Raw genomic sequence first — 142,822 nt, 5'->3', positions numbered from 1 at the left:
TGTATTATTGTGTAGCTGTTTGTACAATGTACTTTGTTTTTAACAGAGGCATCGTCTCTGTCTACTGCCCAGGGACTACAGATTAGCTATTAGCTAACTCTGGTAGAGCTTGATGGCTGTACACTGTCTCTGTCAAAATAAACAAATACAAACACCTGATCACCATCATCTCCCTTTTATTCTCCTCGATCCCTCTTTCCAACCTCAACTTGGTTGAAGCAGATGGCTGCCTAACATGGGTCTGGTTCTGCTAGAGGCTTCTGCCTGTTAAGAGGAAGTTTTTCCTTGCCCCCATTACTAGCTGAATACTGTGAGGTTCAATGCTCATGGTGGATTATGATGAGATAAGTGAGTCCTGTCAGTAAGAGGGGACTGGATCATATCCTGTATTGATGTTAGGTCTTTGTTGATAATATACCGAAGTATGGTCTAGACCTGCTATGTTTGTAAAGGCGTCTTGAGATAATGTTTGTTGTGATTTGATGCTATGTAGAAATATAGATTAAGTTTATGAGATAGGAAATGGGAAAGGAAAGAAGGGTGACAGAGACAGTTTCTTTTTTGTTTTGTTTTTTCAAATAGTTGTCTTTATTGTAATGAATGAAAAACACAAAAAACAAGTGGAGGAAAAAGAATCCCACCTGAACGAATTCTTCACTTCTTCCCACTTAATTCTTAATATCTGAAAGGGAACATTGTCAATTAAATCAATAAATATGATTTCTACAAAATATGTACAGTATTTACAGTGGTACATGTATTTTGTCACTCTAGTGTGACATGGCAATTGAATGTTTGCGTGCTTTGGAGGTTCTGCCTGATTTAACTGCAACCCAGTGGCCATATGGCTTCCTGCTTTCATAGCTGTCCATTCTCGGAGTCACCTTGGCACAGGAAGGAGGTATCACTGTTGGTTTCACCACAGAATTCTAAAAGGACAAGAGTTGGAGATAAAAAAAAAAGTATTATATCACAAAATATATGTTTGAGGTTTAACATTAACAGTTTTGAAGATCAGAAAAAGATTTCAATTTGTGTGACTTACATTGATACTGAAAGAAATTTTCCCTTTTAGAGAAAATTTTGGGCTAGGCACATAATCAGGCTCCTCCTCGTTGTTCTGATTAAAAAAAAAACAAGCAAGAAAAACAGATTTAGACAAGCCACTGAAACTAAAGGTGAGTTTCTACAGTTTCTGAAGTTCATAGATGAATAGCTTCCATTTCCTTTACAATAAAGACACTTTACGTAGATGACAAAGTAAACTTTAGCTTTAACAAACTTAACCTCTAATGCATATTTCCCCCGTTCTTACTGCTTTCAAAGGCTAAGCTCTGCCCATTAAATAAATGTTCCCAAAGACAGACCTTGAAACAGAATGAACACAAAATTGCAAGGAAAAAGGATGCCTTCTCTTTCTATAGCGACAGAATGATGGCGGCGTAGGTTTCCCAGCCCCTCAGCACATGGCCCGTGTACCAACTTATCTTTGACATTGGGAGGAGTTCTTCATCTGTTTTTAGCTCTCTTGACAGGAATAGTCACTATAACGCAGTCCACACCCCTGCGCACCATCGGCAATTGGAGGACTCTGCTAAATAACAATGACCCATTTCAACTGCAAGCATAAATACACTTGTAATTTCAAAATTGCACTGTTCTCTGTATGAACAATAGTTGTCACGATAAAAAAAATCTAGTGTGTAAGACTATATGTATTTGATTAACAAATATACAGACTATGTGTAGTATGTTGATGAATCCAAGTACATGTGTTTAACAGCAAACCTCTAGTTGATAATTTAACAAATTTAACATTTTAGAGTTCTTATTAACCTTGCACACAAACACATTTTGTTGTCACCCATCACATGACAGCCCTTTAATCCCAGGTGCCGATGAGTGAAGAAGACCACTGTCATGTTATCTATGAAGACAGGAATAAATACAGAGAGTATGTGTGTTCTCGCAGGGGTCCAGAGGTTAACACAACAAAGAAATGAAACAACATGCACCTCAAGCTTATCAACAGGCAACTGTAGAGAATAGACTGAGGTTCACAAACTATAAAGGATTAACCCAACTGATAAACTGCAATAGTCAATTGCACATATTGCAAATCAATTAGTGGTTGGTAGACTGTATAGCACAAATTGTATGACTTGATATAACGTTACAAAGTCTAGCTTACATTAACACTGAGGCACCTACCTGTGAAAAAGTCTTTGTATAATGATGCGTAACAGTTGTCTCTGGCGGCACTGACAGGATTGGTTTTACGCTATCAGGAAGGTCCAGCTTCTCCACCCCAAGAAACTTCATAGCATTGGCCTTAGCAGCATTAAGGAGTTCCTTTTTATCTGGGGAATACAGATTACTTAGAAGTTATTATCATTTCACCATCAGTATCCTTTTGTCTGAGGGACACAGAAAAGTTTGAAGAGAATATTTCATGACATTTATATAACGTTTTTTAAGTGATATCAATTTCCCTATTTCATTTCATTAACTTACCATGCAAACTCAAACTGACAGAGCTTTCTGAAGATCTTGACTGGCTCCTGTGGGTTCTCATAGACTTGCTTGCAGGCCTGCTGCAACGCCTGGGAGACCTGGAACCTGAACGGGACCTGTTGCGTCTGCGATGGGAATACCCGTCTGATAAAGTTGCCCGGCTGTGCGAGCGTGATTTTTCCTTGTAGCGGCGTGATGGGGATCGTGGTTTTCCACTGCCGTGTTTAAGATGAACGTCACAGTGGCAGCGAGAGGAACGTCTGTGGCAACGGGGGTGAGAGCGAGAGCGGGAACTGGGCCGATAGGAGGTACTGCTTTTGGATGAAGAAGAGGAAGATGAAGACCTATGTCGTCTTCTGGAGTGGCCAGAGTCAGGAGAGCGATCACTGTCACACGCGGTGCTTGATCCGGAGCGTGAACCAGATGAAGAAGGGCTATTTTTATCAAAGATCACATCGATACCATCAGACCGACGGGCATGTGCCATTTCAGAGTGGTATTCTTTTACCTTTGCCATGGAATCCATTTTTGTACAACAGTCTGAAATGAAACAAAAGAATCGGTTAAATTATTTTTCGAAATGTACTTTTACGTAACATTCTCACGTAAGCAATACCAGCCCCATTGAACTGTGTAAGCCTTTGAGGCGTGATTACGTAAGTTTTCACAGTGCTGCCTCTAGCGCACAGCAACGGTTGTGTATTCGAATGACTGGAGAGTTCTGTAAAATTCCACCATGACGCAAACTCAGGACACTATGTCCTCAGAGTGTGCCCTAAGCTTCTGTTTGTTGTGAAGACTTTAACACTTCCGCTTAGAAATAACGATACACAAACAGCAACTCACTGTATGACATTTATTTTATAAGTCGGCTAATGCAATTTACATAAACGTTAACTCGAAGGTTTCTTACCAGGTCGCTTGAAGCTCGAGTCCGTCGTGTTCACGTCAAAATATCAGAAGTTCTCACCAATACGTATCGCGAAACGATAGCTTTACTGAAGTCGAGTAATAAAGTGTGGTAGTAATAACAAAGACTCAGTGTTCAGTATCTTTGTTCTCCAATATAGCCTTCCGTCGTCGTCGCACAGTCTGACACGAGGCTAGCTGAGAACAGCGGATATAGTAGCCTTTGGAAAATTCCAGTCACGTGACGTTGTTCCTTCTTCTTCTTCTTTGAGTAAGGCAGGCTAGACGCAACAACGGCGTATTGCTGCCCTCCTCAGGTCGATGAATCAGGTCCTTAGATCAATTATCATATTCTTGTGTACACTCCGGTTCTGTGCAATAACTCCAACAGTCTCTTAACTTTCGCCCAGTTGTCCAAGTTTAATAACGTGCCCATGCTAAAGACTGCTTGTCCAGCTGTTTGCAGGTCTCTGAACAGCGTCCTCCTTTCCCGAGCATATCTTTCACACTGCAAGAGAACATGACGCACTGACTCCACGTCCCCAGTCACATTTTCATCAGGGTGCTTCCCTAATCAGGGTCAGCCCACTCTTGAGCCCACAATGCCCCTGCCTCAGCCTAGTTATAACTACTGAGTCTCTTCTTTTGCACTTAACAAAATATTTTTCCTCCCTCTGAATTTCAAAATATGACCTCCCCTTTCTTTCATTTTCCCATGCATTTTGCCATGCATCTTTAACCCACTTATTTATAATTTCTTTATACTCCGGAAGACTATAGGGCAAACACATTCCAACACTTTCCATCTTTGTGGCTCTCTTTGCCATAGTATCTGCTCCCTCATTTCCTTCTATTACCATGTGTGCTGGGAGGGCTGGGACCCAAACAAATCCTACTTTTGATGTCTTTCTTCTTCTTCTTCTTCTGTGTATTTAATGGCGGATCGCAAACAAGTTTTAGGTGCATACCGCCACCTACTGTACAAGAGTGTGTATCATCATGTCATGTTCTCATTAAATTATTCCTATCAGTCGGTCTTGTGTCTGATTGGGAAATATATCACGTGTTGTTCTCATGATTTGATTCTTTTAAAACGACTCTTTTTGACGCTACTGCTTCAAAAGAAAGGATGAATCGACTTGCTTAGGGTGATAGAAATGTTGTCTCGAACCCTTGCCCACGCATCACTCTGCTAAAATGACACTGTCGCAAAACGCCTTTGTTTTCTAATGATATATCAAGTCAATTCAGCGTCCGCTAGTTCGAACCTACAGTCTATGGTTCGAACTCATTGTGTTATTAAAAATAATCACTTGGCCAAGTGGCATGGAGAAATGTATGTGGATCAACTTCCAGACAGTTATCCATAAATAACAATTAAAATGAGAAACATACTGTTTACAGTTCAAATAGATGAGAAGAAATTAGGCAGAATTAACCTTGCCCAAAATATGTGTATTTCTGTTATGATCGTATGGTAACCTTTCACCCAGCAGCCAGGCGATCTCGCGATAACTTGTAACCAATCGTGTTTTGTTTGTTACTTCCTGGTGCCTGCTTTATTGCTGTCCTAAGGTCCGCAAGTGTCCCAAACGTGCCTTTTGCTCGCCGTCGTACTCTACTACACTGAAACGCATTCTGAAATACAGTATATCATGGACATTATGACTGTGTTGCCGTCCAACTTTGGATATGTCATCTTTACCTACCTCTACAGTTGGATTATGCTGTGCTATTTAGGGGTTAAGGTTGGGGGTGCAAGGAAGAAGTACGATGTTAAGGTAGTTGATTAATGTCGCTCTAAAGTTTTAAGGGGTCTTTTCTTACGTCAGTGTCTGGCTAACTTGCGTCTATTTTCCTTTGCAGTATCCAACAATGTACAGCGACAAGGAGCCGGTGTTCAATTGTATCCAGAGAGCACATCAGAATACACTAGAGGTGTATCCACAGTGGCTTGTTTTCCAGACCATTGCAGCTCTTGCTTACCCGGTATGTTTATGTATGTTTATGTATGTATGTATGTATGTGTGTGTGTGTGTGTGTGTGTGTGTGTGTGTGTGTGTGTGTGTGTGCGCGCGCGCGCGCGCGTGAGTGAGTGTGTGCGTGCGTGAGTGTGTGTGTATTATTTTACTTGTTGGGCTAAGTGACCTCTAAAAATGATAACCAAGATAACAGACGTGTGGGCAGGGCCAGCAAGTCCAAGGGCCTTGACATTACTCCTTTAGACAACAGTCAATTGAAAAAGCCAGTGTCACAATGATTAAGCACTTTTGGATTGCATGGTTTTATCTTTGTATTTTATTTGTCTTTACTGATTTCCTTCTGCTTTGTGCAAAATTCCAGTTATCAGCCTCAGTGCTTGGGGCAATCTGGGTGACCAGCAGGTTTTCGTATGCCTGGGGCTACTACACAGGAGGTACGACTGACATGTTATTGTAACATGGATGGATTTAATATAGTGCATTATACGTTGTACCTAAGATTAAAAAACTATTTTCATGACATAAAGGGTTTAATTAATATTCCCAAACCAACATACTGCGCTCAAAACTCATACTCATGTTATGTAATGCTTTTTTATTATATTTTACATGATTCTAAGTTACATGCAGTTGCACTCCAAATTATTCAACACCCTATACAAATTAGGTTTATTTGCAAATTTCACAAATGTTCAGTTGTTTTCAATACACAAATCAAACAAGAAAAATATAAACAGCTCAACACAACTAATGTTTGCAAGTGTTTTCTCAAATTTCAACAAAAAAATGCCACTTTTGTGACTGCAGTCTCAGAATTATTCAACCCCCTAATACAATTGCTACTAAATGGACCCATTTGCCAATCAGGTGTTGTCTCAAGCACACCTGATGCAATTTATCAAGGGCTTCATTAATTACATCAGGTGAGGTTGAGATAGAACACATAAAATAGGGCTTTGTTGATGGTGACGTTCGACTAGATGTTAGAAATATGAAAGAGTCAACAGAATTGTCTCAAAAGTACAAAGAAGAGATCATTGCCTTGCAAAAACAAGAAAATGGGTACAAAATGACATCACAGGCACTGAATGTTCCTAGAGCTACAGTTAAAATCACATTTTTCAAGTTAGAAGTTAAAAGAACAATGGCTACACTACCATCAACAAAGCCATATTTTATATGTTCTATCTCAACCACACTTGATGTAACTAATGAAGCCCTTGATAAATTGCACCAGACGTGCTTGAGACAACACCTGCTTTTCAAATGGGTCTCCTAATAAGTAATTGTATTAGGGCTTGAATAAATTTGAGATTGCAATAATCACAAAAGTGGCATTTTTTGCTGAGCTGTTTAAATTATTCTTGTATGATTTGTGTATTGAAAAAAGTTTGTACATTTTGCAAATAAACCTAATTTTGAATCTGGGTTGAATCATTTTGATTGCAACTTTAGGTATAGCAAACATAAAGAAAAAAATAAATCAAAGTTGTTTTTCTTGTCATTGGTCTGTTAATGATCATTGACCCACGATTAGAATTTATGAGGCAAGTCCACAACTGCACTGCTTGTCATTAGGTCAAGGGTGATACATTTGCTCATGCTCTGACTGCTTTATTTTTATCCTATTACTAACTTTCACCAACATAAATGTATTTCTAAATATAAGGAACATTAACTCAGATTATTGATACATGGAAAGGCTAAAGGGATTTAGCCCAGGTGTAAGGGATTGCCTGAGCTTTTCCCCTTCTTCATTTATTTGTGTTTGATTAAAATAAATGGGTTAAGAGTGACAAATGATTCAAATCAATGAGGATGTGTTTTGACAAATGTAGTAGTCCTTATATCGTTTTATATTGTATTCTCTTTTTAAATTCTACTTCAGTTGAAGTTTTAATTGTCTGGTTTTATTTGTATGTTTTTTATAGATCCAGCCAAGAGGATGAATGGTGTTTATGGCTACATTGGATACTTTGGAGTAATCATTCTCTCCATATCTGTTGCCTTGCAGTTGCTTGGATTCTTTTAAAGAACTGCTATTTTGTATTTCTACTCAGTCTGCAGAGTTTATTCATTTATGCTGGCTTGCAGGATATTTTGAAATGCAAAACTTTGGAGCAGTTTATAAGCACTTGTGATGCTAATTTTGAATTGCAATGCTAATCATAATTGTATGTACTACTACATATATTTCTTAACATTTCAATAAAGGTATGGAACTGGTACTTAAGACAATAATCAACTGGGAAATAGATGTTGCTGCCTCAGATATAGTATGTTCTCTGTAATACCAGGGTTTCACACAGTCATCAAAGCTCCATGTGACTCACACATGATGTTGTAGGTACATATCTTCCGTTGGAATGTGACGCAAATTAGACCAACAGATTGTCTAATGGACATCTTAAAGAATAAATATGACCAATGAAACCGTTCCACTGCTTTATTTTTTTTATTTAAGGAATCTGTGTGCACAATTATCTATATTAGTGTTAATAAAAACAGTTTAAAAATGTTTTTTAGCTGCACATGAAACCCTGTTTCACTGATGCAATCAAGCATTTAGGCTGTAGGAAAAACACAATGCCCCAATTTAACATTCATATCCGTTTGTTGGATTCTATAAAAGTTTATATGCATCTCTTTTTGCTTTGCTTAGTTTACTCAGGTAATATTTTCATAATCCAGATAAACATGTGCTGTAGTGAACAATAGGTTCATTAGTAAACGTGTTACTGTACAGTCCCATTCCGTGTAGCCTATGGCTTATAATTGTTAATAAATGGCACTGCCTTCATGACCTAATGTTTAGATCGCACTTGCATGCAAGAAATACACAGGGGAGTTATATCCCAAATCACATAGGGAGTGATTTCTTACACAGCCACAGTCTATGGCAGGCATGTCCAAAGTACGGTCCAATTGCAGCCCAATGTCCATTTGTTTATGGCCCCAAGCTTCCATCTTAAATTCTATTATTTATAGCAAAGAAATTAATCACATTCTGAATCATCTGTACATTTGCAGTTTCTTTCAAGCGCACAAACAAAACTAAAGTCATTCCAGAAACGTCTCCAAAGCTTCATATGGACTACTTGTATAAAAGTACTGGGAATTCTGCAAGATGGAAATAAAGAAGAAACACAAGAACACTTAAAGCTGACAGGTTTTTAAAATGTTTTATCATGATGTGAAAATGTTCTTGATGTACACTAAAAGTTCAGGAGACACAAAAGAGGACACAAGACAAGATCACAGAAAAGGCTAAATTTGGTGCATAAAAAATTTCCAGATCGTGATCCTGCCATAGGAAAATAATGATACAATATTTTTTCCCGCATTGCCTGACCCTAATGAAAAACATTTTCCTCCTACTGTTCTGTTGAGAAAAAAATAAATAATTGTTATTAAATAGATATTTCATATATAACTTTTAGGATTCCAAAGTCTCAGTAGGAACCACTGGCCCTGCGGTATTCTGAAAACATCATATGTGGCCCTCTTTGAAAAAAGTTTGGACACCCCTGGTCTATGGCAAGAACCCGGAAATAAAGTGTAGCAATATATGTTGTGTGTTGTTTTCATTGGGTTCCGGTAAGTTATATTTCATCAGACGCCGTGTGAACAAGCAACGTAAGGAAAACATCTACCTCACTGCGTAGTTATTTAAACGTCATCTATTTTTTTGAACAGTTTATTGAGTATAATTAAGTTTGAATCACTTGCGTTACTTTTTGACATCAAAAGCATTCCCATTTTGTCCTGAACACCTGAATGCAACACCATCAACAGAAGTCTCACCCTCACCAAATGGGTGTGGATTAACTGCGCATGTGCATGACTGAGCTTTTTCGTAGGCTAAGTCGGGCTTATCCTGGGGGTCTACATCAAAAAACGAAAACGAGAGGTAAACATTCATTTGAAAATGACATTATAGTGAATTTATGTTGCGAGAGAGTTTATTTTTGCTTCTTGTTATCGTTGTCTTCTGCGTTAAATGCGTGTTTTAAGCGTGTTCGTAGTCAGCAGAAGTCTTCAAGGAAATGTTTGCTAGTGCCAAAGCTACGAACAATAGACTCCGACTACACGACTGTGCTTTTCATCTACAATGCATATGTACGTAGTATGTTTTTAGCTTTAACGTCAAGATCACGGCAGTATTGTTGAAATCGAATAGATGTCACATAGGTTTATTGCAACAGAACAACATCGAGACAGAGTTGTTCATCTTTACTACAGTGACATTCCGACGATTGTACTACCATAGTTTGTCAGTTTGTGGACGAGTTTAATGTGGCTTTTTTTTATATAGAATTATGTTTTTTGTCGTGTCATGAATGTCTCTGAAGTTCAAGATGTTTTCACATCTGAGAGTTTTTAAACTTCACGCCCTTTCCTAGAATCATGTCAGGTTTTCTGGACGGAATCCGGTGCGGAGATTGCGAGTGCAATGTGGACTGGGGGGAGAGAAGAAACACCATCGCATCTGTAGCTGCTGGAGTTCTGGTATGTCACAGAGTTTCTAGGTTGAGGGTGGATGGATCGCAACTACAGAGAGTAATGAAAACTACCATGATTTATGTCTGTGTCTGGGTATACGAAGGGCTAGGTCTAATAGGATGCACATTTATTGACACGCAGGTTCATACTTGTTATTTTCATAACTCTGGATCATATTCTGCAGTTCTTCACTGGTTGGTGGATCATCATTGATGCAGCAGTGAAATATCCAACGGAGGGAGAGTTTCATCATGCATATCACACTTGTGGAGTCATTGCTACAGTGGCCTTTCTCATGTAAGATTGTGGATTGTTTCTGTTATATGAGATATTCTTTGATTGGACACAAAGGGTTATAAGATGCTACAGTTATTTGGTGAGGCCTTAGCCTAAAGCCATATCTACTTTGCCATGTATCCTTTGCTGTGATATTCCCAATCTGTCATGGAGACCGCACTGTTCTTGTTATGTGAATTCAATATGAAACCTGAAAGCTTAGTAAGAACCACAGACATTGACCACGTGATGACAACCTTTTTTTGTCAAAAGCTATTTACAGGCCAGATCCTGGTAGCATTTAAATCCTCCAGTCTGGCAAATGAGACTTCCATTATGCCTTATGTAGTCATTAAAACTATGCGTACTTCTTGTTTGTGATCATTACTGTGATGTCCATGACCATAAGCAATCAGGTAACATTTTCTTACACTGTAGCTTCTGACATGTTTGTGATTAGCAGTGTTTTTATATTTCATTCGACCAATCTAGGATAAATGCTGTTTCAAATGGCCAGGTGAGAGGAGACAGCTATAGTGAAGGCTGCATGGGACAGACAGGTGAGTAATGTTGGACATAATGAACTACTCAATATCCTGAATACACTTGCCCACAAGTAAACACATATCCAATATGATCGTTTTCCTACTAGTCAAACAAATAGTCACTTCTGATTTTTAGTGCACTAAAGCCCTTATTCCATTTTGTATTAGCTTTATTTGGTACATGCAGTGAGAGACAAACCCTTAAAGAAGCGCCCTGTGGGTCAACCAGTAACTAACTGTGTCTTATCTCTGCTTGCAGGCGCTCGAGTCTGGCTCTTCATTGGCTTCATGCTGGCATTTGGGTCCCTCATTGCCTCCATGTGGATTCTGTTTGGAGGATTTGTAGTGCCTAGTAAGTCCTGTTTGTCTGCATGGCATATGAGTTCATTTGCACTGACTGTGTGGAAGCACTTTTTGATATTGTGTGACATTGATTGTTTAAAATTACTGAGTAACAATCTTTTGAAAATTGTAGAGGTTACAGACATTAAGTTACTTCACTGACATCTGCTGCAAGAAGCAAGAAAAATATCAAACATTCCAGTCATGTACAGTTCCTCAGCTTTAGCCAAGGCAAGACTTTTTAAATTATAAATGGTGCCTCATTTTGTAAACCTTTTTTTTCTCAACAGAAAAAGAAGCTGTTTATCCTGGTATTGCAGTTTTCTTCCAAAATGCTTTCATTTTCTTTGGGTAAGTTCACTTCCCTGATGCTCATACTTAGGGTTAGGGTTAAATTTGTCCTCTAACTATTTCCCTGTCTTCTGAATAGGGGTCTGGTCTTCAAGTTTGGACGCACGGAGGATCTCTGGCAGTGAAAAATTCAGTGTGTCTTCACTAGCAGTTTATATACTCTGCTTTCTGCATTGTATGTGACATTATGCTTTAGTGGCTTTTCTCTTTGTATGAACTTTTCATAGCTTTCAACTTAACTTGTTTAAATTATATTGTTTGTGTTATCTAAGCACAGATTTTTATAGATTCTTTGAAAGTGAATTCCTCCCAAGTGCGGCACATATTGAATGTGGTCATTTGCACTCAGATTGTGTAACCATGATGCTATAACAGTTTACTACTTGTGTGAAAAGGCTATTTTTTGGGAGCTTTACTTCCCTGAACTGACCATATTTTCTTTTGGAATAATTAATTCGAAACTGTCTCTTATGGAGAAAATGAAAATAATAATGTAGTACAAAATGTAATGAGTGCAATATTTTGTATAACTGTACCTTCAACTTCATATTAACTGCGAGGTTTGTGTGTATTTTTCCTAAAATAACACAATTTCAACTCCAAAACTGTGCAGTCAATCAGATTTTGGCTCACACTGCTGACCTCAAGTCGATTTCACTAAAGTTTTATTAAACCATGCAAATACCAATTTCTTTGGTAAAGTTAAAACTGTATGATCATCTTCTGGCATCTTGTCTGCATTAAACCAAAATGAATGAGTTAAAGAGTCTTGCATTTATGCATCACAGGTTCATCTTTACTGTGTACGTATTTTTGCATACATTAAAAGATGACATTTTCACACAAAAAGATTAGTATCCATGCAAATTCACTGCTATAAATGCACACCAAAAGAGTTTGTACTCTTTGTCATCAGGCTCTGTTAACTTCTTTCTTCGCACTTCACTTGTGCACTGCAAGATGTGGAAACTGTAAAATTTAAATTATTTGTTCAGTACTGCATAATGACTTCACTTTTTTATGCTATTTCACACAGAAACAATTCAAAGTGCATGAACATGTATCAATGTGGATTAATACTTATACTTCAGTGCTAATACACCATCATTTTAAGCTAGTCTGTAAGAAGATGCAGGCTGTTTTCCAAACCGCCTGCAACACACTACCTACAAATGTTGTATGCAGAACGTACTGCATACTACATACTGCGTTTGAAAGTAATATGTTGTATGACTGTTCTGTTGGATCTGTTATCCAGTATGCTGAGCCAGGCGTCGCTGGATTTACCGGTTTCGGAAAGTGAACAATGGCCAAGCTTATAGCAAAACTACTTCTTTAGCATCACTTTAAAAAGTGGTGTATATGGAATTTAATAATTTCCACAGCACTTAAAAACAAACTGCCCTCTTCATATATGGTAAAAAAAATAAGAAGCGGAATGTTAGCGCTGTGCATTGTGGGAAACAGAACATGGGAGAGAATGGTCTGCTGCATACTGAGAAATGATCCATAATCAGTAAGACATACAGGTAGTTCTGGCATACTGCAGATTTTGTTCTTGTTCGCATACTACGTACTGAATTTTGACCAAATCAGCACACACTGGTAGTATAGTAGGCGGTTTTGAGAACAGCTAATGTCTTGAGTGCATACCTCCCAGAAAGCCTGATCATCAAAACACTTCTTGTCCTGGGGTGGTCTCCACAAGTTCAACCTTAGAAGGAGCCCTTTAAACAATGATATATATTATAGGCAAAGTTCCAAGTGGCAAACATACAGTTGTTAATTCCTAATGTACAGTTAGGTTAATTCTTGGGTTGTGGCCCTGTACATATCTGCCACAATATATATATATATTTTTCCTCTGTATTTGACTTAATACTGAAGACTCAAATTCATCTATTTATGTTGCATGGAATTACTTTGTTGATGGTGTTCTGTTACTACAAACATTTCGGGAAATATTTTCTATCCTCCTGTATGACTCTGACAGAGTTGATAATTAAAACCTGGCAGAATACCTACCTGTAATAATTCCCATGGACAGACTCATCATGATGGTGAAGAGAAGTGTGCAAATGTGAAAAACAGCAAACCGGATTGCCCTGCCCGACATAAAAACAATTACACAGGCTGCAACCTATTATGTGCGTGTATACACTGTCACATGGGAGATGCATTCTTACAGGGTTTGATCATTACAGTCTTTCAGTTGAAGGAGGAGATGTGCCAGCCATCCCAGTAGACTAGGGAGTCCGTATGTGCTCAAGACAGCACAGGTGTCATGGCTCTGAAATGCAAGAAGCGTGTGGATCTGAAAAAGAAGAGTTTACAAGGAATTTTGGAGTAGTTCAAATATTTTGATTATTTAATCACAGTATGTACAAATATATGTGATTATCAAAACCTTGAGATATTTGTATCCGGTAGTTGAGACGACTGCAGCAGTGAATCCAATTGCCATGGCTTCCCATGGGTGATGCACCACTGATATGGAAACTCCAACAGCAATGCCGCCAGCAAGGATGCATGACTGCATGTGGTTCTGACAGAGGAGTGCATATGCCTAATCACAAACCAGCTTTAACTGACATTTAGAGAAATAGTTTATTAGTAATTTAATTAATACTCAGGTATTAACAAGTTTACATCTTTTCAGTCAAGTCTGAAATTAGTGTTCATGAGAAAATGTGGGTGATGAAGAAACATCAAGTGTTAGATCATACCGGATTGAGTTTTCCTTTGTGACTTGAGAGGATAGACACAGCAGCTGCTGTAACAGCACTGACAGCAAGAGCCAGGTAGGTGCTGCAAACAACCTGTAACTTCCTCCCAGGAGTACCATCTTCTATAAGTGCTGAATTAAAACTCGGCCAGAACATCCAAAGGAAAATGGTCCCTATAGAACAAAGAATAAGGGATTCACATTAAGATCCTACTTTGACAATGAATGGTTTAAACAAATATCTCAGATTAAAGGACAACCATGGGACCCAATGCAAAAAGGACATACCAAACATAGAGAATAATCCTGTTTTGCGATCAGACTTCTCTTTTTCAAATTGTTGCTCAGATCCTTTCCGATACAACATCCAAGTTAATATAAGGCCAAAAAAAGCCCCAAAGGTGTGAAGCTGCATGATGCTGTTCAGAGGCTGAACCTGGAGTGAAAAAAACACAGCAAACCAATTTACAAAAACAAGAGGATAAAATAGGCACATAGAGTACATGATATGATTATATTATATGAAATTAATTATTCAGGACTTTGATTAATTACACCATACCTTCAACAGAGTCCGGAGGCACCATCCATTCAGGACAAATCCTGATACCTCGAGCATGGCAATGAGGATAAGATGCACAGGGTTTGTCTTCCCCAGCACTGCTCCGATAGAAATCAGGGCAGACACTGTGCACATCTCAGCAACAACTATGCTAAATTAGAACATCATTACATTTGAAGAAAAGATCACTTTTAAGTATTCATTTTAGGTAGGCTAATGTATTTCATATTTCATTATTTTATTGATATTGCTTAATGCATATCTTTCTTAGTCATTTTCTTATTCTGTGATGATCAACAAATCACTTGCTTAAACAGATGCTTCAACAGATTAAAGGTTAGCAAATTAATGGCAGAATAGCACTTGATGCCCTACCTTCCCAAATGTATCGTGATTTTTCCTCTGTAATACCAGGACTCAATTCCATTGAGTATGATAGCCAACTGGGTGGCCATGACAGCCACAAGAAAGTTCAACCCACAGCCACTGAAACCATAACGCACAAAAGAAGTGTAAAGGAATCCAAAACCTAGAAACACCATGGCATTCACATCCTGGAGGTCTGCAAATATGAAGACATGGTTTACTTTAAAATTTGTCCTATTACAGGCCTTGGTCAATTTGAATATGATCAGTTACAAAACAGTCACTGCCTTGTTTCGCCCACTTGAACCAGCAACTGAAAGCTTATCAACACTCAGCAGAACTACTACTAAGCAGTAATACCCAACCACCCACACACACGCACGCGCGCTTGCACACACACACACACAAACACACACACACACACACACACACACATATTGACAGTATATCATTTTACTAAGAGTGTAAATCCATATTTTATTTATTTATTTAAATGAAACAAAATGTCTACATTTCGTTACCAATTGTCTCACATCCACCCCTCCTTCCAAACTCAAACTTACTTGGGTAAGAGCTGCGGAAATCACTCCCTTGAACCTTTACATTGCTTTCGACCTCAGTGTAAAAGCCGTAGATGACAATGAACCCCGTCTGCAGCAAAAGCAACAAAGGTGCCAGACGGGAGCGAAGGCTGGGTGCGTATCGAGGAGCCATTGTAAAAGTAGCTTGCCCAGTGCACTTATCTCCAAACTGACTGACGCATGTCTGGTCCCCAAGACGCCCCACGGCGCAACCTCACTGCACTTCCTATCCCATTTGTATCAACTTGCCTACAAGTGATACATACATTTTGTTGGAGGCTATTTTTGTCATTCTGGTTTTAAAAAACGCTCTTCATTTTAACCAAACGGCAATAAATCCTCCCGGCCACCCAACCTTTCAGGTTAGAATGTAATATTCATAGGCTAAATTAAGGCCATATTTAAACACTAGTTGCTTGTTTAGATCAGGGCTTTTTATCCAGTATTTAAAATGATCTTTACTGAACAAAATTGATCTTTATGACCCATCATTTTACCAACATTTTGAGACTATAACAAAGCAACAGCCTATATTTTTTTATAACCTCATTCAACAGATTACAAAGAAACATTAGTATCTTGACTGTTTTGTGTTTTTCTAAATCTTTTTAATTTATATTCTTCAAATGCAATCCTATCACTTTGTCCTTAGGAAAATCTTACACACACACACACACACACACACACACACAAAAAAAACAATAGGTAAAGCAATAGTTTGACACGAGCGCGTTTACGAGCGCGTTGAATTTGGCATACATTAAATTGGAAACCAAAGCGGCACAAAAAGGCCTTCAGGTCTGTCATGGACCACTTACAATGTTCATGATACAAATGACTCCTGTTTGATGCAAGGGATGTTGTGTATCAGGCACAAAGAGAATTTTGCCCAACAGACTACATATTTTCTACTCACACTATAAACCACACACAAAATCAACGGAGAAACAAACACCCGCCTCCGCGGTCACTCCATTGGTCAATCAACGATGCCCGATTTGTCCAGAGAAATCCGATTGGTTAAACGGCTCGACGTTGCCCACAGAGCGTCCCTCACTTCCACTCACTCTCTTGTTGTCTTTGGTGGAAGAGAATTGAGCGACCGACCACAGTGCAACATAAATGGCCAGTCTCTCTAGCCGTCAATGAGAGAGCCCTCAGCGGGTAGCTTGATTGGATACACCAGCTGTCAAACAAGTGGACGTTTACATACAGCGGGGTTTAGGCTTATTGAGTCTGCGCTAACAGAAAGGAGGAGGTTCCCGAACAGACTCCTTTATTTATTTCTTTGTTTCCAGTAGGGAAAATAATAACAGCAAGCACATACCACTGCCACTTCATTCATTATCTTTGTCCGTTTACACAAGAAAACTGGATAAGATTACAGTCGTTACTCGAAGGCCAAAGCCAAGAGGAGGAGGATGAAGCGGCGCAATGCGGACTGCAGCAAACTCCGACGGCCGTTAAAACGGAACCGAATCACTGAGGGTATATACGGCAGGTAAGTTATATGGAGTCTGAAGAAGGGGTCGTTCTCACGATAATCATAGGGGGAACTGAATGGGGGTCCTTGTGGCTCGTCGCCGTGTAACTCGAAACTACCTTTTGTTATCATTAATGTCAATGAACTGCCACTGCAAGCTAGCTTTTTTTTTTAACCATAGCACGTTGCTAATGAAAGCTGAGTGTATGCTAGCGGTGTGTTTTCGTTGTAGCTATAGCACGTAGATATAGTAGACCTTAGATGTGAAGCTAACAGTAGCGCTAGGCCCCAATACAGCCTGCTAAGAACAATATCATACCTTCATTTTCACCGCAACGATACCGCTCGGAACATGTTATAGTTATTTATGAAGACTGAATTAACACCATGAATAACTACCTTCTCCCACGTCATTGTCATTTGCTGGTTGCGACAAAATTAGCCGCTTCCCTTTAAGCTAGCTAAGGTAACTTGTGTTCGCTGACATCAAGTTACAGCAGCTTTTCTACTAACTGTCGCCTTGTTTACACGCACTCCACTTAGTGTATGTTAATATAACCTTACACATGAACCAACAAGGCTATAGTCATTTAGCTTGCGTTTTTTGGAGAGCTTTTGTGGCACTGTTTAGTGTGGACAGCTCACAGTTGTGGCTAGGTCAGAGCTCAAAACCTTAGCCGAGTTGTCCTACCCAGGTTCATCTCACCTGCTAGGTCTTCCCCCGTGTACATTATATGTGTTTGGGTAACCAAACCTTGAATGGCATCAGAAAAACGCGTGGCACTTGGACCTAGATATGTAGGGCAGCTCCTGAATTATGGAAAGGTGCCCCCAACACAAAACAGCCAAGCTTTGAGATCAAGGGACTCCCCCACTCGTGTCACTTTCACGCTCTCAGTGCTCAACAACATTATGTCCCAAGTGAGCATACAGAAATGATTCTCCTTTAAAAAGTGTCATAAATCATTGCACTACGAACAAACGAGTAGCAAATTCCAACTTTATAAGTATGCATTTTATTAAAACCATTAAAAGATGAATAACTTGAATTTGGCATGTGATGTGAAAGCAAAACACAATGCAGTTTGTCTTGAATATCTATGAATTTATACTGTGTACTATATTCTCAAACAATTATGCAAAGCAACGTTTGTGTTCCAAACATCTAACATCTTGTGTCTTTTTTCTTCTATTTCTTCTCTAGTACCTTCCTGTACCTGAAGTTCTTGGTGGTGTGGGCACTGGTACTATTAGCAGACTTTGTACTAGAGTTCAGGTTTGAGTACCTCTGGCCATTCTGGCTTTTCATCCGGAGTGTGTACGACTCCTTTAGATACCAGGGGCTGGTAAGTAGCAGTGTCCTAATACTTGTTATGCTTTTACACAGTTGGTGATATAGTTACGGAATTAAACTATTAATTTATTTTTCTGGGTTCAGCAGTAAACTTTGATATGTCTCATTCAATAGAGAAATACAGATGCGTATCTTGATTATATTTTTCTATTTTTTTGTCTTTTAAAGTTAACATAATCTTGACAAGTAAAGATAGGTTTCTGTTGGTGATCACTTCACATTGCGGTGCAACTTAAAAGTCAAACTTAATCTGAAACCTTAGTAATAAGACACTAAAAATACAGGAAGCATTAATGGAACTGTTCATGGTGATTATTTTGAAATAAGGATAAATACATACAGCTTTACACAGCTTTATGTAAACATAATAAACAGGTCCTAAATGCTTATGTTTTCTTTTTGCTGAGTTTATTGATGCTGAATAAATTGTTATTTTTGAAATACATCAAGTTTTCTATTTACTGGGGTACCTAAGTCTCTGAGATATGCAGAAAGCTCACAGAGACATTTAATATTCCTTAAACCAATTACTTTTTTGTTTATCAATGATTTAGTTGAGTAACACAAGATCAGACAACTTTATTTAGAATAAATTACATTTTCTAGCTGACCCTTGTATGACCTGGGATCCAGTGTCCTAAGGTTGGTTTTTAGCCTGGAAACCTCCTTTTTGCTTTACAAGGAAACTCTCACACACTAAAAAGTTTTGAGTATGAAACATTAACGGGGGCAAACAGTGTACATTTGCCTTTACACTTGTTGATGGTTAATTTAACCACATATCCTCTTCCCAACAGGCCTTCTCAGTATTCTTCGTGTGTGTTGCGTTTACTTCGGACATCATTTGCCTCCTCTTCATCCCAGTGCAATGGCTGTTCTTCGCTGCAAGTACCTATGTGTGGGTGCAGTATGTTTGGCACACAGGTAATATATCTAGTGTATCAGTGTAATCATAATTGTTGATTTTTTTGCCAAATTGGACAGTTATACTTGACAAGTGTTTTGCAGTAAGGCTCATACGTAAATCAGCATTTTAAAAAAAGACATACCTGCTTAGTAAAAAAACACAACTATGCAAAGAAAGGAAGGAAAATCCTTTATATTTGAACATGAAATATTAAGATAAGTAAATTAAGTCTTGGACCACACTAATTCTTAGAAGTAGCACTGTTATGTGGAGTTCTTCTTAGCACTACAGGGAAAAACAGGTGTGGAAATGTCTTCCCATGCACATCATGTTATCTTATTTACAAATAGTTAGCTTGCTTCCTTAGAATTTGGCATGGTGTTTGTAATTGAGCTGCATTCAGCGGATTAGTTGTCAGTCTGATTTAGCTGTATCCCCCTGTGTTGACCATAGGCCAGGTGTCGGATTGAAATCCTAGTCTGAGTTGGGGGAGGGAGTAACACATAGTGGTTGCCTGTTGCTTTCTAAGCCATCCAACTTTTACTCTCCATCAAAATTGACATCCATGGGTGTCAAAGGAGACAATGTCTAATGTCTTTTATCTGGACCACATATAATGTGTTAAGTCTCCCTGCTCCCACCATCTTTTAGAAGGTCAGGGGGCAGGTTAGTCCAAAAGCAAGCCTAATTTACTGCCTTATTACAAGCCATATTAGAACTATGTGTGATCACAGCACAGAAAAATAAATGAGCATTTATGTAGCATACTAATAGTCATTGCCCATTGACAACATCTTTGCCCTCTTTCCCCCCCCAGAAAGAGGAGTCTGTCTGCCCACCGTGTCTCTATGGATACTTTTTGTGTACATAGAGGCAGCAATCAGATTCAAAGACCTGAAGAACTTCCATGTGGATCTGTGCCGTCCATTTGCAGCACACTGGTGAGCCAAAGACATCCCATTTTAATAGAAATGCATGTAATAGGCTCAGACCTTGCATTGTGTCTGATTTGAAAATATGTGATATGGGATGTGCAATTTATACTGTCACAGATTATATCTTAATTGTTGTTTCAAGCATTGGAGAAATGAAAGAATCCTGTATGTCACTAATTTTGCAAAAAACATTCAAAACATGCTTTGAGAGTCCACATTTACTGAATATGATCAAATCAAGGGTATACTATTGTGCATGTACATTGAAAGCACATGTGGGGTTCAAACATCACAACATGCTGAGCTAGTGTAGCTGCCTGCATGGCTACAGTTAAAAATGAGTGATATATGAACAGTGCCTGGAGGTTAAATACAAACACCACCACCAGCCTCAGAATCAACGTATGCAACATCTCTCTTTGTAAAGCACAAAAGCAAAAGGCCAAGTTTCTCCTTACTGTCTCCCTGAAACTCTTATATAATGTCTGTTTTTTTTTATGAGGGATCATCTACATTGTAAGGCTAAGCTCTTTTAATCAAAGAAACCTGATAACCTATGTGTTAAAATCCAGCTTGAAGATCCATCTTGATAGGCCTTCAAACTGGATTTAGTTGTGCCAATCTATGTAATGTTTTGAACACAGAAGCTAACATACTATAAAAAATGGGGAATCTGTTTTGATATATGAAAAAAAAAAAGTTGACATATGAGTTTACTGCTTTTGTTTATCTCTGTAGCATTGGCTATCCTGTGGTCACCCTCGGCTTTGGCTTCAAGAGCTACGTAAGCTATAAGATGCGCCTTCGGAAGCAGAAGGAGGTGCAAAAGGAGAATGAGTTTTACATGCAGCTCTTGCAACAAGCTCTGCCTCCAGAGCAACAAATGCTTCAGAGGCAAGAACGAGAAGCAGAAGAAGGTAAAATTTGTTCCTGTATGCATACATTTTCGTACTGTACGCACAAACAAGTGATTGATTATATCCCTAGTTTAGGAATTGTGACTACATTTTCTGGCTGAACATGACAAATCAGGTTTAAGTTACTGGATGTAAAAATCCAAAAAGTTGAGTGACTTGAAACTTCCTTAGAGCTGACTCTAAGTTTGTCAATTTTGGCATCCAATGTAGACAAACTGAAACGTCTTATCGCTTTGCTGATCTTTACCTCTTCAACTATTTCTGATGAAAATCTCATCCTGTTTTCTTTTAACAATCAAATGTATAACTTACTTTTAGGGGGGTAATAGATCACATAATCATACCAATACGTTTTGGTATGGCCCCTGCGGTTCTGTGTAGATGAGTACAGAAACGGTTCAGCCCAGATCTAAAGGTAATGCAAATCCAAGGTCCCCACACTAACCACTAACAGGAGTGCACCACACACAGTGTCAGCCTGTCATGTAGGCTACTGAAACACTGGTTTCTGTGCAGTGACTTTCTGACAACTCTTGCAGGGTTTTTACTTATTGAAACTTCTTGACCAAGTGTTAGCTTGGTCACCAACCAGTGTGCGTTCATTACAAAGACACAACCGGGGGACGTCTGTTGACTATTTGATGTTTTTGCCAGTATTACCGTAAAAAGTTTTGCGTCTAAAGCTTGAATTATTCCAGTTTGGTGATACATCACACACATTTAGTAAGTTTTGATCAACTCCTTGTCATCAAAGATGCAGATGCGTTTCAGAGTGGTGTGAACTGAATGCCTGCCCTGTATTTTGTGTTCATGGCATTTTTATTTGAATCAAGAGAATCAAAATACTATCATAGTGGTCATATCAAGAATGTTTTCTTTGGACTTTTCAGCAGGGACAGGCTTAAATGATTTCACTTCAAATCTAAGCCTTGTTTTTTTTACCTCAAAAACCTGTGTGGTAAATGAGGGCCTGATACATACAGATGAGTATGTGTTTTAATTTGAACCAACTTTACATAAACTGAACCCGAGGCTACACTGAACCAGCATTTGAAAATCCTACATCAGTGCTCATACAGACACACAAGTCATATTTAAGAAATGGAGAATTGCATGCTGGTGAAGGGCGGATTGAAAACCGTATTGAATTCTCTGTTGTCTCATTATATTTATCATATATATTGTATAACTATCCCCTTGTAACCACCGTCTTTCTCATGCAGCAGCAGCAGCAGCAGCTAAAGGAATATCTGAAGTGGACACACCTCCAGTATCACAGAATGGTGCTCCAGCCAATAAAAAGACATCGGCACCAATGCCGGAGCTAGAGTATAGAGAAAAAGGGAAAGAAGGAAGGGGTGGTGGGGATGCTAAAAAGCAGCACAACAGCATCCTTCCATCATCAGTGGACTCTAAACTCCAAGAGATGGAGTATATGGAGAACCATATGAACAACAAGAGACTGACCACAGAGCTGGGCAGCACAGAGAACCTGTTGCTAAAAGAGGACAACAATTCCTCCTGCTCATCCTCGTCATCCTCCTCCTCCAAAAACTACAAAAATGCTAGCAGCAATGCAGCAACACTCAACTCCTCCCCCCGCGGGCATAGTGCCACCAACGGCAGCGTACCCTCTTCTGCATCATCAGCTTCTTCTTCCACGGGGAAGAATGAGAAGAAACACAAGTTAGCAGTGGGAAAGGGGAATTCAGGTGGCTCCCACAGGGATCCCACGGACAACTGTATCCCCAATAATCAGCTGAGCAAGCCAGAAGCACTTGTTAGGTAAGAAAAAAATACCCTGACATACTCAAGACAAAGCTTATCACGAAGCCATACTATGATCAACTGTACTAAAAAAAAAACTACACTATCAATCAATCTTTATTTGTATAGTGCAAAATCACAACACACGTCATCTCAAGACGCTTTTACAAACATAGCAGGTCTCGACCACTCAATGTTAATTTATTAACAAAGACCAAATATGAAGACAGGATACAATCCAGTCCCCTCTTACTGACAGGACTTGGATCTTATCTCATCTTAATCCACCATGAGCATTGCACCATGCAGTATTTAGCTAGTTACAGCGGCAAGGAAAAACTTCCCTTTAACAGGCAGAAACCTCGAGCAGAACCAGACTCTTGTTAAACAGCCATCTGCTTTGACCAAGTCGACGATACTCTATAACCACGTGTTGTCAAATGTTATGAAGTTAGCTATTTATGAAGTGAATCAATTTTTATGTATTTATCACTACAAAAGTAAGCATGTGAAACTGAACATATATAGAAGGTGCACACAAAACTCTTTGTTATACAAATCAAAGAGACCCAACATGAATCTACCATGAGCAAGTCCTTCGAAACACTGGCAAGGACAAACAGACAGAGCTATAGTCATGAGGGACCGAAAAAAGGATCTTGATAAACATTTAAACCGAAATAAATGATAGAGACTTACGATAGGAATGCCAATAATAATAGTACAAAATGGCCAGTAACTTCTTTGGTTATGATAATATCACTATGACTAAGAATAATAGTTGTTGCAATGGATCAAGCAAGTCTCTGTCAAGACGTTACGTAAGCTGCGTGCCAAATGTTGTTTCAAACTCGAGCATGTCTTCCATTGTAGAGATGTGTTGAGGTTAGAAATATCCTTGTAAAATGTTTCTGGAGATGAGCACTGACCTATTTAACACATCCTCTTTATTACTTTTAATATTTGTTTTATCCTGTAGTACTACAATATTTCAATCAATCAATATTTTTGTATAGCGCCAAATCACAACAAACATCATCTCAAGACGCTTTTACAAACATAGCGGGTCTAGACCATACTCTATATTAAATTATTAACAAAGACCCAACATAAAGACAGGAGACAATCCAGTCCCCTCTTACTGACAGGATTCGATCTTACCTCATCTTAATCTACCATGAGCATTGCACCTTGCAGTATTTAACTAGTTACAGCGGCAAGGAAAAACTTCCTTTTAACAGGCAGAAACCTCGAGCAGAACCAGACTCATGTTATACAGACATCTGCTTAGATTTTTATATAAAACTTTTTTCCTTAAGATCCTTAAGATTTTTTTTCAGTTTGCTGCTTCATTTCAGTGCATCATTAACTAAAACGATGTGGCTGAATGCTATTCGTTTCATAGTCTATTTCTTTTGTCACTAGAAAAATGAGTTAGTCCCAGGGTTTTTATGGACTACATCACTTTCTAATTGACAGCTGGTACACCTGGAGCAAATAGAGGATAGATAAGTGATTGGGCTTTATACCAGCAAAAGCAGTTCTTCTAGAAAATACCAAAAGTATCCCCGCTTTTGATCAGCATGTGACACAATGAGGGGTGAAACCACATTTTGCAAACAGAAGGTCATTAAGAGGATCTCATGATGTTTTTTAGTGGACTAAGCATGTCAGTGTCATTTTATTATGGATATGTCCAGTTTAATCACTGCAGACAAATAATTTAATTCAATTGAAGAATTTGATTTGAGGATTTGAACTTAATGACATTTTCTGTAACATATTAAATTAGTTATCTGTGTTTCCCTTCTCCATTCACTTCCCCAACTGGAGCAGATTGGAGCAGGATGTTAAGAAGTTAAAGGCAGACCTTCAGGCCAGCCGGCAGGTTGAGCAGGACCTGCGCAGTCAGATCGGTTCTCTGGGCAGTGCAGAGCGCTCCATACGCACTGAGCTGGGCCAACTGCGCCAAGAGAATGAGCTGCTGCAGAATAAGTAAGTTGGAATATCTGTCAATGGATTAAGGCAGGGTTAAACTAAAGATATTTTTGTTAAGGATCATTTGTCTAAGGAACACTTGTTGCTTAACAGCTTGGCATTCGAAAATAATTTGAGTATTCTGGGGTGGACTACTCAAATAACATTTTAATGTTGTGAAATGTGTTTTACAATACATGTGCTTGTACTCTTGTAGGCTTCATAATGCTGTACAGGCAAAGCAAAAGGACAAACAGGCAGTGGGCCAACTGGAGAAGAAGCTCAAAGCAGAACAGGAGGCTCGAGCCACGGCCGAGAAACAGCTTGCAGAGGAAAAGAAGAGAAAGAAGTTAGAAGAGGCCACAGCAGCGAGAGCGGTTGCACTGGCAGCAGCATCCAGGTAGTTGCAAATTCATTAAAAAATTGAAGGAAGGAGGGTTTCCTGAACTCAAAAAAGGTTGAGTTGAAGGTGCTCTCCTGACAGGGATAAATGTAGTGTTAGAACACCAAAAACAATTCCAAGGCACAACAGTAAAATGCCTTTACTTTCATGGCATGGTCGAGTTGACCTTAAAAACACACTTCTACGCATTTCAGCATCAATCCTTCATCAGGAACTTAATCAGGAAGTCAGACTTTGACGAAGGCCTGATGCTGTAATGCGTAGAATTGGGTTTAAGGGTCAACTCGATCATGCCATGAAAATAAAGGCATCTGACCCTTCAAAAGATTGCCTCGGAAATTTTTCTTGCTTTTCTACTTGTATATTGATATTTAAAATGTAGCTTCTTAAACTTTAATACTTCTTGTGGTTCTTGCTTTTTCTAGTAATGATTTATTAATAGCACTGATATATATCAACCACTTTCTTTTCCTTCTATTTTTTTCAGAGGGGAATGCACAGACACGCTGCGACGGCGGATCACTGAATTAGAAACAGAGTGTAAAAAACTAACAATGGACATCAAGCTAAAGGAGGACCAGATAAGAGAGCTTGAATTGAAAGTTCAGGTAATTTTTGTAATAAGTTAAGATGAAAAAGAAAGAGATAATCCAATGTTATTGTGCCTTAATGCATTTATCCCTTGTTCATCATATCATGTGTAAGGATTTTTTACATGTGTAGAGGTTGTGATTTTAGTATCACAATTTATTACCAAGTGTTTTTGATTCTGCATAGCAATTGATGGAAATTAAAATTGTATAAAACAGAAACGTAATGCAGCTTTGGCCCATTCAGAGTGCTCCTGAACTGTTTAAGCCCCAATCTAATACTGATACCTGTCCAACCGGTCTACTGTTAAACATGACAACAGGCAAATGTCAGAGCTTAAGCTCCAGGCATTGCAGTAAAAGTCAAACATTGTATAAACTTGAACATGAAATGTTATTGATTAACACTTTTCTTTAAGACCATGTTTAGAGATGAGCACTCTGCTGATAACGTGGAGTTTTTAAACTCTGCCATTACGTTTTTTGGGAAAACAGAAATAAAAATTGCCTATTGTGTTTTAAAAAGCAAGTCCTGCGCCATCAAATCCAACCATTACCCCCCTGACTGACACAAAATCTCTTGTCCAATATCTCAGGAACTTCATAAATATAAGGAGAACGAAAAAGACACAGAGGTGCTGATGTCAGCACTGTCAGCCATGCAGGATAAGACACAGCATCTGGAAAACAGTCTGAGTGCAGAGACCAGGATCAAACTGGACCTCTTCTCTGCGCTTGGAGATGCCAAGAGACAGCTTGAGATTGCACAAGGTCAGCATGAATCCCATTGAAGCAAAAAAGAATTTGAAGATGGTAGTTGGAGGTCCAACATAACCATAACTAAAAGGTTATCTTGTGTTTTGAACATATCTGTTGATGTCTGTTTTCAGGTCAGATCCTACAAAAGGACCAGGAGATAAAAGATCTGAAGCAGAAGATAGCAGAAGTGATGGCAGTTATGCCCAGCATCTCCTATACAGCTGACACCAGCAGCATGACCCCTGTTGCCCCCCACTACTCCTCCAAATTCATGGACACCAATCCCTCTGGCCTAGACCCCAACGCCTCTGTTTATCAGCCACTCAAAAAGTGAACGCTTCGTCATGCCCCAACCCTCCCTCCATCTTCCTGTCATTTTATTTCCCCCTGCAGGCCCATCGCCTTCCAATCTGCTCGGCATATCTGCAGCTGAGAACGTTGTTTTTCTTGGGTTTTTATTTTTCTCCACGCCAGGTCAGAAGGATGTTGTATTGTGTGACTGTACTTGTTGTAGTTAAAACAAAAGACAAAAAAAAGAAGAAAAAAAACTTAAATCAGACATCACATGTCAACTAGGGAGTCCCATTTTTTTCTCTCAAGTGTTAAGTGAAACCTCACAGAATCGGGTATGTATTATCATCTCAAGGGTGTTGCAATATCTTTCAACTAGTGCCCGAATGCAACAACCTGAAATCAGTTCCCTGATCATTTGCCCCTTGGAAACTTTGAATACTTTTCTGTTAAATTTTTCCGAACTAAAATTTACAAAACAGAATTCTCTTCTATCATCCAGCCTCACTTGTATCCTACTTTTTTTGACGATTGTTTCTCCCAAGGTAATAATGGCAGCATTAGAGCAACCAGTGGAATTTAGTGCAAAGTTGGCACAGAATTTGACTCCTTATATATAATATTTTTAGAGAAGATCACCCTCCTTCAGCTGTTTTGGATGGGGGTAATAAGTTCTGACGGTTGTGAGGTTCAATTTGTTCACTCTTCAAGATTCAAGAGTTTTTTTTTAACAAGTTTGAGAAGGATCTTTTGTTGGAAGCAGAAACATATTCCCCAGACTAAAATGAACCCAAACCGCTCCTATTGTTCACCATGATCGAAAATACAAGTTTAGTTTCCCCACCTGTAACTTATATTTTAAATTGTAAGAGTGCAGTAAAAGAAGTCCATATTGGGTACCAGCTTCTGTGAAATGATCTGCATAGTCTTTCATTAGTTGTCATAATCACAGTGCCTTGAGTTGAAGACATGAAGTAAGTTAAGAAATCAGATCCAGCTGGCTCAACCCTTCTGAATGAGTGTCTGGCTGAGCTGAAAGGGATGAGAATTTGACCTCGTACAGTAAGGGACAAAGTTGCCTTTGGGTGCTGGTGTGATTTTTGGAATCCCTGCTGCCAGGGAAGCTGATTCATAGTGTCCACATAGTGGCAGCCTTGTTCCTTATGTAAAACAAATAGGTAAATGAAAAATACATTGGACAGCACCAGGTCAAAGACTTTTCACCATAGTCCTATTTACCTATTGTAAGTTTGTTGGCATTAGCCACCACAGAGTCTACTACATACAGGTCTCCGGCTCATCACGTGCACTCACAGCAAATCTCTTCTGTTGTAAGACCCCAAATCTGTAGGTGCAGCTGCTGCCCTATCTACCCCCCTCCCCTATTTTAAGTTGCACTATAGAAAAAAAACACAAGCTGTTTGAAAGGGAAAACTGTATAGGGTGGACTGTGCAATGTAAACAATACAGAAATGCCAATTTTGTTTTAGCAATTTATACATTTTATTTAATTAATCATCAACTTCAGTTTATGTGCCAAGACTTAAATGCTTGTTTATCTTGTAATTTTCTCATGAATGTACTGCAAATACATTGGCCAACATGTTTGTCAAATTTCCAGCTGAATATAACTTAGTGGAAGTTTCTTTTAAGCAGGTCGAGGAAGTGGTCACCTGTTTGTAGTAGACTGTGTAGTTTAAAATAAAGGATTAGAAATTCAACTTATTTTGTGAATGTTACAGTATTTACAACTGTTGGGCATGTGGCTGTTTAAAATCAGTTTTCTTAACTTCCTGTTTCTGGTATTATTGTTATTTTTCTGCAGGGAGAAATATTGCTTGAGTCTGATGTGGTTTCACCATTATCTGAGATGGTCATTGTTATGCGTGTGATTTTCACCTATTGTAAATGGAGAAGCTTGTTTGGGCTCAGATTGCTGTCATTGGCTCCTGGAAAAAAATGTGAAATTACAAATTAGTCAGTTGTTTGGTCAACTGATTGTTGAAAGTATAGAAAAGTGTTTTGTTTGTTTTTTGTTTCTATGCCCACAGTCACTGCTCTGTCTCTCCCCAGGTCTGACCTTGGCTGTGGTCTCGCTCTGTGAGGTTTACAAGGAATAAACATTTTTTCTCGCAAATTGAATTTTCCTCGCTTGTTTCTCTTACTCCAACCATTTGTCTAGCTATTTAAAAAATAAGTTGTTGGCTTGAAATGATGACATAGTGTTGGTTAAATTAAACTGCATCACGGTTACCACACTAAGTTTATTAGCTTTCAGAATGTTGTAGAGAGAGTCAGTTAAGCTTCGAATGGAAGCCTCAATAAACAAGGGAGCATTATGTAATTGATGTTATGTTAGGACTTGGGAAGAATTCAGAGTTCTGGGTGCTCAACTTATAAAAAAAGTCCTGAATTGTATTATTCAGCCTCAGTTGCTCAAATTTTTACACTTTATGATTTTTTTTTTTTCCTAAATGGCGTTGCAAGTTAAAAACAGAACCACAGTTTGGGTGCTATATCTAAAAAAGGTCATCCCCTCAACTTTATGTTGTGCCATAATTTTTCTAATTTCTTCTACTGTGCTGCAATAACAAAAAACATGTTGCTTTATTAGTTTGATTAAAGTAAAACAATATTTTAAATTGTGTACTATTTTAATGTGAGAAGAGAGACAGGAAGACAGAAGAAATGTTTAAATCATTTAATATTGAGATACTGCAGATTGAATGAAAACATGCTATTGCCACTGGGGTGCAGTGTCTATTAAGTGCAGCTTCAAATATCATTTCTGTTCACCAAGACTGACTATTAACTGTACCCAGAGGAACAACGTCTCTCTTTTTTTGAAGACCAGAAAATCCAATTTAGCTTTGACAAAAGAAACTTTAAAGTGTTTTATTTCCTGCTATAGTGGTCCTGCAAAGCTATCCAGCAGTACTGTGTTGGTAAGGATAATGAATCTGAGATTGAGCAATTTGAATAATACCAGAGGATAATGGCAGTATTTCATGTTAAATTTTTTTTGGGGGGGGGGTCAAAACTCGGTATCCCCTCTTTTACTACAATTCAGATTGAGATATGTGCATAACCAGGGAGTTTTAATGCACTGCTGACCTGTTGGCTTGAGAATTTAGTCATCGGTGGCACGACAGCAAACTACAGGCTGATACAATGATTATTTGTTCAACAGGTGCACTAGGACATTTTGAGTTCAGCAGGGTAGGGTAGAAAGAGAACTACAATATTCTGCTTAATTACAATAAACTCTCCGCTGACTACTTGACCAGAGCACTATGTCATCGGAGGCCTAACATAGTGCTTTGGTCAAGCAGTCCCTGGAGAGTTTATTATAAAGAACAGACAGTGCCTTGGGAGGACTCAGTGGAGGAGGCGTATGCAAGGAAAATGGTAAGGTACACATAGTTGGCAGCAGAAGCAGAACAGCAAGGTTGGAAGGTTAGGGTTTGATCAGTAGAAGTAGGGTGTAGAGAGTTTGGGTCAGCTCTCTCACTACTGGGAGAATTGGGAGTGAGGGGACAGAATTTGCAAAAGACAGTAAAGGAAATGTCAGATGAAGCAGTTAAAACTAGTCAGTGGATCTGGATGATGAGGAATAATATCATTAGGGGGCCAAAACAGAAGGAAATATCCAGTAGGGGGAGGTAGAGCCCACAGCCTAGACCGACGGGGATGAGTTATAGCCTAGATCGGCATCTCATCTTGGCTCTGCTTCGCCTGTCTTCTAATACCTAGCTGCGGACTCTTCTTGTTGTGTGTCGGGTGGTGGGAGCTGCTGGGGGCCAGTTGGTTGACTAGGTATCAGAGCTGTCACTACCTGGAGCTTCCATGTACAGAGCCTGGATCTGTTGAACATGGCAATGCTGTATGGGTTGGGTTATTAAATTGGGGTGTTCTGCTAGTGGATATGAAGGACAGCAGGAGCTGGCATGGGGGGGTTGATCTGGGACGCCAGAGTTAGCAGTCTAGCCTATACAAGGGCCTAACTAAAGGAAACATCAGTGAAGGGAGATGCCCACTTGATGACCCCAGTGATGTGCTGGCTCTCGCTCCCCATCTGTCCTTCCTATCTCAGGCTTTGGGGGACTTTCCGGAGCCATTGTCTAGGCTACAATATTTATCAGTAAAGGCCATAGTGGCATGTGTTGCTTCACTAAGCGATCATCCTTTCTTTCAGCACAAGTACCTTGTGTTTATCTCAAATACAATTACTGTGATTAAATTTTACCTCAGCAGAAGTAAAATTACTACTCTGCAAAGTAAAATTATTTTTTTATTTCAATTTACTGCAAGTATTGAGTACTCACTTTTAAAAAAGAGGGTTGGGGAGTGAGGGGGGCTGAAAAGTAAGATATGACCCCCTATTTATGTCAAAGGGTATCTTCCTGTACTAATTGTTGAAGTATAACTAACAGGAGACCATTAATGTAAGAAGAGATTTTGTTAACACAACACCAATTTAGGTGTTGAATATTTTCATTCTATCATTTTTTTATATGGCACCTAGATGGTAGACGGTTCCATTGCATCACAGCCTGTTGTGCAAGTGTTCAAACTGTCAAGTTTGGCATATACTGAAGAAAATCAGGTTGTAGTTCGCAGCTTATCTTACTTTGTTTGGAAAGAGGTTTCAGTTTTGTTCAATGACAATTCAGCTGTTGATCAATCAGAAAATATTGAAGTGATAACAGTTTTATATTCCCTACAATTACACAGCTTAAATCCTGGAACACAAAGGTTCTACAGACTGAGTTTCTCCATCCTGTAATCTGGCTGATTAAAACTAGCTGTCTCATGTATACAATGTATTGTGCTGTTGTATCAGATTATGACTCCAAGGTGTAGTAACTTTGAAGTGTTCTCTGACATCTCTTCATTGTTATATGTTGTTTTGATATAGTACTGATTATTACTCCTCTGTGCCTAACACTTGATTCTGATTGGCCAATACCACATAACAAGGATGATTAATTCTCAACAGCAAAAGTTTCACCTGTGACAACCTAAACACATACCTCATATCAGATCAGTATGCAGGAAAGATCTCCGTATATTTCACCTTTGCCTGTTGACACTGTAGCAAAAATGTTAGTTTCTGTCTCAGGATGATCTTGGGAGTCAGAGCTACTTAGCTCAACCATACCTGATAGCCTAACGTGGAGCAGCACCTTGTCCTGAAATCCAAGCAATAACAGCAGACTATCTAATCCAGCATTCTAATCCACATATCGACCTGGGAAGGATGATCTTGTGAATGCATTTGTTGTGATTTCTGTATAAGCACTCTTCTTCTCCTCTATATTAGTTCACCTGATCTCTGGGCGATAGATGTCAGCCTATCAGCTGATAGTCCTGCTGTTGATAGAAAGCTTGTATCATTTTTGCATTTAATTGTTTTGTTACTCAGTAACTGATGCCATGTAAAAATGTAGCAAAGTACGATACTTCCAACAAAAATGACATAAGTATGAGTAAAAGTACTGATTTTAAAAACTACTCAAAAAGTAGCAGCATTCTGTCCAGATAAAGGGGTTCCCTGGTTCAGCATAAACACCCATGCTGTTCTTTGGAATTTGGCAACACATTATCTGGCAGAGTCAATCACAAGGATTAAGTAGATTATAATAGGTCTTATTTTGGCCATCTGCATTTGGCACAACTACTTTGTTTTGACATTATGCCAGACATTCTACAGTGAATCTGGCTTTTTCACGAGAGGGAGCTTTAAATGAATAAGTCCAGCTATATTGCTGTTGTTTTTGACCTGCTCAATTAACAACAGGTACCTCAGTAATTTATTTGGTGGTAAAACACATTCCACCCACCAGCCTGTGAACCCCTTCCTCTGGAAAAGCAAGGAGCGTGATGAAACTAATTAGAAAATAAATTGGTGTCCTCACATGATCATGTCTTGCCTTCTTGGTTTGGTCCCCATGTATGAATACAACATTTTAAATTCCTCTTTCATAGTCACCTTTTGAGTCAAGACAGATGTCTGTTGAATGATAGACAACCTGCTCAGGTAGCTTTATTCGAGTGCAGATGGACACCTCTCCTTACACCCTCCAGAAGTTAATTGATTTTCCTATCAAACAAAACCCCCTGAATTACCTTTGTTGCTTTTTAAAATATGAAACATAACTTGCTTGCTTTAGTAATGGCAAAATGCACTCTTTTGCACCGAGCCTTTCAGTGAAGCGGGGTTCTAGCACAGCTTCAGTGATTCAAAAGGAATGCACCTGACTGAGTATGCAGAGTTGCTTGGTGTGTCTTGAATTTTTCCATGTACTAAGAAATCTGGTATAGCAAGATTTTCTTAAAGGCATTTTCATGAGTGGTTGGTGACGTAAGCAGAAACAGGGTTTAGTATGGTTTAAAAGTTAAAATACGAGGCCTGCCACAGAGTAAAACTTTTGTAAAAAATGTTTTTTAATTATAAATATAGGCTATATATGTTTTTATATACATTTTACTTTCAGGCTTGTTCTCCCCCACAAAATGCTTTTTGACCTACAGTAATTCACATCACAAAGTAGCATACTGTATATCAAATTTTGACTATCTCACATGTAAGACATTATGTGCCATGGTTTTTTTGTTGTACTTAAGAGGTGCAGTGGTCCGCTGCCCTTTCATTGGAAGTTTAATGAAGAAGAAGCCATGGGGCTAAATTATACATAAGAGGTCCGAAAACAGCCTATGATATAGATACTGCAAAATCAATTGCCACAGAAGACATGGTGCGAGTAAAGGAGTACCATGCATACACAGGAGCAACAGCACCGCCCGCCCGCGATGCAAACACTGCTGCTGCTACTGCAACAACCTCACTCGCGTGATTTCACAAACGGGCGTCACGGACATTAATCGGCTAATTTACATACATAACGCCGCCCAGGGGGACGAACATGTTAATTCACCATCGATTGAAAGCTAACAGTAGGGAGGAGGGGAAAAACAGCTGAAACAAAGTTTGGACAAGAGAGGGTTGTTTTAAAGCAGTTGAAGTGTTTCGACAGAATCACAGAGGCGCTTGTTGGGCTCTTTGCCCCACTTTTGGATTACGACATGGATGCTTTGAAATCCGCTGGAAGGGCAATTATACGGAGCCCCAGTATCGCCAAGCAGTCGTGGGGTTCGGGCAGACATAGAAGTGAGTATACTGTTATTGAAACCATTACCGTGAAGGCGTTAGCTGACGCTACTTTGGCTAAAAAAATGCTAACTGGGCTAGAACCAGCTAGCATCGATGAGGAGCTAACACAACAAGCGGTGTTTATGTTACTTAGCGTTACTTTACAAGTCGTCTGTTGACGCCAGGCACACTTGAAGGCAACACGGTAGCTGTCGGTGATACACGGAGAACAGAACAAACGCTGGCAACTTGGAAAACGGATATCAGTGGCGCGGCAATTTAATGTCGAAAATATTTTGGAAACTTGACACACAAACTGACAGCAGCGCCCCGCAGCCTGTAAACCAACTCCTGCTGAGTAATAATTTGACTTGCTCACATACCAAACAAGTCAAATGAGTTGCTCGGTGTTGTGCCCCCGTGCCACAGGAGACCGCATGGTACAACAAAACTTCAGAGAGTTTTGTGAAATCGTGTGGTTGTCTGCCACGTCAGTCGTTTGACTGTAACGATTTGGAAATGCACGACAGCGGCTTAGCAGGGAGCTTAACCGGGCTGTTGACCAACAGGAGAGAGAAATAGGGGAGTCACCGGAGTGAAAAGGCACGAAGAGATGAGGAGTCGTCTTCCTGGCAAGGCTGCTCAATCCTAGCAACGCACTGTTGCTAGGTGATACATTATGCGAAACAAAAAAGAGCAGACCGCATAAGGAGTGGATGCAGAGCCAAAATTTAATTGGACAGTCTAATTCAACCCCTGTGCTAAGCTCGAATAAGGGGTTAAGCTAATTATGGCTTATAATGTCTGGCTTTAGCTGGTGCTTTGCACCTTTTTAGGTGTAAAGCATGACTACCATACTCCCTTAATGCTAGCATGGCTTGTATGGAGGCTGAGCTGCCTAGAAGGGTTCTATATTTGCGTACACAAAGAAGGAACGTCTCCTGCTTCTATGCAACCCCCTATCCTTTTTATTTCATAGACAATAGAGCATTTGGCAGCAAGATGTAATGTAAAAATTACCTCTGCTACTCACCACTGCACTATCATCATATTATTTTAGCCTGTACATATTAGTCATGCCTATTTGTTGTTCTTTTGTATTTATAGCTGATGTTATTGTTATTAAATTTTTTATTTTTTATTTTGTATGTCTTATTCTTATGCCTTGTACAAAGAGAACACAGTTTACCTAAGTCAAATTCCTTGTGTGTTCAAGCATACCTGGCCAATAAAGCTGATTCTGATTCTGAAGATGTGCCAGACAGTGGAATCAGTGCTTTGTTTTGGACACCTCCTCTCCAGGAATGCTTTAACAGCAGTCCTTTCTCATCTGACAAGGCAGTGGTAACAGAGGTCGAACAACCAATTATTCTCTAAAGCTACCTCAGACTGACTGTGAGCTTTGCCATGGCTCCATATTCAGTCTGTTGGAAAAGTCACAACCGCTTTCTGTTGCTGTCACAAAAGGACAGTCAGAAAGATAAGCTGTGCTGTCAATCATTTCATAGCCATTTTAATTATTTTTCCACCCTGTTGGTTGTTTCACTGTCCCGTTTTGTCTTTAAGTATCTTGTTTATTTCCCTCTGTTAAGTCATTGTATATAATTATGGACTTAACTCTGTTTCAGCAGGCACAAGAGAACAGCCGAGTAATGAAAAGGATGGCAACTTGTTCCATCTTGTTGTGTCAGTAAGCTACTGCTTCATGGTTGACCCTGTATTTGCACAAGAAGTATGTGGATAGCGTTGAAACTCAGACCGAAGTATTAAAAGGTCATTAAGTAATCGTGGGCCGTGGCAGAAGTTTTAATAGATTATAAGAGCAATATTTCTATGTTTTGGCATGTCAATAGTTTAAGGAACGTGTCTTAAGTAAGATAATCTCTCCCCATGTGTATGTACTTGGCCTTGTCAAAGTAGCCTTTTTCTGTCTTTGGCATCTATTGGCATTGCATTCCTTCTCCCCAGCAGTACGTTTCGGATCATAACAGGTTCTAGTATTCTTTTTCGAATAACCCTGTATCTCACACTTATGTACATCTGGCCAGATGTTAGTGCCTGCTTCACCTAGTTTTCCTTTACATCGTTTCTTCAGTCTTGTGCCTCTACACGGATGAGAATTTGTCAGCTCCGTCGTTTCCTGCAACAGCTCAGTTGCTTTTGGCAGTCTGCTGAGCTGGCCAAATGTTTCTCTCTGCTGACCACCCATTACATTCAAATTGTCCTCGGTTGAAGCTAGGGAATAGGGCATGTAACATACACACTATTTTTTTTGTCTCATTACCAATCTGGAAAGTGTGGGTGACAGACTGAGAGTCCCTGTCTGCGTTGAAGAGAAATGCTTCTGTCTGTGTACCTGGTAAAGGAGCTGGGATTGTGAACGCAGAGGCAGCCCAAGTGGCAACCTCCGAGCTTGAAATATATACTTCCATGCGGGAGTGCTAAAAATGGCAGTTCAACAAACGTGCGCTTGGCTGGCTGCAGAAATGCCAGAAACCACATACACACCCATTAGAAAAAGATGATCTTTGCAGCAATAATAAACATGTTTACAGCCTGGCCAGCTCATTTCTCAATCAGCACACACTGTAAGAAGGAGGGGGGAGAGTTTTTTTTATAACTCAGTATTTTCAGAGATATTAAACTTATGAGTTTTGGCCAATAAGGACATGGCTGACTTGATTGACAGGTGGGCACCCTGTAGCTGTTAGCGAAAAGGCCAAAGGCCCGCCTCTTTACCTCTCACTAGCTTGAACAAAGTTTGGTTGTGTTCTGCATTTCCAATATGGCTCCAGCTGCCGATTGGCTTCAAAACAGCTATAGGAACAGATGGGTGCTGTCACAGATCCATTTTTTATACAGCCTATGAGGCAGCCACATATCAGGGTGACAGACCCACAATTGGGGAGTGCATTTAGGTCTACATAAACCCCATGACTGTAACAAGATGTGTGAGCCCTAATTTGTTAAAACTTTTCACCATAGATGGTAAGTTGGTGTACCTGTTGACGCATTTTTGTAATTGACTAGAAAGGGTCACTATAGTAAGAGATGTTGAGGCGATGCTACTACATCTAGACACAACGGTCTTTGCCTACCTACCTTTTTAGCACTGGCACTTGCACTAACCCTGCACCGGCCAGTGTTTTTGAGTGACTGTCATGTGAATTTGTGAGTAGACATAACAGCACTATCATGTATGTTTCTGAAAGATAACCATTAGTAATGTTGTAGGGAAATGAATGTTTGACTTTCCAGTTTCTGACACAGTAGTAACATGGCAGACTTCTGATGTTCTTTTCAGAATCAGAATCAGCTTGATTGGCCAGGTATGCTTGAACACACAAGGAATTTGACTTTGGTAAACTGTGCCCTCTTTGTACAAGGCATAAGAATAAGGCATACAATAAAATAAAAATATAATAATAATAATAATAATAACATCAGCTATTGTAAACACTTTTGTGTCAAACCTCCAAAAGACATTTTACTTGAAAGAAAGAAACACTAAGAAAGTAACAAAACTCTAAAACCAAGTCTCACTTACATTGTCTTGTTCACCACATTTCTAGCTGTACTTTGAAGGACAGGAAACACAGTGGATAACCAGTTCCCCTTACAAGAGAAAAATAATTGATGTAATCTCTTTCAGCCATATGTGTAGACATATGGTCAGTTTGGTCTTTCTTCTTGTCAGTAGGACATCTTAGCAACTAAAATAATGCAATGTTAGACTTGTAGCAGTTCGAATACCTAAAAATCCCAATTAGCCGCAGAGACGGCTAACTCAGCCTGGGTACAGCGGGCATTTATTTACCCTAACAACTACAACTCGTGTAATGTAATCTCGTTATGATCAGGAGAGTTAGTGATACTCTAACTGCAAACATGATCACGGCTCCAACTTTACTTTAACTTGTCAGTCAAGTTGGGGGTTCTTTGATGTCCTCTTGGAGTGAGGACAATAGGAATAAAAGTCAAGTAGTTGATGATGCAACCTCTCATCCTAAGTCCACTTTGTGAAGCATGTAATTCTAGCAGGGCTTGCTTTTTGTATGCACCTGCTCCCAAACTGATACTTGTTCCTTTCCCTGTCTCGGACAGTGTTTTGAAATTTTATGAAACCTCACTTGAGACAACCTTAAACACCTCATGTATCTGAAGCCCCCTAGGAAAGCTTAGGGGGATCATTTTCATGAAGCGACAATTCCTTTACATTAGTGGTGCAACGGATCATCGTTGATCCGTGATGCGTACGGATGCCTCTCCACGGTTCGGCCAAGGACGTGGTCCGCGGATCGGTTGATGAAAAAAAGGTTGCGCGTCAACTCACTCGTCAAGCGCAGTGGTAGTCATGGCAAGTGAAGGAGCAGAGGAACATTATAACCCTCCTGCATCTTGGAAGTCACATGTATGGGAGCATTTTGGTTTCCCTGTGAAATACAGTGAATGCTGAATGTGATTGAGCCACGTTATGAAATTCCGTCGCACACCCACTAGACCAGAGGCCGTCCATACGCGGCCCGCATCCGGCCGCCTATTTGTGGCCCCCGAACTGTTACTCCTTCACTCAGTGTTTTGGTCGGGTCACCCCGTGTTTACCAGGATTTTTTTCTCCATGTCAACGATACGCAGACAGGCTGTTACTGGGTCACTTAGAGTCCAATGCTGCGAGTGCAATGTTTAACTTTCACTTTCGTTTATGGAGCAGTTCGCATGTTGGCACTTTGCCAACTGTAGGACCCTAGAATAAAACGGTGTGTTCACAGTTTGCTGCTCAAAGAAAAGTGGACGGTGAAAATCAGCAAATGAAAGAAGAATGGAGTGAAACTTTTGAAGTTCCTCTGCTCCTTCACTTGCCATGCCATGAAATGCAGTGAATGAGGCAGGACTGGGCCCACAGATAGGGTGCTTTGCACATGCAGTAAATTTTGAGTTGAATGTTGTTTTTATTTAATGGGCAAAGTGTTTTACAAAATAAATAGAGGGACAAAGTTGTATTTGTCTTGTCTTCTTTCTTTTTTTCTTTTTTTTTGTTGATCCGAAAAATGATCCGATTCGTGACTCAAATCCGTGATACGATCCGAACCGTGAGTTTTTTGATCCGTTGCACCCCTACTTTACATCCTATTGACTGTCCTTCTCCTTTCCACTGGAACGCCTGCTGCCGCAAAAATTGCAAGTTGGAACACGTCCCTGGTGAGATGTATATAAAAATATAAAGTAATAATAATGATAATAATAATAATAATAATAATCAATCTTTATTTGTATAGCACCACATGACAATAAACGTTATCTCAAGACGCTTTTGCAAACATAGCAGCACTAGACTGTACTCTGTTAAATTATTAACAAAGACCCAACATCAAGACAGGATACAATCCAGTCCCCTCTTACTGACAGGACTTGTTCTTATCTCATCTTAATCCAGCACAAGCATTGCACTTCGCAGTATTTAGCCAGTTACAGCAGCAAGGAAAAACTTCCTTTTAACAGGCAGAAACCTCAAGCAGAACCAGACTCGTTAGACATACATCTGCCTCGACTTTGTATATCACTTTTTAAAACACATGGTTGACAAAGTGCTTCAAATTAATGTTATGGAGAGATTTGTTGTGGAGTGACCTCAAAAAGACATTGTGGTAATCTCTGAGTGAAACAATCACTGGTTGAACTCGAAGAATATTCATCAATCCTTGGGGAAATATGTGACTAAAAATATTATGAAACAGTGAAAACAAAAGCATTTTACTGTATTTTGTGGTGTTTTGTGTTCTTCTCTGATGTAGGGGGTTTTCCTGCTCATGGTTCTTGGTACTTGAGAACTGACTCTTAACCAGGGGTGGGACAAAATGGTGATACAGCTATATATCGTCATTCTGCCCTGTGTGATGCAATTGTTAATTATGTGTCATAACCACGACAGTTACCTATTAGTCCTAAAACAAAATTTAATCAGTTTATAAATGTTTATTACAAAGATCTACTATTTTCTCAGGCCCTACTTTTATCCACACAACTGCATGTTAATTGCTGGCACATTCAAGCCGCTCCTAGTGTTGTCATTCCTCATTTAACACTCCAGTTTACATTCTTATATTACATGCATTAACTTGAGGATACACCCAGTCCCATGTGATTTAAATATAGCATCCTAATTTATCATAATAATTTGACTTGCAAGAGAAACTGGCTTATCCTGTTTAGTGTTGCTTTACAAAGGTTGCTTAAAGAGATAAGTTTCATAGCCCTGCTGTTTTCTGAGAGTACATTCTGGCCTGGTCATCAGCAGTAATCCCTGACTGGCATAACCACTCATTTCCCAACACTCTCTTCTCCTCACTTTCCTCTTTTGAGTGGATTTAGCCAATACTGACAGACATACGTGTCTTAATGTTATGACTTAAACAATGACTCTAAGACTCTTATCCTCTGCAAATCCTTTCCTTATCCAAATGGAATTGTTTTACATGATCAAATTAAATACTGTTGGCTACACAGTCCTGCAGCACTTCCTTTGCATGATTTGGAGTTTTTCAACTTATACGAAAGTCCCTTGGAGGAGTTTTTAGCTGGCTATGAAACTGACAGATAAATCAATCTTTATTTTTGAAGCGCCAAATCACAACAAATGTTATCTCAAGACACTTTTACAAACATAGCGGGTCTAGACCATACTCTGTTAGATTATTAACAAAGACCCAACATCAAGACAGGATATGATCCAGTCCCCTCTAACTGACAGGACTCAATCTTATCTCATCTTAATCCACCATGAGCATTGAACCTGGTAGTATTTGGCAAGTTACAGCGGCAAGGAAAAACTTCCTTCTTAAAGGCAGAAACCTCAAGCAGAACCAGACTCATGTTACTCATGATAGAAGAGAATAAGAGAGAGAGAGCGATGATAGTGATGAGATGGATAGTAGTTGTAGCATTGCACCTTGCAGTATTTAGCTAGTAACAGCGGCAAGGGAAAACGTCCTTTTAACAGCAATCGGCCTCGACCAAGTTGGGGTTGGAAAGAGGGATAGAGGAGAATAGGAGGGAGAGGGAGAAATTGATGGGACGGGTAGTAGTAGTAGTAGTAGTAGCTGTTGCTGCCGGAGTCCTGCACGTCGGTAGTAGCTGGAGTCTGGAACGTCCACAACAGCAGGACGTCTACGGCAGCGACTCAGATGTTTAAAAATGATGCCTCTAGTGACGTTAAACATCAAGCAAGGTCATCAGCGACAGTAGTGACAATTCCTAAATTGTCATTTTGAATGCCGTCAAAAAAGCTATGAGGTATATCTCTGTCAACAGTGGGTGCCAAAATATAAACATACAAAAAAATCTCCACTGAAGCTGTAAAGAATTTTTTTTTAAGTCTGGTGACGCAGAGGGTGAAACTAAAGGAGCATTCTGCTTCCAGAGGACAAATAATGGCAGCAGACCGATGTTTTTTACATAATCCCCACTTTCTTTTTATTGATTTCTCCTTTAACGTCTATTATCTTCTGTAGTTTTTTTTTATATCTAATTATGTTTTTGTTTTTTTTACCTGGATTACTTAACACAGGTGTTAAAGCCAAAAGAATGAGCAGTCTGAGAAGTCTTTGTACCAGGCAGAGACAGACTGTGACAATGGCCCATGTGTAGTAACACGCTTTTTCCCTTTTGACTAACACTGACTCTTTTTTTCTTCCTTAACAATGCTCTCTCTCTCAGCCTTTTCCCGTAATACCAGTATCTGCCTCTTAAGAATAAAACATGACACCCTTCCTTGACCTGCACTGTATTTAACAATACATAAAAAGGGTTACTTGAGACAGAACCACAGAGGATACAAGTATGTAATAGAAATGTCACACTTAACTTTTGTTGCATAGATAAAGGTTGTCCAAGGCTCTTTTACAACAAGCTTTGTGCCATCTCTGTGTGTATCCCTCCGGGCATCTTTCCTCATCTGAGTCTGCAGTTTCTAAATTAGCTTCAAGTGTCCTGATTGGAATCTAATAATGCTGGAATAGGTCTTTTCTGCATGTGCCTTATCGCTAAGAGGAGGTAGTCTCACTACAGCCCTGTTGGTTGAGACCTTAAATAACCTTAGATATGTTGTTTTCTAAGGTTGTTTGTGATTTGTCAAGTCTGGTAATGTTCTTGAATGTTTTTTTGGTCAGTCTATTCCATGAAAAGACCTTCCAAAAATAGACAGATTGACTATTCTAAACATGTTATGTTGTTTTTCTGTGCTGTAGACTTCCATATTTGTTTAAAACCAAACCTTTACATTGACTACACAAACACGCACTAGATAAACACCGTCCATATACCATTTGCGCACACACACACACACACACACACACACACACACACACACACACACACACACACACACACACACACACACACACACACACACACACAGAGGCAAACTCAAATATTAACCCTGGAACATAAAGTGGTACTTCTTTGCTTAGTTTAAAGAGTAACTTAACCCCACACCTCTTTTTCTAGCTGAAAATGTATACAAGTAGTAAATAGTATTGATAATCAGTTTGGGTCTTGATCCCAGCAGTTGATTATAAAGTATTAAATTCCTCAAGTTGTGTAAATATGCGTAGTGACTGCCGTCTACATGTTGAAACCCTGCAACTGCAATTAAATATTTCTAACGGCTGACCAAGTGCACAATGACGTATTTGGTATATGTGTTTGTCACCGGACCCCATGAACACACTTCACCCGGCTCCGTAAACTGGGAGGAGTGAAGTGGACTAGGATAACAGCATGGCCAGATATTGACTGGATCATTCTGTTACCATGGAATGATTTATTATATTTGAGAGTTGTGAGTTTCCAGAAACTTAGGAAGATAGTGGGCAGTTCCTGGCAGTAGTTGGGTTGTTAGATTTTTCCATTTTAATCTTAACATAGTCTGTGTCGCTCTAAAAATAGCTTAGTGGACGTACGTAGCGTGCAAGCTAACGGCTACAAGCAAGTTCACTAACTTTTAGCAAATGCCCCAAGTTTACTGGCTGCTGATCTGCCGATCCACACTGTGGATGCTGGATGATGAGGTTTTGTGGTTAAAATCTCAACGTTCATTTCATTAGTCCTCAAGCTAATAAACATGCTATCTGTTATGCTCACTGTGGTAATACAGTGATCATTTGCACAACAACAGCTCGCTACAGATTACCCTGCGGCGCTTCGGACATAACAACAGATGGCTATATTTCCTTATTAATAACATTACTCCATTGATTTGTCTGTGGAGTCAGTGAGACTGGGGGAATTGACACAGTTATATCAATAGTCAAAAATATTTAGGGCTTTGAGAAACGTTCTGGGCTTGAGCTCTTAGCCTAACTCTGCTGATATCTGTGTTTGACTGTATGATCCATATGGCTGCGACTTGTATGCTTATTGTAACGGCACGAAATAGTGAATAGGCCATGTCTTCTCCCCGCCTGGTCAATGTTGATACATTGACGTTCTGAAGGCATTTTTTGAAATTCCATGGTAGGTGCAGTTCATGGAAACTCAGGGGTTTAGTTACCCTTTATCACAGAGTCTCTTAGAAGACATATTAAGGTCAGCCAGAGTACACACCTTTTCCAAATATTTCAGGGGGATTCACTCTTCCAACCTAAACAAAAATTTAGAACCTGTAATCTGCCAGGTTTTTACAGAGCTCTCCCGAGGAACATAGAGGTAAAAAGAAAAGATAAAACCAAGAAGCTTTTGCACAGCTGGTTTTGACCTGAGTGCGTAAGAACCGTATACAGTGTCAAATCCTGAAAAGAAGAATCTAATACCTTCACTTTAGATAAGTGTGCTCTTGTAAAAGCATTCCCAAACATTATGTAAAAGTACATTTCTTAGAATTGGTTGCAAACATTTGAAAAAGGGGGAAACCAAAGTTGAGGGATCCGAGCATATCCTATCTTGTTTTTGTGCACAAACATACTGGGGTATACTCTTCTCACTTATTCATTGAATACTATGGGATTGCTCCCCGTGCCCACAAGTTCCTTTCAAATGTCAACAAAAGGGAAAAATGTTGATGCAGCAGGCTTGACTTGTGGAGCCTGCAGGAGCTGTGGAGTGTTCGTGACTATGAAAGTTGACCTAAAGGTTTTCCATGTGTTAATTCGTGAAACCAAGCAGGGCCACTTTGCTGCTTGCAGAGGATGAGAAGTTAGCACTTGCTATCAGCCCAGAGCTGATAGAATATAAAACATTGAAGTGGCTGGTACATTTCAGACACTAAATTAATGATGCACAATTGAGTGGCTGACAAATTCAGTATCTATCTCTCAGTGATTTAAATTTTTTTTTACCCCCCCCCCCCATAGAACTTCAGAATCATTTTTTAGGGGCTTAATGTTTCACTGACTGAAATGAATTTTCAATTCTCAACTATTATGGTGCGTTCACACCAGACGCAAACGGTAGATAACTTCCTACTACAACCCATAGCTGGATTCAAGTGACAGACGAAGTCTTTCACAACTCATCACATAATCCTCCTCACTTTCTGTCCTCACAATGAGCTCCTGTTTATTCTTGATCCCATCAAAACAGGTAGAGTCACAGAGTTTGGGGAAGACATACAGAAATATAATCAATGTGTCCCATATATTCCAGATGAGGGAATCTCCGCTGGTCCATACGTCACACCACACCTCACCGGCTGATCTGCACGCTGATTGGCTATCGCACCACGATAGATTCGCTGGAGTTCAGATATTTAAACTCTCGTGAATCATTCGCGCTGTACGCGTGAATCATGTCGCCCAATTTGCGCCGCCAGACCACTACTCACGTCTACTCGCGTCTCTACATTGACTTTACATGTAATTCGTTTGTGCATATTATTATATTCGCGTTTGGTGTGAACACCCCATTAGGCTGTTGTCAGCCAGACTTTGCCACAACAATCTATCTATCTTTAGATAATTCATGTAGTCGATCAGATATCGGTATCAGGGTTTTAAAATCATCAACATCTAACTCTTTTAACACTTTTGCTTTTGTAATATCCTCAATTAAATAATCTAGCCTCAAAAAAGTCAAAAGAAAACTTTCTTCATGTGACCACTATATCTGATTCTCTTGATTCAAATAAAAATGCCATGAACCCAAAATACAGGTCAGCATTGCACTTTTACGACGGTACCTGACTGCACCTGCAGTGACAGTCAGCTCACGGCACTCTGTGATGACAAGGAGTTGATCCAAACTTACTAAATGTGTCTGATGTTTCACTAAACTGGAATAAATCAAGCTGTAGATGCAGAGCTTTTTACGGTGAGAGCGGCAAGAACGGCAAACATCAAATATTAAACAGACGTCTCCCAGTTGTGTCTTTGTCACTAACGCACACCGGGGGGTAAAAATCCCTCAATGAAGAGGAGACTTGTTCACACGGCAAACCTGCTGCAGGTAGTGACCAAGCTAACACTGAGCCCCTCAGAATAACTCAGCCTGTCACAGGAACGCATAGCTTTAATTTCTTAAGATTAGACGCACAGCGGGGAAAATATGAGTTGTTAATGTCCAACGGTCCTTCTTAAGTTTTCATCTGACTTAGTATTATCATTGATGCACTTAAGCTTGTCATAGTCTCGTTTTCGTCTTGAAAAAATGAGTTGTTGATGAACATGTATCGTGTCATTGTGTTGTGATGTGTGTATGTGAGCGCACGTGTTTGTGTCTCTGTGTGTGCATCGGGGCGGAACTCAGCCATGCGATACAGAGAGCAGATGAGCATAATGACATCCCATCATGTAAATAAGATAACATAAGGATATTTGGTCTGTTTAATAAAAGAGCAAGTTTAAGACCTGATCTATGAGAGGTAACCCTGAATTACTTCTGCTGTGATTTGGCGCTATATAGAAAATGAAAATAACTGAACTTCCAAGGGTGGCGGCTGCCCCTGTTGGGGGGGCGCCCTGCCCCCCAAGTATAATGGTAGGGGAAACACTGGGGTCAAATTTCAAAATACCTTTTCTTGTAGCTCCTAACATCTCAGTGCTGTCTCCCAAAATCTCTTGTTGTATCAAGAGGGACTTAGTAGCTGTAGTTTTTCAGCTTCACAAAAAGCTTAACTAAAGTCACGGCTTAAGTGACGACTCAGATGTCTCCTAAAAGTCTCCTTCTACTTTTTTTTTATGAAAGCAGTCTTGTGTCATCACTGCTTGAACCTGATGAACTCAGCCTGGCTTGACACTTGGAGTACTTCAATAACAGACAGACTTTCTGTCTGGATTTCTGCCTAAAGGGTCATTGAACCCCATATCTGTGATAACCTGCATGAATTGTACACCGCAAAACATGCAGTCACAGTCTCAACAGTGCATTCTAAAGGACAATTTGGCAAACAGCGGTGCTGGGACTCCATTCTTTAATGTGGGTTAGGCCCTGTCATTTAGTCCTTGGAATATTTTTCACGTGAAGATTTAGTTAAAACATGTTAGAAAGTAAGTAAAATGTATCTGTATAAATAATACCTTTCTGCTTTTTTTTAGAAGCTACTCGTATAAAGTGTTGTGCCAACATTTTTAAAGGTATTTTACACCTGAACTTACGTTCATGTGAGATGACCTGCTGAGCAGGGTAAAAGCTGCATACATTGTTCCCTGCGTCTTCTCCTGGCTGCTTTGCTAGTGTTATGTTGAGACTTGTCCAAAGCAGGAATATGGGAGTAGGTTACCATTTGTCTGGAAGAATAGTTTTCACACTGGCTGTCTGATTACAGGCTGATAACACTTCAGAGGGCTACTGCCAGTGTGTTTTTATGTAGCCTGGGAGGACCTTTTCTCCATGTGAAAAAAAAAAAAAAAAGAAAAAAAAAAGGGAATTAAACAACAGTTTTCTCACTGCATTTCTCGATCCGTGTAATGTCATTTCGGATTAGAAAACAGATGAATCAATATGTTCTAATAACACTTCAGCTTAACTGTAAATAATCCCATTAAAACATTTTCTTGATGACATTTTTCAGAGATTTTAACCATGTTCACAAAAATTTGTGTTAAGCATATCTTCTTGTTGTCCTTCTCTGTTGTACCCCTCTTTGTTATTGTTATTATAGATGACCTTGAAATGTATTTATTTGGTGTGACCAAGGTTATCTGAATAACTTTTTATGGGCCTGATTGCTTTTACCCTTGAGTCATTTGCCTTGTTCCTTTCCCAAAAAGCCAGATTAAGGTATGGTCATGTTCAGATTACTTTAGTGTCACTAATTCTTCATAAGAACCACTCAGTCTCATCTGGGAGTTATCACAGATTGACAAATACACAGAGCAGACCATTATTTTTAATCACCTGTTATTTAGAGGTAAACCACCATTAATCAATCATGTCTGACATGAACACTACGTATGTGTGTGCATGTGAAGAGGGGGCTGGTACTGCAGAGTTGGGGAGGGGGGGTAGATGCCAATGTGACCAATATGAAAATGGATTAGTGTAACACTCAAAGCAGCATGCTGGGTAAATGCACCAGTCTTAAAATAGCTCTTATGAGTTTTTCATTTGGATACCACTGTGACGGTTTTGAATAATGATTTTACAATCACTGTTCATTTTTAGTGGTCTTTCTTTTAATTTCTTAAAATATTAACCTACACTTGTAGTTCTGACATGATAGGCCAAATTTTTCTCTTCATCTGTATTACATCATCTGGGTGTCTTGGGTTCCTAAGACTCTACAACCAGGCTCAAATGCTGGTCATTTTCAAAGACTTTCATCCTGTGAGTTCAAGTATGGAGGGCAGAAGCACGCAGACAGACTCACTTCCGATGTCTCCCTCAAGCCAGTAGAGGTCTCGTAGGTTCCTCTGAGTCGCTGAGTTGCTCTCTCTCTCTCTCTTATTCTCCTCTATCCCTCTTTCCACCCCATCTTGGTTGTGGCAGATGGCTGTCTAACATGAGTCTGGTTCTGCTCGAGGTTTCTGCCTGTTAAAAGGATGGTTTTCTTTGACACTGTAAGTAGCTAAATACTGCGAGGTGCAATGCTCATGTTGGATTAAGTTGAGATAACATAGGGTCCTGTCAGTAAGAGGGGTCTGGATCGTATCCTGTCTTGATGTTGGGTCTTAGGTAATAATTTAATATAGAGGTCTACTGCTGAAGTATATGAATCATATCTGGCCTGATCTTTAAATCTCTGCGTTTTTCAAGCAAATCTGTCAAAATGTTGAAGTTCAATGAAACACATTGTACAGCGATAATGTGGCCTTTTTAACACAGTGTAAAATCAACAATAAAACAGTGATTTTTAGTTGAGCTGCTCATAAATGTTCAAAATGTCATTCTAGTTATACTTTTATTTGGTTGGTTTCTGTCCTTAATGGCTGAATTTTATAATGGATATTTAATGAACACCTGCCTGATAACTGGATTTAGGTCATGGATAGAAACTAAAGATTTCTTGCTTCAGATTGTTTTACAGTCAGACAGCTATCCAGACACTAATGTAAGTACAGAATCAGTAGAAGAGGACAGCCTGATCTGTTCCCCCACAATTGGGACCTTGACCTTAGAATGGGTGTTCACTGTCCGACTCTCACTTTACTTAAGTATGGGTTTCGTCAGAGCTGCATTTAGACTGTTGTAAACCATTCCTCATCACTACTTCTTTGGTTTAGCTGGAGAGAAAAAGAATATTATGGGTTAGCCTCTGCTGCTGTTTTCAAAATGGGTTATGTTCCCTGAAATGTATGGCCTCTACAGCCAACTGAAAGGGCTCACAAAGTAAATCTACATTTATAAAGTTAAGGACATGGTTCAGTTATGTGGTGGCACTTTTGCAGATGGCTGTTTTCAGGCACTTTTAGTTTTGTATTGTTACAGTGCATCGTTATGGACAGATTAACTTAAACGTCTAACCAAATAAGCAGGTAAAACCTTTTAATTTGAAAGAAGTTTAAGTCTGACATTGATAAAAATAATTTAAACAGTCAAGTTATCGAGTGCTGAAATTAACCCCTGTTGAATCTAACAATTTTACTATCACAATATTTATTTGACTGCTAACAGATTCATTCCTTTACCAGTCATCATTGATGATAACTTTGCATTTTTTCTTTTCTATTGTGTAGACCATTACAACATCCTTATGCAAAGGTTGACACCAAGCAGCAACCTCCACTATTAAAATATGGAGTCTCTGCAGAAGTGCTAAAAACTGCAGTTCATTGAGCATTCCCTTGAGGCTGGTTGCTGAAACACCGTAAACCCCGTAAATAATTGCCCATTCCAAAAAAGACGATATTTGCAGCAATAATACACGTTTACAGCCTGGTTCAAAAAACGGCTTAAGTCTGAGTAGCTCATTTCTCTTTTGGCACACACTGTACAAGGGGGGAATTTTTTTTTTAATACTTTTGAAGGTATTAGACTTACGAGTTTCACTCAAATAAGGTCATGGCTGATTTGATTGACAGGCAGGCATCCTGTAGCTGTTAGTAAAAATGCTAAAGGCCCACCTCTGTACCTCACACTAGCTCACAAGTTTCAGCATTTCCAATATGGCACCCACTGATGATTTGCTTTAAAACAACGCTCAGGAACAGATGGGTGACATCACGGATACTGCATAATTTTTTTTATACAGTCTGTGGTTGACACTTTAAATGCCTTATATCATATACTTAAAATCAGCTAATATTCATATTCGAGAGGGTGAAACTGGTGTTTTTTAAAACTTTAACAACAAATTTGCCGACTGTATATAATTTAGAGAGGCTAAACTATTAAGTTAATCGACTTTTTTTTTCACCGTTGAAAGCTAGCTGCACATCTGCTTTGACAAAAACATTTGCATTTGAACAACCCGAAAGGCCCTGGGAACCCAAATCAACAAAAACATTCTACCTATAATATTTCAGACCATATCTAAATACTAAAAACTATGTAAAAATATTAGAACTAAATTTTGATCAATTTTCAGATATGTTCAATACCTTTTTTATAACACATTTTCACACTGGGTTTTCAGGGGGCTGGTTTAACCAGATTTTTATTACGCAATAAATATCCAACTAATCAGAAATGGAACACTGAGTCATGTGCACACATGTTCAACAAAACTACTCTGCTCCTTCTCAGACTGTCTCTCCTGATGTCTCAGCCAGCTCCCCTCAGTGTTGCCTTAACTGTTAGCTTGTTAGCTAATCACGTACTGCCTGTAATCTATCTGTATAGCTTTCTTTTTTTTGTGCCGCTATGCTCGTGAGTCCCTGTCTGCACATCCACAGGTGAAGATAACAGCTTGTTGTCATTCTCTTCTTTCCCTAACAGTGGTAGATTTGGGGAAATTTTGGGACGCGATTGAGTTGAGCCAAGTGGCTAAAGCAGTCCCGCATATGCTCCACTCACATCCCCCAGGAAAGGTTCTCTAACTTTCCCCAAACAGCTCTGAGTTTTGTCAAACCGCTTTGTCTGACATCCGGAGCCAAGCTCCTCTCCTCTGCATGCACATACTATACTTCATCCTCCGCTGCTCCGGGTGTCCCATGGTCCTAATGCCCTGGAGATTACCAAGTGATAAAACTAATAAGTCCTGATTCTGAAGTATTTTGTAACTCAGCACTCAAAAACCATTTGAAATGAATCATTTTCAGATTCTGGAGTTTTTATGTCTTTAGATTTGGAGTCTGACGGCTCAAACATGCAGGCTGTGAACTCTCTCTTGACCTGTCAATCAAAAAGTTAGCTGCCACACCCACACAATCCTGAGAAATACTCTGAACTGGAAAATAAAGATGTTTATTTTCACTCAGAATATCAAAATTAAATGTGTAATCAAGCTTCAACAAAAATCTATGTGCATTTTAAATATTCCATTTACGTTTCCAGGGCCTTTAAATAGCTTTGGTAATCACCATTGTGACAGATCTTCTGTACAAAATGTATCTATTTTCCCCCTCTTACTATCACACATGATAATGGGAAGTCCGTAAAGGGTTTATGAGTTTTAAGGGGAAGTTAACATGTTTACTGTTGGACCGATTGGCTGAAAAGGAAGTGGCAGGTCCAGGTATGATGTGCAAATTTCCACCCTGGTTAGTTCAAACTAGATCTTTGTTTCTACTGTATTTCACTGCTCCATTTGTGGTGGAGTCCCTTCGGCACTATACCAGACACTTTTGTGCTCTTATCATATGAAAGAGGGAACTGCCTTGAGCACCCCACCCAAAACTGCAAAAAAATCAATATAGTGTCATTCTCTCCTATGTGGTGGGAAATTGTAGTTAATGAATGAGTTTATTTGAAGCAGGGTTCTCAGTTCTCAGTTCCAAAAATACCCCAGAAAAACAGTATTTCATTTTTTTTATTACCTGGCTTTCTTGCTGATCTTCCGGTTGTGTAAGGTGCTTGATTCTGATTGGTCAAAACCCCTTGACAATCTCTTAACAGCAGTTGTTAACTTTCATTAATATGAGCAACACCAGAGGCGAACTGATCACATTTCATGTCAAATCAATCCCCGGAAAAGAGTTCCGGCACATTTTCCTTCTGCTTGTTGATGCCCCACACCGTATGGTGAGGTTAAACCATTAGTTACTGTTTGCATCATAACAATGTGGCTAAAACGCTAGTCGTGGTTAGCATGCTAATACATTAAATAAACAATTTAAATCAATAAAATTATCTTTTAATCAAGTTTTTTTGTCAGGTTAGTAGCCAGGTTATAAGTGGGATAATGTATGGTGAGTAGGTAGCAATAGGCAGTAGATCCCCTTCAGGATCTTGTCCACCCTGTCTGGATCAACAGGAGGTGCTATCGTCGGGTCATTGTTCCGCCACTGTTGCGTCAGCTAGCCATGACAATACATCCTTCTTCTCACTGTACGAGTGTGGCCCTCTCTTCTCCCTCAGAAACCGTCGCGGTTCACAGGGTTTTTCCTGCCGCCCGAACCGCCAAAGTCAGAAACATTCTATCCATGTTTGACTCTGGTTTGGTGGCTGCTCTGCGGGGCGTGTATACATGTCCCATACTATATGTGTTGTATCGAGTGGCTATCGAACTGAGAGATGACTGTGATGACGGCTGTATTTATGTGCAAGTGGAGCTTCACATACATCATCACAGATCATCTGCCTTAAAGGCGTGAATAGAGGTGTCTTCAGTCAGGGCATGATATCCCCATACTAAATGTGTTGTACCCCGTTCCTCTCCTTCAGGGAACAGAAGTTATAGTCATAACATTTTGTTTTCACTGCTGAGCTCTTCTTGTGTGATCTCTTGATTCTTGTGGTCTCTTCACGTGATTTTATGAGGTGTAACAAAGGATTGTAAAATTTTAAATACAGAAGACAAGTAGGCTTACCAGCTTTTAAACATTTGAGACTTTAGAGTACTGCTCTTCGGAAACTTTAGACCACCCCTATTGCTGCCTAAAAGAGTTGAGCACTTAAAATTTAAACAAAAATGGTATGTGGAAATAACTCTTAGATCATGAATCAAAAAATGGATTTAAAGTTATTAAAAACATGTTCATTTATATCATCATAAATAATAAGTTTAAAGCAAAATGTATGCATTTATTTTTCTAACCCGGCTAGGATGTGGCAGTTTTGGATTGAAGATTTGGCTCTTGTTAAGTCCAAAGTGACTGAGTTTACTATTCCAAAGTGAACTCAGAGAATGCAGCATTGTTCTGACATGTCTGACAGAGAATCTCTGTGCCTACCTTACAGTACAAGGAGTAGTCATTTGTGCATTTCTCATCTGCAGAGCTTCCAGAGAACTGGTCAGACACCAGGGAGACCCTTCTTGAGGGCATGGTGTTCCAGCTGAAGTACCTTGGAGTGACGATGGTTGAGCAACCCAAAGGAGAAGAGCTGTCTGCAGCTGCTGTTAAGAGGATAGTGGCCACGGTGAGAGACAACACATGCCTCACATGCAACAGGCAAGGCCCACAGACACAAAAGTGGGTCTTGTGGCTTAAACCAAGTGGCAACCTCCAGTCTAAAATATAAAGCCCATGCATGCTAAAAACTGCAATTCATGGAGCGTCCGCTTGAGGCTGGCTGCAGTAACACCGGAAACCTTATACACACACATTAAAAAAGATGATCTTTGCAGTAATAATAAACATGTTTACAGCCTGTTTGAAAAAAATGGTTTAGGTCTGAGTAGCTAATTTCTGTATTGGCACACGCTGGATGATGAGTGTACAGGGCAAGCACCATGTAGCTGTTAGCGAAAGGCTAAATGCCCGCCTTTTAACCTCACACTAGCTCAGAAAAAAGTTGGTTGAGTTCAGCTACGTCCATTTTTTATACAGTCTATGGTTTAAACCCAGAGAATCTCAATTTTCTTATCAACACACCCATATTTAGTAAAAAATGACCAGAAATTAGATTATTTTAGGCACATGTAATGTACCACCAGCTCTGACCCTTTGAATTGTAAACTGTTATATTTTCTGTAGATCAGCACTGGGAGAGTTACGTCAAGTTAAAAAATATAAAAATCACATTGCGTCTTTGGTAAAAAAAACTTTTGTGGAGGATCCACCTGTGTATCCCAGCTCCTCCAAAAGCTTCTTCTCTCTTTGATGCACGCCGTCTCCAGGCACATTTAAGGAATTGGAAGATCATGAATCCTGATTTCCTGGTCAGCTGAGGACAGAGGATTCAGGGATGCGCAAATGAATGTAATGAGGAACACCCAGTGAGTGTTAGGCTCCATGTTTGTTAATCTTCTGAAGTCATGCAAGATCACGCAAGTTTCTGTGAGATCTCACATTAAAGAAAAAGAAAAGGTTATGGGAACACCTTTAAGATGACATGAGTAAAATCACTACAGAAGCATCAAGGTTTCACTCAGTTTAATCTTTGGTATTATCAGACCAGAGATCTTGGTCCTCACAGAACTTTATTAGTTCTGTTTTCCTCATTTCAGCTTTTTAGACCTGAGACAACTAAATTCCTTTTCAAAATGTCCCCAGTTGAGATGTTGGAACATTTTATAGATGATCAGGAGAAATGGTGAAATGTGCTATTTGATGTTTCACTGCAAATATCTGAATGCGTGTAGATCTGATATTCATCTTACTAAAAACCCTTTCACTTTGGTAATATTGAACTTTGAGTATATGTATATATATTAAGGAGTGTGGTGTTTGTTGGTAAGAATTTGCAGTCTCTGTTGTAATAAACACAACAGTAAAGTTGACAAAACAGATGCATTTTTGTTTGTTTCTTTCAGTCACTCACATCTTTCTTGCTTTCTGTGCTCCCCACCTGCCCTTTTCTCCTTTGTCGAAGGCCAAAGCCAGTGGGAAGAAACTCCAGAAAGTAACATTAACAGTTTCCCCACGAGGAATCATCCTTTATGACAGTGCCTCCAACCAGATGATAGAAAACATCTCCATTTACAGGTAATTACTGTTCATTTTTACAACATATTCTGTGTCCCTGACTGACAGGAGGATGGCCCCAGTTATGAGATACTCTCACCCCTAACTTGTCCTTATCACCTGCTCAAAACCAATCTTATTTATTCCTGCCATTCATTACTAATTTACTGTAAGTGTGAAGAGCTGTGGTATTCAAAGGCAGTCTGAAATGTTTACCTACGTGTTTTTGTGTGTTTGTTTAGATTCTTTATCCTTCTCTATAGCACACAAACAGTCTCATTAATTTCAAATAGCTTTGGAGCACTACAAAAGCTGCATTTCTGAGCTACACAGAAAAACACAGAAACACACACACATTCTCTCTAGTAAATACAGATGGATCTTGCTTGTTTTCTTGAGCTTGCAAGTTTGAAGCTGCCTAACCTTTGTTGCCTTTGAGCTTGTATGCTAACATTGATAATTTCAGTAAGAGTCAATCAATCAATCTTTATGTGTATAGCACCAAATCACAACAAACATTATCTCAAGATGCTTTTACAAACATAGCAGGTTTAGGCCATACTCTATCATAAACAAAGACCCAACATCAAGACAGGATAAGATCCAGTCCCCTCTTACTGACGGGACTCGATCTTATCTCATCTTAATCCACCATGAGCATTGCACTTGCAGTATTAAGCTAGTTACAGCAGCTTGGAAAAACTTCCTTTTAACAGGCAGAAACCTTGAACAGAATCGGAGCCATGTTGACAGCCATCTGCCTGACTGAGTTGGGGTTGGAATGAGGGACAGAGGAGAATAAGAGAGACAGAGCGATGATAGTACAACTGCACAGACATGATCATAAACACTTGTTTTTTTTTTTGTGATATGTCACGGAAAATTTGACAATTTTGGCTTTAGATAACAATTGATCAGTGTTTTTAACAATTACTAACTAATTTTTTCAACCATTTTTAAAACCTTCTCTTTCTGACCAATAGTACAATAGTAAATCAGGTGAAGCAATCACTACATTTAAGATAAAAGCTAGTTTGAAGACAAATCAGCGTATTTGGTTGAAAAGTAAAACAAGGCCTTGCAGCCCATTGAGTTATAAATGAATTCTGGGGCTTACTAAGTCTCATATTGTTTTCTTTTAGCTGGCACCTTAATTCACACCATTTAGGTATTCCAAAGCAGACATTATCAGCTCTTGTTTCAGGGGAATGTATTTGTGAACCAAAAGCTATCCTTGCATTACTTTGATTCGGAAGACAACTCGCAACTACTGTCATTCTCATTTGTCAAAAAGAGAATGTTTTAGGATTACACTTAAGTTTAAAAATGTATATTTGCACATTTGCACCCTAGAGATAAGAAGTTATTTAAAAAGTAGATCCACCAATATGTGTCATGTCTGTGTGTTCAGTTAAAATTCTGAAATGAGGAAGTTGAAGTACCTTCATCTACTTTAATGCGCTGTTTCACAGCTATGGCTGAGCTTGATTTCCTGTTGTACTATCATCGCTCTCTCTCTCTTTTATTCTCCTCTATACCTCTTTCCAACCCCAACTCAGTCGTGGCAGATGGCTGTCTCACATGAGTGGCTTTGCTCAAGGTTTCTGCCTGTTAAAAGGAAGTTTTTCCTTGCCGCTGTAACTAGCTAAATACTGCGAGGTGAGACTGTTAGTATGAGAGGACTGGATCTTGATGTTGGGTCTTTGTTAATAATTTAACATAGACCGCCTGCTATGTTTGTAAAAGCATCTTGAGGTAATGTTTGTTGTGATTTGGCTAGATATAAATAAAGATTGATTGATTGTTATTATAATACCAGCATGCAACTGTGTAACCTCACACCTCTCCCATTGCAGCCCCTTGTAAACATCTCAAAGTCTGAAAACCTCAAAAACTGTTGAAATACTAACCAATTCATGCATCTCCAGTAAAATGCTGCACTGATAATAGATTCTCTAATTTGTAGAGTAAGAATGCATGAGGTGTGCCCAGCTGTGTTCTCAGGATGGTGTGAGGACATAAAGCAGTGGATTTTATTTTACACTCTGTTGGTTTTCTACTTACTGCTGCTCAAACATTAGTTGACCAATAAAAGTAATGTATTTGCTAAGACACCTATTTTCCCCACTGCATCAACATTTACCTGAAAATCTTGAATATAATGTGCAGACCCCCAGCAATGACTCTGAAGCCCTTCCTTGCTTCTAGTATTTCATTTTTACACTTATTATTTCTTAGTCTTAGTAAACCAAGTATATTACTGTTTCATTTGCAAAGTTAAAGCACAATGCTACTGTTTCAAAATGGAGAGGAAGGAAAGAAGCCAGCAATCATTGTAAAACTTCTCCCTTATTTTGGGTCACCTACCTCAAATGAGCAATAGCTTTTTTGGTATTAAGGAAAATACATGGTAAACGAATAGTGGAGAAAAGTTTTAATGAAGCATTACATCATAGTTTAAATCCCTATGTTGCACCAAAGACAAATGAGCAGAACCTTCTGCACCACATGAAAAAACCCTCATCTCTGTCTGTATCAGTCTTTTTATGTACCTCACAGGGGGCAGTCCCAATCTAAAAACTGCTTAAAAGCCTGTGATGTCTAAACCTTGACACAGAGAAAGTAGGATGAGATTTGGGATTCAGGTGATGTTGATTATTTCAATAGCAGAAATTTGGATTACCTTTGACAAAACAACATAGAAGTCTGCCGAAACATGATCCATTCATTCGTTTATTCATCATGCTACCTGCATGGGGAATGTTTTTTTATTATTATTATTTACACAGCAAGAGACTGTAATGTAGGAGGTATTAAGAATACCAGGGATTTTTCCTAGAACAGCTGGGAGAAATGCTAGATTGAACGGTATAATTCAGATTGCAGGACTAGCTTAAAGGCTTAGTGCAGATGTTTGCATGATGTCCCCGCTTGATCTGTGAACGCTCTATAAAATTGGAGAGTTTTTTACTAAATTCTCTGCTTTTGTTTGTGCTCTGTTTTTGGTTTTCAGAATATCATACTGTACAGCAGACAAGATGCATGACAAAGTGTTTGCATACATCGTTCAGAGTCAACATAATGAAACTCTGGAGTGTCATGCCTTCCTCTGCCCAAAGAGAAAAATGGTAAGATATAATGAATTGTGTGATATAACCACTGTGTGAAAAAGTAGGCTGTTTAACCCAGTAGTTCAATAAGTAGCTAAAGTAGTAGATAAAGTTCAATCTGTAAGTAGACAAAAGGAGTTTTAAATCATTTGCGGGCAAATATTAGATGGAATGTTGGAAAAACTGAGTTTTTCGCGTAATATTGAAGTGACAGATGTGAGCAGGTTAGTTGTTAAAGCTAGGGTTCGTAGCCACGGAAATGTAGCATGAATTTGAATGTAGCATTTCCTCAGGACTCCGTCTAACCTCCTGTGTATCTAAATCTGACTACCAACCCCAGCTTTAAAAGGTAACGAAATCTGCCTTTCCGCATCATATTAAATAATCTTTATTTATATAGCACTTTTCAAAACTAAAGAGAAATGTGAGGAAGACAATGACTAAAAGTTTAAGAGGAAAAAAAATAAAATAATAATAATTATAATAATAAAAAAACTGCAGGAAGGTGACAGCAAAAAGAAATGAAAGAAAGGAATATAAAGAGATTAAGACCGCAAAGAGATAAAACAATGTTGGAAGACTAAAAACAATAAAAGATAAAATAATAAAAAAATTAAAAGATCTGAAAGAAAAAATATACAATTATATATACAAATATAAAAGAATAAAAACGTGCCAGTGATACTGCCTGAAAATAAATAATTAAAAACATCTGGATTAAAAACACGCTCAGGTGACATCTCCTGTAAAAGCACATCTATAAAAGTGTGTTTTTAAAAGAGGATAAGGAAGTGGCCAATCTGATCTCCTCAGGGAGGTCGTTCCAGAGGGTCAGGACTCTAACAGAAAAGGCCCTTTGGTCCTCAGCCTCGACTTTGGCTGGAGTTTAACTTATTAAAAAGTGTTATTGTCTGCAGTTTGTACAAAATGGGCATGACCCTGGCTTGAAGCAGTCACTTCCCTGCTGGTTGTTTGGGTGCAAACAACCAGCAGGAAATCTTCACAGAAATAACATTAGTGAAATCATAACAAGTTGTTTTCACTAATTTAATGGACCAAATAACCAACAAAAACCCTTTGTTTTCTGTCTTAGTGCAAGTCTAGATTCATTTCCCTTAGTCTTTTGGTGCTATTCGTATTGTATAAATATAAGCTGGCTATATGCTGTTGCAGCAAATACAGACTCTTAAATCATGCAGAATTCTTCATTGGGATAGTTGATTCCGGTTTTGCTCCTGGCATTATGTGGAAAGGGATTTTATGATGATACAGCCTGTTGAAAAGAGACCTGAGAAGAACTGCACTGCCACTTTGAGTCACACTTTACATGTATGTAGGACTCTTTGCTTAAAGTATAAATTAGAAGCCCTCTGAGAGAGGAGAGGATTCTTAGAATGTTTGTGAACATAGGCACATAGGACTGAGAACATAAAGGGTGGGGAGGCTTTCAACCTTCTCTTACATTCTCTCCATCCCTGGAGATTTGGAAAACTAGTGAGCTACACCCTCCTCTTCCTTCCCCCCACCAATTTAGTTCTGGCCAAAAGGCCAAGTATCCTCCCAGTTACGTAAACAGCTTGTCATGGAGCTGCTGTTTCTCTTCCTCCTGTACTAGTGTGTATGAACAGACTCTTATGTTGGTGGTCATTTCCTCTTTTTGTCACAGTCGCAGCTCCATTAATTCCTGAAGTTTCCTTTCTCTGGATGAAATGCTTATGAGTATTATTTATCTTCCTCTTATTCTTTCATGTTGTCTGTTTTACTATTGTCTTTCTCTGTGCCTCGCAACAGGCCCAGGCTGTAACCCTAACAGTGGCCCAGGCTTTCAGAGTGGCTTTTGAATTCTGGCAGGCCGCCAAGGAAGGTACGTGGAGTCGCCCTCGACAACTATACGAGTGTGACAAATAAGAGCAAACATTCTTTTCCAACCCTCTACCACGATACTGGTATTCTCCTCATTTATTCTATACATCCTTAATCTCCCCTCTTAGTGGCCATACAGTAATCCTACCTCATATCTCAAGCATTCCCACACAGCATGGACACAGAAACTTTCTTGTGTCTCCCTGGTCTTGGCCTTGACTCCTTCTGGAGGAGTAATTTGAAATATTGGAAAACTGCCCTGTGGTTCTTGCCAGCCACTTTGGTCACACACACACACACACACACACACACACACACACACACACACACACACACACACACACACACACACACACACACACACACACACACACACACACACACACACACACACACACACACACACAAATACAATAGAAGAATGCACAATTGATTGAAGCAGCTGATTGTCACCTAGAGAGTAGAAGAACATGTTTTAGTTTAGTGACGCCTCTTTATTACAGGCAACTGAGTCATGGTTAATCCAAACATCAAGGTGTTGACTTGAAGAGGACTGGAAAAAAATGTTTGTGAGCCTGGGGCAGAGGTGGGCTGACTAGTGTTAATCTTCTCTGTTTCCTTGGCAGTGAGAATAGGACTTACAATGTTTTTTCATTCTTCCGCATTGTACTGTATGTTCATATTTTTTTGTTTCAGGCCAAAGCACCTAACCTCATTAAAAACAATCCAACCACCTCTTAATAGTGAGCTACACTGAGAAAATGATCAGATAGTGCATGTACAAACAGCAGGCAATGAGAGTGCTGTGTAAGGATTGTGTCACACACATTCTTTTGAACAGCTCAGCAGAACGTGCATGTAATTTACTGCATGTATGACTCCATTCTAAATGAGCAGTTCTACCACATAATATTGGTCTATTCAAAATCACCCACTCCCAACCCTTCACCCTTGCAGCTTTGCATGTATGTTAACCTGTAGGCGTTCTTTGAATTCTGTCTTGTTTTACAACTGGCACCCTGATCCACACTTGCCTCCAGTCAGGCGCAGTTCTTTTACCTCTCCTTTCACCCTATAACCCAGAACTTGTTTCTGTGTTTTTAATAGGGAAGAGGAGAGAAACTGAGGGGGGTGGGGATGAAGACTGGGGCATCAGAGCATAAAAGGCAGAGTAGAGAGGGGTGTTGAGACAGGGAGTGTGGAGGAGAGACTGTGTCAGTGGGAGCTCAACCCCCTGACAGATTCAGTGTCAGTGCCATTGATCCAGTCCTATGTGAATGCAAGGTTATTTATTCAGTCCCTTTAGAGACACACTTGAACTGTATGAAATTTTTATATCAGCCTTTTTTAAAGCTACATCAGATTTTCACATGTTCTTGTACTTCTAACGGGGTGTTATGGTATGTTTTAATGTGGTTACATTTCCATTTTGAAGGGGGGTTATTTATTCCAAGATCAAGGCCACAGGCTCTCATTTTGTTGTTTGTATTTTTTGGTTGAATATCAAATTCACTGCCTTGCTTAGCTCATTTTTTCTCTTTAACTCTTCACCTCTGTTCATCTTAATTTTCTAGATGACAGTGATATGTTTAATTTGTACAGCGTTTTATTTTTGTAGTTCAGCATAGTGTCACTGAGGAAAGGGTTATAGAGGGGGAAGAAGGTTGAAGAAGTTGTGGTGTTCTTGCCACGAGAAGGAGGAAAGAGAGATCAGAAGAAAAATTCTTTCATTAAAGTTAAAACACCCCTGAGGATCAGGACAGGAAAAGGAGGGTATCAAGTGCATGTCTATCTTGTTTACTGTAACTGGTTTTCCTAACTCTGTTTCCACCACCCACAGTGGATCTCCACAGCCCCCCACCAACACACACACATTCCTGACCCACATTCCTGTGTATATTGCAGCTCAGATCACTGTTCATGGAATATGCACTGTAAACACTACAGCTAGCTTTGAACTGGCATATTCATAAGTTTCCTCCATGCCAGGAAGAAGTTTGATACTGAGTCAAACTGAGAGCCACACACTGGAAAAGCCATGGGGGAAAACCTTCTTACACTGCCATCACTGAGCTACATGGACTCGAGGGAAATGGGGGATGGCTCCTGGAAGAATAAGAATGATGATGAAATACAAACCACTATTGGGGATAATAAGACATTGACATTTAATTTCTTTCAAGAGCATTGTGAGCTTGAGCATCAGCATGTCAGCATTCTAAATAGACCTTGTGTTAAATACCAAAAAACACAGCATTTGTTACAAAGACTATAACAAAACAGTAAACCATCTATTAGAGGTCCAACCAAACTGTTCTGATGGTAATGGATAAATCTTAGAAAACCTGTTTCTGAAAACACATTTTTGTTAGAACGGTCGGTTGCTAACAGCTGGTTTTTGTATTGACTCACATCTTTTTAGTAATAGAAAGTAAATTAAGTTATCTATATTGCACCTTTCAAGAGTGGAGGTCCTAAGGTACTTCCAAGGCTGTTTTTTGATTCTGCGTCGACCCGAAGCATCAGTGGACAACGCAGATGTGAGCACCACATACTTGTGTCAATGTGTCCATGTCGCGCAGCAATACTACACCAAAACAATTGAGGGCAGTGTGGTCTCCCTGATAGTCGGGTCGCCTGTTTCCGTCCCTGTTTACATTTTCACAGCGATTTCGAGGGTATCATGTTAATATACAGCTGATACATGTTGCTGTTTATCATACAACAATGATTACAGGAAAGAATAGAGAGGACACGTAGAAGGAGATTAAATACTCAGTCAATGGGCGCAGATCCTAGATGTGCTGTAAATGCAGGAAATGCAATGCTGCCAAGCGTACCAATCACAGGGCTTGCGGTGCTAGTCAATTTAAGGCGTAGTGACATTTTGGAGTAGGTGTGCTTCGGCGACGTGCACGAGCCTCTGCATACTGGAGCTACGCTGCATTGTGTATAAATCAGGCTTTAAAGCTTAAAAGGCAATAAAGACAGACCCCCCAAAAAAACCATTAAATAAAGACACATTACACAAAAGAAAGACAAGGACAGATTAATAAAGGCAAGTCTAAACAAATGGTTCTTCATCTACTTTTTAAAAATGTCCACGGTGTCCACAGTTTTCAGATCAAGTTTCAGAAAGTTCCAAAGTTTCTGAGCAAACACTTTAAATTCAGTCAACTTTAGTTTTAAATTTGATCCGAGGAACAACCTGCAAACCCTGAATGAGGACCTAAGAGGTCTTCTAGAGTATTATGGCTTCAGTAGCTGTTTGATAAAAGGTCTTGACCATCCAATGTTCCATACATAACGACCAGAGTTTTGAATTGGATTCTATGGATTCTAAAATTAAGCAGGTCAACAGCAGCATTTTGGACTAAGACATGTGAAAAGAGTTCCAGTGATCCAGCTGACATGAAACAAAAGCATGAATAATCCTCTGTACCTCAGCATCAGGTCTAGGTTTGGATATTTTTTTAAATGGAATCAATCAATCCTTATTTGTATAGCGCCAAATCACAACAAACGTTATCTCCAGGCGCTTTTACAAACAGAGCAGGTCTAGACCAGAGATTTGGGGAGACAGCACAGAGATGTTAGGAGCTACAAGAAAAGGTATTTGAAATTTGACCCTGTATAGCAACAGTCAATCAATCATTATTTGTATGGCTCCAAATCACAACAAACATTATCTTTTACAAACAGGATAAGATCCAGTCCCCTCTTACTGACAGGACTCAGTCTTATCTCATCTCAATCCACCATGATCATTGCACCTCGAAGTACTAAGCTAGTTACAGCAGATCAGGTTTAACAGCAGTGGATAAAACCCATACACTCTTTCAAATACAATTATTAAGGGTAAAGGAAGCTCAGTCTAATTTCTTATATTCTTTCTTTATTGATTGGCTGCACTTTTTTGTTAAAAATATAGTGGATTGATTGATTTTTCTGTAAATACCAGCATGTAATGTAGTCATGCATTACATTTTCCCTTCTCTGCCTCTGTGGTTAATTAGTCAGCAATGCACACACATATATCAGTATAATGTGATGTTTCCTTTATGTTCAATTATCTAACATCCCTGCAACTGTCACAACAATATTTTATTCTATTTTATTGGGTTTATTTTGATTTTATTTGCAGATGGTTTGAATAATCACCTTAAATGATTTGCAACCTACAGCCCCTAATTTGCATTTTGACTCTTTTTGTCTAACCCTCTACCCTGTGTTGTTCTGTACATAGAGAAAGAGAAGCGGGTGAAGTCTGGCTCAGATGGAGAAGGTGCCAGCAACACTCAGTCAGACAGTTCTGCCAGCCTGGGCAGCTTGAAGGGAGGAGGTGAGTTGGGTCACCCCTCATCAGGTCTTTCCTTTGTCTTCCTCCCTTTGCCTCTTTGTCAAAGCAATCTTAGCCGTTTGGGACTGAACAGTTGCTTGTGAAAGGTTGGCTTATATAACTTGACAACGATATGCATGTATTACATTACTCTTCCTCTTTTCTTTTAATCATTACAGTAAACAGCTAATTGGGTTTTATCAAGCGGCAACCTCCGGTCCTAAAATATGAAGCCCACGAGGAAGTGCTAAAAACTGCAGTTCATGTAGGGTCTGCTTGAGGCTGGCTGCCGAAACACCAGAAACCACATACACACCCATTCAAAAAAGAATATCTTTACAGCAATAATAAACATGTCTACAGCCTGGTTCAAAAAACAGTTTAAGTCTGAGTAGCTAATGTCTTTACCTGCACACACTATCCGGGGGAATTAGTTTTTTATAACTCTGTGTTTTTGAAGATATTAAACTTACGAGTTTCGCTCAAATAAGGACATGGCTGACTTGATTGACAGGCGGGCATCCTGTAGCTGTTAGAAAAAAGGCTAAAAATCTAAATTCGGTACACTTATCCTCATGCAATTTTGTGATAATGCAAGGGATATCATAGACAAACAGTCCTGTCCTGTCTTTTTCAGGAAGCACAACTTCAACCATGCTTGTGTAAAATCCTGAAAGAGGCCTATGTTTTCTTTGACCCAATTGTTTTACCAAGTTTACCAAAATTCCATGACTTAGGAACCAGGTCAAGGCCATCTAAACATGCTGTTGCCGTGTATTGAGCCCGGCAACCTAAAGGCTTTATTAGTTCCATGTGTGGTTCTATGCGGAAGGTGGAGAGTTAAAGAACACCAAGAGCACATTAGCTGCACACTTATTTTTCACAATGCTTTTTCACAGTTAGCATGTCATGTGCCTGCATTTTCCCTATCATACTTTCTATACTAGAAACCTCTTGAAACTGGAATCTACTGGTTATTTCAGTTTGACACACAGGCAGTTGTTTTTTGCTAACAAAAATCTGAAAACATCAGCTTTATACTGAGCTTCGTTCTCTGCCAAGCAATGTGACCTCCAGCCAGAGAGGGATCACTCTAAATCTGTTCTGGGCTGAATGTGTAGCTCTTTACAGTGAACACTGGTTTTAAGGATGATCCCTTGTTAAGAGACTGAACAGAGTTGGACTTGGAAGTGGTCTCATATCAGAGAGAGACTTGGTGTTTAAGACAAATATCTCACTGGTCATCCGGTGGGCTATCTGGCTCTAAACAGAGTTTCTGTTAAGCAACCTGGCATAAGCTTGTACAATGCGTTAATCTGCTGTAAAATTACGAGTCTCTTTTGAAACAGGCTCAGCATTTCTCTCCTGTCCTAAGCTCCAAACCAAGCTCTAAATCAGTGAAGGGTACATTTATTATGTACCCTTCACAGTTCAAATTCTGCTGGTACAGAGAGCCTCTCAGTATCAGTGCTGTTGTCAGAAGAGTCAGTTTTATTCATGATATATGACATCTTGAACTCTCCCAGTTCTAGAGCCCTTGCAGTGGCTGTAAAATATCAAGGCAATCTCCCCTGGTGTTACTGTCTGATCATTTGTGGATTTGACCTGTATGAGACTGGCCATCTGACTGACCAGTTACAGGATTATAAAAATACTAAAATCCCAAATAGAGAAAATGATCCTCACAATTTCCTAGACCCAAAGAGCATCTTGACCTCTAACTGTTCGCTGATCGCTAACCATAAATAATAACGGAACATATTTTGTATAGCTGTTATGGAGATCTCAGTGGCCAAGGTGCACGGAGCCACAGGAAGCACTATCATCCTGGTTAGCATCAATAACCAAGATCCAAGAATATGTGTAATTTTATGACATAGCTGAGCATTATCACGGTACTACTTGACCATCTCCTTTTGTTGTTGTTGTTACTTTTATTTATATTCATATTATTAATGTTGTTATTATCACCATTCACTTCCTTCATCACTTGGAATACATATTCCCTATTGATATTATACAGAGATCTATTTTGAGGTGGGGTGGGTTGGGGTGGGTGTCACCATACCTTCTTATTATTTTTTTTCTCCTTTGTTTTGCTCTGTGATATGCCTTGTCCTATATCATATAGCTGATGTTTCATTGTGCTGCATATCTTTGAAAACAATTAAAATTTGATCGCAAAAAAAAACAAGGATTGTTTCAGATTATGATGGTTTAGTTTCATTTGTGCTTTCAGAATCTTCAGATGAGCCTTCATCCCACTCATTACACATTAGACCAGTTGCACAATATCCTATTCTTTGTAACAGCAGAATTTTTTAAATGCCACGGAGTCAGTATTGACATAGCACAGTTTGAGGTTACTTGCTTCCAGGTGTTGGCTCAGTCTTATGTGAGCCTTGAGACTTTGGATCCTAGGAAAAAGGGAAATGGCTGTTTTGGGATAACAAGTTTCAGATTGACTGGTAAACAGGTAAATAGTGCCAGCATCAAAATATTCATTTTTTAAAATGATTTCTATGGATAACATTTGCCTGACGACAAGACAGAAATCAATGTTGACATACATCATTGATGCACATTAATCATCAGACAAGGCCATTACAAGCCAATCCAATTTCAAATCAGTGGTGTCGCTGTGAGTCAAAGGGTTATTCAAATCCCACTTATCATAGTAAACAATCCACAGATGGCTTACAGGTGAAACATATTAGAGGCGTGATAAGTAGAAGGGATTCTTAATGAATAACAGGATGTAATAGGCTTTGCTTGTGCATGCAGCTGTTTATGCTTGCAGAAGAGTATAACCACAGGATTCAATCAAGTATGGAGCAAATTAAGCTCTAAAAGTAAACTGTTAATTCTGGTTTGGAAATTATATATAAAAGTGATTATGATAGGTTGGATGTAATTTTTGTGTCCTTAATTTTTCTTCTTTTTTTTGCTTCACAGAGGTAGCCACAGCAAAACTTTTGGATTTGGCTGAGGGAGCAAATGCAGCACTGGCCAACTCAGGAACAAATAAGACTGAAGCAGATCCTCTCACGGTGCATAATCACACATCGGAGAACAACAATACTGTATGGGTAAGACAAGAGTCAGGCTGGTCAGTACGTTTCAGCTATTTTGGCTTCATAAGATGGAAAGAGAAAACGCCACAACACTGATAAATTAGCCTAATTTCTTGGTAATACACTAAATTGTATTCACAGGAGTGAATTCTGCAGTATTACAGTTGCAGAGGTAAACAACAGCCCATTTTACATAGCTGCCTTGATGAAATGGTTATATATCTGAATATGATATGGGAGTGCATATAGCTTAGATCAGACTCAAAAGACCATTTGAAGTATTAGGAAAGTAGCAAGAGTTGATAATGAGTCCCAAGATCAAGTTATAAAAATGTGATCATAACCCATCTGTCTGTTTGGCAGGAGTTGGAGGATGGTCTGGACGAAGCTTTCTCAAGGTGAGAACTGGGGTGGATATGTGATTTACCAAAAGCTTAGGCTTAAAAAAAAAAAAGAAACTCATTCCTCTGTTCTGGAAATAACCACCTGTGGTTTTTACTGCTCCTGTAATATACTCTGCCTTTTACTTTTTCCCCTTTCCCTGGTGCACCCCAAACGGCAAGTGAGGGGTTCTTTTTACAGGCCAACACAGCCAACACCCATCGTGAGTCGGGCTGCTTTTATAGGCTTAGGGCAAAACACTCTCAGGCCAACAAAATGATTCCATGTGAGCTCAAATAGCATGTGATTATCAATGGATGCTGCAGAGGGTTAAATTGCTTAGTATTTATCTGTCAAACTTTTTGATATATCACTCAAATGTAGTGCTATTCTGCAGTAATTGTAAAGGCAAAATTAAGAAATTTTAGCACAAAGAGAAAAAAACAACTTTAAAATGAATGAGGCCTCATTGGGGTCTCAGGAAGACAGGAAGGTACAAGAGCGGTACAGGAAGGTCCAGTTCTAAACTGACTGGAATATCTTTATCTCTGCTGATGCTGTTAAGAAAGTAATCAGCATGGAGTGGGAGACCTGTTTGATCAATGTGCCATTTAGTCTGCATCCACACCTAGAGCTGGGCGATATTGAAAAACATGTTATCACCATAACATTTTTCATATCAATCGATAATGATAGTTATCACAATAAACATCAAATCATTATTTCACTTAAATTTAGAGGCAGATGTTTAGTCCTGAGTGAAAGTTGAAGAAACAAAAGGATTTGTTAGCTTGTATCTGGGATTTCTTACTCCATCATTTTTGACAGTGCTTACAGGAAGCGGGTCTTTTGTGTAAGATGAGATTTTTGTGAAGTTCTAGTTGAAGATTCTAATTTTTCTCAGGTTGAGGTAATTTGCATAATTTAATCTAAATTTACAACAAAGATATATATAATTGTATGCTGTATGTCAGATTAGTGGAGTATTGTTTTTAGTATTGCACTCCCCTGGAAGGTTACAAAGGCAGAGTGATATTGTTTCCCACAGTGCAGTGAATGCATCACAGTCATTCAGTCTCTAGTTGCACTGCGGGGGGATGATTACAGCTTACATGTATCAAATTTTGGTTGAATATTTGTTATATTTATATTGAGATAAAATATATCACGATAAGTTTTGTTAACCAATTATTGCCCAGCCCTATCCATACCACACTCTGATAAGTTATGATGGTCTGCTGTTAGGTTTCACAGTGTAATGCTTTACAGCTGTTTGATAAAATGTTGATTCTTTAGCATTTTTCCCTTTGACTCTGCTTTTCACTTCCTTTACCAATTGTACCGCAGGCTTCTTATTCTCTCAATGTCATTTATTGGTAGAGAGAATGAGCTGCATTGTCCCTGTATTCAAGAGCTAAGTTTGCATTTTTAGCTTTATCAGGTAATTATTAGTTCTCGTTCACTGTAATTACATCTTAATGCAGTTAATCTTCCTTGCTGGGAGCATCTTCATTGAGGACAGGGAGTCCCAGCATTAGCAGAGATGCTTCTACATGTAGATCTCTCTAATTGAAAGAAATGCTGGATGCAGAGAGCCAGGCTGATGTTATTTTTTCTATCAAGAGCTGAATAATACTTGTCAGTTTTGCAGTTTGAGACAACACAAGACAATTAGCAATCTTGTTAATGAGAATATTATAGAATAAATGTGTATTTACTATCTTCACAGTACATAGAAGATGGTGTTTCGCTATTACTGTTTTGCACAAGGACGGAATTCATCTCTGGATGAAAGGGTGGTTCATCTTTAAGTTAAAAATATTTTAGAGCTACTGTTTTTGAAACTCAGGCTCCTTTTAGGATAAGGAAGATATTTTTTTAATTGTTGATGCACTGATTGTACACTACAATATCTATTCAAAGATCTTACTAAGTAAACATCACAGGTGCCAAGGCCCCCTTTACTTTGCTACAAGCTTGAGATCACGTAACAGGTAGTAAGTTGTGGACTTGGAACAACAGCAACAAAAAAAATGCTCTTGTGAACAACTCTAAACATTTGATTGAATATATGAACTGGCTGGTCCCAACAGAAAAACCTTAGTGCAGTGGAATTTAAATCACCTTTCTCAAACAACTTTACCTTTTTGTTTCTAATTATGTGCACTCATATGTCTAGTTAATGTTGTTGTTATTAGAGAGTCTGTGCTGCCATCTGCTGGCAGGAGAGTGTGAATCACTTCCACTGTAGATTTAAGAGCCTAAAAATGCTTGTTGTTAAGCGCAGGGAAAAATACGTTTTTTTTGGCTTGCATAGAATGGGACCAGTTTTCCACTTGAAGCTGACACTCAGATTTTTGTGGGATGGTTTGTCATCTTATAGATAAAAAAAAATGTACAGAAAGTGGCCACATTGATATATTCATACTTCATCATAAGAATGTTCAGAGTAGTTTAGAGTGAAATTCTTGCCTGACTTGTGATGTTTCCTTTGTACCCCCAGCCGCAGTCTGGATAGCTTTGAATCTTACTCAGGTAACAATGTCATTTACTGGATCTAGTGACTTTCACCTCATTGTCCCTAGTCCACCCACTATTCAAGCCTGCCATCTGTCTGAATATCAGTGTTGAACCAGACAGATAAAGCTCATGTAGTGCCACATTTTCTATTAAGTTCATTCACCATAAACATAGCTGTATGTCAAGGGGGGAAACTCCTCACTGGCATTATAATAAAAGGTTCCCAGCCACAGAACCCAGTGTATTCTTCCATTGTGTTCTTGTCCTCATCACAGATGTTTTAAATGTCTTTGACTCATATACCCACTGTATGAAAGATGTCACAGGTGACTGAGAAGGGTGTGTGTACACATGTAGGTGCATCTAATGCGAGTTGGAATGGCATTTAATGTCTAGGGCTCTCATAAAGGGTTTCCACTATGAGTTTAGAGAGGGAGTCATTTTATCCAGTGGCTTTGCTTTTTTCAATCAATCAAATTATCAATCATGATTCTTTTCATTACAAATCAGAATTCCACTATTTTCATAACTCATGTCTTCATCCAAACATTTTGTCAACACTCTACCCACCATTGTTCAAAAACGTTTGATTGGGATGAATCATCATTAACATTAAGAGTAATTTTTCATGACCACCCAGATTTCATAACAATTGCCATAAAACCAACAACACTTGCTAATAAAAATGATCTTCTGTTCCCTCAGACTCGCTGAGTCTCGCACTAACCCCCAGGTCCTGGACATTGGGGTGAACCCTCAGGATTTCAACACTGAAGAGTGCCTGTCCCCAGGCAAATGGGACCAAGATGAAGCAGACTTCGCTGCACAAAAAGACACTTTTGGGTTCTAATGCAGAGCCCATGCCAAGAAAAAAGACGAGCTGAACTGAGGAGGCGGATATTTGTGTCCCACCTTCTCTGTGCTGCCAAGTCCTCTCACTTGGGGGGACTAGTGGGTTATGATGCTTCTGCATCTACATGACCACAGACAGACAAGACAAGTAGGGTGCTCACATAACAGGCCAAAGCAATACAAACCAACCTATCCCTGAAAATGCAGTCATTTAATGTTTGTTATAGTCAATGTATTATTTCCTTTGTTTTGTCAGTTTACCTATTTGTAAGTGTGCGTGTGTGCGTGCGTGTGTGTGTGTGTGGTATAATTATGCTAATTGAGATTTGAGAACTGTTTGAGTAATCTTTGGGACAGCTGTGTCATTAAGGTTCATATTTGATTTGCAGACATTACTGGTTTAGAGGGAAAACTCGCTGGTGAAGGTCATCAATGCACCAGTTCCAGTATTGGGTGAAAAAATAAAGTTACTTTTTCCAAGGATTTAGCCTTCATTTGGCTACAAAAGCTTTAAAAATATGTGTAAGTGTTGGACACAGTGTTTGTGTGAAAATGAATGACAACAAAATGACAATCTTATTTTTTTTTTTGTAATGCAAAATCTATTTTTGCACTCAGCATTCATCCAGTTTAAAAGCACACATTTCATTCAAGGGAAGTTATTTCAGTAAGCATGAGACATAATATTCAGTAGTCCAAACAGTGCCCTCAAAGTCCAAGGGGATGAATGTGTTCTTTGAGCACTGTCCCACTTTAAGTTCATCAACATTGTAAGATTAACTTTGCTAGTTAACAAGATTTTCCATGGATGGTTCCCAGTGTTATTTTTGGCATCTGTTTATATATACAAATAATTTAATTCATCGATTTACATAAATGTCAATAAAAGTTTAAATGTGTTTGAGATGTTTATACAAAGAAATGCACATTTGTCTCCCTGGCATCTCTCTCCCCCTGAGGGCATGGACCCAAGGTTTGGAACCAATTACCTAGGCCTACCTACCCTTAAAAGACCCTACTATGTTTTTACCAGAGGTACATAATTTGCTTTGATTTGATCAATGCACTGGGCAATTCTCCTAAATCCTCATTTACCAGTTAAGTACAACAATATCTATAGAAGACACTGGATCTTCTTTTCGTATGATTCATTGGTTTCTAGAGGGCCACAATTACACACACTTTTACACATTATCCTCTGTTGCTTACTAAAGCTTAGAATGAGGTGCACAAGTTTTCATTGAACATTTTTGATCCCATATCACTGAACTGCATATTAAGGAGAAAACAGATGCATCTTAGAGCCATGAATTAGTAATGTTCAAAACATTTTAACATGTTTTTGATTGAACTAAATGACATAAACTAAAACTCTGCCAGCAAAGCCTGTCACAACTTAGCCAAAAAGAGAACGTGTGGGGCTTTTTAAGAGTGTAATTCTGACTTTATGAAGCATTAATCCATCAAGAGAAAACTCCAAATATCTGGACTAATTTAGAGTCATGTGGGGCACCGGTATGGCTTAGTTGTTAAAGCTAACGCCAAATGTACAGCAGCTGCAGTCCTTGTTGCACTGGTCGCTGCCTTGACCCTTTATTGCATGTCTTCCCCCTTTCTATTCAATTTCCTGTCTGTCTTCATCTGTCCTACCTAATAAAGTAAAAATGAGCAAAAAATATATCTATAAAAAGTAAAAGTTCACAAAGGTGCAACATTGTATTTACTTAGTGAAATTGCTTTCATGTTGTGTGGGGCTTCAGCCAACAGTTTGGTCACAGAATAATTTCCTAAATTTGTTTTTATCTTTTTCTAAGATCTTAAGGAGTCTTAAAATCAACTTACTCTGCAAAAGAGCATCAACCCAAAATAAAGCAAAGTAAATCTTTTTTTAAAACCAAAAATGATAAAAATAGATTAAGCTAAAATTGATAAAAGTTATACAAACGGAATATCACAAAAAATATACCAGATAATTAAAAATAATGATTTTAAAAAGGACGGCAATAATATGATTACATTACAAAACTAAGAGTTTGATCATTTATACAAAAGTATAATAGAAATGTTACAGGGTACAAAGTATGTTCCCAAAGAGCTAGACTCCAATACAATGCCAACAATAAGGATGAAGATCCTTTCCCTGCCACTCTGATCAACACCAAGTGCCTTCAAAAAACTTCACTTCTACCAACAGCAATCTACATTGTCCTAATTGATGTCACACCTCTAAAAATAAATTAAAAAGTGACCTCCAAAGTTACATTCGCTGACCCCTTTTTACTAAGTAAATCATGTTTGCTGCACAAGTTACCAATTTCAAAAAGTAAAAGAAGGTTAAGTTAACCAGTCAAATTGTTAATTCAACATGAATATTATCTGGATCAGGCAACAAATAATAACCCAATATTTTGTTTTATATTAGGCTATAATAGAATTGTATTGAAAATGCATGTATTCAACAGATGGTTTATAAGATAATGTATCTTTACATTATTCCAATATTTTATGCACTTTACACATGAAGCATTGCATGAAGCAACATTCACACCTCTGACAATGTGGTTATATTGGTTCTAGGTTTAAAAGACATCATGTTATATAAATAAAGGGGAAACTGGGATATCTACAGCTTGTTTTTTTTTTTTTAAATCTTTATCAATCTGTAGTAACATTCTTATGGATGAGTAATTGGATGTTTCCATTGAAAACTTGTTTATAATACTGTTTTTCTTTAATTTTACCATAAACTTGGATGATTATGGATGACATTGTAAGTGACTCATTGTAGCTACGACTATGATTATTATGAGGAGGAAATAACTTCAATTGCTGTTTATAGATGACAACTGATAATTGTAATGAAATGAACTGCAAGATGAAAATGCTAACCAAAGAAGCGTGAAGGCTGATTTTGGTAGAATTCAAAATATATATTTGGTAGGTTCAGTGTATTTTTTACAGTCTATGGTTGAGTGGCTTCATATTGCTGACGTTTAGCCCCGCCCCGCTCAACATAGGCGGAGTCAAACGTGAGACTCGTCAACTGCAGGCTGACGTTGACATTTCTGATGTGGCAAAACTGCCTGTAATTGAAAAACGTCATGACGCAATTATAACGTTAGACAGCTTTCAGTGATGAGCTTCGCAGCTTCTTGGTCTTATCAGTTTAAAAGTTGTTTTTAGGGGGAGGCGATGGCTGATATTCTCAGTTTGCGATAACGGGTCAGTCTCGGATAAAGTCAGTCGCTGAAATATCGGAAAAAGTCATCATTGTAGTAAACCGTGGCAATGACCTCATCACGTTCAACTTCCGCCTGAACGTTGGTAAATCTACCACTTGCTCCCCGCTCGTTTAGCCGATGGTACGAAGCCTGTGTACTGAGCGTACTGAGCGGCAGTCACTTCCTCAATTGGCTGCCTTTTACAAAGGGTGAGTTGAAGTACTGTTACACTTGAGTGGAGCAGAGGTACTGAGTTAATTTGAGTTGCCTATACCTAACAATTCACGTATAGTTCAGATTTTTTTCAAAAAATATCAACGTCCACACAGTTTACCAATGCATTCTCACAAGCTAAATGTAGGACGATGTGTTGCTGTTTGCTAGCGATAGTTACCACCGTGTCTCTGCCGCTCAGAACCCTGACAACTATACAAAGTTGTCTTAACTGAATGTTGGAAACTGTGAACATTATCGGTGCAACTAATGCACTATGTCACAGAGTGCCACTTTATGTTTTCTACCAACAAACCTAGCTAAATGCTTTAGCTTTAGCTACTGTTAGCTAAGAACACATGCTAGGTTAAGGACATTGAACACACCGACTCAATTGAGTTACCTATAATATGTTAAGAGTTGTAATGTCAAGTTAACTCCTATGACTATTATGTTTGTGCCGAAAACTGAGGAGGTTGAACCAAAACATTCTGGGGAAAACCTCAAGGTAAATCAATGTCAACAACATTACTCGTAATAAACACCCAGCACCAATACAGTCATTCACGTAAAGCGTTGTGCTGAAATAGTTTTTCATGATCCCTTTTTAAAAATAAATAAAGTTGAATCTTAATTTATGTCGGCCAGGGGTTTAGCAGCACATGTAGCATTCGTGAAAGGGATTCCAATAAAAAGGAAAGTGTGTGTGTGTTTTTTTAAAATTTGCTAAGTGCTAAATTTTAAACTGCAAGTGCACCTGCCCGCCGAGAATTGCATGCACCTCGCGGGAACGCGCACCACTCATAGTAGAGCGGTACACGGCAATGTACAGTTTAAAACCCAAAACCAAGGGAGCCGGATCCTCCCCTGGTGGTGAAGCTTTCAGCAGTGTGTCTGCCCCTATGGTCTGCCCCCTGGTGGCTGGCTGCAGTATAGGTGGAAAAAATCCGTCTCCCCGTTCATTTGAATGGGGGAGCAGTCAAACTTTTGTTTTCTTTTTATACAACTTTTTATTCAGTTTAAACAAAGACAATTACAATACACAAACCTGTGCACAATACCCTCCACCTAAAACCGCTAGCCAGTGCATCAAATAGAAACATAAAAAATTGACTGCATAACAAATGATAATAACAAATACAATGACAATACGAACATAAATTAAATAAAGTACAGAGATAAAAATAGAATTTTAAGATAAATAAGCAAATAGCGGCATACAAAAAAAAAAGCAACAACAATGCAAAACAAGAGCAAAAAAAAAACACGAACAAACATGGAATTGAATCTGAATACGCATTGAACAGATATGTTCGTCGATAATAAAAAGAGTATAATAATAATAATAATACAAAAAATTAATAATCAGTCAAACTTTAAAAAATAAATACACATCGTACGAATGTTTCTCACATCCCTATGCTGTGGTGATATGTAGTTAGTATTTGACTGTTTTGTGTCCAAGGCCTCTTTTTCCTGAAAAGTTTATTTTTCGTTAGTTATTAGAGTTTAAAACGTGGGTTTACTTCCGGGTTTCGTTTAATCCACAGCCATTTTTATTTACAGTCTGTTTAAAACCGATACATTTCTTATTTGTGGGGCTAAACAGTGTTGAATAATGATCCAAAAGTAGAGTTTATATCTTGTTGTGTCATTTATGTTGAATAGACCTTGTAGAAAAGGTGTTTTATCAGCTTAAACGTTTGACTGAAGTGTGACTTCATTTCAATGCAGAAAACCCAAAACCATGATGATCGATTGAATCTAACTGTTTTACTAGTGTTCTGTGTTAATCGAGCCCACTTTATCATTTAGCATATATCAACACCGACAGGTCAACAAGCAACTAAAATAACAGGGTTTCATTAAACGGTTGTAGTGTAGAAATTTGGCAGACGTGTAATGATAACCTCTTTTACATCAGCTATGTCTGCCAAAATATGCATCCACCTGTTATTCAGCTTCATAGACTATTAAAAGTCACTTATTTGTAATTTTTGCATATGGTCAGTCCACAAAATGGACTGACAATAGTTTAGGGCTCTAAAGAGTCAGAATAATAACTTTGTGGGTGGATGCATTCTTCGGCAACAGCTATTTTCTGTCTGCCGAAATATGCATCCACCTACTATTCATTTACAGAGACAATAACAAGTCATATTTTTGTAAATAATGACTCCACACAGTCCAAATTATGAGCTGGCAGCAGTTTGTGACTCTACAAAAGATCAGATACTAACTTTGTGGGTGGATGCATATTTCGGCAATACTGATTTGTCTGCCTAAATATGCATCCACCTGTTATTCAGCTATAGAGGCAAAAACAACTCATATTTTTATAAATAATGAATCCACACAGTCCAAAATATGATCTGGCACTAGAGGGTGTATCTACAAAAGAACAGACACTAACTTTGTAGGTGGAAGCATATTTTTGCAATACTGATTTGTCTACCGAAATATGCATCCACCCACAAAGTTAGTGTCTGATCTTTTGTAGAGTCACAAACTGCTGCCAGCTCAGGCTGATAAAAGGCCTTTTCTATAAGGTCTATTCAACATAAATGACAAATAGATATAAACTCTACTTTTGGATCATTACTCATCATTAGCGTAAAATCACTCTAATATTCAAAATGTTTTGTTAGCATATACAATGAGACATTTACATCTACATAGGAGCGGGTTCTCTCACATGGAGGCTGCCATCTTGCACTGTCATGTTTTTATCATAGCTCAGAACGGACAAAGTAGTTACATACACGCTTTTTGTATTTAGTGAGTGTGTGAAATGCACCACTTGAAAGATGAAGAGGAAGAGAGTGGTTGTTGGTGATATACGTTCTTGACTAATTAAGGATCATACTTATCATGCATCACAGCAGCTTCTTGTAAAAAAATACTTCACCAACGTTACAGACGAGTGAGCAAGGGAGCGTTTCAATCTAGTATCTGACCTTAGATATATTCACATTTCTACGCACTGTACCCTTAACAAGTTAAAATAGTTGTCAAAGCCATATAGCTGTTGTACTGCAGAGATGCCCAGGCCCTCTGATGACCAACAGTAGAGCACGGCTCTTCAGATAAAGGAAAAGGATGCTTTGTGAAATAAAATTAATGATGCAGAACTTGATTATTTCCGCAGGAAAGAAAAGCTTCTGTGTGAAAATAGGACCTGAAGTGTTTTTTTGCCCAGTAAATCTGCAATAAAAAAACCTAAAGTGAACTGCAGCATGATAAGAAAGCCAAAGTAAGCTGTAACATTTGAACCCAAAGTGAACATTTTTGCTTTTGAGAGCACATTAAGCAAAATCTATTCAGACTTTAATGGGAACGGGAATGGGAACTATGTCATGATTAATTAATTGGTGCCTCACTCTCCGGGCATAGTTGTTGTGGGGTTATGTTGGGCTACTTCTACCCAGAAAGTTTGTACGCCTTTTTTTCTTTTTCTCGTTTCTCACAGAACACCAGTTACACCAGCCCCTGGCATTAATGGCTTCCTCTTCTTTTGTTATTAACTGGTGGTTAGAAAAATGTTTTCAGATGGGCAACAGCCCCTCTAAGGGACCTGTACTGGATTACAGCCAAGCCATGGTACAAAAAAATAAATAACAGTAAAGAAAATAGTCTTTATAGATATAATGGTCACATGAACTGTCCATTTTTTAGAGAAACAAGGAAAAATAACTTTCTCTGTTGTCAATAGCTCAGAGAAGGACTGGGCTTAAGTAAGACTGTGTTCTCTTTTACAGAACCTGCGCTCTGTCTTGGGCTCTTCACTACTAAGAGAGTTTGTGGACCTGTCAAATACCCAACAAGGTGAGTCAGGGCATAATCTTAAAAAATTGAGCTGATGTGTTCAATTTAAGTGGAAATTGTCCATCAGTAAGCCTGTCTCACTGAAATGTGAACCGCGTGTCTTAGTCCCGCCCAACAGAGATGCGATGAAATGAAACCAGAGGAGAGAGGAAAGAGGAGAGTTGTAGAGAAATGAGACGTCCTCTCTTCCGGAGCGTCCCGTGAAGCGACGTCGCGACCAAAGAATGACACAACTTAAGTTACAACCTAACTCATTTTTACGTATGCTTTCGGGTGGACTTTGCACCCTAACTTAGGACACAACTTATGCAGATCTGGTGCAACTGGCCACAGGTCCTTACTCGTGTACGCACGTTTTCATGTCAGTTTGGAGCGCAGTGCAGCAGAGTAAAGCTTTCTGTGCAGTAAAATGAGATCACATCAGTGCAGTGAGTTTTCAGACGGACACATAGAGGTTCACAAATTCATATTTAGAAAGTTAAATTAGATATGACGCCTAAAATGTATTTTACAGTGGTGAAATCATGAACTACAAAATGCTGTACATTAATTAACGGTACTTTTATATTGTGCAAATGTACGGTGATTATATCTGCTTGTGGGAAACAGAAGTGCCAGTTAAGATCAGAGTCATCATCCATTTATCATTCATGTAATCTAACACGGAGAGCATGTTGTCGACACATCACAGCTGCTTAAACTATCTGCTTGTCCTCATCCTTCAAATGGTCCCATCTTTGAAAACAGTGCGCCGTGATAACCAGTCTCTTACGGAGGACTTTACAGCTACTCAGCGCCAGGTGTCGAATTTAAGATGTAACTTATGCCTACGTTGGAACTATCTCAGCAGGTACAATGCACAAAATGTTAGTAGAGTGTAAACTCCATCCTGAATTAGAAATTCCGTTCAAACTAGGCTATGTTTGAACTTACACACAGTTGGTGCAACCCAGTGCTGGCGTTGGATTTCTTCGCCAACGTCCAGATTGACCACGTGGAAATGATTGTACACTCAGTTTTCGGTTGTACGCACGTTTGATAAATGAGATCCAGAGAGTGAATGCCATCAACCTTTTCTCTATGATTAAGTTTGAAAGTCAGCCTCAACTGGAGAAACATGAATTTAGGGACAAATACTCAGTATGTAGAAGATTTACATTAAACTGGCGTGATTCTCTGCTTTAAAAGTGGTTGTTTAATGCCATCATGTTTGCAAAGAATAGTTTGACTCTTATTATTTTTTAAAATTTCGAATATTGATAGAAAAGCTTTGGAGCTTTAGCACTCACCCCTCTTTAGAAAGATATATTATTGGAAGTTACATTTGATTCTTCTGAAATAATTGCTCTTCTGCTGCTTACTTGCATAATGAAATACTAAAGGTAGTTTACTGACTTTGTGATATATATTTGTTTTGCAGATGCGCATGGATGAGAATGACAAGCAGAGGAACACAGTGTTCGATAGGCTCAAGCCAATAACAAATGAACACTTGAAACCTCTTTCCGTGTATTCAATGATGGTCGCATGTGAGCAAAAGGCTGGTGTGCATCAAACAGGAAAGCTTTCACATCCATTTGTTAATTTTAAAATTGAAGTACTGAACAACTGTCAGAAAAAAAGAACGATTGATGACTCCGCTCCTTGTGATGGCGATGAGACTCGTGCTAAGAAGATCTTTTGTCCAAATGCTTTGTCGCCAGACCTTGGATGTGTCATGGACTTTTGCAGCCCCTCTACGAAACAGGATTCTTTGTCCTCTTCTGCTACCTCGAAGCCTTCATTTTTAGATAGAATGCAAACTGTTAGTAGGGGAATCAAAGAAAACGTGAGCTCTCAGCAACAGTCACAGAATGTAGAATGTGGCTTATCAATAGACCCAGGGAATATTAAGGGGACTGTGCCACATTTTTTGAAGTGTGAGGAAGTCCTCTCAGATACTTCACCTGACTTTGACTGTGATGTTGATGACATCTTGTGCCTCAATCCCTCAATCCCTTCCAGTGGAAAAGCATTGAAAAACAATCCACTAAATCCCTCTGTAGCACACAGACAAAAGCTGGAAAGAGGAGATTGGCATGTGGATGAAGAAGAGCAGAACAAAAAGATGTATCTGAATAGTAAAGATGGAGAAGAGGATAAGGGTTATTTCTCTGTGTCTTACATAAAAGACCTTGAATTGGGGAAGAACCTCTCTCTGTCAGGATATTCTCCGCTCCCCCTTCTAACCTCTAGCCCCCGGGTCAGTACGGGTGAAGTAAAGGCGCGGGAGGATGAGAGCCAGCCTGAAAGCTCAACTAAGCCAGATTGTCCAAAACAAGCTGTGCTGTCTGTAAAGGATGTTTCTTTCACAAACACTGAGTTGTGTCCCATTGTTAGTGGGCGACAGCTGGAGTCAAACTTTCCTGAAGAGCTTTTCGAAGGTGATGTTGAAGAGGTGTGGGATATAGGTCAACCCATATTTGAGTCCTCTGTATGTCAGAAAATCTCAGTGAAGTTGGATGATGTGGGTCAGCAAGTGTCAGGGAAGCTGAAGGAAGATGTGATGGAACCGATCCGCGAGTGTCAGGCCACACTTGGCATAGAAGAAACCACATTGGACACAAGTTATGAATCCACGTTGCCCCTATTGAAGGTAAGCTTTTTCCCCTTGTTGTAAAAATAGTGTGCACAGAAACGTATAATGTGGGTAAATTATTATTATTATTATTATTATTATTATTATTATTATTATTATTATTATTATTATTATTATTATTATAACACTGACCTTTTTCATTTTTCAAGTTAAAATCGGTTGTGGTTGCTCCAAGTCAGCCCACCTCCACCAACAAACCACCATCCCGTCCTGAGCCGAATGCTTACTCTTCTAAGCTGAGCCAAAATAGGGACAGAGGTTTTCAGTCTGCAGGATTTCTCAGTAGTGCTAGGAGTCCAAGGTACAGTAATGATCTCTGTCACCTCTGGGGGGAGCAGTACGACCATTATAAACACAATCAGGAAGTTTCTGCCAGGGCTCAGTGGTTTTAAGGGCAATAAGGCCTATCCTTCATGATGCTCTCATAATTTCACCTGTCTGACATTTTGATAACCAGTATGTGTTGGCCCAAGTTTATATTGCTTTTTTTTATACTGTATTCTTAGATCACTGAGGATATTATGTTTTGCTGAATAAATGGTCAAGACTGCAAATACACTTCTTTTTTAGATCAGTGATCTTCAAAACAGAGACAGACCAGGAGCATGAAAAACGGTTATATGTCCATTCAGTCACAAGACATATGCATGAGAGACCACTCGCAGATCCAGGTATGACCCTAAGCTCTTCCAGAAAACGCCAGTTAAAGACACCAAGAAGAGCGCAGAATTTTCATCACACTGCCCTGCGCAGATGCGCCACTAATGTGAACCAAGGGCTTGATGATGTCACTTAGTCTCAATAATGTAGATTGACAGCATAAGTATACATTTATTTTTTACAATCTGTTTTCATATTTGTTTCCTTGTATCAAGGTTTTTTTTTATTTCATTGACGATAGATCATCTATGTAAGAATTGATTTTTCCTTTTGTTTTCAAATCTATATAAATTTAATAAATATTCATATTTATTTTTCTTTAAGATGTAGTGACAGAGTTACAGAACCTGATGACTCATTTGGCTGATCAGATTCCTGATACTTATGGAAGACAGTGGCAGCATCCCTCAGATCTCACACAGAGGTAAGTATTTCTGACACTAATGTCTGTGTCTAAAAAGCCTCAGGATTAGACTGAAGTGTGCGGTTTGTTTGTTATATGCATTTCCCCAGTCTTCTTTCCCTAATCTATTACTGTGACTAATTCGTCTTTTATGCATAAAACATAATACTTCTTACATTTTTGAAAAGTGTCTATCAAGAAAAAGATACCTTGGTCAACTAACCTATGCCTTGGTTGTCCGAGGCATAAGAGTGTGCTGAGTGCTGAGTAGATCGCAACATCTTGCGGAAAAAAACATATCAAGCTTCTTGTGGGTTCATAGAAAACTATATATATATATATATATATATATATATATATATATATATATATATATATATATATATATATATATATATAAATATTATATAGTCTGACCACTGCAGGAAGAAAAGACCTACGGTATCTCTGTGAGACACCGCGGGTGGAAAAGATTGTGGTCACATCAAGATTTTATCTTTTTACTTTTTAGCAGTGAGAGGCTAAATCATATAACTTCAGATATTACACAAAAGTGTTTTATTTATTGTTGCCTGTTGGAGTAATATCACTTGATCAAGCCTTTTCTAACATTCCATCCTACAGAATAAGTAATAAAAGTATATATGATTCATGCTGATATCGTATCGATATCGGTATCGGCCAATACTCAAGGCTGCAATATCGGTATCGTATCGGATGTGAAAAGTTGTATCGGGACACCCCTTGTAAACAGTGGCCCTGACGTTCCTGTGTGTGCGTTTGTGTGCATATGCTTATGTGTGTCAACCCGATCTCAAGGGGCACCAACATACAGCGAAGCAGCAGGACAGAAAAAAACTCTGTAAAAAATTAAACATAGTTTAATAATGTGACAATTTTGATACAAATTTTTAACTTTTACGTGGCAAATAGACTTCTGACATTTACTCACCAAACGGAAAATCTGCCCGCATTTGGTGCTTGGAGGAGGCTCTCCAAAAAAATCTTACCAGGCCTGCAAGCCTAGACTGTCGATGCTGCACTTACGACCATGTGTAAAAGTTGTTTATGTTCCTAATAAGGGAAATTTTTTTATCTTCCTCCCCTCATCCTACCGAAAATGAACTGAACCGAAGCTTCAAATTTTTGTACTGAACCAAAATTTTTGTTTACCGTTACATCCCTAATGTTCATAGATGCAGTTTTTTCAAGGTTTTGACAGTCAACATAAAAAAAAGGTTGTCTTATGGCTTTCGTTTTCTCTATGTATTGGTTTATATTTTAGAAATATACAGGTTAAGAAGTAACTTTATTTTGACAATGGTATCACACTTTGTACTCTATCAGTCTGACTGCAAATTCAGCTGAGGGAACTTCTTTTAGGAAGAAATATAGTTGAAGCTCTGTTATGGTTGAGAGGAGATTTTGAATGCAAACAATCTTTATGTGTGGTCATAAACTTTTGCTTACTTTCAGAAACTACAAAAAGCGCTTCGGGAAGATAACGCCAAACATGCCCCTTATCAAATGGCAGGCAAAGAATTCTACAACACACAAGCGTTTCAGCAAGATCCCGAAAATCTTTGAAAGGAGTCATTTTCCCTAAATGAAGACTTTTGGACCGTCTCCTTGAACGGATAGTACTGATGAAGCTGCACTCTTATTGAAACTTGTTTAAACAAGATTTAATATTGTTCTGGTTACAAATTGTTCTTATTTTAATGTTTGCACTTAAGTGGTTGTTTGTTTTTAGTTTGTCCTCTTGTGTTCCTAACTCAATTTATTCATGTGCCTGCATGTTTAAATTATTGCATGTTTTAAGTGTTTTGACGTTTTGTAAACATTGCACTCAAGTGTATAGGCATCTTGCCTTTCTTTTACTGTATTTGGAACTGTTTGTTTTTATTCTGATTGAAGTTATCCTGAACTTCTGCTGTCTGCAATTTTTTAATTTCTATATTGCTCACCTGCACTTACCTGCTGCATCTTTGTCAGCTTTATTCCAAGTATACAAAGTAGCATCTGAGTGCTGTGAACAGGCAGAGTCTAACGGGAGTGGCCCTAAGGAGTCCAAGTACAGGGAAACGGTGGAGAAACTCAATAACATGGGTCCCATCTATTGAATAATGCAAACTGTTTAAGTAATCTTGTCTGTACACACAGTGGGTAAACCTGGCCAGCCATCCAGAAGGAAGTTATGTGGGTGTTTGTGAAGGCCTTATGTCACATGCTGAGCAGACTGTCGGGCACATGTCTGGCAGAGAACCATGGCACATCTTTTCACCTTCAAACAATGCTTAGCCCTTCTGCAGTGTAAATCAGGATCAGAGAGGATGTCTTTTGTTTGTTTAACCATCCAACACAAAATACTTCGAAGACCATAATTTTCCTGGGCCAATGATTGCTCTTGTATTGCTGTTAAGTAAAAAAAAAGATAGCCAGTTGTGGGACTCAATGCCCATATTGCTGAATTGACTCTAAGTGTTGTAGCCTGAAGCCTAGTTGCTAGGTTTATTTTCAGGAACTCGTTTTTTCTCTCTCCATTTTTACAGTTGAATCCTGTTAAAGTTTGAGGCACATGTATTATTCACTGTAGAGAGAGCCTGTTGTCCTGGATTTTGTTCAGTTGCCTTTTCTGAAAGGTTTAGACAATCTCATACATTTCAAATGTCATTACTTGATATATCCCCAATAAGATCAAACACAGTTTGTTGTGGAAAATATGTAATATTTTTATTTTATTTTAGCATACACAAGTAAGCATACACCATATCCTTCATTATTGAAGTTGTGTAACCTTGTGCATAATAGATAAACCATGCTAGCCCTCATAAAGCAATGACTGCAGTACACTCCATACAAGGAATATAAACATGATAGCACTATTAAAGCAGTTGAGTTTCTAAACCATGCTTACTTGTTTAGCTCATTTCTATTCCATATTTCAAGAACCCATAATGAAAGGCCAACTTCTCTGTTATATCAATAGTTTGATTCAATTTCCACAAATGTTTATTATTGAAATTACACTGCAAGTTTTGGAAATCATTTTTCTCTTAACTGCCCAGTTTTCTCATCACAATAAAGTTCTCTCCTGCCAACAAACAACATTTTCATTTCATTTTGTCCCGCATAACAGTACTGTGAGAAAACGCCTTCTCTGACATTGACACTGACACTGAAATATATCCATAGTGTGTTATGAAAAGAGTGGTTTGCCATCACAGGGCTCAGTGGAATGTAGAGTTCATACAGTCATCACCAATAGTTACATGTTAAGGACAAAGGTTTTTTTGTCTGACAGGCGTCTCTTTAACCGAAAACCCTTCATTTCTGGCTGGATGTTCTCAGAGTTATGAACAATATGCATTCCGATGATCAGCTTCCCTAAACAGTAGTAATAATTACTTTAATGTGTAACTGACAAGGCAATTTTTGCTTTACTCCACTATAAGGGATAAAACGGAGGAACTAGATATCCAGACATGTTCCATTATTCTTCCAACATGTGAGAATGCTGTGTGTATCTTTTAGGCTGTAAGATCCACCTTTATGTAAACTTATTTTATGATATTTTACCACCAACTGAGGCGGCTGCATTATCATGTCTGTGGAACAGCGCCCTCCCAAGCATTCTGCTCATGTGCAGGCCAGACAAAGAATAGTTTGACATTTTTTTAATTTGATTTTGTTTGAAGAGCTGGATGGACAACTTGATCAATTTTCCTCTCATCTGTAGCCTAATTATATGGCTGGATCCATTTGCTGGTTAGCATAAAGAGGAACAGTGGTAAGCAGCTGGCCTGGCTCGGACTCCAGTCTTAATGCTTATTTTGTTTGAAGCTGATGTCTGTGGCTTCATATTTATCGTACATTCATGGCTGTCTAACATGAGCCTGGTTCTGCTCGAGTTTTCTGCCTGTTAAATTAAGTTCTTCCTTGCTGCTGTAACTAGCTAAATACTGCAAGGTGCAATGCTCATGGTGGATTAAGATGAGATAAGATCATGTCCTGCTAGTAAGAGGGGACTGGATCTTACCCTTTCTTGACCGTACTCTTTTTTTTTATAATTTAACAGAGAGTCCGACTCTATACCGGCTGTGTTTGTAAAAGCATCTTGAGATAACATTTTGTTGCAATTTGACACTATACAAATAAAGATTGATTGATTGATTGAGAATGATATCTGCTATATCTAAATTGAGCCTGTTTCTTCAAATGTCAAACTATTCTTCTGCCTATGTGGATGCATTAAGCCCTGCATTTAAATTAGTAATAAGGAATATAATATTTACAGAGACAAGACTGAGGACTACCTTCATTTGGAGTTGATTATATAATACGTTTAGAATGCACTCTACTCAGTTGAACCTCAGATTTAAAAATAGACCTCATGCTTTTGGCTTATTAAGCAACTAGAGAGGAGGAAAATAAATCATTCAAAACTAGGTAATGGCTAATAGCTGTGGGGAACGCACCTTGAGAAAACTTACTGTTTGCGAACTTAGACATGGCCATAGTTCAGAAAAATCATCTAGGGTCATGGTCATCATTATCTTTTACTGTATAAATCAAAATGAAGAGCATGTGTTGCATTATCGGGGAAAAAATGATTCAACCTTCAACCGCAAAACTTTCTGGAGTAGTGAAAATAACTGGGTAATCCTGCAGAACAGCCTCATCACAGTTGTCTTGGCAACAACCTACCTTCTATCCTGATCAGAGGCCATAGGGGCCCCCAATATTTTGTTCTCTTTTCTCCCATCTATGACTTTACTTGAGACCAACTTCTAACTTTAAAATATAGTGCTTATCAGAGGACTGCAATCTTGATCTTTTATTTTATAAGGGGGAGGCCTGCCAATGTATAAATTAACATTCAATCCTGTTCTCTCAACTGTAAGATTAGTTTCTCTTATACCTTTGTTGCTTCTTTTTGTCACCATATGTTTCCAATAAATGACTAGCCAGTATATTCCCAAACTACAATGGCATCCATTTAGTACAAGAATAGCTGATAGCTTCATCATTCTCTTAAAAAAGACTTTGAGAGGCTGAATTACCTTTAAAACCATCACGCTTGAGTAATATATGTGAAACTCAAACACTTTTTCTCATTACAGTCCTTTCATTTGGCACATAAATAGCACAATGACATAAGGTAATAGAAATACATAACAGTAGACCAGTGCTATGAACAAGCTCATTAATGACAGGACTAAGTGTATCAAACACAAAAAAATACCAAAATTTCACCAGTAGCAGTGACCCTTGTACAGGAAGGGTTTAAACATTGCCCATAGTAGTTTTGTCATAGGTCACAAAAGGTACCAAAGTGACACAATCCAACAAGAACGAAAATATAAAATGTATTTACACATCAGTACGACCCATTTAGATCCACCATAGCTTGGTCTACATGTCATCAGTCTGTGAAAGGTTCTTCAACTTTGCACATATTTTATTTGAAAGCTAATAAATATGACACAAATGTCAGATACAGGGCTTGCCATCTTCATTAAATCATAATGATTATTCTTAAGGCAGCACTAATGAGTCTGAAGCAGGCCCCAGATACACCATCTACTCTTTTAAAGTAAGTCACTTTACAATATGCAATACACAGTACCATATGGCGACCGCTGATAGCCTACTTAATCAATTCTTATAACCTCTTCAACAAAGAATTTCAAAACAAATGTTTACTTAGATTTAGGAATGAGTCTTTATAGAAGCCCTTCTATTCAGGATGTCTTAAGGGTTTGCCAGGGTTGAAGGTTGGGCACATTTTTATAATCCTTTGCTCTCCATTAAAAACATTTTGAAGACAGCTCTGAAAGACATATATGAAAGTTCAGGCAACAGACTTTCTGCAAATGAGGCTCAGAACTCCCTCAAAGCTGATATGCAGTTTGATCGTTTGTCAGACAATTGCATGCTGGGAGGTTACGTTTTTGACAGAGGTTACACAGAGTTTGAGTCCTTCCTTTCGTGCTCCTTGAAGGCTGTTATTGCTGATATAAGGGATATTATCAGTATCTCTTCAGTGGCTTTTCCATAGCTATCTATATTGTCCAGCCCCTTAAAACTCAGTAAATAGATGAATGCACACCATTATGGCAATTCTTTCATCCCTAAAGTCCTTTCATTCATGGCCTCTAAAGAGAAAGACACAAGGAAATACTTTAGATCTCATCCTGAATGTTGGAATGTTACATTTCAGAAATCAATAATAAAACTATGAAAAAGGACGAAAGCAAATGTGTGCATGGTGATACCAAGCCTGGCTTGCTAAAGACTTTATATATCTGTGTGTTTACATTAGAGATACCTTCCAAAATGAGTGTATTAGCTCCACTTTTGGAGAAGAGATAGGTGATGCAGCTGAGTGATCCCTCTACAGGTGCTCTGGCTCATTGCAGCACCTCTGAGGACTGGCTCCCAAATTAGCCAGGTGGAGTCTGGATTCCCTGAGGCAGGGAAATAGGTTTACCAAAATGCCATTATGAAATAAATTGAATTATATAAATGAATAAAACCTCCCTCCGGACTCCAGAGTATCCATCGTCCAAGGGTTCAAATGAAAAAAATGAATAAAAAAACAAACAAACAAACAAACAAACAAACAGACCAGAATAAGAAAGCTGTTCGGACGCACCTTGTTCAGAGTCAGATAAGTATAACAAGTGATGCATGCAACTTTTCTGTTCACCTTCAAGACGCATAGAAAAATGGAATGTTGTGAAAAAAACAGTGTAGAAGATGACATTAAAGTACAATGTACAAGAAGGGATGATTGCAAAATGTCTTGTTTGTAGTTGTTGATAACCAGCTGGAAGATGACAAGAAGGAAGAAGTGGCAGAGGAAGAGAGAGAATAAAATGGTCTCCAGTTCTGTCCATTGGTTTTGGCTTCAAGATTGGTTCACCTTCACTTTTTGTTCACATCTGCTGCCCAGTGCTACAGTAGTTGTTGAGCACTTGCAGACACATACCACTGCTCTCAGACCAGCACCGGCCATGCTGTGTCTGAAAGTCTGGAGTCCTACTCTGTACCAGGCCAAAGGAGCGCAAGCTTTTCCAAGGAGCCCACAGTCCCAGTCTTATCCTGATGACAGAAGGATTTGAAAGGGGCTGACTTATTTGTGAGAACACAGTCTTTTGGATAAAGAGAAGATGTCCTGAAGTCACACCTCAATGATGTTCACAGATGGAATCCTGCTGTTGTTATTGTTGTTCTTGGGAATCTGTGGTAGAGGAAGATGGCATGTATGAGGAGGCTGTAGGACTCACAGGAATTATTCAAAGGACGTCATTTATGAGTGTGAGGATATCTCTGTATTTGCATGTTTAATGGATGTACATAACAAGAGAAAAAAATGGAACAATGAATGCCTTAGATTTCTGTTTTCTGCTTTGTTTAAAAGATAGAAAATTGTTAAGGTATGGGACCCTATGCTTGATTCAAAAATAATTTGAAGGTATGTGTTTTGCTGTTGAAAAGTCAAGAAGTCATGTACTGTATATTAAAGCAGAGTTTTCCTGTAGCCTGAAGGTTATTTTTAGGTGACTTAGCACTGACTATGATTAAGCAGTATTTGTAGTGTCAGTGGAAAAGGTCATTCACCTGCCCGGCGCTGCTGGGAGGGAGGCACCTGGGGAATGGAATGGGGTGGGTTATACCTTACTGCGCAACAGCCCCCCAGTTGGATGTTCAGGAGTGCTGCACTCAGAGGAGTTTTTGGCTTTGTCCTTGTTGTTGTTGGGCTCATTGTCTTTAATAATGTCATACTGGCGACAGAAGAGAGCAATCACACCTAGCAGGGGAGGAACAATGGATTCATGTCAGTAAGCAAGAGTTATCCTGGAGACACAAATATGCATGGATTTACTTTTGTAGACAACTGCATGGTTTTCTTTTATGTTACATAAAATCATGATAGACAATGTGTGAATAGCTGTCATCCTGGCACAACACATCTTTATTCTCACCTGCCCACATGATAAGTACCACCACAATGATGATGAGTTCCCCTGCCCTCAGCTGTGTGGACTGGCCCACCTCCTCCATTGTCACTTCGTCTGAGGGAGCCAAAGGACAAAATGTTAAAACAATTGCATAATCAACAATGTCGACACATTTCACATATATAATGATTAACACAAGAAATGCACTCCTGTCACATTAAATAAATAATAACACCGTCAAATTGTAGATCTAGATCAATCTGGTCCTGGGTTTTCATCACAGTCCATGTTTACTTTTTTCTCCTTAGTTTTAGATACACGACAGTATTGTATTGTCCAATAAGGCGTTGTATCCAAACTTCAGGTTAGGGCCTGAAGTTTGGATACAACGCCTTATTGGCCTTATTGGTTTGAGTTTTTAAAAATTCATGTAATTTGTTTGGGGAGACAATTAACTCAAAGATCAGCAAAATTAAAAACATTCATCAAATGTTGTCCATAAAGTTACGCAATATTATGACTGACAGCTTGAGGGCAATGATGCTTAGTTATTTGATGGCAAATAAGTCAGCCCCATTGTGCTTATACAGGTCTCTTATAAGATAATCGACAGGTTGCTGTTTGAGGGAAGAGTTACTCAAGATCATATGCATAAAATTACGGTCTGCATTTCCTGAAAAATTAAAACAGTTTCCAGACCAGACAAGGAATTTTGAATAAGTTGAATACTTTTTACTAACCAAAATAACGTCAGGAACTTCTGATATCCATCCCTTTCTCTTGTGGTAATGACAGGACTATAAAACATCTTTTGGAAAGAGAAGGGGTCAGACAAGGAGGAGGTTGTGCTGTTTTAGTGTTCAGAGTGATACAAAGATGGTCTTTTGCAGAGGATGCCAGTCTTGTCAGGTTCAGGGCTTTATGACTACTCCTAAATAGCTTCTACTGTAGGACCAATATAGTTATGAGAAACATAGTAACTTTTAGCTCTTTAAGTAGTAAATAATACATTTAGTTTTTGGTTACAACTGTTTAATCACATCTTAAAAAGTTAAAAGTGTGATGAATATGTTATCTAATATTTCTCTTTTTATAATAATAATAATAAACTTTATTTATATAGCACTTTTCACAAAGTGCTGCACAACAAAAAATGCAGAAAAATACAAAGCAAATAAAACAGGACAGACAGGAAAAACACGACATCAGAGGGCAGAAGAATAGCCGTGATTTAGGGGTTAAGAAAGGCATTCTTATATTAAAAAGGTTTTGATCAAGGATTTAAACGCAGTTAAGGTATAGGACTGTCTTATTGTTAATGGCAGAGAGTTCCACAGTCTTGGAGCTCTGACTGAAAAAGCCTGGTCACCTTTTGTGATAAGGCGGGATCTTGGTACATCCACCAGAGCTGCATCCACTGATCTGAGAAGCCAGCCAGGCACATAGGGGGTTCAAATATATCTTAAAATAGTTTGGAGCAGGTCCATTTAAACATTTAAAATTTATCTATAAAATCTGAAAATCAACATGATAAAAAACTGGCAACCATTGTAAGCTGGCGAGCACAGAAGTGATGTGTTGGTATTTGGTTGTGCCTGTTAAAATACGTGTGGCAGCATATTGAACCAGCTGGAGTCTGTGGAGGGAAATCTGACTGATACCACTCAAAAGTGCATTGCAATGATCTAAAAGAGAAAAAATAAAAGCATGAATGATTTTGGACAGATCAGAGGGGTAAAGGAAGTATGTTATAATGGAGATTTGCTTGAGATGGATGTATTGTTGACATGAGTGTCGAAGCAGAGATCTGAGTCAAATGTCGCTCCCAAATCTTTAGCTTTCATCATGATGTTATTGTTCAGGGGACCCGAGTTTGTTATGGAGAAGAGTGGAAGAGTGAGAATGACCAAAAATGTTGATTTCAGATTTGCCAGGGTGAAGCTTCAAAAAGTTGTTGAACATCCAGCTTCTAATGTCAGTGAGGCAATTGAGTAAATTATCTAAGCTGTACGGATTATTGGGATTGAGGCGAATGTACAACTGTGTGCCATCTGCGTATCAATGAAAAGAGACACCATGTTTCTGAATGATCTGGCTGAGGGATAGCATGTAGATGGGAAATAGAAGAGAGCTGAGACACATTGGAAATTAAACTTAGATGAAATGGAATTAACGGAGAAGACTGAGAAGGTTCTAGTGGACAGGTATGAATGGGGGAGTTGTACGGCTGCTCCTTTAAGGCCAATCCAGGTTTCAAGACGGTGTAATAGGATGGAAAGATTGACTATGTTAGAGCAGCGGAGAGATCTAGAAGCATAAGAACAGAACTCTTGCGTCTGTCAGCAGTTAAAAGTAGATAATTGGTTACTTTAACTAGGGTCTTTATACAGTGCCTCAAGTCAAAAGTAAAGGATTGCTGGAATATTTTAACAAGATTTCTTATAAATGTTGTGATTTCCTAATCCACTCCTGCTGTTTGCATAGCTGATGATTTTTGAAATTCTTACTACCTTTACTGTATATGATGATGTTGATGAGATTGGGATATCTAGACAGGGGACAGATTATTGTTGTGTCTCCAGAACTTACGTACAACTTTAAACAACTATAAACTAATTGCTAGATAAAATGTTTAACTACTAAATTGACAGTTTTTTAAAGAAATCCTTAACTTTTTGATGGATTTTCAGAACAGTTTTCTGTGTTCTCTGAAAACAGTGGGCCTTTTTCATGATGGCATGCTCAATAGCTGTGGGGCATACTTACAAACTTCCTAAAGGTCATCATTAAGCAACTTGTTTGAGCATTTATACCATTCTCACGTTTACTTTTACTTCTGCTAGTTATTAAAAGAGGTGAATTCTTCAGATAACTTCTTGATTTTTATCCATTTGAGCTTTAATAGACATGCTCTTTTATTTCAGACAGTCACAGTCAACATCTATATGCTTGCTCTTGCAATTTTGACCTTTAGTAAAGAGTGTCTTATGGTTTGTGTTACCCCCTGAATGAGTGTTTCCACCCATTCAGATTTAAAGCTATACTTTGCACATCCATCTCCTGTTACCTTTATGTCTGAATTTAAAAGAGAATCAAAGTTATTTTACAGGTACCTTGGTTAGAGCAGGAAAAAAAAAGATTAGTTTCAAAATACTGTTTTCCAGGTGAGCACTTTTAAACTTAAAACAAAAGCAAGCTTGCACATAAAGGTCCAGAAGTTTTTTCTGGGTTATCACTAATAGGCATACTTCTATGAAAGCCTGCACCAGTCAAAAGATCACAGAATCATATCATAAAGAGAAATAATTAAGGCTCCATTTGGCCACCAGGCATCCATTGTACTAGAGCATGGTAAAGAGATTAAACAAAGATTAATCACAGCACTCAGAATTGAGATGCACCAACCACAATAAAACTCAGTCATCATTTTTGGAGTTGTATGATCATCAGTTGAAAAATCAAAGAGAGGAATGTGGCAGAAGCCTGCAGGTTTCCACCAAATAAAGAAACAATACAAAGTAAGTTTTACTTGTTGGAGCGTTGTGATGTCAGTGGCTTGACTTAAAGGTATAGTCTGCAGATATAATATAGACTTTCACAGGAATACTGCTGCTCAATCATCACTTATGGGCCTCTATACGTGTGTGCTAGTGACAGTGTCTGCAGAGACCCCGTCCCCTGCCTGCCCACGTCACACCGTTCCCAGCAGAATTTCAAAGCCGCCATTGTAAGCTGATTGTCGGAAACTCAGTGCAAGCTGTAATTGTTTACATTTGTGCATTTATGTCTGTAACTTTAAACCCAGAGCTGTTACTTGCATGCATATTCTCAAGCTGTTCTATCTTTGTGATCAGACTTCGTTTAGCATTTTTATACATTCAGTCTCAGGCGTGTTAGCTACTGTAAGGGGGTACATCACTAACCACAGCTAATATAACTGCTGATAGTGCATGTTATTGGTATTGTTGAACTGATGCAGCCCACTAGTAGTAATTTTGGGCCTTCGTGTTTATTTTTCCTTCTTCCAACAGTTAAAAGAAGAGTCTGCCAGCCTCAGTACCTTATAAGACCCTTTGTTTTCCCTTCGACTCCCATCAAACCTGGACTACCTGAACGTAAGGAACAACGTGTGATATTGACTGTGTATGTATGTTGTATTGACATTCATTTGTGTAATCATTATAATTTAGCTTTCACCTACTAATAGTATATTGTAAGAATGAGTGAATATGACTATGTTGTTATCCACAGAGGAAATTAATTCATTACCACATGTTGTAATTACAGGGAAAGTAGGATTCAAAAAGCAGGGATAATATAATTAAGAACTAAAGGAACTGAATGTGGATGAGCCACATGCACACTGTGCAAGTCTGACCTATAATTTATGATTCATGAATCTTGACTGCATACTGCATGTTGTGTAGTAGGTTGAAAATTTTTTTTTTTTTTTTAATTCAAATCCTGCATGTTTAGTTGTTCATTTTAACATACACCCCCTATTTGTTTGCAATGAGAAACAAACTATTCTGACTTCTGTTGACATCTTTCACATGATATTGCAGTTTTATACCAGTAGATGGTGCTATGACTCCACCGTGACCTGGCCAGAGAGCCCGTAGTTACAGGCTTACGCCAAGCAGCAACCTCCGGTCTAAAAATATGAGTCTAATGCGGAAGTGTTAAAAACTGCAGTTCATCGAGAATCCGCTTGAGGCTGGCTCCGGAAGTACCGGAAGTCACATACACACGAATGGAAAAAAGACGATCTTTACAGCAGAAATAAACATGTTTACAGCCTGGTACAAAAGACAAGTGTAGTCTGGATAGATAATTTCTCGATCAGCACACACTGTGAGGGGGCTGATTTTTTTTCTAACGCGGCAATTTCAAAGATATTGAGATTCCGAATCTTCCAATGAGAGGCATAGCTGACTGCGGAAACTGTAGCTGTTGGCTAGGAGGCTCAAACTCCGCCTCTTGATGTCACAATCGCTCCACAGCAGCAATTTGACTGCAGCCGATGATTGGCCTCAAACGGCTCTTCAGAAACAGATGGGTGACGTGAGGGATGCTACGTCCATATTTTATACAGTCTATGGCTTACACATGTGTAGTACAGACAATAAATCAACTGTGGTCCGCTTATCATTTCACAGGTATTGTAAACCTTTCTTTTTTCCCTTTAACTTGTTGGCAAACTAATCGTACACGCAGTTAACGTAGGCTGTTATGTTTTTAACAAGGTTTGATCAGTCTTATTCTGTAGCTTTTTCGCAATGTGTAGTGTCAGACCAAGTTTCGTTTCTATGAGCTTAAGTGAAGATAGCATTTGTCTCAAGTGTAATTAATGAAGGTTAATGTTATGAAATAAGAATTTATCTTCTGAACATTGTTTAAAGTAATGGTTAGTTAGTAAATGATGAGTTTTGTGTCATACTTATGTTTCCACATTCATAGTTAATTACTGACGCAACGATTTCCCGCCATTTTGCATAGCAGAGCGAATGAATTTAGACATGTTGATAAGTGTACTGTCTTGTTGCAGTTATGTTAGCTATATGTGTAGGATTTAGGGTTTAGGGTTTAGGTGACTGTAGGAATAGAAGAGTGAAGTAAATGTGTGTCCAGTGTTAGTTCATTTGCTACATTTTTTTGTATGTGAGGTAATTCCTGTTTGTATGAGATGTATGTCTTATTATTGTGAAGTTGTGTTATTTATTTTACTTTGGTCAAGTTTGATATTATTTACTGCATCAGTCAGAGGCTAACTGTGGTCCTCTTATCCAGGGGCGGATCTAGAAAAGTATTTATGGGGTGGCAAGAGGGGGGCAGTACATTTTTGAGTGGTGGCAACATGGCAGACATCTATGTGCTGAATTAATTTAAAAATGTACACTTGGTCAAAGCTTGATATTTTTTTTACAATGATTGTTCTGTTTTCTGGATGTCTTTTTGAGTTTGATTAAAATACTGGTTTTGCAACAGAATAAATGCACAAAATTAGGCAATTATAATGCTTCTCATAAAAACAGTGTATGTAAAAGGGTTTTCAACAGACAAACCATTAGTTTTTGCAAAGTTAAGGTGAAATATATGGCTACAAAAAGATCCTAAATTATGAGCCATTTGGGAGTCGAAAGAGTCGGCTCTTCTTTGGGAGCCGAGTTAAAAGAGACGGATCTCTGAAAAGAGCCAAACTTCCCATCACTAATTCACTGCAGTCGGTAATTCACGTAAGTGTCCAATGAGGCATAACTTTTCTTTGAATTAAATCCTTCCAACTGGGGTGACAACAGGGGTGGCAAGGCTGTGTTTTAGGATGGCACACGCTACCCTATGCCACCCCTGTAGATCCGCCCCTGCTCTTATCATTTCACAGATTTTATTGAGACTGCACATTGTTTTCCTAGCCAGTGTAACCTTTGCTGCCGGTCCAGATTCCCCCTAGGTCTGGGGCCGGTAATAGTTACAGGCCTATGGATTCTGCATGCAGTAATGTTGGTAGCATTTGTACAGCGGGGTTGTTTGATAAGCAGTAAAACATGTCTGAAATGTTTACTTTCACTTCAGCTTGTCAGTCCATCCTCTCAAGTCATAGCTTCTTCCTCTTGTCTCTTTCTCTGTGCACTTTACACAATTCTCTGAAGTAAAGACAAACTCCAACACTCTTTCTTTTGTATAGCAATTGCCATACAGCCGATTGAACGTTAGAAATATTTCATCTATTTACCATAAAATGTTATCAGTTTGCACTAATGTGTTACCAATGATATTATTTTATTCTTGCAAGAAAATGAGGAATACAGAAAGTTAAAATGATTCGTAATCACTTGTGCAGTATTGGCAACATATGCCAATAGATTTAACAAATCACTGTATCACACCTTATATAGCAAAATTTACAGTACACTGTGACTTCATATAGAAAGGCAAGAGGGTTACCTTTTATGACAAAGCAATTTTGGGAAATCGGCCCCCACCCATCCCCACTCTTGCAGAGTTAATCGAGGGGAATGATGACACTTATATTTCCAAGGAACAGTGTGAATGGCATAGCCAAGCACATAGACTAGAAGCAAGGGAGAGCTTGCTGGGGTCTTGTTGAAAGCAACAAAATCCACCTTCTTGCACCGGTAAAAAAACTTTTGTTTATCACCATATCCTCCAGGCTTAGTAAGAATGGATGGAGCTGAGCTTTAGCTTCAAGTCAATTTATTCGCCAAACCTTGCATCTTTGATCACCTCTTCTCTGTACCTGATACATTTTCTCAGTTGTGCCAGATGCATGCAGAGAGAGGCCCACCAAGTCACATCAATACAGAATAAAGTATACACCCCTTTGGATGTTTTATCCCTGCTTTGTGGGCAGCTGGGGTAGGCTCTAGGAGCACTCTGTTGAAATTTCATTTCACGCTTTGTGTGTCTGTTGATTTTTATTGGTCTTTAGACAGAATCACTCAAGATAGTGTCAGAAGGCTGGGTCCCCTCTGAACTCGTCTTGAAAAGGATAGAAACGGAGTGAGGAAATGTATGTTGTGTTTGTTTTTTGTTGTTGCTGTTTTTAGCTTAAGTTTATGAATGAGCAAGTATTCATGTTATGTTTTTGTCTTTCTGAAACTCAAATACTACCTTTACTTTTAGAGGCCTGAGTTTCTGCCTCCTTTGGGGTTCGGAAGCGCAGAGGTTCACTCAAAGGACTTGTTCCAGAAATGCTGATAGATTGGACATGCACAATGTAGTCTGTCTCTTCCTCCAAGTCCCACAATGCACAGGACCGGGTAGTGGTGTTGACTTCTTGGATGAATCGAAGCATTCGCACATCTTTCTTCTGTTGGAGAATTACAAAATAAAGAAAAGTCATTGATAACAGAGATGTGTGGCCTGTTATCATTGCAAGCTTGATACAAATTTGCACAAAGGATTTTGTTGTTTCAATATTATTTGCAGGAATTTGGGAATAGACAAAAAGGGACAACATGAACAATAAAGGTTAACCATGATGGATAAATAAAGACACAGAACTACAACCCCAATTTGAAGGTCATGTTATTACATGACATACCAACTTTTTTGGTACCAAGTTTTTTTTAATATTAACAGATTTTGATGGTTTACAAACAATTAAAACTCTGTATTTAATTCTATATAATGCAAAGACAAAATATCAAATTTCGAGAATTCAAAATGTTTTTCTTTTATGCAAAATATATTCTAATTTTAAATTGTATGCAACAGGTTTCAAAAACTTAGGAAAGGGTCAGGGTTAGTAACTGTACTAATGTGCTATATAAGTTAACTTGGTCATGACCACTTTTCATTGGCCCTTGTTGTTTGAGAGAAGTGATTGGTTTCTGAATAAAAGGACTCAGCTTTCAGTTGTGTTCATTCTGCTGAAAACGATTTATGGAGATGCTGATTTACCTTTCCAGCAGGACTTAGCACCTGCCCACAGTGCCAAAACTTCTACTAAATGGTTCAATGACCATGCTATACTGTGCTTGATTGGCCTGACCTGAACCCCATAGACAGTCTGTGAGGAATTTGACAAGGAAGATGAGAAACACCTGACCCCAATATACAGATGAACTGAAGGCAACTATCAAAGCAACCTCTGCTTAAATAAAACCCCAGCGGTGCCACAGGCTGATTGCATCCAAGTCACACCACATTTATGCAGTAATTTATGGTAAAGAAGCCCCAACCAATTATTGAGTGTATACATGAACACATTTTCAGAATTTGGAAATTCCTGTATGTCAAATCATTTTTTTTAATCTTAGAAAATATTCAGATAATTTGAGATGCTGGATTTCTAATTTTCATGATCTATAGGCCAAAAATTATCAGAATTAAAATATATTTCATTTTACATGTCAAGATTATAATAATAAAGGACAGCTTTATTTTATTAGAATAAATAATGAAAAAAACTAACTTTTTAAGTGATATTCTAATTACTTGAGATACTCCTGATATGTATCTTGTCAAATAAGGGTTGGTTGGGAAAAATGTTGGCAACCTAGGAGTTACAGAAGTTACCATGTAGAATACCTGATTGTTATGGTACAGGGTTTATTTAAACACATGGAGGCACACCTGGTCTTCAGTCATGAAAATTAAGAACACAACTTCAATAACTTAAAGCGTCTTTGTGTCTCTTGTATTTGCATGAGCAAGTATGTTACCCAAAATGTCACACTAACACATATATCCTTTTATGTCATTTCTGCTTACCTGCTGTGTGATGGCAAAGCCAATGACGGGGTCTCCATCTGGGATGTCCCATGTCACCACCGCAGAGTTTGCTTTCACTGCTTTGATGGTCACATTGACTGGTGGGGACAAGCTATCTGCAAACAGAAAAAGACAGAAGATGAGATGTTAGCCTCCATTTATATTGTAAACATTTTGAATTTGAGTCTATGAAATATAATCTTTATATATAAAGATCAACTGCAAATACAGTTGTTGATATGGAAATGTTAATCAGTTTGTCCACCACTGTAATTCTTAAATTTCACAGTAACCTTTAGATAAATAGCCCAGATATTTTGACTGCAGTGATTTTTAGCTAGGCAGAGCTTTGTAGATTACCACATGGCATGTAAATATTTGTAAATAGTTGTGATGCTAAAACAATAAAAACTGAAAAACAGCCCAAGTCGTTTATGATCACAGCATCTCTTTATATATTTCTATATTTCAGATATAGAAATCCTTCATCACAATAGCTAGCCTTTAATATATTATTTCTGGCTCTATTTCTATTTCATGAGTTACACCTGGTGCCCACAGGGTAGTGTGGCTTTGTCTTAAACGTATTCAAACATGGTAACTTATTTATAGCTAAATATAATAAGAGTCTTATCAATGACTACAGAAGTGCCTAATACATTTCAAAAACTTTACAGTGGCTGACTTGTTTCCACAAAGAGAACAAAATTGGGAGGCCATTCATTTTGGTACCGGCCACTCTTAGCATCAGGCCAACCTCCCACAATCTTCTCATAGGAGACGTACTATGCATGTCAGGTGAGCGTGTTGCATCATTTCCTGGTCTCCCAGGGCCTCTCTCCTACAGGCTTGAACGGAACCCTCTCTCCAGAGAGGGAAATCCTTCTTATCTTAACCTTGTATTAATTAATTTATTCATCATTACTAATTTATTTTATTTCTATTGTGTATTCCCCCTCAGCTGGTTTTTACAAATGAAATGACGTATATTGTGTGTTTAATAATTTTAAAAATATTCCTTAATTTTAACAGTTTTAACAATCAAGTTACTTGGTTGTGTTTTAGAGGGGATATACGCAACTTCTTAAATTAATTTTATGTATTTAAGGATTATTTTTTTTTACGAGGAACCCGCCTGGGGAGGGGGCTGATTTCAAACCCACCTGTTTTATTCAATTTTAGCACTTATTATGAGATCTTTTAACACAATAGGGGGACTCCCTTTTTATCCAGAAAGGAGTTCTAAATGATTGTTTATTTATTCAGACAATTTTAGTTATCATATTGCAGTTATAACAAAACAAAAGAAAAGTGTAGTAGAAAACACATTTTATTTCAGGCCCCCCTCCCCACTTGGGCCCTAGGTAGTCAGTCACACTTTTCCCAACTACGACGCCCCTGGTGACACAGGCCTCTAAAAGAGACCCCACATTTTTTCCAGTTGATGAGTAAAGAATTTTGTTCATTTATTCAGCTGATCTGAATTAAATTAAGACAGTTATATGTTCAACAGCTTCTGGTCATCCTTTGTCTTTTTTGTCCGTCTTTTACCCCTCGTATGACTGCACTGTGCTGGCACTGTGCTTGAGGACAGCCAGAGTGGACCTTTATCATGACTGCAGGCCTTTAATATCGACATGAGAGTCAGCCCCAATGAAATACCGGGCAGATGTCTCCATAAACTCTCTCTCATCCCCTTGGCACACAGCTTGCCTTCCCCAAGAGATAGGGGTGACTTTGAACCTTGATGAATGTTTGTGGTGTGTATGTGTTAGCCCAATGATGATGAGAGTGACAGATCATTTTCTATCCCATGCCAGGCTGCCATCCAGCCTTCCTGACCCCTCCAATGGATATTTTCCCTCTGCTAAAACTAGATAAAGCTTGAGCTCCCCCCGCCCCCCTGAGTTGACAATGACAAGCACTACAGAAACTACTGAGTGCCTCTTATATATTCAAGTAAAAAAAATCTTACTCCAGTAAGGTCAACCTGTGTTATTATGTTGGGTTCCTTTCCAAGGCAAGCCTAGAACTTTGTCTTTTGTAGGATTTACAGGTTCACACTTTCCTGCTATAGCAATAAACCTGGGGACAATCAGACAACAATCTTCAGAGTCTTGGTCTGGTCATGGTGCTGTCTAATGGGTTAAGTGGCAACTTTCTAAGAGAGCTGTTTTGGGGATCTGGTGAATGGTGAATGGTGAATGGTGCAACAAACCTCAGGGGGGCAGTGATGCTGTTGATAGTGGATAAGACACCTTAGCCAGTGAAGGCTTGACCCAAGGGAAACCTATTGGTTTGAAGGTTCCAATTGGTACCACCAAGGTGTATCACAGTAAAGTATACCTGCTGACCATTTATGCATTTTTCCCCCATAACGATCATCATCTATGATTGAAACATAACAACACATTGAAGTGGGGTCGTATGAGTTACATTACACTAGTGCTCCTGCAAGCCACAATGAGTGCCGGTGAGCTCTTCCCTTTTAATGAGAAAATTCCCAGAGGACCGGCAGGCAAGCTAGGCTATTTTCTCTGGGGACGGGGACACCTATTTCGCATAATTTCGCTTAAGTTGAGAAAATATGGTCCATGCACTCATCACGGTGCAAATGCATGAACCAGTAGAAAAAATTGGAGCTATTCAGTTTGCTGTCAGAAACCCCTTTTGTTTTGGCACTATTTTCAGACGCACCTCGCAGACCGGTGTTCTTTCGCTGCATGAGCATAAGTCAATGTTGAAAAAGTGGTGATGTCTCACTACACTGGAAAATTATGCATAAATTGTTGCTGTATTCTAACTTTTAAAATATCACTGAGCCTCATTGCCATTTAGCTGCAGTTATGCTGGGTTCAAGGTGTGGTTAGCACACAACTAACCCCTAGCATACAGATGGCCGGAATGCAAGCTTTCTCTCATTCATAGTTAATGGCAATGATAGAGCCATCAGGATTTGTGCTGACCTGAATTTTGCCCCAGCATGTGTCAGAGTAGACCTTGGCACGTGGTCTCATCGTTGTGAAAGGACACACAGTCACACAAACCTCACCCACTTATGTGCATGGAGGATCACTAAAAAAGGGACAGGAAACTTAATTGCTTTGCACTTTAAATAAAGCACAATGAATGAGGGTTGCAGTATGTAATATGTTTGATCCTCAGTACACATTATTTTTTTCATTACAGACTGAATGCTTTATGCCTGCTGTTTTACTCCAACTGTTTGTAATTTTACATAAACCACAAAAGTCATCTCCCCAAAAATGTCCTGTTATGTTGTCCTGTCCCTTTTTTAAATAGCAAAGCTTTTGGATCTGTAACTAATACTTATTCGTCCTATCCACCACATAGGCCTACATTTTCCTGTGTTATTTTGATCTGCCCAATTTTACTAACTGTCTTCGGGACTATATTCATGGGTTTCACGAGTATCAAGGCCACCAAATAGTACAAAAAAGGGATTTTAAGATTAAAGTTGTAAAATTAAGACATTCATTTGGAAAGTTATGACAAGAAAGGCAAATGTTCAATTACTTTAGTCTATGTTTAGCCTGTATGTTATTTTGAATGGGAAGATCGGAAGAGCAGCCAGATCTCTGTAAGGACTTTGCAGCATCTTGTGAAGTTAAACTTAATATGTTTCATAAACAAGTATATTATGCCCAATCTTTCAGTGCATCAGCACCACATTGTTATGAGTATCAGGATTTTAATAAATTATGCAAAAAAACTGTGTCTGTTATGAAGAAAGGCAGGGTAATAGACAGCCTGTAAATACTTCTGCAACAGCTGCTTATCCTAAACTGTTGAGTGTCACTTCACAAGATGATCCATGTTCCTTAGGACTGGACTGCCTTTTTATACATATAGGTATACAGTACATTTCTTTTTTAGCAGACCCTCCCCAGCCTGCCTCACAGGTGAAGTGAGCCATGAAAACCCTGATCAAGAAAAGTTTCTTCATTAAAACTTATAAACTACAGAACCATTAAATCATTCTGAAGTAAAGCAGCTTCGGTGCACTTATGTTGTGACCTGGACTCCCCAGGATGAGGAGAGGCACTATGGAAAATATCCCTACAGGAAAAAGACACATTTCTAGCAGACTTCAGTCAGACTTGGAGTCTGCGGTTCATTTAGAAATAATTAAGACTCCAAATCTAGATATCAAACATTCCTTTTTCTTAGGGGCAATTTCATCTGAATAGCCATTTTTCATCAGCTTGCTGATGGCGCTCAGTCACATGACTGAAACTCATAAATAGGACACTTTGTGCAAAACCACCTCCTAACATACCAATAATCTGTCTTGTGATGTCTCTTTTCCTTTACATTTCTTTCTTTCTATCTCTCCAAAGCACCTTGCTTTATTTATGTACACATGGGCTTTTTGCCAGATCTTCATGTGTAAAGTTTTCCACAAGTAACTGAGACTTCAATGGCAATCTGGGTGCAGGGAGCAGATGGGTGAAAAAGAGGAGACACCCTCATCTGCTCTTCTTCTATTGATTAGACAGTTCTCACACTCAGACTGAGATCAAGTTTATGTAGGCAAATATGAGGCTTATAAATAGAGGCCACTTACTGTCCATGCGTAGATATTGATTTGCAATTCATTTAGGATGTCCTCCCCACACACTGCCTAGTTGTGTGGGTGGATGGCTGTACATGTGCTTTCAGCATTAGTGAAAGTGGAACAGAGCCTGTGCCTTCTCTGCGTTCTATTCCCGCACAGTGCACAGTTGAAATAATCAAACCTTAGGGTGTTTTTGTTCTGTTGTTGAGAAATTAGCTCTTTACTCATAGGAAATGAATTTCTAACCTTGCTGACCACCTAAGGAATGGAGGTTAGGATTTCAAAACAAATCTCTCTCCCATTCTTTCCACTCTAACCCCCCCAACAGACACGCAGGCACGCACTTGCGCACATACACACATACACACATACACACACAGCTCTAATGTTTTGTCAAAAGGCAGAGTATGGCAATCAATGCAGCATTGTGTTAAGAGACTGCAAGCCAGTCAATTCAAAGAGGCGAAGGGATGCCATGAGGCTGATGATTTGACAAGCCAACTGCGATTTAAACCTTCCTTAAAATGTATTCCTCTTCCCACACACACAGGCACCAAGGAGGGAAACAGTGGTTTTATGTATAGAGGTTAATAACCCTGAAGGAGCTAACAGTTTGATCAAGGTTATGAATATGAAATAGCATTTGATATATAGCTCTCTTTTTACTTCTTTCTTTCACCTCAGACTTAGCACAGCTTTTTTGGTTTGTCTCTGTGGAGGTCCTCCAGGGCCACTGAGGACTCTACAACAGCTTGTAAAGTAATGCCTACAGTAGGTGCTGGGAGAATTGTTGTCACAGGGACGTGTAGGGGGAGAACACAAATAATACTCCCTCCATCATGTTGCTGCTTCTTACATTTTCTCTGTCTTTCTTGCTTTGTCTCTCTTCTGTAAAACTAACACTTCCATTTCTCCCTTCTAAATACATACATTAATTTGCTGTCCACCTCCCTTTCTCTGTATGCCTCTCTTTATCTTTAGTAAGTATTTCCCAGCAAAAAAATCAATGCTGTATGATCAACTACAGTCCCTGACTGAGGAATTAAGTCCATCCACTATAACTGGGCTTGCAGCCAAAAAAGCACGCTGTTCACACCTTTAAGTATGAAATGCTTGCTTATGTGTTAGAATTTGCATTGAAGCAAGCATTACTAGATTTACCACCTTGCATTCCTTGCATGAGCTGATTTTCACAGTATGACAACACACCACAGCCTGTCTCTTCTGGTTTCTTTGCAGAGCATTTGACTTCTTTTATAAAAAAATTCTTTATTGTGTCAATTAAAATAGTTAAAAATAGTTCAAACCATCTAACTTTTATAAACCTCCCATACCAAAACAGAAATAAAGCTACACATTGATGGTAAATGTATGAGATACTTATAAGGACATGTTGGTGCCCAATATAGATATCACCAATCATAGTATGTTCATACATATTCACATTAGTGATGGGAAGTTTGGCTCTTTTCAGAGAGCCGGCTCTTTTAACTCGGCTTCCAAAGATGAGCCGGCTCTTTCGACTCCCGAACGGCTCTTAATTTAGGATGTTTTGTAGCCGTATATTTTACCTTAACTTTGCAAAAAATAATAGTTTGTGTTGAAAATCGTTTTACATACAGTGTTTTTATGTGCATTTATTCTGTTACAAAACCATTCTTACCTTAACCCTAGGGTTAGGGTTAGGATTAGGATTAGGATTAGGGTTAGGGTTAGGATTAGGGTTAGGGTTAGGGTTAGGATTAGGGTTAGGGTTATGATTAGGATTAAGGTTAGGGTTAGGATTTGGGTTAAGATTAGGGTTAGGATTAGGGTTAGGGTTAGGATTAGGGTTAGGGTTACGGTTAGGATTAGGGTTAGGGTTAGGATTAGGGTTAGAGTTAGGGTTAGGATTAGGGTTAGGGTTAGGATTAGGGTTAGGGTTACGGTTAGGATTAGGGTTAGGGTTAGGATTAGGGTTAGAGTTAGGGTTAGGGTTAGGGTTAGGGTTAGGATTAGGGTTAGGGTTAGGGTTAGGATTAGGATTAGGGTTAGGGTTAGGATTAGGGTTAGGGTTAGGGTTAGGGTTAGGATTAGGGTTAGGGTTAGGATTAGGGTTAGGGTTACGGTTAGGATTAGGGTTAGGGTTAGGATTAGGGTTAGAGTTAGGGTTAGGATTAGGATTAGGGTTAGGGTTAGGATTAGGGTTAGGGTTAGGGTTATGATTAGGGTTAGGTTTAGGGTTAGGGTTAGGATTAGGGTTAGGATTAGGGTTAGGATTAGGGTTAGGGTTAGGGTTAGGATTAGGATTAGGGTTAGGGTTAGGATTAGGGTTAGGGTTAGGGTTAGGATTAGGGTTAGGGTTAGGGTTAGGATTAGGGTTAGGATTAGGGTTAGGATTAGGGTTAGGGTTAGGATTAGGGTTAGGGTTAGGGTTAGGGTTAGGATTAGGGTTAGGGTTAGGGTTAGGATTAGGGTTAGGGTTAGGGTTAGGATTAGGGTTAGGGTTAGGGTTAGGGTTAGGATTAGGGTTAGGGTTAGGATTAGGTTTAGGGTTAGGATTAGGGTTAGGGTTAGGGTTAGGATTAGGGTTAGGGTTAGGATTAGGGTTAGGGTTATGATTAGGGTTAGGATTAGGGTTAGGGTTAGGGTTAGGATTAGGGTTAGGGTTAGGATTAGGATTAGGATTAGGGTTAGGGTTAGGATTAGGGTTAGGGTTATGATTAGGGTTAGGGTTAGAGTTAGGGTTAGGGTTAGGTTTAGGGTTAGGGGAGAACCGATCTCAAGCAACCCGTACCAAAACAGAACTAACCCAGAACCGAACAGAACCGATCTCAAGCAACCAGATCCGAACCAGAACTTAACCAGAACCGAACCAGAACCAAACTCAAGCAACCAGAACCGAAGCAGAACTGAACCAGAATCGAACCAGAACCGAACCAGAACTGAACCAGAACCGAACCAGAACCGAACCCAAGCAACCAGAACCGAACCAGAACCGATCTAGAACCGAACCAAAACCGAACTCAAGCAACCAGAACCGAACCAGAACCGAAGCCAAGCAACCAGAACCGAACCAGAATCGAACCAGAACCGATCTAGAACCAATCCAGAACCGAACTCAAGTCAACAGAACCGAACCCAAGCAACCAGAACCGAACCAGAACCGAACCAGAACCGAACCAGGACCGAACCAGAACCGAACCAGAACCGAACACAAGCAACCAGAACCGAACCAGAACCGAACCAGAACCGAACTCAAGCAACCAGAACCGAGCCAGAACCGAGCCAGAACCGAACCAAAACCGATCAAGAACCGAACCAGAACCGAACTCAAGCAACCAGAACCGAACCAGAACCGAACCCGAACTGAACTCAAGCAACCAGAACCGAACCAGAACCGAACTCAAGCACGCAGAACCAGAACCAAACTCAATCGAACAGAACCAGAACAAGAACCAAACTCATGCAATCAGAACCAGAAACAACTCAAGCAAACAGAACCAGAACCAAACTCAAGCAAACAGAACCAGAACCAAACAACTTTTCATTTATACCTTTAAGTTACTTTTTCCATAGTATATAATGTGCAGGGTTATGGTTATGGTCAGGGTTAGGCAACCAGAACTGAATTCAAGCAACCAGAATGCAACCAGAACCGAACCAGAACCGAAATAGAACCGAACCAGAACTGAACTCAAGCAACCAGAACAGAACCAGAACCGAACTCAAGCAAACAGAACCAGAACCAAACTCAATGAAACAGAACCAGAAACAACTCAAGGAAACAGAACCAGAACCAGAACCAAACTCAAGGAAACAGAACCAGAACCAAACAACTTTTCATTTATACCTTTGAGTTACTTTTTCCATAGTATATAATGTGCAGGGTTGATATCTACAATTTAACCGTGAATGGTATAAATACACTTCAGGTTACATGTTGTAATAAACTAGATGTTATAACATTCTATCCTGATTGCTGATCTGATGATTTCACAAGAATGAGATGGATGCACAAAACAAAATGCCCATGGCAGCGGGTACCTCTGGCTTCAAAACGACATATCAATGCTTAACTTTGTCAAACAAAACTTATGGAAAAAACTTTTGTCAGAGGAAACGATGGCAAAAAGTTGCTTTTCTGGTGAAAGTAGTGCAGCTCAACTCCTCAGGGAGCCCTCCTATGCAGCAGACTTGCTGTAAAACACCATCTGGAACTCCCCCATCCAGTAACCGCCCAGTGCCAGATAAAAACTCTATTTCATGTTCTACCCTGAGAGGAATTCAGGGGCAAGTTTTGGTATTAAACAGCATGTTGCTCAGATCTATACTTTTAAACTAAATCTTTCTCTTCCTTTTAGTTTTATAAAGACCCATTCATGACCATATATGATTAACATGAGGCAACTGTTGAGAATTGAGAATGATTTATTTCAGGTTGAAAAGATTCTGCTAATCCATCATTCTATTTTTTTTAGTCTTGTTTATTATTGTTTTGTGCTTAGAACCCACTTGGCAGTGAATACATGAAAAATCCCGATGTTAAAGTTATTTAACTCATTCAAACTGAGAAAATATGATACATCTGTTAGTTAAATGCAACAGAAAAGAACATTTGGATACTGTGTATGAAGGTACTGTGTAAATTGAAAACAGCAGAGGTCCAAGGACAGAACCCTGTGGAACTCTGTAAGAGATACCAGGGTTGATAAATAACTGTGTTTTACTACAATTCCACTCAAAAATTATTTTAGTGTAAAACCATTGTAAAATACAGTTACAATAGTGCATGGAGACATAAAGTGGGACTAATCTCTCAGTTCCAGTTCACGCTTGGAAGCTCCGATGCTTCAAATAAACTGATCAGTAATTTACAGCGGTCTGTGCCTTTTTTTGTCCTTGTTTGTCTCACAGTTGCTGCATTTTCAGGAACAAATAACTTTACACTTTAAACATGACTAAGACTGAAAAGGGAGAAGTTGACCGTATATGGTATTCTAGGAGAGTGTCCATATGTAAATGAGCTTGTACTCTTTTAAGGAGATAAATGGCCTGCTACCTGAACTTGTATATGACAGACTTTATACTGTACTGATGACAGACTGTCAGAAACTGCTGCCAAGTCAGTCAGTCCAGTCGGACCACTCCGTTGGTCAGTTGGCCTTGCTGTCATTTTCTCACATAGGCCTTGTATCCGACATCTCTATTCAAATGTTAACATATTTGTGTTACAGAAAAACTTCAGAGTTCAATTATTTTCTAAGAATTTAAAATTAATTATTTTGGGTTTCTTGCTACATGTGTTTAATCTTTTAGTCTATGTGGCTGCCTGATCTCACAGCTTGAGAACATATGAGGCCACGCGACTAACCACAACCACATTGTTTGCATTCAGTCCAGTCTCACTTAGCCATTTGGGAACTCTCAAAATCAGGCCATTTCTAAACCTCAAAGGGACTGACATGGTGCCAGAAAAGAGCAGCAGAAGTTGTGTGTTAATAAATCCTCACAGGCACAGGTGCTAATGTAAGAGAGCAGGTGAGAATTAAAATGTTGCAGGTTACAAGACAAATTAAGCAAGAGTTAATTGTATGACATATCAAAAGATTAAAACCAATGCAGTAACATTACTGAATTCATTGGGTACAGACATCTTAATAAACTTAATGACATTACAATGACGTTAGCTGACATCAGCAGAGATCTGTGTTTCTGTATTGGTGAACCGAAGCAGGAGGAGCAGAGCAAGCAGCCAGATAAATAGTAACTTAGCGATCCTGGATCAGGTCATATCTCAGAAAATAAATATTTTTAATGCTAATATAACTCGCCAAATATTCTCAGGTGACTCTTTATACGCCTCAGGGAAATCTCTATGTGGCAAACACTGTCTGTTCAGTACCATAGTTTCATATTGCAGACACCTTTCTCACAGCTTCCTGCAACCATTTGTGCAAGCACGAGGCCCCCCATAGATGATAAGGCCCTATGCACTATTCATGTTATGGAAGGGCCAGCACTGTAAACTATTTGATACATACTGATGAAATATGTTTTTATTTAATTTCACAATTTTTTATTTATACAGCTAAACAGTCCCTCGACTGTCATGACAGCAGATTCTAATCAGCCTCCGTGTGAGACAAAAAACATTAAATTGAACATTGGACAACGCTTCGTCACGGTGTCACTGGACTGATTAGATAAATGACATATGTGATCCAGTTGATCGGGTTTCTGGACTCGCTTTTGCTGTTGAGAAATAATTACTGTCTTATGGGGTTTTCTCTTGACCCATCAGAACCAAGTATTTAGCTCAGCTGGTAGTAATATCAACACACAGATCCATGTACACTATTCATTACTGAGCCTGTGTGCATTCAGTAAAAAAAAAAAAAGAACCATATACATATAAATATGGGAAATAACAGATAGACCACCACTGTCACGCTTAACCACGGGATTGAACCCAAAAGGACGAGACTCCAGGATTCAAGGTAATTACTTTTAATTAAAAAATCACAAAGTCTACAAGAAACGATAGCCGGAACGCTGACAAAAAGACAAGACAAACTGACACAGGAAGGAGGTAACACTGGGATTAAATACAGTGAAGACATGGGGCTAGCAAGACACAGGTGAGACATAAGGGCAATCACGAACGCGGGACACAGGAGGTAAAGGGATCTGCAACAAGAGACAAAAGGTAAACTAAAAAATAAAACAGGAAACACAAGATGTGAAACATGAGGAAGGTCAAAACAAACTAGACTACTTCCTAGACATGACCACACACTGAAAAAACTTTCCCTCAGACTTTATTGTGAGCAAACAACGCCGGTCACTTCCCCAGGATTGCCCATCATAAACCAATGGGCTTTAACAGCTGGGATAAATAACCCTTGTCACATGACCAATCAGAATTTTCACTGTCACAAAATAGCATGTCAAAACAACTTGATGTTTCCATGACTACAAACAATTCCTAAATCCTAAATACACCTAGAGCACAACGCCCCTATTTTTGAACACAATAAACAAAAAACTGGTACTACAGCTGTCCCTCCGTCACTTAAATGAGAAGGGTGCAGGTATGAACCGACCTAGTGGCTGTTACCTGTGGAATATTAGTCTACAAACTCTCCACATCAAAAGAGACCAAAAAGCAATTATCAGGAAGAAAGGTGACAGCCATCAGTTGGAAAACATCTTATGTATCTGCCAAATATAAAAGTAGAGTCTTTACAATGTCTTTAATGAAGTAGTCCACAAACTAGCTTAAATGTTCAGACAATGAGTTAGTACTTGCCATGATTGGTCTTCACGGGGATTGTCTAAACTTTTGTGTATTTTCAGATTACAGGAATAATGTTCAGTTTTCAAAAAATCATATAGGCTTTTTGTGATCCACTTCTTCTCCATTGCATTGCTCAGAATTTCATTTCTCTCTATCATGTATTTTTCCACAGGGATTTGTGGCAACAAACTGTAAGTCACATTGTTTAGCTGTCCAAGGGCTTCAGTAACATAATCTTTTGTATTTTGTATCACAAGTCTTCCAAGGCATTTCTCTATAAGATGCTGCAGCTCTTATACCTTTTTTTTTTATTATTAAACCACAGATTCAAGGTCTCTTTTCACTGGTTTACTAGGTTAGAGAGAATGTAACAGCTAGGCTGGGGCAACTACAGACCCTCTAAGTCAATTTAAGAAAAAAATCCACATTCATGCCTCTTGGCTCTGCCAATTAAATATAGGTTTGAAATTATTATCATTTACAAAATATTTGAACACCAGATTCTTTTAACCAGCAACCAAACCTTCTGGAATGGTGTTGTACATGAACTTCTAACATAATGAAGTGTCCCTGAAGAATCCCTGAATCTGATTAAACATATATAGTAGTTAAAACAAGTATTGAATTAGACCACTTTTCTAAGTCAATATATTTCTAAAGGTGCTATTGACATGACAATTTCACCAGACTTCAATAACAACCCAAGTAATCCATCTGTACAAAGAAACCAAAACAAATAAGTTAAGAAATTACATTTTGTGTAATAAAATTGAATGACACAAGGAGAAATTATTGAACACGCTCTGTCTTTCAAGAACCATTTTAAAAACATTTAAAAAAGATCAAATTTAATCTTCATAATTTCAGGCAAGTTATACCTGCACTACCTGAAAGTGCTGCCTGGATGTTTCTTCCTTCTATGATCCTTTCTCATGTAGAATACTGTAGAACAAACTGGTCAAATACCAATGCAACAACACTCAAACCAATATAATCTCTTTGACAGAAAACCACTTAGTTTCCATCACTGCATCATAATTCAGAAACATCACCTCCTCAATTTTGAAATGTTTAAGTTTGCCTGCTTGATCTATAAAATCGTGCATGGACTTGCTCCACCGCCTCTCGGTGAATATATTAAACTTAAATCTACTGACAGAACCGCAACCAGATCCTGCACTAGAGGAGACTGTGTGATACCATTTAGGCATACTACGTTTAGTCAGTCTGTGCTGTCTGTCAAGGGAGGGGAGGTCTTGAACAAAATTCCTGTTCCACAAGGGAATGCCCCACTTACCCCACATTCACAACCTATCTTAAACGATGGTTCAAGACACAGCAGGTCTGCAATCACTAATCTGTATCCATTGCTGTCTCTCTTTCCCTTTGTGTGTGTGTGTGTGTGTGTGTGTGTGTGTGTGTGTGTGTGTGTGTGTGTGTGTGTGTGTAATCTTACGGGTTTAATGTATGCATTGTAACTTGTGTGATATTCTGATATGTTGGTCCATGTTTAGTTGGTCCAACTCAGGACATATTACTCGATTATGCTGGCATATTTACATTGATGCAACGCTGAAATGTTCATTACTATGCACTGTCCCCTTTAAATACATAAATAATAAAATAAATAAATAAAAAATAACATTTATTTAATACTTTGTACAAAAGCCTTTGTTGGTAACGACAGCTTAAAGACGCCTCCTGTATGGAAAAACTAGTCACATGCATTGATCAGGTGTGATTTTGTCCCATTCTTCCACATAAACAGTCTTCAAATGTTGAAGGTTCTATGGGCCTCTTCTATGAACTCTGATCTTTAGTTCTTTCCATAGATTTTTTTATTCGATTCAAGTCAGATGATTGGCCTGGCCATTATTGCAGCTTTATTTTCTTTCTCTGAAACCAATTGAGGGTTTTTTGGCTGTGTGTTTAGGATCATTGTCTAGATGGAATGTCCACTCTTGTTTCATCTTCATCACCCTGGTAGATTGCAGCAGATTTTATCAAGAATGTATCCATTCATCCTTCCTTCAATAGCATGAAGTTTGCCAGAGCTGTATGCTGAAAAACAGCACTACACTATGATGTTCCCACCTCCAAACTTCACTGTAGGTAAGGGTTTTTTGGGGGGGCGATGTGCAGTTCCATTCGACCTCCAAACATGGTGTGAATTATGGCATCCAAGAGATTTTGGTCTCATCTGACCAGACTATATTCTCCCTGTATTTCACAGGCTTGTCTAAATGTTGTGCAGCAAACTTTAAACAAGGTCCAACATGCTCTTTCTTCAGCAATGGAGTCCTGCATGGTGAGCTTGCATACAGGCCATGGTGGTTGAGTGCATTACTTTTTGTTTTCTTTAAAACAACTGTACCTGCTAATTCCAGGTCTTTCTGTAGCTCTCCACAAGTGGTCCTTGGCTCTTGGACAACTCTTCTGATAATTATTTTCACTCCTCTGTCAGAAATCTTGCAAGGAGCACCTGGTCGTGGCCAGTTTATGGAGAAATGATGTTCTCTCCACTTCAGGATTATGCCCCCAACAGTGCTCACTGGAACATTCAGAAGTTTAGAAATCCATCTGTAACTAATACCATTTGTATGTTTATCAACAATAAGGTTGCAAAGCTCTTGAGAGTGTTCTTTGCTTTTACCCATCATGAGATATTTCTTGTGTGACACCTTGGTAGTAAGACATCTTTTCATAGGCCAACAATTGGGACTGAACCAGCTGATATTAATTTGCATTGATGAGGGGCAGATTTGCTTTCTAATTACTGATAGATTTCAGCAGGTGTCTTGGCTTTCTATGCCTTTTTGCACCCCCCTTTCTTCGTGTTTTCAATACTTTTTCCATGTGTCATTTCACATCATTACACATAACTTAATTTATGGACATCTATGGTTTGATTGATTTGCATTTGTGGACTGCATGTGTTGTTACCAACATATGGTGCAAATTATATGTCAATAGCACCTTTAGAAATGTATTTACTAAGAAAAGTGGTAGAGTAAGTACAAATGAAAACAAACATAATTACAAAAAACCACACACACAGACACAGTGTCCATTGAACAGCGTTTTTAGAGTGTAAGATAGAGAACGGTGGCTTAAACAATGAAGCTCTTCCAGTGTAGACTTTCAACTATTCTCCATGGAAGCTAGATAGCTTAGCACTTGACATACATTAAACTGAACTCAGGTTAGGATTTATCTCATGACAGGTGGACAGAATTGCTCAAGAGTATGAAAAAATTACACTCTCAGCTCAACCATATATCATAAGCCCTTCACAAACACGGAAAACAGCCTGCAGCCTTTGCACTGCTTGCATCAATGGTCAATTTCATGACTGATTCATTGATTGTCCCTTTTTTTTTTGCATCTCACTGTTAAGGACTGGGGAAAATTGCCTTCACGGATGTATGGCCTCCTCTAGAATGAATACGTTACAGGTTCGAATAACATTTCAAATGGAAACCTTGACTCTCCTGTCCCTGAATCAACTAACACTTTATGAGTCAAAATAAACATAGGCACAGTAAAGATGTCACAGTGGTGAAAATTTAATAGAGCTGTGGCATGCACTCATTCACTTGTGTTAGTCCACCTCACTGCCTCTGAAATCATTTGCACGGTTGTCCTGGTGCAGTCGTCTGACCAACTCTTAAAATAAACTTGGAGACAAAAACTTCAATGAAGTTGCTCCCATAAATAAATCATCTAAACTCCATTACATAAAATTAGTATCATTTTATATGAGGAAAAGGTCAAACAGCCACAAAATTGATCTTGAGGTGAGGGCTAAAAAATAAATTGAACTTTTCATTGAATCCAGTGATCATGTTCACCTACTCCGTTTCTTTGGATTCTAGTTTGTCATAGGAAAATGTGTGTTTTTGGAAGTAAGTTGTATTTGTACCATACATTAAAATTTTCTTTTAATATACATCATATCAATACTTCAAAAAATAGGTAATATTAATCACTTTGTTTGGTATTGCAGCAAGTTGTGATGTTATTTGATCAAAATAGAAATTAAATATTTTAGGTCTTCAACAAACTCTTTTGATCAGCTCAGAATCACTGAAGAAGAGCAGCTGGTGAAAACAAATCATAAACATTCTCCATAAACATTTGACGGTCACTACATTCCACCTTACTATTGGTTAATACATTTACCACAAAATAATGGCTATACTGACTGTATGCCTAATTATGACAACATTAGCAGAGCTCAGTTTAATGCAATGTATCGATAACTTTGCAGAAATATCAGGATACATCTTACTTATGTTATGTGTCTCATAATTCCGACAGAGATTGTCCAATGACCTACCAGGATGCTACAGTATTTTTCTGTCGGAAATGATCAAACAAAGGTAACATAAATTATGATAGTTATCATTCCTTCTATCAAATTAACAACAATTAACTATGTATGTTCTTTTTTTGCTCGCTCTCTCTCTCTCTCTCTCTCTCTCTCTCTCTCTCTCTCTCTCTCTCTCTCTCTCTCTCTCTATCTCTCTCTCTCTCTCTCTCTCTCCCTCTCTCTCTCTGTTTGTGTCTGTGTGTGACTTTGTCCATTCATTGTTGTATTGCTATATTACAATTTTGTGTAATTTAAAAAAACAAAAAAACAACCCAAAATACCATATAAATCAGAGGATGCTTGCAAATGCTTAACATGTCTGTCAAAAAGTGTATGTCTGTTGGGGGGCTAAAAGCACAACATACAGTATTTCAACTTCAGAACACTCACACACAGGATCTAAAGAGGACCAACATTTGTTTCCATTGGCCTTTACATTACATAAATGCAGTGAAATTCAGCACTAAACAAATGTTCCTACAATACTCAATAGTCTGACAGTACATGTTTGTACTCTTCCAGTCCACATTGAACTTAGAAAACCTATCTATCTATGTATCTATCTATCTATCTATCTATCTATCTATCTATCTATCTATGCTAATTTTATATGTTTAGATGTAGATGTGTGTGTGTGTATATATATATATATATATATATATATACATTTATAATATATTTATATGAGACAACAAGCCAACCATAGACCTTCTAAACTCATTTTAGCTATGTATAAACTCACGTGCATTCACATACAAACACGCGCACATACACGCATATGCGCGCGCATACGCGCGCACATACACGCATACGCGCGCGCATACATAGACACACTAAAACATACACTCATACTGCATTGCATTAAGAAACAGGCATTAATATGTTTTGTTAAAGGTCATCAGTCGATGATCAATCAATTAACATGATCGTCAAATTGTCTGTATTTCAGTTTAGATTTAAAACATGTATGTGGATCAATCCATTTGCTTCAGACGACCGCAAAGAAATCCCTTTGGTAGCCCACAAACACAGTCAGGCTTTCCATAAACACGAGAGGCTCTGCAACGTCTCACAGTAACGTTACCAGTGCAAATTTCTAGCCTGCATTCAAGCGATGCAAATCCGTGTAAGACAGTAGTATTTCATACACAAGCAACTGCAATCCCTTAAGTAGTCGTTTCATTTGATGATTGAATGTTACACTGCAAGATGTAGCTCCAAAATGCACCGAAACCTCCCTCCAATGCACATAAACATAAACTTACCCGCTGTGACTCGAGAGACGCAGAGACAGCTGAGGACGAGCAAGAACAAAATTCTCTCCATCTTTCTAACGCTCGGTCGACGTGCGGTCCCATTTACTCCTGGTAAGGGTTATGTGTTAACAGTCGAACTGGTGTGCCGTGTTTTGCTGCTCGGCATTCACGTCAGTTCATGTGTTTCGTCTCGCCTGGAAAAAAGGACAACGGCGGGTCTGTCTGTGGCTTTTCCAGTACCTCGGACAGCGCATCTGCAACACATCTGTTCATTCCAAAGCCTCCATCACCCCCGTGTCACCGGCAACCTGCGAAACGTCGCTTGAGTTGTCGGTCCGTGCACCAAAAGAAAACGGTGAAACCCCCCCCCAGAAATAAGACCCCTCCCCGATCTGCTCTTGATGATTCTCCTGGTGAAGCTGGATGTAGTTCAGCACCGTTCGGCTACTGCACACGGTTATGAACGTGCTGGCTTTGTGCATTTCAGCCTGAGCGGTCCCTGCCCACAGCACTGACTCCTGATGGCATGCAGCGACAGACGGAGGTTGCAAAACATCCAAATCACGTAGCCTCTTAAAAAAAAAAAATACACTACGAGTCATTTAATGTTGAGGAAAAAGTTGTTTGAAATGAATGGTTTTCAGACTGCCTTAATTTTGCTATACTTCGGGCCTATGCCGAATACCAAATACCAAATGCATCTTGTTGCCAAAAGTCATTTTCTTTGATGGAGCGTGGCTGCTTCCCCTCTCTCATTCCCCTGTTTCCCTGGCCTACTTGGTTGCTGGTACTCTGAATTATTGCTGCCCACTCCCCGATTAAATATGCATACAGTGACCCACGCAAATAGCCGCCTGGTCTTTTTCCACTTGAAAAGCAAACACGTCACTTTTGACTTTACCACTGCCCCCCTCCCCCACCACCAGAATGTGTACCTGTGTGTGTGTGTGTGTGTGTGTGTGTGTGTGTGTTTACATACAGTTTCAGATATTACATTATACATTTTCAGAAAGAATGATAAAAGTCATCTGACCTATGGACATAACTGGCAGCATGCAATTGACTTGAAGCTAACTTGAATATGAATGTGTGTTTGTATACAAGCATGCTTCGTGTGTAGGTGTGTAAATGGAAGTTGAAGTTCTGAGTCAGGAGCATTGGCGTCATGGTGGGAAGTGAAGTGTTATTTGCTGACACAATAAACACAACCAGATAGTGGAGAAAACAAACTGCTTCACGCTGTAAGGGGCATACAACATTGCCCATATAGTAACTTCCTTGATTTTATATCAGTGTTGGGCCCTTCAATATATGTCATTCTTTATCTCAACTTTTATTTGTTTTGTGCCAAATCACAAAAAACTTTATCTCAAGACACCTTTACAAACATAGCAGATCTAGACCGTACTCTACGATCTTATCTCATCTTAATCCACCATGCACATTGTACCTTGCAGTATTTAGCTAGTTAGGGCGGCAAGGAAAAACTTCCTTTTAACAGGCAGAAACCTTGAGCAGAACCAGACTCATGTTAGACAGCCATCTGCCTCGACTGAGTTGGGTCTTGAAAGAGGACTATTATGAATGCAGGGAAGTTTAAACCAAAATTTCCATGCTCTAAATCCATTTTGGGGGCCTCGTTGGGCTAGGGTTAACTTTACCATGTAATTTTGCCAATCTTAAGAATGTCCAACCCAAACATTAATGCACACAGTGCATTCCTACAGTGGGTATGGAAAGTATTGAGACCCCTTCACTTTTTTTACATTTTGTAATATTACAGCCTTATTCCAAAATGGATTACATTTATTTTGCCCCTCAACATTCTCCAAACAATACCCCATAATGACAAAGTGAAAAATGTTTTGTAGAAATTTTTGCAAATGAATTAAAAATAAAACACTCAAATATTGCATGTGCATAAGTATTCGGACCCTTTACTCAATACTCTGTTGAAGCACCTTTGGCAGTGATTACAGCCTCCAGTCTTCTCAGGTATGATGATACAAGCTTAGCTCTCCTGGATCTGAGGAGTTTCTCCAATTCTTCTTTGCACACCCTCTCAAGCTTGATGAAGTTGGATGGGGAGTGTCAGTGCAAAGCTATTTTCAGGTCTTCCCAGAGATGTTCAATCAGGTTCAAGTCTGGGCTCTGGCTTGGTCACTCGAGGACATTCAGAGACTTGCCCTGAAGCCACTCCTTTGTTATCTTGGCTGTGTGCTGAGGATCGTTGTCCTGTTGGAAGGTGAACCTTCACTGCAGTCTGAGGTTCGGAGTGCTCTGGAGCAGGTTTTCATCAAGAATCTCTCTGTACATTGCTGCGTTCATCCTTCCCTTGATCCTGACTAGTCTCCCAGTTCCTCGCTGAAAAACATCCTACAGCATGATGCTGCTGCCACCACCATGCTTCACTGTAGGGATGGTACTGGCCAGGTGATGAGCAGTGCCTGGTTTCCTCCAGACATTCAGGCCAAAGAGTTCCATTTTGGTTTCATCAGACTAGAGAATGTTGTTTCTCATGGTCTGAGAGTCCTTTAGGTGCCTATTGACAAACTTTCATGTGCTTTGTGGCTTCCGTCTGGCCTCTCTTTCATAAAGGACTGATCTGTGGAGTGTTTCAGAGATGGTTGTCTTTCTGGAAGGTTGTTCCATCTCCACAGAGGAACGCTGGAGCTCTGTCAGAGTGACCGTTGGGTTCTTGGTCACCTCCCTAAACAAGGCCCTTCTCCCCTGATCGCTTATTTTGGCCAGGCAGCCATTTCTAGGGAGAGTCTTGGTGATTTCAACTTCTTTCATTTACAAATGATGGACACCGCTTTATTATTTATTTTATTTTACCTTTATTTTACCAGGTGAGTTAATTGAGAACCAATTCTGATTGATCATCACGTATCATTTGAATCTAATTTTCAAATTTGCTTTTTCATTTTGATTTTTTTACCTATATGCTTCCATAGTGGCGAGAGCCTCTTTAGTTATTGTTTGTGTGCGCATGTGTAGCACAGTTTGTAGACAGCTGCTTTATGACAGTTGGAAATACCAATAAAAGAAAACACTATACGTGGAAGACCGTCTCCTACCTCATTTCTTTATAAAGTTTTAACAAGTCACACAACACTGACGTCCTGTACAAGAAGGGCCAAAGTCGTCTGCACCTGCTGAGAAGACTGAGGTCTTTCGGAGTGTGCAGGACTCTGTTACGGACATTTTATGACACTGTGGTAGCGTCTGCTTTCTTCTATGCAGTGGTCTGCTGGGGAGCAGGGAGCACAGACAGGGACAGGAAAAGACTTAACAGACTGGCACGAGGGCCAGTTCTGTCCTTGGCTGTCCTCTGGACTCCATAGAGGAGGTGGGTGAGAGGAGGATGTTAGCCAAGCTGACATCCATCATGGACAATCCCTCTCACCCCCTGCATGAGACTGTGGGGTCCCTGAGCAGCTCCTTCAGCAGCAGACTGAGACTCCCACCCTGCAGGACGGAGCACTACCGCAGGTCCTTCATCCCATCTGCAATCAGACTGTTTAACACCAGCACTGCTGTGTCCCGTTAATCATCTGTTCTCATCTTTCATTCCACTACATGGAAGTTACTATGTGACTTGGTCATATTCACAAATAACTACTGTATCCATCTGAATCGCACTGTTTCTTCATACTGTGTATGTTTGTTTTTAAATAACCTGGTGCAATTTTAATCGTGCAATAACTTACCTTATCTATTTATCAGATAGAAGTGTACATACTGTGTATATATCTGCAGTAGTTGCCATATTTTATTTCCTTTTATTTTATTTTTACTTTATTTTATTTTACTTTATTTTATTCTATTTTATTTTATTATATTATATTTTACCCTTGTCATTGCTGTTATTATTATTATATTTTTTTAAGTATGTTAGTACATTGTTGTATTCCCTTGTACCGTGTTGTAAGCTGCTGTAACAAAATAATTTCCCCCAATGGGGGACAAATAAAGTATATCTTATCTTATCTTATCTTAAGTTAAATACTTGAATACAATAAAAATTCTGTAACCCACTTATTTCAAAATCCTGGTTACGACCCTGCAAATGTATGATTCAATTCTTGAAGTAAATCTGATTAACTGATTCCTTTTCTCCCCTTTTTGTTTGTTGTAATTCATTTATTTTGTCTGCCAAGGGCCAAACTACTACTTCGCACTCCAGTCCTGTAGGGGGCCATAAAGTACCTTAAACCGGAATTGCCAGCCGCTAATCAAATCCAAGGAAGATAAAGTAGAAGAAAAATACTGATGATGTCACCGTCTGAAGATGGCTGAAGGGTGAGCTTGAACCCTGAAATGTCTGTCTTTATTTTCCAAAATACAACTTTAAAGAGGCAGAGATCCGACTGCGTGTGCATATCGTGTTTCGTGTTGCGTTTTTGTCCCAGATTTGGCGTCGTTTGTTCCAACGCTGCACTTTACAGCTCACGGAATCAGCTCAGGAAGTGCATTTGTTTACCTAAACTCAGCCTGTACTAGCGTTAGCATAGTCCTGATAGTCATAGTGATTAGTTATAAATCGCACAGAAAACAAGAGGGCCCCATATGTCATTTTTGTAACATTCAATGGTCAATTCCAGCAACTGCGTGATTGTGTGTTTCAACAAATTATGCGACCCTGATATCTGACGTTAGCTGACCCATAAAGCTTGCTAGGCTCTGTGCGTGTTCACGGTAGGTGGAGATACAATAAGAAAGTAAACACCCAACAGTAAGTTAAGAGATACCCTCAAGCGACTGTCTACTTTAGGCGTGTCACTGAGTACCATTGGATTTGCAGTTGCTGTTGTTTGTACATGTATGGTTATTTTTTTTATGGTTAGTTTGGCTGAGAAATGTTGCTAACTTATTTTGAACGTTCACAGAGAAGGCTGGTGGGGAGGCTGGCTTCAGCAGAGCTTCCAGGCCGTCAAAGAAAAGGTAACACGTATAAGGCAGTCGTCCACAGAAAGAAAAAAATCAATTGAGGTCTTCTCAAGGGAACATGGTTGAAAAGTTTAATGTTAAAATAAGTTATCATCGATTTGAATTTGGACATTTTTTTCTGACACACAAAAAAAACAATACATACATTAGCAACACAAAAACTGGTTGCACGGCATTGTTGAGGCAAGATAAAACTGCACAGATGAAATGTTGAAACCAAGCCAGAAACCTTGGTGTAGTGATAGACTCAGACCTTAATGTCAGTAGCCACATTAAGATAATTACAAAGTCAGCCTACTATCACCTTAAGAATATATCAAGGATTAAAGGACTTGTGTCTCAGCTGGATGCAGAAAAACTTGTCCATGCATTTATCTTTAGCAGACTAGACTACTGTAATGGGGTCTTTACAGGACTCCCTAAAAAGTCCATCTGACGACTGCAGCTCATACAGAATGCTGCTGCTCGAGTCCTAACAAGGACCAAAAAAGTAGGCCACATCACTCGAGTTCTTAGATCCCTACACTGGCTTCCTGTCTGTCAGAGAATAGACTTTAAAATCCTGCTGATGGTTTAGGCCCAAAATACATTGCTGATCTGCTACTACTGTATGAACCACCTCGACCTCTGAGGTCATCAGGTACTGGTCTGCTTTCAGTCCCGAGAGTCAGAACGAAACATGGTGAAGCAGCGTTTAGTCATTATGCACCACATATCTGGAACAAACTCCCTGAAAGCTGTAGGTCCGCTCCAACTCTCACCTCTTCTTTTAAATCAAAGACTAAGACCTTTTTATTTGCCATTGCCTTCCTATCTTAGCTCATTTTAACCCACTTTAAATTAAAATTTTAATGTAATTTTTAATATATTTCTTATTTTCCTTTTCTTTTCTGTTTTATTGTATTTGTCGTTTTAACTGTTTTCTTTTATGCCTGTCTGAATGTTTCCAATGCTTTTAATGTTTTAATGTAAAGCACACTGAGTTGCCCTCGTGTATGAAATGCGCTATTGCTGCCTTGCCTAAAACTGCCCCAGTTGTTTGTAAGCATGATTAGACAGTCATCTCCTGTAAAGACAATTTGCAACAAATGGGTATGTGAGGCAAAGCTATTTGTAATGTTGTACCCCTTTCATGTGTCATTATCAAATTATTAGCAAACTGTCTTCTTTTGATGTTTATGTGTCATTATTTTGTTAAAACACAATTTTCTGTGCAGGAAAATTCATTGTGGAGATGAACCTTGTTTTGATTAATTTGCTCTCTTTTTGCAGTCAACTGAAGCCTTAGAATTTATCAAGCGAGACCTGACAGAGTTCTCTACTGTAGTGCAACATGACACAACCTGCTCCCTTGTGGCTACAGCCACTGCTGTTAAAAACAAGCTTGCGGTAGGTTTCAGTCCTTGTTATTCATTTCCTTTTTTATTTCCCAAAAGTGTGTTGATGCATGTCTGAGGTTATCAGTTGCAAAGTACCTATTCTCACCTTCTTGTATAATATACTACTTTCCAGGTGGAAGGTTCCTCTGAGACCACAGAAAAGGTCAAAAAGAGCCTCTCTAGTTTCTTAGGAGTAATAACAGACACGCTTGCTCCACCCCCTGATAAAACCATCGACTGTGATGTGATCACATTGGTGGCAACACCAGCTGGAACTACAGAGGTCTATGACAGTTCTAAGGTGAGCAGGAGTTTTGCCTACAGTACTTTTGGTCAAGTTAGTAAACCTTTTTGTTGACTTTTGACAACTAAGAAACAGCAGAGCAAAACATGGTCCTGGGAAATGGGTTCATGTGAATCTCAATTTAGTGCAAAGTTTAAATGCATTTAATACAGAACTTTATGGTTTATATTTTTGAAGTATTGTCAAACATATTCATTTAGGAAATATTTTCTGTCTTGTGTTTTGGAAAAAAAGACAAAACAGTACATGGAAAGTAGCTCACTTTAAAAAAACAAAACAGTCCTATCTAAGTGTTTTTTTTTCCTGTAGGCACGTCTCTACAGTTTGCAAGCTGACCCTGCTACATACTGCAATGAACCTGATGGTAAGGTTGTATGGTGAAGTATTGTAAAGCATCCACCAGGTTATTAGTATGGCATTAGTTATGTTACATGTATGGAATAATATATGGTTAGCAGGTAGATTGCGTCAGGGTCTTATCTCACCCTGAAGGGGTTCTTTTTCCAAACTACTTACTTAAAATATAAACACCTTGGTCAAAAGATTATTTTATTGATTCAAAGTGATGTATGTATGTATATAGTATACACAAATAGTCCCAGTGATTCCACAGCAGTTAAGTTTCCATTGCAATGGATTCCTATCTGACACCGTGCCCTAACATCATGTGAGCGTCGTATGTCACGTCTCATCTCATAGCAACGGACATTGCTGCCCACACTCTATGCTTAAAAATCGACTGTCATCACGTGTTCATCATGTAAACAAACCACAATGCTATCCATGGGCAGAGTTTGGGGTGTATACGTATTATCAGTTACATCAGAAAGAAGTTTATCCAGTATGAGGACCATTAGAAACTGGGATCTACAATGGCCTGGGACAGGTGCTCTTATCATTTTTTAAATTTACATAGCGATGTGGTCTGGCTCATATGATCAGAGGGGACTGCTCCACTGACAGCGGTTCACACCTGCAGATCATCTGTATTCAAATGCATCTCCAGTGTTCTCACTTTCCTGCTTTGTATACACATTAACACAGCACCTGATATACCTTCATTAGTCTTGAGAAAATGTTAAATATTTGTTAAACGTGATGATAAAAAACTGTCTTGGCTGCAGTACAGAGAGGAGGAAAAATGCACTCATGTCGACGGCAGCAGAGAACAGCATGTCATTATGGACCAAAGTAATGAAGTGGTATAAAACGTTGTTTGATCATACACCCTGATTGACTGTCAACAAAAAACAAGAATTCCACGGCCAACATGAGTTTGCTTTTGCCGAGAAATAAAAATCAGAATATATTCACATTTCTGCACAGATCCCCGCCATGAAACATCGGTCTCCCCTGCGCTGCATGATCATATACTCTGATTATGCTCCCAAGACGGTCTCCCGATCAGGTCATTCAGAGCATGTGGTTTCTTAGTATGTTTATAAATGGAGCGATCTGACTCTGAAACTGTCACTTTCGAAAATAATGGAATAATAATAATGACAGGAAAAGTTAGCCTGCTGCAGCAATAGGTAAGCCATTCATTGGCTTTGATCATGTGATGGTCAGTCACAACCAGTCATGGAAAACGGTGCACTGCATCGCGTGCTGCATCGCACACATACAGTTGGGACATTCCAATTGTAAACAATGTTATTTGGCAGATTTTGTTACTTACACTTGTTCTCGTCACATGTTGTTAGGACACTATGAGATTGTTGCTGTCGATTTAACACTAAACTTTTCTCATCCAGCTCTCCTCCTTCTCCTCCTTCTGCGGTTAATTTAAAGCTGCACTTACTGACTCTGCTGCCGTTGCTATGATTACTGGACAGGATCCAATATGAAAATGTCTGTAGCCTGCTGATCTAGCATGCTAACAGTGTTTTAGTGTTTTAGCCACATTGTTTTGATGCATAGGTAAACTAACAGTTTTACCTCACCTTACGATCTATGGTGTCAACAAGCAGAAGGAAAGTATGCTGGAACTCTTTTCTGTGGATTGATTTATTAGATCTACTAATAGAATAGCTTGAATAAAGCTTTCTTGAATATTTTGTGTTAAACTGCCCTCAAAAATGTAATTATTACATGCAGAGGATGATGGATGGATATTTCATGCTTTGTAAATATTCTCTGATGCCCTTGACACACGTTTTAACGGTATTTTAAAGATAAGCTGTTTTTGTGCAGGTCCCCCAGAGAAGTTTGAAAACTGGCTTTCCACCTTCAGCTTGGAAGATAATAAGAGACAAATCTCAGAACTTCTGGTCAACAGTCCTTCGATACGAGCCCTCTACAACAAAATGGTATGTTACTGCAAGCTAAGGCAATTCTCTTTTTTTTTGTAGTCATTTTTGCATGACGAACAAGTAAGCAAGAAGATAGTGAACAAAGTTTCCCAACACATGACAAATGGCAACAGCAAAGCTAACAGAACCAACACTTGAAGATAGCAGAATAGCATGTCAACAATGTAGTGATGAGAGATGCAAGGCAAATTTGGAACTTAAGTGTTTTTGAGTAAATTACGCAGTTAATGTTAAGAATCTTTAAGATTGTTGAAACAGGAAATAGGAATTGTGATTCATGGAAATAGGACAAATGACAGTTCAAACATGAGGAGAGATAAATAAAAATAAATCTATCTATGCATGTGTATATATATACACACACACACACACACACACACACACACACACACACACACATATTTATACACATACATATATACATAAGTGTGTGTATATATACCCACATATACATCTACAATCATGCACACATGTGTATATACATACATAGTCCCTGACAAGTCTTGTCGCTTATCCAAGTTGTAGGAACAATAAAGAACAACTTTACTTGTAGTTGATCAATTGGAATCAGAAATGGCTTATATGAAAGGCAAAGCCCTCTAGATTATACTTATTATACCAAAATAAAGTTTTTATTTATCACTCAATGAGTTTTTTCAATTAATTAGGACAAAAAGGTCAGATTTTTCTTGGACAACAGTCTTGTCGCATTCAAAATAATGTAGAAATTAAACATACTTTATTTTGAATACACAAACATCAAAACATAGTCATGGTGCCTTGGGAAAAATAATTAATATCTTGTATGACTCCCATGAGCTTGGAGGACTGCATCCATATGTCTCGGCAATAACTCAAATAACTTATTGACAAAGTCCTCTGGAATGGCAAAGAAAGCAGTCTTGCTGGACTCCCAGAGTTCATCAAGATTCTTAGGTTTCATCATCCAAACCTCCTCCTTCATCTTACCCCAGACAAGCTCTGTTTAATGCTGGTTTTCTGAGCACTAATTCTTCCATGGAGACCACTGTGTGAGAGAATTCAACAAACTGTTGATACAGGGGTTTCTGTTGACCAGTTCTCATGTGGCTCCACTGCAGTTGAAAAAGGGCTGGCCCTGGACTGTTGAAGCAACATAGTTCCTCTCGAACAGTTGTCTTATGTAGTCTGCCTGACCTGTGCTTGCCATGAACACCACCAGTTTCTTCCATTCTTTTTCTTATCCTCTCCACTTGGAGTTTGGATACATAAAATGTGTCTGCCACCTCAGCAGTAGACTTGGTCTTCAGATTCTTTCTGATCAACAATTTGGTCTGTGGTTGAATCTTTGGCATGTTGTCAGAGGTCAGGTTGCATTTCCCATGCAGGTCTGGTGTGCTGGGGTTCTTTTTATACACTACTGGGAATGTGGTAATTACAGTATTTATCACAGGTGAAGCTCTAATCTGTGATTGGTTGAATCATTTAAAGACCCGACAAGACTTTTGTACTTCGAAAAACAGATGTTATGGGCTTTACCAAGCTGTGAAGATCAGGACACTTTTTGACAGTTTAATTTTGCACCCAGTTATTAATGTGAAAGCCATTGACATTAAAATGAACAATTTATTGTAACAATTGATTGATTGGAAATCAATTATATGCCATTTTAAGTTACTATATCCTTATGCGACAAGACTTTTCTCAATGACTGTACAGTACCAGTCAAAAGTAAAAATAGTTACAACAATAATTAATATAATTATTACTATATTTCAGATATTCATTATAATGGGGAGAAACAAATGCAAAGGGTTTTATAATCTGATAATGTAGTGCATCAGTCATATAATAATGATGAAGGTGATAAATCATGTAATGTTTTTATGTACCGCTGAGGTAACCACCATGATACAAGACAGTTTCAGTATGAACATACTCTTTGCATCACAGTCCAAAGTGGCTCACAATAAGTATTCAATGTTAGATTTAGAAATAAATTGAATCAGATAAAGACACTATCCTTTTTTTGTATTCATAGGTGCCAGCAGCTGTAGCCCATTCTGAATTTTGGCAGAGGTATTTCTACAAAGTCTTCCAGCTCGACCAGGTAACCCTTCCCTTCTCAATATTAAAACCACAGACGATCCTCAATATGCCAAGAAGTCAGTCCCATCATCTCAGTTTTTGTCTTGGATACCACCTAGTGGATGATTTTACAGCTAGGATTGTTAATTTCAGGGCATAGTAACACTTTGGGGAGTTTTTCAGGGAAAAAATGATCCATGCTAGGTTCCAAGATAGCAAGCATTTTGATGAGGAATTATATTCTGCACAATACAGACAATTCCTGCAAGTCATATTTTTTTTGTATGATGACATAAACCAAACGTTTGCATGGTTGTGTACAGGACAGACTGGTCAGAGACCCCACATCAGTCTGAGTAACCACTTCCACTTTGCTCATCGGGGCATGTGTGCTGTGGAACAGAAAGTGATTGTTTGTCATTAGATCATTGTACACATCTTCTGCTGATATACAACTGTCTTTACAACATTTTGTGATCAAACTGTTTTGTTTGACTTCATGAAGTGCATAATTTTCTGAAGACAAGGTTTTTTAAGTGATATTGTGCAACGTATCTTTAAAATGTATGTTTTTTTGGCCACTGTTGCTACTAAGGTAGGTATAATGTGTTGTCAAGGGGTGGTTACAGGGGATTGGAATCAAACAGGATGAGGAGTACACTGATGCAAATTGGAGGGGTCCTTTTATCCACTTCAAAATGCTAACAAAAACACATGTTTTGCAAAAGTATTTATTGGTTTAGAATGCTAATGGGAAAAATAATGTTCTTGTGCAGTGCCAATGGGCGAAATGCCAACAGGAAGAGGTGAAACCTGCTGTACTCCTTTTTACATATTGATTCTATTCTAAATGTAGGATCAGGTTGTCCCTAGCAACACCTTACTGTTAAGAAATAAACCATTGCTATGGGGTATTGACCAATCAACATCAAGTATTTATATCAGCTAAGTAATAAATAGGGATGGCACAATACCACTTTTTTGTTTCCGATACCCCAACTTTGAGTATCTGCCGATACCCTTTATACTCTTAAAAAAAAAACAAGCAGAAACTTTTTGAGAATAAATTTAATCTAAAAAGAAACATGGTCAAACTGTAAGTCAAACATTCTGTTTCCCTAAAGGAAAAAAACACAATAGCCCACAACATGACTCAAGTTATGCAGCAGTACAGCTGCTGCGTTTTATTTAAACTTTATTTAAACTTTGGTCAGCAGACTCGGCACCATTCAATATAAAATTGAATGTGCAACTTTTCGTAAAAGTTAAAATCGGAGTTTTAAAACAAAACAAAAAAAAAAAGATAGCTCCAGTGTAAACTGAATGTGTAGCATCTATATGCCTCAATAATATACAGTAGCAAACAACAAGTTGCAATGTAGATCGTAACTTAAATATCTATAACTTAAAATAAATAATGGCATCACAAATAGAAAAGGTGCAGTGCAACACAGTACTTAAACTTGACCTTTTAAGGCACTCACAACAGAAACTCTAGGCTGTTACACCCGATATCTAATAAGCAGCACTGAAAAAACAAATAAATAAAAAATCTAAATGTAGAAACATAAACAGTGCCAGCTCTGTTTATTTTTTCACATAGAACCTTTGGGTTGAACTGTTTGTTTAACACTGGTATGAAAAACTAGTAAGAACACAATTACAATCTGAAATGATAATTGCAAGGTAAACTAAACAAAATTTGGTTTTCCCTTAAGATGACAAGTCATAGCAGTAGCTGCCTGAAAGTGGTTGGTCATCGAGCAAAATGAATTCAGTAACTCGCTCCGCTATTAGCTTTGCTTTGTTGCTGTCTGGAGGGAGTTTCTGGCACTTCTCAACAGTTTCCTGTAATGTTTGTTGTTCTGGGTCACTTTTCCTCTTGTCGGCATACTCCTTTCCATGATGCTTTCGCAAATGTTTTATCAAGTTCGTGGTGTTGAAGCTTCCAGTCCTGCTGCCACCCCTCGACAAACTTGCGTTGCATAAATTACACTCGGCTTTTATCCTCTTTAAGTCCAAAGTAAGTCCACACAGCTGACATTACGACAGAGCTGCTGACTGTTCTCACTCTCCCTATAGCTTCTGCTCACGTGACACATGCTGCAACATCCAGAAGCCCGCTTGGCTATCTCTTAACGTCATGTCGTGCAAAGTTAAGGATTGGATTGGATCGGACAACTTGTATTACTGTTTAATTTTTCCATCCAGTAATTTTGGCTAGTATCATACCGATACCGATACCGATACCGAGTATCGGAACGGCGCATCCCTAGTAATAAATATGATGCAATATGTTACATAATTTGTGTCACTCCCAGCTGCCCTATCTCTATTTTAGAACTGATAAAGTTTCTTACATTTGGAGTGATTTATGGTAATCCTTAATGAACAGTTATATATCGTTTAGAAGATGGGTTATAAAGGCTGCCTGTTGCTTTTAGATGGTGGAGAGTGATAAGCCATTCGGTGGCCAGCAGAGGGAGCTGTCTAGACACAGGTCTCACACCAGCATGCCTGCTGCGTGGAGGATGGAAAGTTTTTGCATTAGTTCCCAGATCTTTGGAAAGTTTTGGTGTTTGTTAGTTTGTATTCCATCTCATGTGTTTTTTGCGTCAGTTGAATTGTAAGTTGTCTTATTTGTCTATTTACTGAGTTAGAAATGTAAGAAATTTTGTAGCTAAGTTGCAGTTTTCCATTGTTATTTTATAGATATAATATGTAAGTTTGACCACACACACACACGCACACACACACGCACACACACCTATATAAAGAAGATGGTCAAGTGGATTACATGCACTTTAAGTCAATAAAGGACACTTTTAGTGCTTCTAGGCCTTGTTATTGGACTTACCTCTGTTAAGGCAAAGCCAGAATTCTTACCAGACTCTCCACAGCGATTCCAAAATTATTGGACCACCCCAGAATAGACATGCTATTTTTTGATATTGGTGAATGAGGCCCAGGTTGTGTCCAAAATGTCATGCTGTAATACTATACATACTAAGTATGGCATTGCATTGAGTATAATGTATAGTGCGATCCCAATTCATAGAACCTCTGCATCCCAAAAAATGAGAACATTGTGAAAAAGTTCAATATTTTCCATCAGTTATTTAATATGTGAATTTTTTTTATATATTCCAGACTCAATACATGTAAATTAAAATGTAATATATATTTTTTTTGTATTTATTTAATTAAGATAACTGGCTGTGGAACTCTGAATTTCAAGTTCCAAATTTTTGCTGCCCTTAAACTTTTACACAAGTAAATATCACACAATCATTGTGTCGTGTGTATTTTCAACCAAGCTCAACCTTTTGAAAATACCTACATTTAAATTATTGCCTTAGTGCAGAAATTCATTTTGCTTATTTTTTTTAGGAGGAAAGCCGGAGATTGGCATTAAAACAGAGGGCAGAACAGACTACACACCAAGAGACCCTGGGCTGGGAGGAGGAGGAAGAGGGTATGCTATCTTCAGTTTTATTAATGTTTATATATACTTTCATGTACAAAATCTATGACTTACTCTGCCATTCTAATGCCTGTCTATTTCTGTCAGATGACTTCATAGGTGCATCATCATCTACTCATCTCGACTTTACAACCAAATTGGATAACATATCAACCGACCTGCCCCTGACCTCGACAACTCCTATTCGAACAACTCTAGCTGGCCCTGACTTGTCTTCCTGTGAAGAGCGTGATATCACCCACTCCATAAGCAGTGATAGCATTAGCCAGCCAACACAAGTGGAAGTGCGACCAGAGCCTGTTTCCACAGAGCTAACCAACAAACTAACAGAAGCTAGCTTGGAAGATGTTAAGTTAAAGACACAAGAAAAGCAGAGGCCTTTAAACAGGGACTTGCCTCTTGATCCCCAAGAGAAGGCTGTAACCCTGCCAGAAGTCACTGTTGATGGGGCATCAATCCGGACTCTGGCTTCCGTCTCCAAACCAGAGGCAGCAAAGGAAGAAGGGCCACAGGATCTGAGAGTGTTTGAGCTTAATTCTGACAGTGGAAAGTCTACGCCCTCTAACAATGGCAAGAAAGGTAAGGAGACCTAAAAAGGTTTTTCAATTGGCAGGGAGGTTCTGAATGGTTCCAGCAAAAGAATGACTGAAACAAGAAGAAGATTGAGATTTTGTTTACCAGTTTGCTATAAAACTGGCATGGTAAAGCATTAGTGTGAGGGGCACACATGGTTTCAGATCAATCAATCATCTTTATTTATATAGCGCCAAATCACAACAAACCATATCTCCGGACGCTTTTACAAACATAGCAGGTCTAGACCATAATTATTAACAAAGACCCAACATCAAAACAGGGTAAGACTCAGCCTTATCTCATCTTAATCCACCATGAGCATTGCACCTTGCAGTATTTAGCTAGTTACAGCGGCAAGGAAAATCTTTCTTTTAACAGGCAGAAACCTCGAGCAGAACCAGACTCATTAGACAGCCGTCTGCCTCGACCAAGTTGGGGTTGGAAAGAGGGATAGAGGACATGAAAAGAGAGAAAGATGATAGTGGTGAGACGGATGGTAGTAGCTGTAGCCGCTGGCACGTCCATAGCAGCTGGAGTCTGGAATGTCCACAGCAGAACTGTTGCAAAAGTTATGTGTAGACAAACAGCCAATGAGAGAAATGCATCAGTTGTAAGCGAGGACCTGTGTGTATTTTTAGATCATTGCTAAAAACCTCTTGGACTTTTAGGAGATTCACCACTAGTATGCATTTGTAACTTATACATTTACAGGTCTGTGTACAGGTTTGTGGATTCGTGTACACATTTGTGGATATTTGTACATATTTGTAGATGTGTGTATGCATTTGTGGATCAGTTCACTCATTTGTGGATCTTTGTACACATTTACAAATACTTTTGCAACAATAATAGCTCCATATTCATCCCACTCCAGGGTCAAGCACAGATGTGAGTGAGGACTGGGAGAAAGACTTTGACCTTGACATGACAGAAGAAGAAGTCCAACTGGCACTCTCTAAAATAGAAGCGTCTGGAGAGGCAAGTATTAAGTTAGCATTGTGGCATTTACTATAATTTATTAATACATTTTAAAAAGTTTTATTAACCTTTTTTTTTTTTGCTTTTTCAATAGCTGGATGAAGACTGGGAGAACTGGGAGTGAGAGCCACTGCAACACAAATTATTTCCCACAATTAAAGTTAACTCTCAGCAGATGAACCATGCTTAATGTGTTTTAACTCTGTCCACATCGTCTCCATGTCATAATTATCAGTAAGGTACTTTTTGACAATTTTTGTACCATATTGGTAAACCTGTTAGCAAAAATACCAGGAAGACCAAGGCAATTGGCATTAGACTGCTACCTTGACTATCATTGTAGCAAGGGTGTTGGCTCAGGTAAAGCTAAGTTTAGTTCTTAGGAAACTTCTGGCTTATAGAGTGGGAGTCACTAGTAATGGAATGATGTTGACTTTGTGACAAGAATGGGAAAGAGTGGGAGTCACTAGTTATGGAATGATGTTGACTTTGTGTCAAGAATGTGAAAGGTTTTCCAGCACCTCTACAGCTAGTTTTGTTTAGTTTTTTAGTAACATTCATCATGTATGTTGCAAGTTCATTCCAAGTTTGGCAATGACTTGCTGGGGACAAAAAACGTACAAACTTAAGTGCAACGTGTCTCCTGTCAAAGATGAAATACTGGACAATAGTTGTTGGAGATTTATTGAGTTGACTCTTCCTGTTTCCCTGTCTTTGTTTTTCAACATTATAATGTTTGTTAATCTTAAGAAAAAATATTTTGGCCTTCATTACCAGAGAACCTTTGATTTTGGAAAAACTATCTGTTCTGCATACAAGGCCTTACATCTGTTATCCAGATGTTTCTTTTTTTTTTCAAAAGTCAATTATGTATGTGTCATAAGTTCTTTCCCCTCACTATATCATATGAGACTAAGTGAATATATGATCATGTTGCAGGCTTCATTTAAGATTGTCATTTTTAATGAGTGATCTGCTTCTTTGAATTGGTTATTACTTTTTCTTTTTTAAGTGTAAATCAGAGCCCCAGAGATGTATGTATGTATGTGTGTATGTGTGTATGTGTGTATGTGTGCATGTGTGCATGTGTGTGTATATATATGTGTGTTTGTATATACACATGTATGCATGTACACATATGTGTGTGTAAATACATATATATAAACATATATATTGTGCATATATATACTGTATACACATATATGTACTGTGTGTGCATATACACATTTATATATGGATGTGTGTACAGTGTATATATATTTGTGTGTGTGTGTGTGTGTGTGACTGTATTCTATGCATCTATGAAGTTATATTATTTAATGCTAAGAGAGAAAGTCATTTGACCTTATATACAAAATTTAAATCACTCCTTATCATAATACTGGATTCTTCAGTAGAAATTTGGGTTAGAATATCTTTGTACTTTCTTTTATGGGGTATATTAAAGATCTGTAAAGTTTTGTTTGTACTCCAGCCAATGTCTGGGACAGAATAGCTCAGCAGGCACTGTGCCATTAAGACTTATTTGTAACATGTTTTCCTCTGATCTCCTTTTGCATCATCTATAATACAACTGAGTTAAAGTAATTCTAGAGGTGTCTGATTTATACTTCAATCATTGTTGTCAATCATTCATGTATTATGTGATTTGGATTGCATGTCTGTGCAATAACATGCAAGACATTGGGCAGGTGGTTATTGTTGAGCTACATGTCGCTTTTTTCTTTTTTTTTTTTGAAAGACATTGGCTGTTATGTGTTCTGGCAATATGTCGCATGTCCATGATTCTCAGCTGTGTATTCCCTTCAGATTTGCACTTTGCACTAATCAAAGCTGTCAAAGATGTTTTAGAAACTGTCCGGTCATTTTTTTTTAAGTCAAGTATTTAGCAATGTACTTCAAATGACCATTGTCATTAAAGGATTCATGGAAAAGGCGCTGTGAATTATAAATCATCAAGTATGGCCATTTTGCTTTCAAGAACAAAAACACATTCTCTAACCACAATAAGCTACAGAAACACTTCACTTGGAGGACCGTAGGAAAATATTTTTAAACACAGTAAAGGCAGCACACCAGACATTTCCAAACATAAAAAAAAGTATTTGTTCATAACACCATCGAATGTGCAATGGGCCAAAAAAAAAGCATTTGTTTGGTTGATTCAACATGGTTGGTTTAACTTCTGTGTAATGTGAAGAAGCATGGACTAATCGGAATATCGAATGATGACCAATATGCTTTACAGAGACCAGCAAGCCTCTCGAATTCTGACAAGATGTGGAGAAGAATGATCCATTTCATTACTTTGATGCAAAGTTGCAGGCACACTAGCTGCTGTGTTGCATCCGAAAATATTGCAATGAACGAATGGGCTTTCTAACAGCAAAAAATATAGCACTGAAAAAATTCCTTGTAGTGATTATACCCACATTAGTGTTTGGGTTGGAGTTTCTTCAACTAATTAAGTGGTTGAGCTGAACCTGTCTGCAGCAGATAGTAACCTAGCTTCTGTTACGGTTCACCAGTGATTTTCTCTGAGGGGCCAGAGAACCATGGTCTCTGACCAACAAAGCCAATTGAAACAATGTGTCAGCCACTATGTGTTCTAGCTTGATTAGCATTTTCCATGATTAAACGAAGTGGCAACCTCCTGTCTCAAAATATGAAGCCCATGCCGAAGTGTTATAAACTGCAATTCATCGAGAATCTGCTTGAGACTCGCTGCAGAAACACAGGAAACCACATACACACCAATTCAAAAATACGATATTTGCAGCGTTAACAAATATGTTTACAGCCTGGTTCAAAAAACGGCTTGGGTCTACGTAGCTAATTTCTCTATCAGCACACACTGTACAGGGGGTGAATTTTTTTTTTAATGCCACGGTTCAGAAGATATTAAGATTACGAGTTTTTGCCCAAATAAGGACATGACTGACAGGCGGGAACACATAGCACATTGGCTAGGAGGCTCACATACAGCCTCTTTACCTCACACTACGCTTGGTTGAGTGCAGTATTACCAAAATGGCTCCCACCAACAATTGGCCTCAAAACAGTGCTCAGGAACGGATGGGTGACGTCACGGATACTACGTTCATTATTTATACAGTCTATGGATTAAACGTAGCAGCTGCTTGTATGGTGACCCAACATGGTGGGCCTTGAACAGAAAAAGCAACAATTTAATGGACAAAAAAAGTCAAATACAGGAATTTCAAAAAAGTTTAATGAGAGTTTGTGGTACTCTGTGAACCAAAGTTAAAGAAAAAACATTTTATATATGTATGTATAATATACATATATATATATATATATATATATATATATATATATATATATATATATATATATATATATATATATATATATATATACACTGCATATACAGTCCACTGAAATTCCTCCACAAAATGTAGTTATTTATTTAGTTTAGTTTGTGCACATACAGATTGTGAGTTGTAGGGCTATGATGACTAAATTACGGTCATTGGAATTTACTGGTTGGAGCTCCCAGTAAACTGGTGCTCTGGTGGAATCTTAATGGCATTAACCAGAATGACATCCTATATTAACATTTGATGTTAATGTGAGACGTGGATGTTCTCAAAATAAATGCAGGTATAGTAAGCCAGATACATGACTGGAAATGTTGCTGGCGGATTCAACTAAGTACAATTGAATGTAGTATACAATTTTTAAGGAAGCAGTGTTTGTCTTTATTGCAATCTTTAGAAAGAGAAAAAAGGCCTGCAAGCAAAAAACGGTCACCTGATGGCAGTGTTACACCATTTAAGCAGCTCTAGTGAAACTCAACCACTCATTTTTCTCAGCAGCAGCATCCATGCCATTGGGTATTTCAGCACCCACCTTTTTACTCTCATTCCGTCCTTGACCACAAACGTCCTGCCTCTTTTCTACTTTTTAGACCTCTTCTTTTCCTCAGTTCTGGTCCTTACACATGCAGTATACAATAACATAGATTCACCAACTTCTATTTTCTCTGAGGAACACAGAGAAAAGACAGAGACAGAGTCCTGAGGAAATGCTACATTTAAATTCATGCTAGTTTTCCATGGCTACCAACCCTAGCTTTAACAAGATTTTAAAACACATTTGTTTCCAAACCAGGGTCCGTATGCACGTCCAGCCTTTCGTGATGAAAACGGGCTGTTTGTACTAATGGTGAAAAATAACTTGATTAGCAGTAGACCCCACCATTACAGGTGCTGGAGGTTGATGGAGGACATTGTGCTTATGCGTTACTGTTTAAGACAACGGATATTTAGGGATCGAACGAATCCTTTGGAAAAGTATGACGATGTTGAAATGTACAGCAAATTTAGATTCAGGAGACGCCACATAATTCTAACCTACCAGCAATACCCTGAAGTGAATCTTTCCCAAACAACTCCGTTAACAAGTCCTCATCCTTCAATGAGGGGACATGTGGTCCTCCACCTGGACCACGTTGGTGGCTGTGCTACTGGCTGTTCTACCGCTCTTTCTTCTTCGAGCTAGGAGCTTACATAGTGATATATAAAAAGTTCCCTTAGAGCATTGAGTATCTTAAAAAGTCTGTGTTTAGATTAGATTGATCCTGTCCAGTTTGTCTTGGAAAACCATGATCAAGGTAAGCTGGACTACATGAAACTGGACACAATAAAGGATTACAGTATCCAGACCACTATTAATATTCAACCTTTGGAACATCTAGACACTGAAGTTTACTCCATTGATGGCTTCCAGACTGTGCGGGCAGACCGGGAAAGCACCAAAAGTGCTGTGGACCTCCGACCATCTTGTCTGCGCAGGGAGATCTCGCATGTTTTGCTGGTAGCTGTTTACATCCCCCCTCTGCCAACTCGACTACGGCGTCCAACATTCTCAATGCTGCCATAGCCAGACTCCAGACTGACCACCAGAGTGCCCGCTTCCTGATCTCCGGGGACTTCAACCATGTATTTGCTACATAGCTTATTTTGTTTTCTGTACATACTTTATTACCATTTTTTTCATTGTATTGTATACCCCCCCAGGATAAATAAAGTATTTCTGTTTCTGATTCTGATTCTGAAGACAAAGATGAAGGCCATTCAACAAACACCATAGTTTAGGATTTATTAAAATGTCAGAATATCCCCATCAGATAAGTATTCAATGTTAATATAAAGACATTTGTGAGGGGTGCATCTGTCTGAAGTCACCACTTTACAGGGTCACTAATTTAACCAAAACACTGGTTGATTTCTGCCATGGCTTTTAAAATTGCAAGTCAAGTGGAACGCTTGACTTAAGTCAATTTTAAAGCGGTATTGCAATGGCTTTGCTCCTTGCGCTTGTTTCGTTTCAAGTGTTGATACAGTGAATCCATTTGCAATGCAATAAAGCACTATCAAAAACAGCAGAAGTTGAATCTCCCCCATGCTAACAGGCTAAATGTAGTGTCACTCAGGACAATGCCAGCATGTCTCCTTCCGTGTTTCAACAGCTGTTGAAAACTCAACAATCCCTAACACATTTAACTGTAAGTCACAAATTTAATGAGTCACTCCTAATACCGTAACATCGGGAGCTAACATTCGCGGTAGGCTCAGAGAAGATGATTGTAATACAAAATGAAACCCAAGTGAATCAGAGTTGTGTGTAATGGTACTGTCGATGTCTGATGAAATAGAAACACTGCAGTTATTCTATCAATCATAAATGTTCAGCATTCCAGGCCAAACCCCCCAAAGTGGACTTTTGGAAAGTATTACCCCCGAAGCAGAGGCTTTACAAGGGGAGATTAACTACCCCAGAACTAAATTTAGACCCTGGTTCCTGCTGTCGAAATGTGCATAGTTCCTCAAAAGGTCCACAGTTCCCATGGAAAGAACCTTATCAGGCTGAGGCAGTTGACTAATGTGGTGGGCAGGGAGCACAGGCAGGATGAATAGAAATTACTGAGGTGGGGCAGGTGAGCTGGGGAACAGAACTGTGACAGAAATATATTAATCAAGGTTGATGCCATCCTCCATGGTGGAAAGGATTCATCCTAATTGTAAAACTTTACTCTTCATAAAGGGCTGGAGAAACAAATTCCCGGCAACAGTTTTTCTTCAGTAGAAGAAAATGAAAAGCAGTACTGTACAATACAATAATTAAAAAGAAATATTGATGTTGACACATTATAAACAAAAAAAATGCAAGTTACTCAAAACAGTAAATCTCAAATCCTGGATGTTTCTCAATAGACAGGCCTACATTGATCAGATCTAAATGACAAAGAAAGGCGAAATAATTAAGTATAGTAATACTTCTTAAAAGTGTCCGTTAAAATATACAGCCAGCCAGTATCCCCACAACAGAGCTTCATTAATGTTTAATGTTCAGCTGGATCACAGGATCATGTTTCACAGGAAGAACCCTGTAATGTATAGTCTTTTGTTTCAATGACTTTGTTCAGTAGCATGTGGTCCTGTGGTGTGGCTACTGATTACAAATAAACCCATTGACACCTGAGTCCTACAGTGTTGTAGTTACACCAGCTTCTCTGGCCTTTTCCCTCCTGTTTAAACTCATCTGGCTTTCTGCCAGCGTTGGATCAGTCTTGCGATATTGGGACCTGGGTGGGGCCATGTTGGTAAGCTCATGTTGCTCAGCAAACAGGAGCCTTTCATTTTCCTGGCGCACCCTCAGCAATTTGGCGAGGCGCTTGCCTATGAGATATACCATCTCACAGATACACATGAAGATGCACAATGCACTGGATACAACCATGAACACCATGAAGATCTTTTTCTCTGTTGGACGACTTATGAAGCAATCAACGGTGTTGGGGCATGGCTCAAGTGAACACTTGGATAACCTGGAAATAGAGATCAGATCAGTTCTCTTAAACTTTATTTCTACCAGTAATGTTTGAGATTAAAGTGTAAAAAATGACACAAGCTTTACCTGGGCAAGTCATATCCATGGTATATTCGATACAGAATGTAGAGAAATGCTGTGTCAAATCCAGCTTTGAAGACCAAACTCAGCAAATAGGTCCACCACAGCCCCCCTCTCTTCTTGCCAGGGTTAGCGTACAGGTGAGAGCCATGGTGCAGTTCCACATATTTCTTGTCCTTTCCCTCACGAAGTTTAACATGAGCCATCACCATCAGAGATGGGCAGGTGACAAAAATCAGCTGCAGTGCCCACAGACGAATGTGGGAGATGGGGAAGATGTGGTCATAGCAGATATTAGTACAACCAGGCTGCAAAAAGAAAGAATCATTTTAATAAGTACACATTTATGTCATGGCTGTATTGTCACATGAATAAAGTGATAAATAGCATTGATCCCTGCTTTAATGTCAGAAAAAGAAAATCAAGATTCTTACAGAAAAAGAGAAGGATTTTCTATATATTCCATTTGTAACATTGTATATATCTAAATTGTATTCTATCTTTATCTATTTTTATTCCTACTTTTTATTTTATTTTACTTATTGAAACTTCTTCTTGATTGTACTTATGTCTGGGTTGCTGTAAAAACTGAATCCCCTACTACAATGACTATATTGTCATTGTAGTTATATAATCAAACTTTATTCTATTCTCTATTCCATATATACTCTATCCTTTTAGAATTGATGCCAGAAACACATTTTAAAACATCTGGAACAGGGACAACAAAACATATTTGTAATGCTAAACAAACACTTGGTGAAACATTACTCATCTAATTAGGTTATTTGCAACAGGTTAGTAACATGACTGGGTATAAAATGGCCATTCCGGAAAGGCTGAGTCACTCAGAAGTGTAGTCACCATTCTGTGAGATACTGGGTGAGTAAATAGTTCAGTGATTCCAGCGATAAAATTGAAGGTTTTATCATTTACTGGTGCTGTTTGATTGCAATAAATCGAATTACTATCCAAGCAAGCCAGTGTCACAAGGTTTCCTTCTACATTTGCACATCACGGGCTGTTAAGATACGATAAAGTCTCTATACAACAGGGCCCAAAACCAGATGTAAGTGTGAGATGATTTCTTGTGATCAAAATGAAATATCAAGATACAGACTGGAGAATTATGAAGATTTATTTACGGCCGGGTCATATACAGAGCATCAAAACAATGACTAAGTATGTAAGTTTACAGCTTTCTTAAATACTGTCTAAAGACTATTAGGAAACCCCTTCAATTCTATATGAACCTTCAATATGAAAGTGTATAGAAATACTTAAAATTCATAATACCACCAATACTAGGTGTCTGTGATCTTTGGCCCTCGGGTGGCACTGCATTAATAACAGACATGACTCTGCATTGGAACTCACTGCATGGGTTCAATAATAACATCTAAAAACCATAGTCTGTGAACATAGTTTGTCATTGACACCATGAATGTAGTTTAAAACTGTACCATGCAAAGAGAAAACCATATATAAACATTAAAGCTGCAAGCAGTATTGAGCGGGCCCTCGCACTTTACACATGTTGGGGCTCTTAAAGCTCCTAAACATTATAACTTAATCAAGACTCCAGAAACCGAGAAAAGAAAAATATAAAATAATCACTAAGGGGTTCCCTGAAACAGATTATAATCATGTGTCAGTTTCTAAACACTTCGAATGTGCTAAGCTGGGATAAATATAGTGTTTGACATGATTATTAGGAACAAAACCTTGAGCAGAACTTTTATAAAATCATGTCATGTTATTAGCTTTCAGATAAGGCTGATCACTGATGAGCTGCAGGTTTGTAACATGAATTCTAATTTCCCTTGAAATGTTTATCCTAATAAATAATTTCCAAACTCTTGAGACATTCTAAAAGTAGTAAAACAGCTTAATAGGGCCATTGACAAAAAAAATGGAGCTAGAAGGGGAGAAATATTCTGAGATTAAAGTCACATATTTAGTTATCATTATTATTTTCAATAATTCTATTAATTTTTAGAATTTCTTGTCGGAAAAAGCATTGATGAGACTAAGATTATGGTGCAGTTCATCCGTTTAACAAACTGTGAATATGGTCAACAAACAACTATATCTTGATGACCATGTCACTGGGAGCAATTTGGGGTTCAGTGTCTAGCCTCTTTCACACATGCACTGCTCCCTAAATTTTCTAATGTTGCTTATTCACACATGTCCCTGACACGTCGCACATATTAGACTGTGGTTGGGGTCCAAGATTCAAACTTTTTGCACTCTTTCTATCTCAGCCCCTGGCATATGGTGCTTGTTCATAAATTCCCAACTGTGTCATTGTCAATGATTGCAATAAATTATAAAGTTGGCAGATAAATCAACAAAGTCGCACACTTTGACATCAATTTTTGCCTTATACCACTGCTAAAAGTAATTTAATGTATCCACAGTAGCATGAGTTGAATAGAACAGGTGCAGAGAAGACTACAAGGCACTCTCACTACATATTGATGTTTTTATCCATCCCATCGTGTCACTTTCCAGGGTTCAGACTCCTTTTCTGGTGTAGTGCTGCTTTAAAGATATGCTACCAAGTGCCTCTGCCACAATCCTCGATGCTTGTCATCACTGGTAATATTTCTCGATAGAAGATATTAGTCTATTCAGATGTACTTCTGCCTTTTGCCTTTTGCCTCCCAAATTATAAGAAGTATTTGTTTTGTCATTGTGTGAGTGTTGCAGTAAACTGAATAACCTTAAAGATGTGTAAAGGATTAAAAAGTAGCATTGTTACTCTATCTTACCTGGCGAGTATTGCAGACGAAGTCTTTGCTCTCATCACCCCAAACTCTCTGTGCTGCTACCACAAAAACCATGACACGGAACACAAACACCATGGACAGCCAAATCCTTCCAAATGCAGTGGAGTATTTATTGACTCCACTCAACAGACTCTCCAGTCCGGACCAGTTCATCCTTGCTGTTCAACTGGCCCAGTAAAGGGACACAGCTTTACCCTTTGGAAGAGAGGGGAAAAAAAGAGTGTTACATTGCACTTTTTTTTTCTATGCGGCGCCGTTTGTTAAGTTGTGCACACTGAAAATAACAGCAACAATTCTCCACATTTAGCTCCAAAATGTCATGAAAATGTAATGTGAATTACACTTTTTTCACATTTGTGATTTCCTTCACATTTAATTTTGTTGTGAAAAATATATCTAAGTTAGAATCACTGTTAAATCTAAATGCTAAATCTAAATCTAAATGTTAAAAATAAATCTAAATGTTAAATATAAATATACATGTTAAATGTTAAATATAAATGTTGATTATTAAATCTAAATGTTAAATGTTAATTCGTAATGTTAAATGTTGCTCTGCGATCCTAAATATTTAGCTAATATGCAAATTCACATTGCCGCCTAGCAGAAATACCAAAATAATAGCTTCATAAAGTGATACAGACTTAGCAATAGCAACTTAGCCTGTCCGTACCATAGACTG

General features: G+C 38.8%; 10 protein-coding genes across 24 annotated transcripts in view; 6 read left to right on the top strand and 4 right to left on the bottom strand.

Annotated features, from left to right (window-relative positions):
• Positions 1–569: 569 nt before the first annotated feature.
• rsrp1 (arginine/serine-rich protein 1) lies at positions 570–3,918 on the bottom strand. Of its 5 annotated transcripts, none has more exons than XR_004629614.1 (6): positions 3,428–3,903; positions 2,515–3,054; positions 2,212–2,360; positions 1,837–1,927; positions 1,046–1,594; positions 570–929 (listed from the first exon to the last, which is right to left on the bottom strand). XR_004629614.1 is itself a non-coding variant. In XM_034674866.1 (5 exons), the coding sequence occupies exons 2-5, from the start codon at positions 3,038–3,040 to the stop codon at positions 771–773; spliced, it is 909 nt and encodes a 302-aa protein (XP_034530757.1). In that variant the 5' UTR covers positions 3,041–3,054; positions 3,428–3,709; the 3' UTR covers positions 570–770. The 5 variants fall into 5 exon arrangements, 1 of the variants encoding a protein (XP_034530757.1); XR_004629615.1 differs by having other exon boundaries at positions 1,046–1,591; positions 3,428–3,902; XR_004629613.1 differs by having other exon boundaries at positions 1,837–2,360; positions 3,428–3,918.
• A 1,032-nt stretch (positions 3,919–4,950) lies between these two features.
• Positions 4,951–7,843, top strand: mgst3b (microsomal glutathione S-transferase 3b). The gene is made up of 4 exons (XM_034674867.1): positions 4,951–5,204; positions 5,290–5,412; positions 5,767–5,839; positions 7,337–7,843. The coding sequence occupies exons 1-4, from the start codon at positions 5,079–5,081 to the stop codon at positions 7,435–7,437; spliced, it is 423 nt and encodes a 140-aa protein (XP_034530758.1). The 5' UTR covers positions 4,951–5,078; the 3' UTR covers positions 7,438–7,843.
• A 1,328-nt stretch (positions 7,844–9,171) lies between these two features.
• On the top strand, positions 9,172–12,186 carry tmem50a (transmembrane protein 50A). The gene is made up of 7 exons (XM_034674479.1): positions 9,172–9,315; positions 9,809–9,914; positions 10,093–10,205; positions 10,677–10,744; positions 10,989–11,081; positions 11,362–11,422; positions 11,502–12,186. The coding sequence occupies exons 2-7, from the start codon at positions 9,813–9,815 to the stop codon at positions 11,545–11,547; spliced, it is 483 nt and encodes a 160-aa protein (XP_034530370.1). The 5' UTR covers positions 9,172–9,315; positions 9,809–9,812; the 3' UTR covers positions 11,548–12,186.
• A 10-nt stretch (positions 12,187–12,196) lies between these two features.
• On the bottom strand, positions 12,197–18,019 carry rhd (Rh blood group, D antigen). 5 transcript variants are annotated; one of them, XM_034674474.1, is made up of 10 exons: positions 17,846–18,019; positions 15,085–15,271; positions 14,710–14,860; positions 14,436–14,583; positions 14,149–14,321; positions 13,830–13,967; positions 13,609–13,736; positions 13,448–13,527; positions 13,076–13,149; positions 12,197–12,391 (listed from the first exon to the last, which is right to left on the bottom strand). In XM_034674474.1, the coding sequence occupies exons 1-10, from the start codon at positions 17,868–17,870 to the stop codon at positions 12,365–12,367; spliced, it is 1,131 nt and encodes a 376-aa protein (XP_034530365.1). In that variant the 5' UTR covers positions 17,871–18,019; the 3' UTR covers positions 12,197–12,364. The 5 variants fall into 5 exon arrangements, with proteins under 5 accessions (XP_034530365.1, XP_034530368.1, XP_034530369.1 ...); XM_034674477.1 differs by lacking the exon at positions 17,846–18,019 and adding an exon at positions 17,539–17,738; XM_034674478.1 differs by lacking the exon at positions 17,846–18,019 and adding an exon at positions 16,573–17,354.
• Positions 16,714–29,181, top strand: maco1b (macoilin 1b). Of its 2 annotated transcripts, none has more exons than XM_034674472.1 (11): positions 16,714–17,157; positions 18,344–18,485; positions 19,291–19,417; positions 20,218–20,341; positions 21,074–21,252; positions 22,479–23,037; positions 24,856–25,014; positions 25,214–25,396; positions 25,887–26,007; positions 26,586–26,760; positions 26,880–29,181. In XM_034674472.1, exons 1-11 carry the CDS (start codon positions 17,078–17,080, stop codon positions 27,080–27,082), a joined length of 2,052 nt encoding a protein of 683 aa, XP_034530363.1. In that variant the 5' UTR covers positions 16,714–17,077; the 3' UTR covers positions 27,083–29,181. The 2 variants fall into 2 exon arrangements, with proteins under 2 accessions (XP_034530363.1, XP_034530362.1); XM_034674471.1 differs by having other exon boundaries at positions 16,715–17,157; positions 22,476–23,037.
• A 4,680-nt stretch (positions 29,182–33,861) lies between these two features.
• Positions 33,862–73,332, top strand: ldlrap1b (low density lipoprotein receptor adaptor protein 1b). 4 transcript variants are annotated; one of them, XM_034675482.1, is made up of 10 exons: positions 33,871–34,210; positions 52,938–53,080; positions 54,476–54,588; positions 57,581–57,695; positions 59,469–59,541; positions 63,787–63,882; positions 66,835–66,929; positions 67,317–67,351; positions 69,838–69,869; positions 70,560–71,605. In XM_034675482.1, the coding sequence occupies exons 1-10, from the start codon at positions 34,126–34,128 to the stop codon at positions 70,604–70,606; spliced, it is 834 nt and encodes a 277-aa protein (XP_034531373.1). In that variant the 5' UTR covers positions 33,871–34,125; the 3' UTR covers positions 70,607–71,605. The 4 variants fall into 4 exon arrangements, with proteins under 4 accessions (XP_034531370.1, XP_034531373.1, XP_034531371.1 ...); XM_034675481.1 differs by having other exon boundaries at positions 33,875–34,210; positions 66,835–66,968; positions 70,560–73,332; XM_034675479.1 differs by lacking the exon at positions 69,838–69,869 and having other exon boundaries at positions 33,862–34,210; positions 66,835–66,968; positions 70,560–73,332.
• Positions 73,333–73,798: 466 nt separating this feature from the next.
• On the top strand, positions 73,799–84,578 carry LOC117806252 (S100P-binding protein-like). 2 transcript variants are annotated; one of them, XM_034675074.1, is made up of 8 exons: positions 73,799–74,136; positions 77,899–77,965; positions 78,713–78,815; positions 79,386–80,600; positions 80,753–80,904; positions 81,174–81,274; positions 81,588–81,687; positions 83,143–84,576. In XM_034675074.1, the coding sequence occupies exons 3-8, from the start codon at positions 78,789–78,791 to the stop codon at positions 83,270–83,272; spliced, it is 1,725 nt and encodes a 574-aa protein (XP_034530965.1). In that variant the 5' UTR covers positions 73,799–74,136; positions 77,899–77,965; positions 78,713–78,788; the 3' UTR covers positions 83,273–84,576. The 2 variants fall into 2 exon arrangements, with proteins under 2 accessions (XP_034530965.1, XP_034530967.1); XM_034675076.1 differs by lacking the exon at positions 78,713–78,815 and having other exon boundaries at positions 73,813–74,136; positions 83,143–84,578.
• A 3,725-nt stretch (positions 84,579–88,303) lies between these two features.
• Positions 88,304–116,846, bottom strand: fndc5a (fibronectin type III domain containing 5a). Its single transcript, XM_034675080.1, has 6 exons — positions 116,366–116,846; positions 98,871–98,986; positions 97,266–97,464; positions 89,658–89,747; positions 89,349–89,482; positions 88,304–88,912 (listed from the first exon to the last, which is right to left on the bottom strand). Exons 1-6 carry the CDS (start codon positions 116,424–116,426, stop codon positions 88,853–88,855), a joined length of 660 nt encoding a protein of 219 aa, XP_034530971.1. The 5' UTR covers positions 116,427–116,846; the 3' UTR covers positions 88,304–88,852.
• Positions 116,847–120,525: 3,679 nt separating this feature from the next.
• bsdc1 (BSD domain containing 1) lies at positions 120,526–134,364 on the top strand. Its single transcript, XM_034675077.1, has 11 exons — positions 120,526–120,661; positions 121,249–121,303; positions 122,582–122,698; positions 122,822–122,989; positions 123,302–123,356; positions 125,186–125,301; positions 127,325–127,393; positions 130,762–130,846; positions 130,943–131,434; positions 132,306–132,409; positions 132,504–134,364. Exons 1-11 carry the CDS (start codon positions 120,651–120,653, stop codon positions 132,531–132,533), a joined length of 1,302 nt encoding a protein of 433 aa, XP_034530968.1. The 5' UTR covers positions 120,526–120,650; the 3' UTR covers positions 132,534–134,364.
• A 3,152-nt stretch (positions 134,365–137,516) lies between these two features.
• Positions 137,517–142,822, bottom strand: part of LOC117806254 (gap junction beta-4 protein-like) — an 11,423-nt gene continuing 6,117 nt past the window's right edge. For both annotated transcript variants that reach the window (XM_034675079.1, XM_034675078.1), the window contains exons 2-4: positions 142,123–142,335; positions 139,352–139,653; positions 137,517–139,262 (exon numbers count right to left, since the gene is read on the bottom strand). In XM_034675079.1, the coding sequence (XP_034530970.1) occupies positions 138,920–139,262; positions 139,352–139,653; positions 142,123–142,293 (816 nt within the window). In that variant the 5' untranslated portion in view covers positions 142,294–142,335 and the 3' untranslated portion in view covers positions 137,517–138,919. The remainder of the gene's footprint in view (positions 139,263–139,351; positions 139,654–142,122; positions 142,336–142,822) is intronic.

The sequence above is a fragment of the Notolabrus celidotus genome, chromosome 22, assembly GCF_009762535.1.
Source record: "Notolabrus celidotus isolate fNotCel1 chromosome 22, fNotCel1.pri, whole genome shotgun sequence".
Lineage (NCBI taxonomy): Eukaryota > Metazoa > Chordata > Actinopteri > Labriformes > Labridae > Notolabrus > Notolabrus celidotus.
This window is presented reverse-complemented; position numbering and strand designations above follow the sequence as displayed.

Excerpts from the sequence above, each read along its gene's own strand:
- tmem50a (XM_034674479.1), top strand. The coding sequence starts at position 9,813 with ATGTCAGGTTTTCTGGACGGAATCCGGTGCGGAGATTGCGAGTGCAAT. Across the intron at positions 10,206-10,676 it reads GCTACAGTGGCCTTTCTCAT|GATAAATGCTGTTTCAAATG; the intron begins GTAAGATTGTGG and ends CGACCAATCTAG. Across the intron at positions 10,745-10,988 it reads AGGCTGCATGGGACAGACAG|GCGCTCGAGTCTGGCTCTTC; the intron begins GTGAGTAATGTT and ends CTCTGCTTGCAG.
- LOC117806252 (XM_034675074.1), top strand. The coding sequence starts at position 78,789 with ATGCCTACGTTGGAACTATCTCAGCAG. Across the intron at positions 80,601-80,752 it reads CCACGTTGCCCCTATTGAAG|TTAAAATCGGTTGTGGTTGC; the intron begins GTAAGCTTTTTC and ends TCATTTTTCAAG. Across the intron at positions 80,905-81,173 it reads AGTAGTGCTAGGAGTCCAAG|ATCAGTGATCTTCAAAACAG; the intron begins GTACAGTAATGA and ends CTTCTTTTTTAG.
- mgst3b (XM_034674867.1), top strand. The coding sequence starts at position 5,079 with ATGGACATTATGACTGTGTTGCCGTCCAACTTTGGATATGTCATCTTT. Across the intron at positions 5,205-5,289 it reads GGAAGAAGTACGATGTTAAG|TATCCAACAATGTACAGCGA; the intron begins GTAGTTGATTAA and ends TTTCCTTTGCAG. Across the intron at positions 5,413-5,766 it reads TTGCAGCTCTTGCTTACCCG|TTATCAGCCTCAGTGCTTGG; the intron begins GTATGTTTATGT and ends GCAAAATTCCAG.
- rhd (XM_034674473.1), bottom strand. The coding sequence starts at position 15,789 with ATGGCTCCTCGATACGCACCCAGCCTTCGCTCCCGTCTGGCACCTTTG. Across the intron at positions 14,861-15,084 it reads ATCACGATACATTTGGGAAG|CATAGTTGTTGCTGAGATGT; the intron begins GTAGGGCATCAA and ends GTTCTAATTTAG. Across the intron at positions 14,322-14,435 it reads AGGATTATTCTCTATGTTTG|GGACCATTTTCCTTTGGATG; the intron begins GTATGTCCTTTT and ends TTTGTTCTATAG.
- maco1b (XM_034674471.1), top strand. The coding sequence starts at position 17,078 with ATGAAGCGGCGCAATGCGGACTGCAGCAAACTCCGACGGCCGTTAAAA. Across the intron at positions 23,038-24,855 it reads AAGCCAGAAGCACTTGTTAG|ATTGGAGCAGGATGTTAAGA; the intron begins GTAAGAAAAAAA and ends CAACTGGAGCAG. Across the intron at positions 25,397-25,886 it reads GCACTGGCAGCAGCATCCAG|AGGGGAATGCACAGACACGC; the intron begins GTAGTTGCAAAT and ends TATTTTTTTCAG.
- bsdc1 (XM_034675077.1), top strand. Across the intron at positions 130,847-130,942 it reads CTGGGAGGAGGAGGAAGAGG|ATGACTTCATAGGTGCATCA; the intron begins GTATGCTATCTT and ends TATTTCTGTCAG. Across the intron at positions 132,410-132,503 it reads AAATAGAAGCGTCTGGAGAG|CTGGATGAAGACTGGGAGAA; the intron begins GCAAGTATTAAG and ends CTTTTTCAATAG.
- ldlrap1b (XM_034675479.1), top strand. The coding sequence starts at position 34,126 with ATGGATGCTTTGAAATCCGCTGGAAGGGCAATTATACGGAGCCCCAGT. Across the intron at positions 57,696-59,468 it reads TCTGCCCAAAGAGAAAAATG|GCCCAGGCTGTAACCCTAAC; the intron begins GTAAGATATAAT and ends GCCTCGCAACAG. Across the intron at positions 63,883-66,834 it reads GGGCAGCTTGAAGGGAGGAG|AGGTAGCCACAGCAAAACTT; the intron begins GTGAGTTGGGTC and ends TTTGCTTCACAG.
- fndc5a (XM_034675080.1), bottom strand. The coding sequence starts at position 116,426 with ATGGAGAGAATTTTGTTCTTGCTCGTCCTCAGCTGTCTCTGCGTCTCT. Across the intron at positions 89,748-97,265 it reads TCAGGCCTCTAAAAGTAAAG|ACGAAGTGACAATGGAGGAG; the intron begins GTAGTATTTGAG and ends TGGCTCCCTCAG. Across the intron at positions 88,913-89,348 it reads GGGGGCTGTTGCGCAGTAAG|ATTCCCAAGAACAACAATAA; the intron begins GTATAACCCACC and ends CCTCTACCACAG.
- rsrp1 (XM_034674866.1), bottom strand. The coding sequence starts at position 3,040 with ATGGATTCCATGGCAAAGGTAAAAGAATACCACTCTGAAATGGCACAT. Across the intron at positions 1,121-2,211 it reads ATACAAAGACTTTTTCACAG|AACAACGAGGAGGAGCCTGA; the intron begins GTAGGTGCCTCA and ends TTTTTTAATCAG. Across the intron at positions 930-1,045 it reads AAATTTCTTTCAGTATCAAT|AATTCTGTGGTGAAACCAAC; the intron begins GTAAGTCACACA and ends TTGTCCTTTTAG.